Source organism: Mytilus galloprovincialis, chromosome 4 (genome assembly GCF_965363235.1).
Source record: "Mytilus galloprovincialis chromosome 4, xbMytGall1.hap1.1, whole genome shotgun sequence".
NCBI lineage: Eukaryota > Metazoa > Mollusca > Bivalvia > Mytilida > Mytilidae > Mytilus > Mytilus galloprovincialis.
In genome coordinates, this window is record NC_134841.1 from 30748517 (window position 1) to 30870412 (window position 121896).

General features: G+C 32.5%; 5 protein-coding genes and 1 long non-coding RNA gene across 11 annotated transcripts in view; 2 read left to right on the top strand and 4 right to left on the bottom strand.

Moving 5' to 3' along the window:
- The window catches only part of LOC143071857 (F-box only protein 33-like), a 21485-nt gene extending 18353 nt beyond the window's left edge, over positions 1–3132 (top strand). The window contains exon 4 of the mRNA XM_076246470.1: positions 1–3132. This exon is cut by the window's left edge and continues 5655 nt beyond it. The gene's annotated coding sequence lies outside the window, so the exon portion shown is untranslated.
- A 4603-nt stretch (positions 3133–7735) lies between these two features.
- Positions 7736–23699, bottom strand: LOC143071861 (electron transfer flavoprotein subunit alpha, mitochondrial-like). Its single transcript, XM_076246475.1, has 10 exons — positions 23598–23699; positions 20587–20736; positions 18501–18582; positions 17662–17744; positions 16133–16232; positions 15102–15212; positions 13816–13920; positions 13273–13424; positions 12537–12683; positions 7736–7959 (listed from the first exon to the last, which is right to left on the bottom strand). Exons 1-10 carry the CDS (start codon positions 23637–23639, stop codon positions 7921–7923), a joined length of 1011 nt encoding a protein of 336 aa, XP_076102590.1. The 5' UTR covers positions 23640–23699; the 3' UTR covers positions 7736–7920.
- A 17-nt stretch (positions 23700–23716) lies between these two features.
- LOC143071862 (non-lysosomal glucosylceramidase-like) lies at positions 23717–51693 on the top strand. 2 transcript variants are annotated; one of them, XM_076246476.1, is made up of 18 exons: positions 23717–23949; positions 26457–26545; positions 27790–27905; positions 29166–29384; positions 30077–30316; positions 31118–31220; positions 33430–33540; positions 35787–35940; positions 38545–38670; positions 39407–39579; positions 40060–40164; positions 43148–43255; positions 44299–44450; positions 45783–45889; positions 47142–47284; positions 47638–47750; positions 49795–49986; positions 50872–51693. In XM_076246476.1, the coding sequence occupies exons 1-18, from the start codon at positions 23765–23767 to the stop codon at positions 51067–51069; spliced, it is 2634 nt and encodes an 877-aa protein (XP_076102591.1). In that variant the 5' UTR covers positions 23717–23764; the 3' UTR covers positions 51070–51693. The 2 variants fall into 2 exon arrangements, with proteins under 2 accessions (XP_076102591.1, XP_076102592.1); XM_076246477.1 differs by lacking the exon at positions 33430–33540.
- A 10284-nt stretch (positions 51694–61977) lies between these two features.
- On the bottom strand, positions 61978–77241 carry LOC143071863 (uncharacterized). 4 transcript variants are annotated; one of them, XM_076246478.1, is made up of 5 exons: positions 77085–77241; positions 74384–74473; positions 72321–72484; positions 69571–69657; positions 61978–69131 (listed from the first exon to the last, which is right to left on the bottom strand). In XM_076246478.1, exons 2-5 carry the CDS (start codon positions 74406–74408, stop codon positions 68439–68441), a joined length of 969 nt encoding a protein of 322 aa, XP_076102593.1. In that variant the 5' UTR covers positions 74409–74473; positions 77085–77241; the 3' UTR covers positions 61978–68438. The 4 variants fall into 4 exon arrangements, with proteins under 4 accessions (XP_076102593.1, XP_076102594.1, XP_076102595.1 ...); XM_076246479.1 differs by having other exon boundaries at positions 76991–77199; XM_076246480.1 differs by lacking the exon at positions 74384–74473 and having other exon boundaries at positions 77085–77204.
- A 1655-nt stretch (positions 77242–78896) lies between these two features.
- LOC143071865 (uncharacterized) lies at positions 78897–97330 on the bottom strand. 2 transcript variants are annotated; one of them, XR_012976985.1, is made up of 5 exons: positions 97042–97271; positions 92302–92486; positions 91552–91626; positions 87736–89268; positions 78897–79277 (listed from the first exon to the last, which is right to left on the bottom strand). It is a non-coding gene; the product is annotated as an uncharacterized LOC143071865 (long non-coding RNA). The 2 variants fall into 2 exon arrangements; XR_012976986.1 differs by lacking the exon at positions 78897–79277 and having other exon boundaries at positions 87854–89268; positions 97205–97330.
- Positions 97331–112238: 14908 nt separating this feature from the next.
- Positions 112239–121115, bottom strand: LOC143071860 (uncharacterized). Its single transcript, XM_076246474.1, has 4 exons — positions 121021–121115; positions 118453–118610; positions 113534–113608; positions 112239–113081 (listed from the first exon to the last, which is right to left on the bottom strand). Exon 4 carries the CDS (start codon positions 112819–112821, stop codon positions 112378–112380), a length of 444 nt encoding a protein of 147 aa, XP_076102589.1. The 5' UTR covers positions 112822–113081; positions 113534–113608; positions 118453–118610; positions 121021–121115; the 3' UTR covers positions 112239–112377.
- Positions 121116–121896: the final 781 nt, after the last annotated feature.

Below are 121896 nucleotides of genomic sequence, written 5' to 3' on the forward strand. Positions count from 1 at the left end.
TATTCAAATGATGATCAATGGAAAATGAATCTAAGGAACAGTAACTTATTGACACATTTAAAAAGATTATTATTTTCATGAAAATTAAATTCTTGATGCATTATGATACAATTTGCTGTAATTTTTATTTGTTCAATAGTTTGCCTTGTGCTATAATGAGTGGAAATGATTAACTGCTATCTAATACAAATTCAATGTATAACGAGAATAATGACAAACCTTGAACAGTCAAGTTTCTGATGATTTGATAAATAAGGAAATATTTATGAAGCCTTAAGAAGATGTTGTGTGAGAGGTTGTAAGCTATCAGTTATAGAAAACTAACTTACTAATGTGGTGGAAAATTAGACAAAACTTTATAATGTGAACAACTAAAAATGTGGAATGTATGTTATTTAATGTTGTGTAAATAGTGTGTATACATATTTGTTATTATCTTTAAATCAACCATTCAAATAATGTAGTATCTATGAGCCTAACTCAGCTCATTTGAACAAAAAGTGGATCAAAATGAACATTGCATAGTCACTTGACATTATTTAATTTATAAAAACATTATATTATTGCCCTTTGAAATATAATGTTTAATTGATTTTAAAGGTTTTTTTTAACACAATTTTTTTCAAAAAAAGATACAGTCAAATTTTAGGTCAAACTCATCGTTGTCATCTGTGAAAAACACCATTAGTTTGGATCCTGCATTAGTCTAACATATTTGTCTTAGTATTGATTATACCAAGTCAAGAACATTTTAAATAAAAACTTTTTTGTCTCTATAGCTATGTAGTATTGCTATGCTTGTCTCTCATTTTGATGACCTGATAATGGTTACTGTGATCTTGTCCATCATATGCATGAAATATTCGGCACTGTTGCCACTGCAGTATGTAAGTTAACAAGATTTCCTTAATCAATGTATAACAGAATTTTAAAGATATATCTTTCATTTAAACTGGTTATTGTCTGTTTTACTTACATATATATATACATGATATTTGCCAAACTTGATTTCTTCCACCACAAATGTATGTACATGTATCAGCATAAAAGTGAAAATGAGAATGTCATTTGAAGGTCATGTTTTTGTTCAGAACCTTCAGAGTTCACTTTGAATATTTATTTTTTGGAAGAGAAATAGTGAAACTTATACTTGTTGGAATAAAAAGACTGTGTATGTGCATTTTAAAAACATTTTGTTTACTACGTAAAAGATTATGTGAATTAATGAATGATATTTAATCTTTGTCATCTGATAAGAATTATCCAATATCAGATAAGGGCATTTGAAATCAATCATACAAGAAATGTACAGGGAAACTGTTATATCAGGAATACACCATTTTATCCAATAAATCCCTTCCTAGATGTTATATATGCTTATGTGTCATGATGTTGTGTATATAGTTGTTTTATTTATGCTTTAATTGTTTGATGTATCCAATGCTCTAGAAAGGAGCACAAGGTGCTGAGAACATCAATGGGAGACAACCCATGAATCAACAAAATATAGGCTTGTTCATCAATATAGTATGATTATTCTTAAATTATTTTTATGGGAGATTTGATGCAAACTTCTCCTAAAGAGTTATAGTTTATGAAGAGGAGATACATACTTAAAAAATCATTAAACTTTCCATACAAAGTTGCATTCAACAAACTGGTCTCTTCAAAAGAGAGTGCATATACATGAGATATGTTTTGAAGTGTAAAATATGATGTACTGTTATAAAATAACAAGTGTATTGCAAATTTTTCATATAGAATAATCATACTATATTTAGACAACCAAGTAAGAATGATCATATTGTATAGAATATTATGTCAATTGTGTGATTTTAAGAAAGACCCAAATAACATCAATCATGATGGACTTGTGGTAAAAAACATTCTAATACCAAAATGTGTTCAAACGAAGTCATCACCGACCCATGTGACAGTCAATCTAATTTACATAAATAACCCAATTAAGACGTGATCTAGGAAATTTTTGTTCATTGAAATTTGCCCCTTTGTTGCAATAAAATTTCACATCAATGGATATAGTTCCTTTAAACAAGCATTAGAAGTATTTTTCACAATATAAGTGTTTTGACATCTTTTTGCATTTCAAATGGAAGAGAGGGACAAAAATCAATTAAAAGTTTCTTAAATGCATCTTGATTTGTCTTCCAGAAAGATATGGAAATATAAATCTTTAAGTGAGGTTTGCATTAATTATACCAATTAAAAGGGATTGTTCTGAATTCAAACTGGTAGGTAAAAGTAAGAATAGGGGACATTTTGGATTTGAACATCATTGCCAATATTAAAAGTTACAAAAATGTATATATATATTTATTGTTTATTTAAAAAACTGGAAAATAAGACAATTGAAAAGCTACTTGACATTCCAACATATACAGCTTGAATGATATGAAGAAAAAAACATTCCATGATTGACTGTCTCATGATATATAGGTACATTTAGTGTATATCTGTTACAGCTAATGTTTATGTGCTTATTAAGGAACCTTGGCAATGGATACCAACTGTCTTTCATTAAGTGAGATCCTGTCATATAAACTAGTCATCAGACAAGATACGGCACTGGTGACAGGTGCTATCATTTACAGTGGCTAAATAAACCAATTTATATCTCTCTTACCATCAATCATAAAGGCATTATTGAGAAACCCAGTACTGTACAAATATGTTTGTAAATTAAATGTGATGGTGGAGGACCCAAAAACTGAGTGCAAATTCTAAGCAAATTTTCCATATAATGATATGGTTACATATATTTCATTTCAAAACTTTTTTTTGCACATTAAATCAATAAATCGTTTATGATTTCGTGCTAAATAGAATTTGGGAAATCATAACTCAATAAAAACTTGTGTAGAAAAGGATTTTGAAGAGATTAAATGGTTTATTTAGCTATTGTATCATGTTTTGTTTTAAAAGCATACAAGTTAATATCAGTTTAAAATAAAAGTGCCAAAGTCAAGTCCATTAAAGACTCATGCCTTTGAAACAACTTGTTTGTTTTATCTTGTTATAAGTAGAATTGTTACACAAGAAATGTTTTATGATTTTATGTATATTATGGAAGTTGATATCTGAAGTACAATAAAGATGAGCATCTGTGCTCCATATTTGTGTTTATTGTAACTTACTGCCATGATTGCTACGTATACTGTCAAAAAACAGACAAGAGTCCACGCACAGAAATGTATCTTGCCTATTCTATTGAATTTAACGTTGAAAGCCAGACACCTTACAATCATTCCATTCACTAAATATAGTTGTCCTATCGCTAATAGTCCTTGAGAAATGGATATAAGAATCAACATTAACCAATGAACCATGAAAATGAGGTCAAAGTCATATGAACCATGCCAGACAGACATTTACACAGGGATAGTGATCTTACAGTGGCTTAGCTAGCTTATTAAAGCTTAACATTTTGGAAGGTAAAATGCTTGTATCCTTTATACTTTGTATGTAGATGCTATATATTATGCAGTTCTGTCTGTCATATGTTCACTGTTCTTGACCTCATTTTCATGGTCCGTGACTACTTGAAAAAAACTTTTTGTGTAATGTTATTTTCTCAATATTAGTAATATGATATATCTATTTGGTATGTGCGTACACTGCAAGGTCCTCATGCCCCCAAACAGTTTACACTTGACCTCAAACTCATTTCATGGATCAGTGAACAAGGATAAGTATTCATGGTGAAGCCCATATATATAGGATATTATAAGCAATAGGTCTACTTTATTTTGTTGTATGGTATGATTGTAAGGTGTACATGTCCAACTGGCAGTTGTTATCTGACCTTGATCTCAATATCATGGTTCAGTGGTTATAGTTAAGTTTTTTGTGTTTTGATTGTTTTTTCTTATACTGTATGCAATAGGTCAACTATATTTGTTTTATTGAAGGATTGTAAGCTGTACATGTTTGCCTGGCATGGTTCATTGGTCAATGTTTAGTTTTCTTGGTTAAATCTTTTTCTTAGAAACTATAACCAATAGGTCAACTATATTTAGTGTATTGAATGATTCAGGGAAACAAGTTTTGCAACATATATTAATCCCTTTCCATTTTGTGGGAGTGAGGGCTGCCTTGTAGCGGCATTAGCCTGGTCAATTTAGAAATCTACAAGGGTGTCTTTAACGTGCAAGAGATATGGTTCTCTCTTAACACAGGATCATGTTAAGTTTATGTGTTGTAGTAAAGCTTTATATTTAGGATAATCAACATAATATCAATGGTTAATAGAGAAGGTGAGACATTTCAGAGTGTGAACTCTTGTTGGTATGTAAATTCATTTCATGGTCTACATGTCTGTTAGGCAGGGTTCATCTGACCTTGATCTAATCTAATGTTTTATTAATCATGGTCAAATTTTGTTTGTCAGAGCATGGGAGTATTATATTGTCAATATAATACTTCCATGGTCAGAGGTATCTCTCAGATAGTAAAAGCAACATGTCAACTATATTTGGTGATTGGAATGATTGTAAGGTGTACATATCAATCTGCCAGGCTTAATATGATATCTGGCCTCTTTTTCATGCATGGTTAATTGTGCCACCTATATTTGTTTTTTTTCTCATATTCTGTAAGTAGTTTTACAACTGTAATCAATACTAAGGTGAGTTCAAAACTCGCTTGTTCAGGTGCACTCACCTCCAGTCTAAGTAAACTAGATTGTCACTTTCTTTATTAAAGATCTTTGTTTTTCTCTGTGCCTCCTGCTTCCTCTAGCAATAAAACTGACAACCAGGAAAAGGTACAACAGGGTTAAATGTGGCGTTAAACACCATTTAATCAATCAATCGTATACCATAAGCAATAATATTTGGTGTACAGTATGACTGTAAGATGGCAGGATTCATGTTACCTTGGCCTCATTTTTAAGGATCAGTGTTCATAGTTAAGTTATTGAGGTAAGGTCTGTTTGACAATACCGGTATACACACTTTAAGATGTTTACATATTCTCAACACAACCAAAACCCTCTGTCTGGAAAACTATTTATAAGCTGAATAGACAAGCACAGAACTGTATATGCCAAATACATAAAAAAAAATTACTAAGTTGATCTTTTAAAGTAATTTTGTAAATATTTAAAAGAATTAAAATTTTTAGTATGTACTTAAATGTTTTGAAAATAAAACTGTTTTATCTAAAACAAGAATGTGTCCATAGAACGCAGATGCTCCACTCCCACTATCATTTTCTATGTTCATTGGACCATGATATTGGGGTCAAATCTCTAATTTGGCATTAAAATTAGAAAGATCATATCACAGGAACATGTGTACTAAGGTACAAGTTGATAGGATTTCAACTTCATCAAAAACTACCTTGATCAAAAACTTTAACCTAATAGGGACAGACAGATGGAGGGACGAATGGACAGACACACAGACCAGAAAATTCAAATGACTAAAATAGACATAATGATTGATGGGGAATAAACTAATAAACAATATTTTGTTATAATTAAAAGTTTTTAAATTATAGGCCTTACTTGAATATCTTTTATATATTCATATTTCATTTTTTTTTTTAAAGATCTTGTTAAACCATTAATCATTTATCTTTCAGAATCACTTTATGTAATGTAGATCAAAAGTAATAGGCAATAAATAAATCTATCATCCTTATATATATATATCAAACATCTAACATATATACATTTGTGTATTCAATTATGAAGTCAAATATTTGTATATTAAGATGTTACTTTTGTATATTGCAGGGTCTGTATAATTATGTAAGACTGAGGTTGATAGGTTATGTGGTCAATTTGATTGACAGTTTAGGAGGTGAGGCATTGTAATTAAAGGTCCACCTTGTCTCTGATTGTTTAGTGATAATGACAGTTGTCAATCATACTTGTATCAATACCCAATTACCTAATCAAAATGTTTTCAAAAAAACCTGCACATCAACACACCTTAACGACATACATTCTTGAATGAACTGCTCCAATAATATACCATTTTTTTCAGTTTATGTGGGTATTATGTGCACATACATAAGAGCTATAGGGAACTATATTTCAGGGTGAATTCTTTTAGTAACAGTAGTTAACCTGTCGTGTTGTTATGGAGGCCAGTGCCTTAGTAAAGATTAAGAACAACGTTATAATCTTTCCAAAAATACAATAGACAACTTTCAAGTTTGATGCATTTCCGTCAAAAACTTTGGTTTTAGTGAACGTCACTTGTGCGTTTAGATGCGTCGTGACTTCCGATTTAATGTTGAGCGAGTGGTTGAACTATAAAGCTATATTGCACGGATTATTCGGCAAATTAAATTCTCATAATTGACAATCTGCACCGATGTCATTAGGGAATTGTGATAAGGTACCTACTGAACAAACTTTATTCCTAGTTTATCCTGCACAAAGACGATCACTAAGACGCTTGATGAATGATTATAGTGCAGGGATACAGGCGAGCCCCTCTATCTGGTAAATGATGTCACAAAGGCGTGTATAATTGACGAAAAGTGGTCTATTGATTTTAAATGATCAAAAGCTTTTGCACCAAAATTACCATCTTCTCTAGTATTCACCCAATACATGTTTTAGCTTAAACATATTTGTTTTTATTATACCTCAGTATGTTTTTTTCTATGTAAAAAATAATGAAATAGTTGTGCTATTTCATTCCACAGACTATTTGCCAGTCAATAGTTTCAAAGACTATTACCCCGGTTAATAGTTTCATAATCATCTTTCCCGTACTTTTTCCTGCTTATTTTTAATTGGACAATAATGAGGTCATTTACTTTTTTGCTTGGCAGCGTCAAACTCTAATATTGTAAACAGTACAATCTGTTTGTGTCAATTGTAATTTCACTTACAAAAGAGAGAAAATCTTCGCATGCATTTTTTTAAGATCTAAAATATAGTACCTTATTCATAATATGGGTTCAGTCGTCGTATTCTAAAAGTGAATTTGCATTTGGTGTACTTTAGCTTAAATTTATCATATGCAGGGAAGTATTTCTAGTCTTGATTGCAATTAATGAAATATTTACAAATACAAGAAGAACTATAAAAAAACATATAGTTCATCATGTGCATGTCAAGTTATGTCACATTTTTTTCTTATCTTTCAGATGATATATGTACACTCTTAGAAAATCAATTAATTTGGTATATAAAAATACTTAATGACTGTGTTGTTCAGTTTAATAAAACACCTAATGACTGGTTGTGCGGGTAATAGCAAGTTTGTTGTCCCTTCGCAAACAAACTATTGCTCTCGGCTTTGTCAGGGACAAAAAACTTGCTATTACCCTCACACCCAGTCAATAGGTGCATAATAGTGGATTTGGAAACAAGTTATTGCATCTTATATTAATCCCTTTCCACTTTGCGGGTGCAACTATTGACTTGTAGGTGCATTATGCAGCTCTTTTTTTAAATCTACTAGAGTGTATTTTAATTGCAAGTGATATGGTTCTCTCTTAACAAGGGTTAGCCCCTATTTGTCCCCTTCTGATGGACTATCATTGTTTCTCAAGACTATGCTTGCAAATAGTGTCATGGGAGAGCCGAAAATTTAGTCCCTGAAATTTTTTTTTGGGCAAGGGGAATGAACTAGGAACCTTTGTGTTAATAGTCTGATGTGCTAACCACAACACCATGGCTCTCCTTTTTAGTTTTAGCCAGTAAAGTTATATCACAATCCACAATTAGTAACAATTGAAAAATGATGAAAAATAAACAACACAAATTTTAATATGTAATGTGTTCAATGGTCATTTAAGTAATACAAATATGTTACACACAAGTCACATTTGTCTGCTTATAAAGTTTTATGCTCAATAAAAAATAATTTACTATCTTAGTTTATCACAAATTAACAATAATTTTGACAGGTCCAATTGTTTTAAAAAGCCTCTCTATCATTTCTTTCCAACAATATCTGTCATTTCTGGTACAGCCTGTAATTAAGAACATACAAAAGATTCATTATATGATTATAATCTGCTTTGAGCTAAGGTTCTAATGTACATCAGGGATTTTGTGAAACAATTTTAACTATTGAAAGGAGTAGGTTCAATAAGGCCCTAAAACAGCCCTCTTTTTTAGCTTAAATTTCAAATTAGAATTTCTTAGTTTATACAGTGATTAGATAGGAAATAAGCCTTTTCTTCGTAAATTTATGTTCCTGCGCTCTACTGATGATGTCATAAACAGTACTCATTTTTATTTTCCACGAAAAAAACAATGAAAATTGGTAAATTTCCATTGATTATTGAACAGGAAACATGAAACACAAATGTCAAAAACAAGATCTTTGAAAACAAAGTTTGTAATGATAAATTTACATGTTTATGTTGTACTGTTATACCACTGTCCCAGGTTAGGAGAGGGTCGGGATCCCGCTAACATGTTTAACCCTGCCACATTATTTATGTATGTGCCTGTCCCAAGTCAGGAACCTGTAATCCAGTGGTTGTCGTTTGTTAATGTGTTACATATTTGTTTTTCGTTCATTTTTTTATTTAAATGAGGCCGTTAGTTTTCTCCTTTGAATTGTTTTACATTGTCATATTGGGGCTTTTTATAGCTGACTGTGTGTTATGGGCTTTGCTCATTGTTGAAGGCCATACAGTGACCTATAGTTGTTAATGTCAGTGTCGTTTTGGTCTCTTGTGGACAGTTGTCTCATTGGCAATCATACCACATCTTCTTTTTTTATATCAACTTGCATATTTAGTTTGTTGACGCCTGCATTCTGTTTCCTTGTCATAATTTTGTTAAAATCTGGCTACTTTTGTCAAATAGCATCAAAATCTCTTATTTAATCCTATTATGGATGTAAATATCAACGCTTCAGAATAAAACTTTGACACAAAAAGTTCTATTTAACTTTCTCACATGTCTTTAAGACAACTTTTTTAACATTTTTTTATCTTGTACCATTGAATTTTGTAATCGGGGCTAAATATGGCACTTATTGAACTTACTCCTTTACATACACACATGTATAACACTAATAGTTTAATTTGCATTAAGAGAAAGAATAGGAATGGATTTAAAATATTCAGCAGTTTAGAAGAAGATAAATGTAAAACATTGTCAACCTTACTTGTCAACTTTACAATGTTAATGGTACAAATATCAAGGATTAATAAACAAACAAACCATGTATGTGTGAAATTTGTTCAAAATGGAAAAAGAAATTTTGTAGACTGTTCTTTTGTCTGTTGGGCTTTTTTTTTGCAATGGTGTTGTCAGTTTGTTTTTGACTGAGTTTAACGTTTCTTTGTGTCTTTCATTTCTTTATTCAAGGTTTGAAAATGACTTATGATGTCCTAGATAATGTTTGATACCAAATACTAAGGTGCTTGCTAAAAACACTTAACATGATCCAAGAAAATGAGGTCAAGGTCAAAGTCCTAACACCTTCACCTTGATTTATACCTTAAATAAGTTCTAATACTTTAACCCTGATTACCCTAAATAAATCCTAACACCTTCACCCTGATTACCTTAAACAAGTCCTAATACCTTAACCCTGATTACCTTAAATAAGTCATATTACAATAACTCTGATTACCTTAAATAAGTCATATTATCTTAACCCTGATTACCTTAAATAAGTCCTAATACCTTAACCCTGATTACCTTAAATAGGTCCTAACACCTTAACCCTGATAACCTTAAATAAGTCATATTACCTTAACCCTGATTACCTTAAATAAGTCCTAATACATTAACCCTGATTAAAAATAAGTCCTTATACATTATCCCTGATTACCTTAAATAATTCATAATACCTTAACCCTGATTATCTTAAATAATTCTTAATACCTTATCCCTGATTACCTTAAAAAAAGTCCTAATACATTAACCCTGATTAAAAATAAGTCCTTATACATTATCCCTGATTACCTTAAATAATTCATAATACCTTAACCCTGATTATCTTAAATAATTCTTAATACCTTATCCCTGATTACCTTAAAAAAAGTCCTAATACCTTAACCCTGATTACCTTGAATAAGTCCTAATACCTTAACCCTGATTACCTTAAATAAGTTCTTATACCTAAACCCTGATTACCTTGAATAAGTCCAGTACCTCAACCCTGATTACCTTAAATAAGTCCTCATATCTTATCCCTGATTACCTTAAATAAGTCATTATACCTTAACCCTGATTACCTTGAATAAGTCCTAATACCTAAGCCCTGATTACCTTAAATAAGTCCTAATACCTTAACCCTGATTACCTTAAATAAGTCCTCATACCTTAACCCTGATTAAAAATAAGTCCTTATACATTATCCCTGATTACCTTAAATAATTCATAATACCTTAACCCTGATTACCTTAAATAAGTCCTAATACCTTAACCCTGATTACCTTAAATAAGTCCTCATACCTTAACCCTGATTAAAAATAAGTCCTTATACATTATCCCTGATTACCTTAAATAATTCATAATACCTTAACCCTGATTACCTTAAATAATTCATAATACCTTAACCTTGATTATCTTAAATAATTCATAATACCTTATCCCTGATTACCTTAAAAAAAGTCCTAATACGTTAACCCTGATTACCTTGAATAAGTCCTAATACCTTAACCCTGATTACCTTAAATAAGTTCTTATACCTAAACCCTGATTACCTTGAATAAGTCCTAATACCTCAACCCTGATTACCTTAAATAAGTCTTCATATCTTATCCCTGATTACCTTAAATAAGTCATAATACCTTAACCCTGATTACCTTGAATAAGTCATAATACCTTAACCCTGATTACCTTGAATAAGTCATAATACCTTAACCCTGATTACCTTAAGGTAGCACTACAGTCTAACAATGATTTTTTGATCATATTTTTTTTATCACATAATATTGAAGTAAGTATTATTCTGCACAGTTTGTAAAAATCCCAAAGTCATTATCATATCACAACAGGGAGTAAATTGACAATGAATTTATGTAAATAAAAGCACATGGTAATTAATCTAAATATATAGGCATTTGGGAGAGGCTAATATGTCAATCATCTGTTGATACCAGTGTCCAGCTGTTAATCCCTGACCACAAGTCAAATATTGTAGTCTTAGCTCATTGTTTTGCAACAAATATTCTTTATATAACATGGAAGTGAACAAAGAAAAAGAAAAAAAAAACTTAAAAGGGAAAAAAGTACTATGGAAAAGAGAGGGGAAGTATTTTTGAAAACCTCTGACTGACTGTATAAATTTCTTCTCTTTGATCTTCTTTATTTAAATACAGTTCTATGAATTTTAACTAATTTTCAGTTCATGTGTATTTGTTCAATCCTATTTAAATTAAATGTATTTTCAAGAAAAGGGTGGTCTTGATCTTTTTATGAACATGTTTTTTAATGCACACTTTTAATGTTCTAGCTAATTTCAGACATAGTTTATTTCTTTTTTAAAATTCAAATGAAAATTATTCTTTATATATAGAGAATAATGATGTTAAACATTGATTAAATGCAGCTGGTCAATCATGTTTTTCTTATCTGAGACTGCCTGGAAAGAGGCAGAGCTTTATCTATATTTAAATACTTCATCACAGATGTTGGTCATATCTGTGACGTCAAACTCCTGCCAAATGCCAAGTTAGTGTTGGACGGTTCACATATAATGCAAAATTTACAGCATTAGAGCATCAAAGACACAAAGTGTGTGGTTCTATTGATATAGTAATGGTATCAGAACACTCCTGGGGTGTTCCCAGTGGAAGTTTGTATTTATATTGACTTTATAGGGGTTCTAAGGGGGAAATTCAGTTTTTAGGTCATTTCTTAGAACAATTTTTCATGAAAATTGCAAGGAAAAAATAAAAATAGAAACTTTATGACTATGAAATATATGATTAAGGGGTGTATTTTCTAAAATACTGTGTCCCAGTTTTTGGATAATTTGTTTCTAAATGAATTTATAGGTCTCCAAAGATGAAAGGTGAAATGAGGTTTGGCACCCAGCAGTTAAATCAATATATCTTCTTACTGGAAGCATATATCAAAAATCTGAGACACGGTTTTGGAGATTGTATATAGTTGATTACAGGGATGAAAACAAATTTTTACTACCATTTGACATGAATGTGCCATTTTCATCCAAGTTGGAAGACCACTTTCTTTTTTGGCATTGAATGAGCTATATTTTGAGATTAATCAAACCAAAAATTAACTTATATATAAATTAAGAAAGAGTTATATTTCAGCTTTAAAATGAGTTAAAGATTTTAAAAATCCATGGAGTAGTTTTGGAGAAATTAATCTTTAAAGACTGTTGATTGGAGTCAGAAAATTCTGACTGTAGTGCTACCTTAAATAAGTTCTTATACCTAAACCCTGATTACCTTGAATAAGTCCTAATACCTTAACCCTGATTACCTTAAATAAGTCCTAATACCTTAACTTACAGTATATAAGTCCTAATACCGTTAACCTACAGTAAATAAGTCCTAATACTGTTAACCTACATACAGTATATAAGTCCTGATGCCTTAACCCCCATTACCTTAAATAAGTCCTGAACTAATCCATAATCAGCTACTTGAAATATTGGTGCTTCTGGGTCTTTGTTGATAGCTACAATAACTTTACTGTCCTTCATACCAGCTAAGTGTTGTATGGCACCAGATATACCTACTGCTACATATAGATCCTATAAACATTCAGAGATGGAAGATATATAAGTTTCCCACTGATAAAGTAATATTGATATCACATTGCATGTAGCAAGTAAGGTCAACTGGTAAAAATTTATTAAGGATCATAAAAATTATTTCTGAAAAAAAAAAAATTCTGTGACCTAAATCCCAATCTTCCAATTCAATAAATGACCTTTCAGTTTAGGCAATATATAGGAAATATGATGGTTTCCTGACCTTTGGATTATAAAAAAAGTAATTACGAATCCATTCCATGTCAATATTTTATATCCCCTAAACCATCAATTCGCTCATTTCAACATTAACATTCTCATCTTTGTTCAAAAGGAATATTAACTTTTCGCGATGTAAAATTGAAAAAAGCTAATGAAACATTCCCAGTGTAACATTTTTTCAGCTTTGATGTCCTTTCTGTACATTGCCAATTACTTTTTTTCTTTTTTATTTGTGTTCTTAAAACTTTGAGAGGATTTTTTTTTTTTTTCATAATTTTTTTTCTTGTTATTTTTTCGTGTATGTTTCATCAAAATTTTATTTTTGGAATTTTTTTCAACAAGGGTGGGGTGTTATTTACACACTTACTGGAGCAACAATTTTTCCTGTTTGTCCGACTTGCATATCATTAGGAACAAAGCCTGCATCTACAGCAGCTCTGGAGGCCCCTACAGCAGCTCCCATCTTATCGGCTAAATCATACAACATCTTGAAGTTCTCACCATTCTTCATCCCTCGACCTGTAAAAAGTACATAGTATAATCAATCTCCCAGTTTTTCTACAGTTCCAGTAACAAAAGGCAGTTTTAAAAAAAGAATGAAACAACACATTTGATGTAGCAATTCTAACAGGTTTTTCCTAACAGGTTTTTCTACAGTTCCAGTAACAAAAGGCAGTTTTAAAAAAAGAATGAAACAACACATTTGATGTAGCAATTCTAACAGGTTTTTCCTAACAGGTTTTTCTCCAGTCAATGCAACCTGTATTAGATTTTGTTGACATCATGCAAGGGTGGATCCAGGGGTACTTGGCTCCTTTATGATATAAAATTCATGTTTATTTAGTACATTTTCTATTTTTTTCCTGAAATGACCTGACCCTTCTTGAATCCATGATTTACATAATTTTACCTCCAGATATTACTGTTTTTGCTGCAGTGAGTTCTGGGCGATCACTTTTACTTAGTTCTTGGGATACATACTCTGACACTTCATTTTTTACATCTGCATCTGGTGCTAAAGAAAGAAAAGATTTTTGTTTTGTAATTTTATGATGAAAACATGTTTACCAGTTTTAAAGAAACTGTGTGAAATCATCAAATAGTTTTCTGTTTGAATTACTTGTAATAAGATGAATTTTGAAATATTACTTACTGTTCAATGTTGTTCAACAAATTTATAGTAGTATATCATATAATATGGCATACTAGACAAAGTTTTGTGCCATACATGCATGTATAGCTGCAACTTGAAGTTGCTTAGAATATGCTACAGAAATAAGTTATTTAAAGAGGGATTTAGGTACAGACCCTTAGAGGCAAACCCCTCCTCTTAGAGCTGGCTCAATATCTTTAATTGTTTTTACATAGGCGGTAATGGTAACGTTTTTTCCTGTAGCTCAGCCCATATCGTAAATTTGGATATGTATGATAGCTCGTTTCGAAGTTGTGACATTTTCACATATGTGGTTAAATTTTCGGGGTACGAAGTGAGATTACTTTTTCCGTAAATTAGCAAACCCCGAACATCCTTTTGTGATGCGGCTCCTTGTGGTAAAATATCCCCTTTTTAACACAATAAGTTCTTTGAAAATTTAATACTTTGAACACATTCAATAGCTCCATAGTTTTTACACATTTATTCTATGTTCCTCTACTTTCCTAATCACCACAAATAATTAACTTCAGTCATTTGTTAAAAATAGAAACATGTCCAATATCACTACACAGAGATTTTTTCTTTACACATGACTTTTGAGTTCCTCATTTCGAGGCGCATTAGGGATGTTGTCCCAGCTGAGAAATAATCAAATATTATATGAAAAGTTGAACTCATCAAAAGTTGAACTTTACAAATTGTCTGTAAAATTGTTGTTCTAATCAAAGGAAATGTAGTTGTAAATTTTTTTTAGTTTTTTCAACACATTTTAAACACAATTTGTTGTACATTTGGTAGCAATTAGCATATTTTACCATGACACTAATTGTTTATGTGAATATGATATAACGTAATTCTTGATTATTCATCAAAATCAAAATTCTCACTTGAAAAATAAATCTATTCAATCAATTTATGAAGCCTTCTTAAAGATATTCAAATGCATAAGGTATATATATGTTGATCAGTTGTTGCATAAAAAACTTAATTTCAGAATTTCACACAAATCTTGCAGACCTTTTATGATCCACTATATTTACCATTTTCTGAGGCAGCATTTCCCCCTTCTAAAGCAGCAGCTTCAAATGCAGTCCCTCTGACAGATATTATCTTTAAACTGTCTTTAGATTTCAGTGTTTGGATGGCATTACCTACAGAACATTACAAATTTATAATATTGAATGATATGAGCAAAAATATTACAGATAAATCAGCAATTGCAATACTGATGATGTCACCCTGTCGACATAAACCAAGAGTAAATATTGCTTTTCCGACAGGGCCAATATGGAAAAATTAATATTGGCCTATTGGCTAATACAGGATTTCACTTCTGGTTTTTATTTTCTTATGCCTGAGCTTACTTTACCTCTGACATATCTTTGTGCCTAAAATACAACTTAATATCTTTATATTTGCTATACAAAATGAATAGTAATGGCATAAGATTAAGTACTTAGAAGAGAAATCAGAAATTACTTCTGACACTGTTTATAAAAAAATTCCACCATGACTGTGAAAAGACAAGTTCGGATATGAATTTCTGCATCTTCTTCATAGTAAGTTTTTTATTCCAATCAAAGAATTTAAATTATTTAATAAAAAAGTTTAGTTAATAACACTATATCATTGTCTCATTGTATGCAACTTTTGTATGTACAAATATTGCTGATCATATAAAGCCTTAAAGTTCTTAGCAATGCAATCATTATATTTCTGCAGAAATTTAACATCTGAAATTTAATGAAACAAGACTTTATGGCTTCAGAGAATTTTTACCTAATTCTAAGCCTTGTAAAAATAAAATTCTAAGACAGTATGCCATTCCGAAATAAAACCAGCAACAAGTTTTACAGATACAAGCTTTACATTTGTAATCTGAGGTGAAAATGATACTGCAAGCATCAATGATACAATATTATTCCAATGTTATATGATTCTTATATGTTAAGTCTTATTTCATTTGTGAGAGTCATGGAAACCAAGACATTCTCACATCTATAAACCAATTTCATGACTCATGCTTTCCATGATGATGAGGTTTGAATAAAAAAAATAAGAATAAATTTACCTGCATAAATAGTTCTTATAAACGTGTCTTTGTCTTTTATACCAATGATATCAGAGATAGGAGATACATCAAGTTTGGCAGCTAATCGAGGTAATAGGCTCTATAAAAATAGAATAGTTATATTAATTCATAATTAGATATGTTCAATGTAATACATATCAGCTGCATCAAATAGAAATCAACCTTATGCAAATCAATATCAATGCATCTGTTAACCTACTTCAGTTTTGAAAAAAAAGCCAACGGAAAGTCAGGGACGGTTTGGTAGGTGAATTGTTAATCGAATACTACAAAATGAACCAAACTTCATCTTATATTTCATTGTATTTCATATTAGAATGTTCCAAAATCAATCTAGAGTCTTGTACATTAACATATTCACGTACACTTGCATAAGGTCGAATTCTATCTGATGCTGCTCATATAGTATAAAATCATATTAGTAAATAGTATTGTTTGATCTACAATCAATATTTGCAAATTCAAAAGGGTGGTTCCGTGTTCAGATCCTTATATAAGTCATATAATCCAGATTTTTCTCTGCTGATTTCTAGTCTAATACATTATTTTCCTGAATAATGCAAACATGGCTAATTACAGAAGAAATGTATCATACTACATTCTAAGAGGATGCACTTTTCATTTCATCTAATCAATGTAGTCTAGAGATGATCCTTTTTCCTTTTCAGAACTTTGATATAAGAATTTCTCACAATCATTTTGCTACCAAAATTCATGACAATCTAGACTTCTGTTCTTTATATATTGTTGATTTTCATTTCTTGAAGAAGGTGATGTACTCTTGGGTCATACTTTATAATCAAAGTGCTTGTAAGCACTGAACGGTAAAGATTGCTTCAATTTATCAGTGGGAAGTAAAATCAAATATTGCATTGGTTGTAGTTGAATTTACATCAATTCTTGACAAAGGAAGATTACTCCAATTTTTAAATTGAGATGACATTAATAATGACATCATTTATAATTTTAGACCAGATATTATAGATTCCTGCACCTTGCAAAAGTTATATAATTTTCTTGACAAGTGTAACATCATTTTTTGCCTTGAATATCTGAACATATATTACATCAATAAATTTCTTGAAATGTTCATGGATAGGTTATATAGAATGTTATGATCAATGTACTATAATTTGTGTATCAAATGGAAAATTAGATATCAAGTCAGTTCTACAAGGTTTTGATTGCATTTTATGCAATCTTTACCCAAAAAATGGATCACTTGTCCCTAAAATCAATACAATCAATACCTAATACTATATGCACCTGTTTTCAGTGATATTTCAAACTTCAAAAGCAGCTGAGTAAAATAGGCCTTGACAACAAAATTTGCATGTGGATGCCTTTCTTTATGCCATCATATAAGGAACAGCAAAGAACATTTAATTCAGTGTATCACATTTGCATATAAAAAATTAATCAAGGAAACATATAAATCAATAAAGATAACCTTAAAAGACAGAGGATAGTGTATCAGGTCATATTCTAGGACAAAAATATGTTGTTACCTTTCCCATTGCTGTTGCTCCAGCTAATATATGACTAAAGTTGAACTGTTTCTGTGTGGCGAACAATAAAGGGGTTAATGACTCTATAGAAAAGAAGCATATGATAAATAGTTCATCAGAGATATGGAAGTTCTTATACAAACAAGTCAACTTAAACCCTACATATAGATCTAAATAGATGTGATGAAGACTGCAACCATGAAAATAATAAAGTTCTGTTCACAAAAATAATGGCAGAAACTATAAGAATGCATTAATGTGTGTTTGTATCTAATAATGTATTATATTTGTAATTATAAAATAACAATAGATTTAACTTCAAAGTATTGTATTTTTTTAATAAACTTTTCGTGTTTTCTTCAATTAACTTGATTAAACAAAAGAAAATTAATTATCATTTTACAAAAAAGGTTGTAAAGCTGATACATAAAACAATATTGTGGATTCATTATTATTCGTTGGATACCAATTTACAGAGAGAGGTTTAACTCGCTATAAAACCAGGTTTAATCAACCATTTTCTACATAAGGAAATGTGTGAATCAAGACAGAATATGACATTTGTTTCAATTCATTTGATGTGGTTAAGGGACTTTCTGTTTTGAATTTTCCTTGGAGTTTGTTTTTTTTGTAAAGTTACTTTTTTCTTTTTTTTTATGTAAACTAATGTAAATGAATATTAATGTGTTAGACATTCAATCTTCAACATCAAAGTCTTTTAACTAATCAAAGTCAATTAATTCAAAATTTGTTTAAACCATTTCTATGCTATAATTCCCCTGAAAATTACTACATAATAAAGATGACCTTTTGTCTCAAATCATGAAGTTAATATTTACCTGGAAGAAATCCTTTAAATGCCTCATTGTCTGCCAATAATACCTTACTGACACCTGGAATTTTACTGACTTCTTCTGCAACCTGTTCATATAAAATGTGTAGAATAAATAAATGGAAATCCCTAACATATTCCTACAGCATAAATTATGACCTCTCAGGCTCTCAATACCATGAACCTAAAATGCTATAACCAGAATTCATCAATACAAAAGTATACTTTATTGTGATATATAGTTCTATTATCAATTTTAAATTTCATATAAATTGCCAAAAAGAGGTAAAACACACATCCCATGTGAATCATCACATAACTTCTCAAGGACTGTACTAGGCTTCATCAATGATGCAAATTGTGATTTTTCTATTTCATCAGGCAATATGGTTGCTGGCAAAATTTCAGGCCCCAACATTTTTCCATGTCAAAATTTTCATTTCGAAAAATGACTATAAAGGTAAAATTACTAATTGTCGTTTAAGTTGGTAAAAGTGAAGAAAAAAATTGTACAAAATTCTACCTTTCTACAAGCTTATGACTTTGTTTATGACCCCAAGTTAATCCACAGCTACAATAGGTGTCATAAGCTGGTGTAATAATAGGTAATCTGCTTATCTGATGGGTCATTTATGACCATTAACATTAATTAACTCAAATAGAATTAGTCAGTCAGCATTTGTCATTGAAGAAAATTTTCATACGGCAACATGATTTTCTTTGTACAGCAACATGATTTGCATCATACAGCAACATGATTTGCAAATTTTACTGTAGTTTCATGATGAGGACGAAATTGACAGAAAGACTTAAACCAAAATAAACTGGTTAAAAAAGCTATTTTATTTGTATTCCAGGCCATCAGCCACAGATTAAACAATGAAGATAATGAAATCATTGAACAGATATAAGCCCAAATTTCATCATTATGATTCTTCCTTATCTATATATATTTAAACAAATTTATCAATAAAAACAAATTGGTTATGTTTTTGTTATTATTTACAATATAAATAAACAACATATCATCTATCCATTGCAATGATAAAGGATTGAGAGTGTGGTTAATATTTTTTCATAATAAAAGTTGAACAGAAAGTATAACCAGGTGCTCCACAGGGCGCAGCTTTATATGACCGCAGAGGTTGAACTCTGGACAGCTGGGGCAAGTATGGACAAAACATTAAGCTTGATACAGCTCTGCATTTGGATTGTGATCAATTTTTTTTGACATAATATGAGTTTCTGACACAAAAAAAAAATGTCAAGATCTTACAAATCTATTGCGTAATATTGTGAAATTGAAGATTTCTTCTTCAAACTTTTCAAAAATTTGGAAATAAAATTAAAAACTACTACCACCGGGAAATTAAACACCCCCCTTTTATTTGCAATTAGTCAAAACCTGACATTTCTGTATACATAATTTTCTAGTAGTGTAAGGGGTTAAATCCAAACATACCCAAAATTGTATGTTAAATGTTTTTGAGTTACCTCCCTTACACTGCTTTTAAATTGTCTTAATTGTCCATTAACCAATAACTTAATTTTTTTGCCCCCCCATTCCAAAACATTTTGAGTCATAGCCCCCAAAGTCAATACTAACCATCCCTTTATGGTATGAAAACTTGTGGTATAATTTCAGAGAGTTTCATACACTTACAGTAAACACAAGTTATTGTTTGAAAACTACAAAAATGCTTATTTTGGGCCCCCTTTTTGGCTCCTTATTCCTAAACCTTTGAAACCATAACCCCCAAAATCAATCCAAACCTTTTAGCTGTGGTATTAAACAATGTTGTACAATTTTAGAGCAATTGAAATACTATCATACAAGTTGATATCCTGAAAGTAGAAAAATACTTGTTTTGGCACCTTTTGGGTCCCTAATTCCAAAACAGGTTGGACCATCATCCCCAAAATCAATCCCAACCTTCCTTTTGAGGTTGTAAACCTTTTTATAAAATTTCATAGAGATCCAGTCCCTTAAACTAAACTTATTGTCCGGACACCAAATGTGTCTTTGGACAAAGACCACGACATCATACCATTATACAAACACAAAATTTGTTTGCGGTCGTATTAAAACATACCTTTGAACATTGTGTACCAGCAACCAGACATGTTATATCTCCTCCTATTTTATTGGCAGCTGTTATTGTATTCAGGGTGATAGGTATAAGTTTTTGATTGTCATGCTCAGCAATAACCAATGTACTCTGGTACCGGCTGAACAAATAGACCTTTAAGAACAAAAAATATATATCATTTACATGTTACAGTACAAATATTCATTTAAAATTAGCAAGTCTATGTATATTATATATGTTGTAGTTACTTTCAATTTTCAAGATTTTAATTGAGTGGTAAACATGGTAAATGGTAGACTAGAATAATTTATTATTCATGACTAAAATCTTCTTTTTGTTGATCATATCTTGCTGGTCATTTTACAGTTTCTTTCTAAATGTATCTTTTATATTTTTTGCCTTAAATGCAATAAGGTATAAAAAAAAAATCGTTACTAAGGGCAATAATAACTCCTGAAAGGTGTCAGTAGACAATTTCTGCTACATTTATGTTGACCTACATGTAGTATTTTCTCTATAAAATTTCCATATGTTTATAGCAATAGGCCAGTTTCCTTGATAGGGTTTTCAGACGAATCTGTCATGTGAATTCCATCACCAAGTCACAAAAATGAATGCATAGTCATTGACATTTCCAACACATGTTGAGCAAAGTCTGATTTTAAACTGAACAAAATATTTTGGAAATTAAAATCTAATAAGATGGTCACCCTCCCTGAGTCATACGGAAATTAAGATTACGTACTTACGGTACATAAATTATTTCTATGCCATTCATACTACCCTAGAGAATACACCTTATCGCTATTTCCAGCTGACCCGGTCTCTTGAACTTTTGACACCATACAAAATTCACTTTTCCATTGTGGTGATAAGGTGTACAGTGTTCTCCCCAGGATTTTTTCAAGGCGCAAAATTCAAGAGCGCGTAACTCCTTTTTTATAGTGAACTTTTATGATCTGAATCAATCAGTCATAAATCATAACATGCAATATTGCTTTGTGTTGTGTGTTTAATAATGCAATTTATACAAGAATATAATAGATATATGAAATAAACTGATTTTAAACACAAAAGTTATTTTTTATTCAGTCAATTAAAGAAGTCAAAATATAAATATTCATCTCTGTACTCTCTGCTTCTTCTAGGGATATTGTTTCAAGATAGTGTTATTTTGTTGGACAGTCTGTTCCTCAACGTTGTCTTAATCCTCTTCAGGGTTGAAAACCCCCTCTCAATCATAATAACTTTTGCTTATACCCCCCTTAACATTTCTAAGCCATGAAACTCAGTCAGCCATTTAATTGTCACTGAAACTAGAAACATGGTGCTTGCTGTTATCACTTGCTAAAACTTTAGCTCAGTTGGGATTAGGAGAAGCAATTATAACATCTGCTTATACTGACAGCTGAGTGTAGAGGGAGGTGTATTCCCCTTTTCATTAGAAGTCATTGATCTGAAAAAAAACCTTCTACTTCCATCATGTCTTTTGCTTAGAATTCACCCTTTGTTATTTGCAGAGAACATGTTCATTCAGAATTAATAAAATCTAATATGGTTAAGATAGTTGGTATACAACTTTTTAAAACAAAAATATTTTAATGAACAGCTGACTAGTTTCCGTAGTTTGACATTAATTTACGCTTCCGTGTGCATTATTGTTAAAAACTATCTTTGGCAGGTAGATATAAACCAAATTTCGTTAAAGTTCAGACCATTGGAATTATTTACTAGTGACATTATACAGAAGCCGCGGCAATTCCGTACCCGTGTTGATTGTCACATAATATGTTCCCGACGCACGGACTCACGATCGATGTTTAATGATCATTTTATTTCTAAAAATAAGACAGTTTGAAACGAATTTACCTTGCAAGCAACATTTTTCACTTTCAATAAAAATAAATCGCTTCTCGTTATCTTTAATCAAAGTTTATTTTAATTTTTTCAACTACAAATACTCTCATTCATAATTTTCATCGTAAATATCTTTAGCAATGTGTATTCAAATCTATCACGTGTATTGAACACGTTCATTGGTCGTGTTTAAATAGATTCTTCTTCTCGACCAATGAAAAAATTCGTTATATAAACGGTCAAGTAATCACACACGATGCTAAATACAATCTATTTGCGATCTGTTTCTTCCTACACTGAAGTTTTTATTTTTTTAAATTTTCTTCTGAAAATATCTTTCTTCTTGATGATCATTTACGCTATAACATGATAACATAGTCCGATAAGGCTGAGATAAGCGTGGCTCAGGTAAAACCATATTATCAGATATTGCGTAACACTGACCGACCTCTCAGCGGTGATCAGCAACTTGACAATTTTAACCAACATTTATAATGAAAATGTGAAAATTAACACGCTGCGGGATCAAGTAGTAAGGGACAGCGGCCAATTAAGACGCTGCGGGATTAACGAAAATATTATGAAGGCGCTGCGGTGCCGCAGCGTCATATCGGCCTGGGGAGAACACTGGTGTATAATGATTATGAAAGTGCTACAAACTTTTAATAGAGCAGGGATACAGGCGCACCTTCTATCTGGTAAATGAGGTCATAAAGGCATGACAAATTGACTATCTTGTTGGGTGAAAGACATGTCAGATTCTAGAAATGATGTACACAAATGTATAAATCAACACAAGCGTACACAATCCTTATAATTATCAAGATATTAACACAATCCTTATAATTATCAAGATACTAACTCCAACACTGTAGTCTGTACATGTACATGCTGTATATGAATATATTTTCTATTTCTGAGTTTATGTTATGCAATAATTAAATGAAAACTATTGTTTGTAAACTGTACTTGTGGGACATTGACTGATTAATGGAAGATTTGATTTATATAATCTGATAATTTTGCAGAAACCAAAGGTCAAAGTTTCAAGCAGCAAAGTGACGCATTATCAATCTTGGTAAAAAATATATACACAAATAAAAAACATAACTTTTTAAAATGATATGCAAAAAAAAAAAGTAGTATCGTTATTTTACCGTCTGATTAGCTAATTTTGTTCTGCAGCACCTCGAAAACATTTTTATGCAACACTATATTTTTCTCCGGAAGTAATTGGACTGGTGAAATATTAAAACAAATGCGGACAGAAACGACATCCGTATTGGTCAAGACTGACTTGCTTCCCTGCTTGCTTCAGTGCAAGATGCCAAAAGCTCAACATATAGACCACTCCCCTGAAGCTAGCATAACTACACCAAAAGAGGACATTGCCAATGTCCCCAAATTCGGTTGGAGAGTAAACTTCGAACATGAATGCAAGGACAAATGTGATCCATTTGTAAAACCCAGACTCACCCACATTCCTGAATTAATTGGCCTTAGCTATAGGTAAATGTTGTACATTGTGACCAGACATTGTATTATGCAACATATTAAACAATGTTATAGGAACGAATTTACTAGGATGTTCAAGTTTATTTAAAAGTCGTCCTGCTTGTTCTTGAATACACTATCTGCGCCCCATGACTAGAGAATCTGCGCTGCTTGACTATTGACGTCATACTATAATCACTTTTTGTTTGCGTTGTTTGATATTTTCTATTATATGGGGACGGAGTCCCCAATTACGGTAGAAAAATCAATAAAAAAAAAAAAAAAAAATCGGGAAAATTTCCCGAATTTTTCATTCTACTAATGAACTCAAAATCGTTAACTTTTTTTTTCAGATCTAGTTCCTGTTCCGGTTTTCCCCGCATTTGCGCAGAAATCTGTCTTGTTTGCATGAGACTTTGAAAAGAAAATTATATGTATCAGTCTAGTAAAATATAAGATTTGAACTCAATACAATTTCATTTTTAATAATTGTTTGATTTGAAAAAAACGTTCCTGATGGAAGCGTTTCTTTTGTTTACATTGAATATGACGTCATAACTTAAACAACGTCACAGCTAAATCCCTAACCACAGAACCGAAATCGGGAACGTTACGGTATTTCCGTTTCCTTTATTAATGTTTGAGATAAAAAAAAAATAATACATACAGACTTCGTCCCCATTCACAGGTTATGCCTGCCTCATATTAACGTGAAAATGTTACAGAAACCTTTGTGATGTTCAGTAATGGCAGACTTATCATATGCTAATAGTGATAACTATGTGTACAATTGTATCTCCTTTGTGGGAGTGCAGTTAATGATGGATTTAAGTCTGGCAAGATACTTTATTGATAGGCGCTATTGCACCTGCATCAAAATGACTGCAGCTTCAAGGCAAATCAAGAAAGATTAATGTTTGTTTCTTAAAAAAATGGACATGTTGGATAGCTTAATTGCATTAGTCTATGGTGCATACATGTACAGTCTGCACGGTTAGCCACTATTCCGATGCCCAAAACTAGTAAAATTTCTTTCAGACTAGTAAGTTTTTGCAAAACTTTGATTGGACCAATAAAAAAAATGTCAGAATATTGGTCTTCGGACTAGTAGTTGAAAAAGATTTTGGTGCAGACTGCATGTAGTCAGAGATTACTCTGACGTCCAACGGCTGTTTTGTCAAACTAGCTGCAGTCGTGTCTGGCAAAACAGCTGTTGGACGTCAGAGTAATCTGGGACTAATGGTGCAGAACATTACCTATAATTGGTGGATCACATAATCTTTCCTTGCATATAATACAATTTTGTTTGAACATGTTGAATGAACAAAATTAAGACAGAAATGAAAAACTTTAGAAATTTGTTATTTATATGTTGCATCATCATGTCTATATTCCAATGCATACATCACCACAGTCCAACATTTGAAATTCCTGTTTCTATATCATTATGGCATCTTGTCTGTTTCTAACATATGTGGATCATTAATTTTGCCATCAACTATTCCCTATTATCACAAAAATAAGTTTCTACACAACATTGCCAGCAATAATTTTGTATTTTTTGCATCTTATTTTGGCTAGTCATATGACTCACAGCATGTATAGAGAGATACCATGTTACACACACAAAAATACCAAAAAATCATTAATTGTCTTTCATATGAATCCAATATGGCCTTTGTCAAATGCTCTATTCAATTGAACTTAGAATAAAGTGTATTTTCCATAAGTTTAGGTCTAAAATGCCTGAATGTCAAAGGTTTAAAGAATTCTTGTAACAACCCTTATGGGTCTGTCATTGTCTGTAGGTGGGATGATGCATGACAAAATCATAACATGAAATATTTTCCACTGGACATTAAGCAAACAACAATTTAGGAGGCTCGAGGGTACTAAAATATCGAAAAAATTAAAACATTTTTTTATTTATTACACTATTAATTGTTACTTTATGATATGTTACAAAAATCAACCAAAAAAAATCGATTTGTTTTGGGCCCAGATGACTTTTAAAATGTTTATATCATTGAAAAAGCTCCAAAATGATCTCCCTTTGATGCAAAAGTGCCATTTTTAACATTAAAATTAAAATATCTTTCTTAACTCATTAGTGAACTATGTTTTTTATATTATTATAAGCTGTACTTAAACTAAACAATCGGAATTGTAATTTAGTTCTCTTTTCATTTCAATATTACCTTTATTTCTCCTATTACAACAATGTACAATGTATTAATAGTTTAACAGAAAAAAAGCACTTTAACAAAAATTCATGGTTATTTCAAAGGCAAATTGTGGGCTTAAATGAATGGTGACCCCATTCTTTTTATTTTATTTTTCTATAAGTATATGATAAAGTTCATTTATAGAAAAAAATTAGCAAAAATCCTATATTTAAAAAAAAAAAGAATTATACCCGTGAGCCCCTTAATCTATTTATCAGAAAAATGCTATTGAATGTCAGAAAGCTTAAAACTTTCATACAAAGCACAATGATCTATTTGTACTGTTGATTGTTACAGATATATGAAAGTATGGATAAAGCACAAAAGACAAGGAAGAATAATGTTTATAGATCATCTGAATCAAGTTACACACAAGCCTATTTATGGTAAGAATTAACAGAAGACATAGTTTTTAAATAACTGAAGCACAAAATTGAGTAGACCACTACAAGTCTTGGTATCTGAGTGGTCTAAGGAGTTTACCTACTGTTTCACTAGTTTGTCAACACTGAGGTAGCGAGTTTCAACACCACAAGTGGCAGCTGCATTTAACTCCAATCTTAATTGACTAAGATTATCAGTTTTCCTACTAAAGCTTTCTCTGGTGATTCTCCTCAGAGACCATGGCTTCAAAACTAATAAAACCTGACCACCATTGTATAGCCAATAGTTTTGAAGGGTGATTTATATACCAAAAAAGTCTGACATGAAATTTTTCCTATTTTGAGGCTCGGCAACCAACTTTAATATTTAAAATTTAACTGCCCAGAGTGAAGACACCTTGCACAAAATTCTTCCAGATAATCTGCTCTTATGTCTACAAATATGGTAACTTTTTCTGTGACGTTTCCATTACATGTGAGATATTTGTCAATGAGACATCAAACAAATAAATAAAAATAAAATCAAAAAGGTCACTTTTCAGAGATTTTACTGTTCATGAATGTTTAACAATTAAGCTGAAATAACAGACACAGGTCCTATTTAATAGGTCAAACTGATACATACTAAATGCAGGCCCAGTTAACTTAGAATGAGTTAGATATGATGAAATAATAAAATATGTTGTAGGACTTTTCTGATGAGAATTCTTAAGGTATACTTGTACATATTTTGCAGGTGGTCTTATAAGGGATATAGATTGTGGAATGGATTATTAATCTTGTATATTTTGCGTGTTATCTGTATGGCAATGTAAGTTGTGCGCCAATTGACTATTTCTGACTGGGAAAGTTATGTAGGTTTACTGTTCATTCAGAAATTATTGTGAGATTTTTATTATTGCGAAAAATGTGACAGAGTTGTATACGCAATAATTTAAACTGGCATTTTGAAATATTTTATATGAATTAAACAAATTCCTAAAGATTAAAATCGCATTTAAGTCTAAAATGACAAAATCACAATAGTAAAAGCAGGCAATAATTTCTGAAATTACAGTAACTATATCATGTATGTATATTTATTACAAGTGCTTGGTTGAGGATTTTTTTAATAATTTTGTAGATATTTCAAGATATGTATAGTGGTTGTCTGATTAGTGGTTGGATTGTGGTGACAAGAAATAGAAGTTCCTTTAATCTTGTATTGCAAGAAGAATTCTTAAGATAAACTGTTACATATTTTACAGGCTGTCCAATAGGTGGTATAGGGTGTGGAACCATTGGTCGTGGTTACCGAGGTGAATTTTGTAGATTTCAGATGGTTCCAGGGATATATGAACATACTATTGTACCAGCAAATTCTGTAAGTACAATAATAACTCCAATCTTCATGACCTACCAGTGTCAAACTGAATGGGACTTGTATAATGCTGTTCTGGTGTATGCCATCTGTTTGTCCATCTGTTCAATCCATAAAAGTTCTGTCACATTTTTCTATGGTACTACATATCAAAACTTCCTTAAATTTGATATCAGATTTTGAACTTTTTGTTAACTGAATACCTATAATATATTGTTACAAATTCTGACCATGTATGAAATTTGTGTTGCATTAATTTCAGGAACTATAAATAAGAATTTTCTGAAATGTGGCATCAATATTTTTGGAAAGATATTTTGTTGTGGAGCAAATGGAAAAATTATAATTTCACCATAAAATACATGACAATGTCAACCTATGATAAATTGCTGATGAGACGTCAGTTTTATGCTTATATGATCATGGTTGAATTTTTTATCAAGTAGTATTTTCACCATGCATTTGTACAAGATACAAGAGAACTATCCAAAATATAAAATGCAAAGAATGGGGCAACTTTAATTTCCTGGTTAAGTAATTATAGTGAGTTCTGGTATAAGGAAGATTTCTAGATTTAAAAAGTCATCAAAAGTATTAGAAAACATTATAGCCTAATGGTCAGCAGAGCCGCATGGTAGTACCCACCACATTAGACACAGGTTATTGTTGTTGTGAAAGCAAAAGGTATAAATGGAAAATTTTTTCTATCCTGTAGCCTTATTAAGATTTAAGGGAGTTCGCTTCTCAGTTTCAAAGTAATTAACTTTTCAAAACACTTGTTTATATGGATAGGGGATTAATAAAGAAATCCAAAAAGCCAAAAAAATATATAGGTCACCGTGCTTGTTTTCGAGATATCAGCCATTGAATTTTTAACGGGAAAATAATCTCTCTTGACTTTTCATAGCTTTATCATTGACCAGTTGAAGTTCTTAAAAACTGTTAAAAAGTAATCAAAATTTTATAAGACTTTTACAGATGGCTTATCATTATACATGTAAAAGATTTACAAAAAGAAAAATGGGGGTCACCGGGCAAATTTTTTCAAGGCATTCAAATGGATAAAACCAGAGGATTCCGAAAATCTGACAAGAAATCTAAAACATGACAAGCCAGCTCCCTTAAGGCATAGGTTATTGATTTTGCTCACTGTTGATGGCTGTATATTTGTCTAATGGTGTCCTTTGTAGATAATTGTCTCATTGTCTCATCATGTTATTTTTATATTATAGTCTGTTTCATGTATTTATCTTTGTTTTGTAGTTCATCTTGTGTATACGAAAGAACAATAAAACTGTTTACCAAAAAGTCTTAACAGGAGGAAAAGGGAAGCACTTGAAGTCATGGGAATGGGGATTTCCCAGACAGAATGCTACTTATCATGCACTTTATCCTCGATCATGGACTGTATATGATATACCTGAGTTTAATCTTAAGCTAACCTGTCGTCAAATATCACCGGTCTTCCCTCATGATTACAAAGTAAGTTAAAAAGAGATATAAGAAGATGTGGTATGAGTGCCAATGAGACAACTTTCCATCCAAGTCACAATTTGTAAAAGTAAACCATTGAAAGTTAAAGTATGGTCTTCAACACAGAGCCTTGGATCACTATATAGCTACAAACAGCAAGCTATAAGGGGCCCCAAAAAATGTAAAGTCATTTCTAGAACTGATTTAATAGGCAAAATTATACATGTTCTGTATCATTTGTTATTACGAGCAAGCAACAATTATCAATATAGAGCCAGGTTACATGTATAAGGTGTAATACCACCAAATCATAGAACATCACATCTGGTTGCATACGAAAAAAGGATTGAAAAAATTTCCCTTGAATTTGACAGTTGTAGGAAATTTATGCTACATTTCATTGCAGTAAAAAAAATCTGTGTCATAGACATATATCTTGGGGGGTTCAAAGCACCATTATTTTTTTAATTGGTGTTCCTATAGAATATTTTGGAAACTTGAGGTTACATGGTTATTAAAGCTTGTACACAGGAAGAAAAATCAATTTGAACTTAGACCCACTCCTGATCTACCTTAAAGTGATAAAAAGTATATAAAAAACACAACTGAAAGCACAAATGGAATGTTGAAAAATAACATCAAATTTATAGAAATACAGTTTGAAACATTTACTTTTTAGTTTTATTTATATTGTATTTAAGGATACAAGTTTTCCAATGGCAGTATTTGTATGGTCTGTAGAAAATATGGGAACTGACTCATTAGATGTCAGTATAACATTTACCTTTAAGAATGGGAGAGGTGTAAAGGAAGATCTTAACCCTGGTAACTGGACTGAACCATTTGAAAGTGAGGCTGAGGGGCAGAAGGTTGCAGGAATGATGATCATACAGAACATACGAGACATGAATTGTACCTATGGAATAGCTGGAGCTTTCAAGGTGTAAATTAAGGATATTGAATATTAAGGATATTGAATACTGTTGATTCTGACAATAAGATGACAGTGCATATGCCATTAGTCATTTACATACATTTATTATGCCCCACCTACGATAGTAGAGGGGCATTATGTTTTCTGGTCTGTGCCTCCGTTCATCCGTCCGTCCGTCTGTGCCTCCGTTCGTCCATCCGGTTAAAGTTTTTGGTCGAGGTAGTTTTTGATGAAGCTGAAGTCCAATCAACTTGAAACTTAATACACATGTTCCCCATGATATGATCTTTCTAATTTTAATGCCAAATTATAGTTTTGACCCCAATTTCATGGTCCACTGAACATAGAAAATGATAGTGCAAAGTTCAGGTTAAAGTTTTTGGTCAAGGTAGTTTTTGATGAAGTTAAATTTACATCAACTTGAAACTTAGTACACATGTTCCCTATGATATGATCTTTCTAATTTTAATTCCAAATTAAAGTTTTGACCCCAATTTCACGGTCCACTGAACATAGAAAATGATAGTGGGAGTGGGGCATCCGTGTACTATGGACACATTCTTGTTTTGTTTATATGTATTGAAAAGATTACTGTTTAAAGGTCCAAATTCATAATATGTGACAAGGATAAACTTTTTTTTACCAAGGATTTTCACTTACCATGCTAACTGCCAGAATTGCTTGTGGAATTTTTCCTTTCTTTGGATTTCTCTCAAAATCTTTTGATATTATAATACTTTGATTTTTTTTCTGTAATTATTTGTACAATTCCTAGCAGTTTTTAACCTTTATTTGTTCTTCTTTATAGGATGATGTAGATGTAAGTACAAAGTCACAGTTCAATCCTAAAGGATCAGGACAAGATTTATGGGAAGATCTCTCTGATGATGGAAAATTAAAATCATCGACAGGTATTCAATATTAACCAAATATTTACCCTAAAAAATGATTAGTACTGCTAGTTATATAAGTGAGATACAAGGTCACATTTCTTCAGACATCAATTTACATAGTTTTATTATTGTGGAGCCTTTAACTTAATATAAAAAAGATGTGGTATGATTGCCAATGAGACAACTGTCCACAAGAGACCAAAATGACACATACATTAACAACTATTGGTCACCGTATGGCCTTCAACAATGAGCAAAGCCTATACCGCATAGTCAGCTATAAAAGGCCCCGAATATGACAATGTAAAAGAATTCAAACGAGAAAACTACATTCTGTTGTGGTTGTCGTAGTCTGCGTCGTCCACAAATATTCACTCTGTGGTTAAAGTTTTTAAATTTTAATTACTTTCTTAAATTATACTGGATTTCTACCAAACTTGGACAGAAGCATTTTTATGATCATAAGATAGAATCCAGAAGTAAATTTTGTAAAAAATAAATTCCATTTTTTCCGTATTTTACTTATAAATGGACTTAGTTTTTCTGCCGTGAAACATCATAATTCTGTGGTTAAAGTTTTTGAAATTTTAATAACTTTCTTAAACTATCCTGGATTTGTACCAAACTTGGACACAAGCTTGTTTATGATCACAAGATAGTATTCAGGAGTAAATTTTGTAAAAAAAAATCTATTTTATCCGTATTTTACTTGTAAATGGACATAGTTTTTTCTGCCAGGAAAAATTACATTCACTCTAAGGTAATAGTTTTTAAAATTTTAATAACTTTCTTATACTATCCTTGATTAGTACCAAACTTGGACTGAAGCGTGTTTATGATCAAAAGCTAGTATCTAGAAGGAAATTTTGTTAAAATTTTGTAACTGTTTATCCATAGTTTACTTATAAATGGACTTAGTTTTTCCTACAGTTAACATTACATACAGTCTGCAGTTATAGTTTTAAAGACATTTATTAAATTCATAAACTATCCTTGATTTTACCAAACTTGGACAGAAGCTTCTTACAATCAAAAGGTAGTATCAAGAGGAATATTTTTATAATTTTTTCCCCCTCATTTTTGTTGAGCCTGGGATTACAGCAAAAGTAGGCGAGACACTGGGTTCAGTGGGACCCTTACAAATTTTTTTTTTATTTTTTGTATTTACAGAATGGGAAATTTTCATGAGTTGAGTATCAGTTATTGTCAAAAGTTCTGGGTTTTTTCCTTTAGCTTTTGTAAACAGAAAGTCTGCTAAGAAATATTTTGTTTTACATATAAAGGACTACAAAAATGTCATTTTACACTATGAAAATTTAAAACAACACGTTTAATAATTTATTGCGTCCGAAGCGCTTTTCTGGATTTACCTTCATCAGGAACGCTCAAAGCCAAACATTTGAAATCCGAAGATGTATAAGTACCGAAAATATAAAGTTGGACTTGATCAGAATTTTAATATGACTATAGAAAGAAGAGCAAAAAATCTTGTCAAATGAGCCATAAACTGTGTCAATCTCTAAATGAATTTGATAAACAGATTCAGAAGTTGTTTTTTGTCTCTTAATTTAAATTTTATGTTTCTTAAAAATAAAAGATTCTTGGTAACCACCACCCACATTTACTTCATACTAAAATGCCCTCAATCAATGAAAAGACATTATGTTCAAAAGGGGAGATAACTTCTGCTTAACATAATAAGTTTCTTGGTAGATTATGATTCATTTGCTCAGTAAGCTGCAAAATCTGATACTGTCGATGCATTATTATTCGTTGGAAAAACAATTTTCGAGGATTTCATGGGTACAAGTGAACCACGAAATTAAATGTTAAATGAATGACAATGTTATATATGTAGTCTTATTCTTAGACTTCAACAAAAGCATGAAATTAAATATCCATGAACATGTAAGTTTTCCTTAATCCATAAAAATTGGTACCCACGAAAATAAATGAATCCACAGTAGTAATTGATAATGTCATGGATAATGGATATGGGTCCTGATGCAATTATTTATTTAGCATTGCAGAAAACATTAAAACTAAGACAAACTGTATAATAATACCATACATTGCTAGATAACTTCACTTGGTTGACATACAAGAGTTTGTCATTTAAGCATATCATGGAAACATACTTCAAAAATTGTTAATTGGAAAAAAGAAAGAGTGCAACACATGTATTTCATACTAGACTTACATCGCAAATTTTTAATTTTAATTGTAGATCAAAATAAAGATCAGCCCATAGTCAATTGTAAGACACTTTGCTCTGTCATGTTGAAGGTCTTACTGAATATTATACAGTTTCTACTAAATCTAGTCCTACCGTCTAAAGGTAAGGACGTATCCCAGAACAGTACTTTACACTGTATTGTAAATGTTTTCTGTCATTTGTCCCCCAAATCACTGTTCACATGTAACAATTTATAAAACTAATTTAGTGTCTGTAGTTTTTAATGCCATGCATTGTCTGTCATCACAATTCATATTCATGTCCGCTTTGATTTTATCATTGATAATTTTAATGCAATTATTTGTATCAATGGTTGAATGACAATAAGTTTAATTTTCTAGCTCCCTGTCTGTAACTAAGGAAGCTGACATTTTCAAATGGAATTGTATTGACATGTAAATTTTCGAAACATTAAGCCAAAAAACTCAAATTTTGCACCCAGAAATCTTTTTATCAAATTTATTACATTCTTAAGCTGACAAGAAGACAGAAAGTACTCTGTGATTACTTTTGTTGCCTGAAACTTATGTTATGTAGGGGCAAAGACAATAACATCATTTTCAGGAATTTTCGTTTTTTTTATTTTAATTATGGCTAAAATTAAAAGATTTCTTCATTTTGCAGTAGAATAGAAATAATGATATTGTATTTGAAGCTTTGTGGATATCCATTGGTAGTATCACTGTCACAAATATCTGTTTACCTATCTTCACTAGACATAGCCTGGGAAACTAAATTTGCAGTAAAACTATCAATGGGTGTCCGCAAAAATGGTTTTTCAGTATTTTAAAGTCTTAATAAGGTATTTCTAGGGCAATGACTAAGTAAAGTACTGTTCTTGCATGCCATTGCAAGTGGTTCTCTTTATTTATAGCTTTTGGATATTTGGTATGTTACTGCATGCAACTCTATAGGAGAGGCTTGGCTAAGATTAATTGCATAATTTACAGTTTATATTTTAGGGCTTCATTATTGTGTTTAAGTGAAGTTGCATTGTACAAGTGAGAGGTTTAGCTAGCTATAAAACCAGGTTCAATCCACCATTTTCTACATTAGAAAATGCCTGTACCAAGTCAGGAATATGACAGTTGTTATCCATTCGTTTGATGTGTTTGAACTTTTGATTTTGCCATTTGATTGGGGACTTTCCTTTTTGAATTTTCCTTGGAGTTAAGTATTTTTGTGATTTTACTTTTTTTGTAAACAGTACAAAAACTGAAAATATAAAAATGAAGGAGTTGTGGTATGATTGCCAATGAGATTACTATCCAAAAGAGACCAAATAAAGTGAATGTAAGCAACATTAGGCAACGGTAAAGTCTATAACAATGAGAAAACCCCATACTGTATAGTCTGCCTTAAAAGGCCATAACATGAAAATTATGAAACATTTCAATTTAGAAATTTATATGTATTTGCCATTAAATTTACCCTCAATACATTGAGTGGCACATGCACTACACATTTTATACAGAAAAGCATACATTTGTTTAAAGTTTTTGTTTGTTTATTTTGCCTTTGTGTTGATTTATAACTTAAAGGGTATACTTAATAGATACTTTTATGGGACTAGATCTGCATGGTTATTGTTTTGTTTACCTTTATTTGGAGATTGTACCATATGCATTTAAAGTTTAATTTAAAAAAAAAAGCAGAACTGAGTGTTTAATTTATGTTTTTTTTCATTAAGCATAGCTGATTAAAATATATAAGTTTTATGTGATATATATATGTAGCCCTGAAATTACAGTATATTTAATAAAATAACACCAAATTAATATTCATTTAAAAGATGTATTTTGAGTTTATTTACATGCAGGAAAAATTATTTTTAGGATGATTGCGCTTTATATTTTTTAGTTAAAATGTTTCAGATTTAGAAGTAAGTGTTTTTGAGGGAAAAATTGTTAAAGGAGGGAGGAAAGATGCCAAAAGGACAGTCAAATCTTGCTCATGAAGTTGCATGAAAATTAAGCCTTCAAGTCAATGTTTATTTTTATAGTTTTCTGAATATTCTCATTATTTGACACAGTCATGTCATAATGACGACCAAATCAATGCCATTCAACTGGTTAAATTGGATGTTATTAGGGCTATTTTCCTAATGCATGTAGTTTAAAGGTTTGGTTGGCTTGCTTCCTTTGTTAGTATAAATGTTTTCTCACACATTGTAATGAAGATTGACATCTGCAATCAAAAGATAGGTAGGGTTTCAGCTTGAATAATGTTATTGGATGCATGAGCAAACATTTATAAGTACTTGGCATGCATTAGGAAAGTAGCACTAAAATGAGTATGATTCTAGTATATTATATTTAAATATTTTTTTCTCTGATTTTCTGTTACAGAAAGAAGTGGTTCAACAGGTAAAGGATCTGAAATAGGAACAGCGGTATGTCTATATACCACAGTTAAGCCAGGGGACAAAAAAGATCTAGAATTTACACTCACATGGGACATGCCTGTTATACATTTCAAAGCTAGAAAACATAAGTATCTAAGGTAAGGCATTAGTTTGAATCAGATTTCCATGTTAAATCTTGTTTTCATATGACTTAAATTTTGTTTGCATTTTCTAAAGATCATTGCTTTCTACTTATTTCCATTGAAAATAAGTACTTAAAATTGACCATTCATATTTGTTTCCCTCTTTTATAAGTATTGTCTTGGAATTGTCCTAATGCTTTATGGATAGAATTTTCTACATTTCCGAGTGCTAAATTTTCTGATCAGATGTGGAAACATCCTAGAAGTAGAATATTGATGTGTTGTATGGTGTTGCTGTAACATTTAAATATCTCAAAGATAACTGAGAGGCCAGACTCCATAGGTATACTCCAATAAAGTTGATGTAATGGCATAATTTACTGTTGTTTTGTCAGAAAGTTTAAAAAACACAGACATACAATTATATAATTATGATGAGTTTTTGGTTTTGTTTGTGTTCCGGACTATATGAATATTTGGACCATACACATATGGTCATGACTATATGCATATACTCATATGGTCAGACCATGGTTATTTACAGACCAGACCATATGAGTATTTGGACTATGTAGTTATTTCTTCAAATACATGTATGCATTAGAAACATTTCATTAATATAATAAACTTTATTTTAAAAAAAAAAGACAAAACAGTTACAGGAAATGTATTAATTTTATAATCAAAAGGCTAGTCAAAACAGCACAAGTTTCAAGTTGAAACCCTTTGTCTTTCAATTATTGTCTTAATCTAGGTGTATGTCTGTTACGATACAGTTTAGATCCCGTCTTTACATTTTGATAAAAATTTCCTTAAAGACTATTTCTCACCTGATTAAACCAAATATGTAATAAAAAGTATACCTTCATGTGCTACTTTTTGAGTTAAATGAGGTTGCAATTTTGTATATTTGCTCAAAATTCAGATTTGTGGCCATATGTTCCCTTTTTAAAGAAAGACATAACTTTTTTGTTTGAAAAGATAAACACAATTGTTTTTTGTTAAATAATTTGTAATTTCTGTATTTAATAAGTATTCTTTAAATTTATTCAATTTTTATATTCAGAAATAACTCATATTTATAAAATGTTCATGAATGTAGAAAAAAACATAATTTTTTGCTGTATATTTATCAAATTTCAAATCTGCTCGCTTAATCAAACCAAATGGCATTTTAAAAAAGAGGGGTCCATGAACTCCTTTTCAAGTTAAATAAGTTTGAATGATAAAAATCAGTCGAAAACTGAATCTTTTCCCGACAAGTCATAGTTTGACGTCACGAAAACTACAATTTACGTTGGCAACGTTATTACCTCCCCTGTATCTGTATCGTATGCCCTGAAGTGTCAATTAGACTCTTCATCCTGTTGTTGCCTCGTGTAAAGAGAGTGCCACGCTCTTTGCACGTTAAGAACCCTTGCAACAACTCTTTGAGGGGTCCTTAGGTGGTCTGTTGCAAGGCAAAATTTCTGTCCCTATCCAATATACCCTCATTTTCCAGTGGCAGTCCAAAATTCCACGACCATCATCCTAGATGGCCTCTATTACAACAACCTACCTATTGTATTTATTGTGAACTTGTTCTCGTCCTGAATATGCATGAAATATTTGCCACTGGATGTTAAGCAACCAACAATCAATCAATCTTCATCCTGTCGACTTTTTCGACAGTTAGTTAAACAGTTGTCTTCTTGTTTACGGTTCATTAAGATATGTTTGGAGGTAATCTTCACAAGTAGACATTTTCCTGTTCAGTTATAGTTATCCCATGAAGTGTAAGATCACCCCAATGGCGGAGGCTCGATTGTAATCTTTCTCTGACAAACCAAGTTCGAATGGGGTAACTATTTTACATCCCAGTTGTTCAAGATTAGATAAAAATTTATCTTTCATAAAATCTTGTTTAGAACGCCAATTATCATTTTAATATATTTTATTTATACTGCAACTGGTTGTGTTTATTTCCTAAATATAGTAACACAGCTATATTTTGTATAATGTCAATTTCATCATGGATCACTTTCCCCACAATCAGGGGTGCATTAAGGGATGAAAATAAGTTTGACATTTGTGTTACGATTTAAAAAAGCTATCAATGTAGTAGTTTAAGTTGCAGTATAAAAACAATATTAGGTCAATGTCTAAAAAATATATACTTTTTTGTACTCTGTGCAAAACTGGGGAACAGCTCAGTAGAACTTTGCTCTTCCCCAGGTTCTCAGCCTCATACAAAAAAGTTTATATTTTTCTTCCATTGACCTAATATTGTATATATACTAGTATTACCATATAGTGTTTATCCTTTATGAACCCAGGACTCTATGTTGAAATATGTTATTTAGTCGATATTGTTATTATTATAACATGATAAAATAAAAAATTACCTTTGATATCATCTTTCAATGATGTGACAACTAGAATGATCGTACCTTATGAAGAGTTTAGTATTAAAAGTAAACGTGTTAATTACCCCGACCATACGCATATTGTACAAATTTCATATGCTTTAAAATACCATTTAAACATAATTTCTGAATAAAAAAAAATATTATAAAAGATCATAAAACCTTTTGTATATATCACAGTTCCTTTTATTGTTGCTATTGTATGATGTTGCAGGCGATATGCTCGTTGGTTTGGCAATTCTGGTGATGCATGTCCAAAGCTGTGTAGTTATGCCCTGAAAAACTATCCTATATGGGAAACAAAGATCGAAGAATGGCAAAAACCAATTTTATCAAATAAGTAAGTAACTCTTGATAACTAGAATTATTGTTATTTTACAAAATTTTCCTTTGATCTTACTGACTGATGATTTCCTTTCTCAGCTCAGAAGAGTGATATGAAAAATTATTGCTATAAAGTAAGATTTCATGTGCCTTTGTCAAAGAAATTAACAAGATTGTCAGAGGTAAAATAGCGATAAACAGATTATCATTGATCGTTTCTCACTTTCGTCTTACTGGCTGAAGCAAGAAAATCAATCTCGTTGAGATGACCAACGATGAATTAGAAATATAATAAGTAAATTGTGTGCAAAAGTAGAATACTGTGGATTCATTTATTTTCATGGGTAACATTTTTTGTGGATTGAAAAAACTTATATTTTCAGGACATTTGATTTCATGGTTTTTACCAATCTCTGCATACAAAGCCTATGAAAAAATTGTAATTCGTTGAACATTTGAATTTGTAGTTCACTTGTACCATGAAAGCGATGAAAATTGATATCCAACGAATAATAATAAATCCAAGGTAATACAACTGTGCATTTGGGAAGTTCTTGTTTTGTGCATTTTATAAAGACAACTGGAATTCATACAATGTAATCCATGAAAAATATTTAGATTTATTGGGAAAGATTTCAGACACTGAACTGAATTTTTGTTATACCAACAGAACTTTGTTCTTTTTAAATCGATTAGAAATTTACCAGCTTACTTCATCGTCTTTATTTGTTAGTAATACTTTTATCTTACAGAAATTTACCATCCTGGTACAAGTCAGCTTTATTTAATGAGTTATACTTTGTCAGTGATGGTGGCTCTCTATGGTTAGATATGGCTGAAGAGAAAGATGGACAGATTCAGAGAAAGATCAGTCCAACAGAACCAGAGGTTATAACAGAATATGGAAAATTTGGCTATCTAGAAGGTGCATAAGATGAAAACCTGTTCATGTTAGGATAATTTAATTTTGGATGTAACGCGTCTTCTGATTGGCTGACGTTATTTTGTTATGAGCCCATAGACATAATTTAGTCATGTGACTGTGACGTCATCAACGTTTTTTCATGGTTTTCTACGGTTTAAAATGGAATTTAGAATAAAATTATAAGAAATGACTGTAATATTTTTTTCTGCCTATTCGAAATAACATAAAAAATGTGGTGCACACTGTTAAATAACCTGCTACGCGCGTTATTCAGTGTGCACCAAATTTTTAATGTTATTTCTTCATAGACAGAAAAACTATTAGTCATTCCTTAAATGTAAGCAATATGTACCGGTATACTAAAACTAGCAAGCATTAACAAGCCAACTGATGGCATAAATCTAGAAAATAAGATAATCTGTAAATCAATCTTAATGTTTATTATTGCACAAATACATATAGTAATATATTCATTTACAGGACATGAGTATAGAATGATTAACACCTATGATGTCCACCATTATGCTTCCTTTGCCTTCATCATGCTCTGGCCAAAGATACAACTATCTATACAGTATGATATGGGTAAGTTTTAGTATAATTATGGTTAGTTATACTACTTATAAAGTACATTTAGTGTATGATATTTGAGCCAAAGATTCATCTATCTTTTCTGTACACTCTGCTTAGTCTTAACCCTTACCATGCGGGGGGGCTTAATATTACGGCCGTACCCAAAATACTGTTATTTGGCACAAATGGCACTCCATACATTTGGTGGTGAACACAATACCATTTAATTTTGAAGTGTATGCATGTTTCCTCAATCTGACACTATTATTTGTCTTCTTTCTCACTTTTAATGTTCATTTTGAAATATATGAACTTGGAAAATTGAAATCGAACAAAATTGTTTTGTTTTGGAGGGGTGGGCTTACCTTCGAGGTCTGAAGCTAAAAATTATGAGACCTGAAAGTTAGACAAATAGTGTAAACCTGAAGGCATATCACTACTGATCATGTTTATTATCAAAAGACGCCCCAACCAATGACTACTTCTGGTTGCAGGTCCAGTTAAAGTAAAAAATCTAAAAAAATATTTTAGTGCAAATGACCTTCTTTAGACTGGTGTATCAAGATCAGTTTCACTCTGACCTTACAACTGTTGTGATTAATGTGTTCACTGGGGTCCACTCTACATGCAAACTACAGTTGGATGCATCTATTAGTATCCACTTCCTGGTCGAGAAAAAGAATGTAAAAATGTCAAATTTGACCCTTTTTGTACATGAGAAAAATTTGGGGCAAATTCTGGCCCACTTTATCCTGTCTTCTCACCCCTACCAACCCACCCCATGATCCCCTATCTTAGATTTAATGCAATCAATATGCATCAGCATCAGAGTACAGCTCATTTGCATATAATTTGCATATTTTTGAAATCAATTCAGCATCTAGGGTTAATCTTTACAACTTTTTATGAATTTCAAACTACTATTAAGTAAATATTGTGTGGTCTTAATGGATAAAGATACAGTATTAGTAGCTTACTTGACTGTTAATGGAATGGATAAAGATACCGTATTAGTAGCTTATTTGTCTGTTAATGGAATGGATAAAGATACCGTATTAGTAGCTTACTTGACTGTTAATGGAATGGATAAAGATACCGTATTAGTAGCTTATTTGTCTGTTAATGGAATGGATAAAGTTACCGTATTAGTAGCTTATTTGTCTGTTAATGGAATGGATAAAGATACCATATTAGTAGCTTATTTGTCTGTTAATGGAATGGATAAAGATACCATATTAGTAGCTTATTTGTCTGTTAATGGAATGGATAAAGATACCATATTAGTAGCTTATTTGTCTGTTAATGGAATGGATAAAGATACCGTATTAGTAGCTTATTTGTCTGTTAAATGGAATGGATAAAGATACCGTATTAGTAGCTTATTTGTCTGTTAATGGAATGGATAAAGATACCGTATTAGTAGCTTATTTGTCTGTTAATGGAATGGATAAAGATACCGTATTAGTAGCTTATTTGTCTGTTAATGGAATGGATAAAGATACCGTATTAGTAGCTTATTTGTCTGTTAATGGAATGGATAAAGATACCGTATTAGTAGCTTACTTGACTGTTAATGGAATGGATAAAGATACCGTATTAGTAGCTTACTTGTCTGTTAATGGAATGGATAAAGATACCGTATTAGTAGCTAACTTGTCTGTTAATGGAATGGATAAAGATACCGTATTAGTAGCTTACTTGTCTGTTAATGGAATGGATAAAGATACCGTATTAGTAGCTTACTTGTCTGTTAATGGAATGGATAAAGATACCGTATTAGTAGCTTACTTGTCTGTTAAATGGAATGGATAAAGATACCGTATTAGTAGCTTATTTGTCTGTTAATGGAATGGATAAAGATACCGTATTAGTAGCTTATTTGTCTGTTAATGGAATGGATAAAGATACCGTATTAGTAGCTTATTTGTCTGTTAATGGAATGGATAAAGAAACCGTATTAGTAGCTTATTTGTCTGTTAATGGAATGGATAAAGATACTGTATTAGTAGCTTATTTGTCTGTAAATGGAATGGATAAAGATACCGTATTAGTAGCTTATTAGTAGCTTATTTGTCTGTTAATGGAATGGATAAAGATACCGTATTAGTAGCTTATTTGTCTGTAAATGGAATGGATAAAGATACCGTATTAGTAGCTTATTAGTAGCTTATTTGTCTGTTAATGGAATGGATAAAGATACCGTATTAGTAGCTTATTTGTCTGTAAATGGAATGGATAAAGATACCGTATTAGTAGCTTATTAGTAGCTTATTTGTCTGTTAATGGAATGGATAAAGATACCGTATTAGTAGCTTATTTGTCTGTAAATGGAATGGATAAAGATACCGTATTAGTAGCTTATTTGTCTGTTAATGGAATGGATAAAGATACCGTATTAGTAGCTTATTTGTCTGTTAATGGAATGGATAAAGATACCGTATTAGTAGCTTATTTGTCTGTTAATGGAATGGATAAAGATACCGTATTAGTAGCTTATTTGTCTGTTAATGGAATGGATAAAGATACCGTATTAGTAGCTTATTTGTCTGTTAATGGAATGGATAAAGAAACCGTATTAGTAGCTTACTTGTCTGTTAATGGAATGGATAAAGAAACCGTATTAGTAGCTTACTTGTCTGTTAATGGAATGGATAAAGATACCGTATTAGTAGCTTACTTGTCTGTTAATGGAATGGATAAAGAAACCGTATTAGTAGCTTATTTGTCTGTTAATGGAATGGATAAAGAAACCGTATTAGTAGCTTATTTGTCTGTTAATGGAATGGATAAAGATACCGTATTAGTAGCTTACGTGTCTGTTAAGGAAAGGTTTAGCATTTATAGCCTTTAGAGGTATTCCACAAAGTTCTATCCATATATATATGTTATCCATAACATAAAGACATATCATATAGTTTTTATAAAACCAATATATTTTGTATAAATTTAGATTAAGATTGATACATGTTAACTTGCTATATTATTTATCATTTAGCCACAGCTGTAGCGTCAGAAGACACAACTCCTATAGTATTTTGTATGGAAGGAAATCGAGGGATCTATAAAACAAAAAATGCAGTTCCACATGATCTAGGAGATCCAGGTAAGGTACTCCTTTTATAGGAGTCCAATAGTATAATGTAAGGAAATAAAGACATGTAATAAATGAATTACCCCTGTAGTACAGCAAAATGTCTTGAGTGTAGGTAAAGGTAATATCTTTGATTAGTTTGCTTGCTAGCTGAATCATGAAATCATTATTAGGTAAGTATTCTACCCTCTTTAAGGAGTAATGTAGTCCTACAGACAGATTGATTGATTATCTGTCCGACTAGTCTACTGTTAAAGGAGGGTAATATATCTAATTTAATAATGACTTCACGGTTCAGCTACTAAGCAAGCTAACCAATGATATTACCTTTACCTTCCCACTCAAGGCATTTTGCTGTAAATTGTTGGGAAGAAAATTGAAGAAAATGTAAAAGCTATATTTCTTATTTATTTAATTTTGAAATTTATGTTACTTAATTATTTTTCATTTTCGTAGCAGTGTGAGCATTAATTTTTAGTTTTTAACCCTTGTCCATCTATCCTGAAATTGGTTTCTGTTCTCTAACTTTAGTACACCGGAATCAATTGTTGTGAAACTTCTAAACAATATTAATGCTTATTACCACTAAACACAGATCAAGTTTGAATTTGGTGGATTCACTTTTTTTAACCTTTTGTTTACCTTTCTAGACCTTTCTATAGTTCAGCTCCTTGACAAATTGAAAATATGCTAAATGTTTTGTTTCTGTTCTCTAAGTTTGCCTCAAACAAATGTAATGAATATTATACACAATGCTTATTACCACAGAACACACTTTTATGGTTCTTGAGTTGTATCTCTTTGGAACATTATATGCAAGCAGGTGCATTATCTGTGTCCAATGGAAAACATTCCCCAAGTTTAGGGATAGCTAGTCATCTCATGAAGGAACTAAAACAATCTTTAAATAGCAAATTGTTTCTATAATACTTTGAATTTCTTTTTATGGATAAGCATTGTCCATTACAGAAGATGAAACAATACATTCTTTTAATAGCAAATTGTTTCTATAATACTTTGAATTTCCTTTCATGGCAAACCATTGTCCATTACAGAAGATGAGCCCTGGGATAAAGTGAATGCCTATATTGTACATCCTACACATGACTGGAAGGATTTAAATCTCAAGTTTATCCTACAGACTTATAGGGATTATAGTCAAACACAAGATATAGATTATCTTAAAGATATGTACCCTGTGTGTCAGGTAAGATATGTACCCTGTGTGTCAAGTTAGATATGTACCCTGTGTGTCAAGTAGGTTATACACCCTGTGTGTCAAGTAAGATACATACCCTGTGTGTTAAGTAACAGATGTACCCTGTGTGTCAAGTAAGATATGTACCCTGTGTGTCAAGTAGATTATATACCCTGTGTGTCAAGTAAGATACATACCCTGTGTGTTAAGTAAGATATGTACCCTGTGTGTCAAGTAAGATATGTACCCTGTGTGTTAAGTAAGATATGTACCCTGTGTGTCAAGTAAGATATGTACCCTGTATGTCAAATAAGATATGTACCCTGTGTGTCAAGTAAGATTTGTACCCTGTATGTCAAGTAAGATATGTACCCTGTGTGTCAAGTAAGATTTGTACCCTGTATGTTAAGTAAGATAATTACTCTGTGTGTCAAGTAAGATATGTTTCCTGTGTGTTAAGTATGTTCTCATTTAGTTTAAACAATATTTATTCAGATAAATCAATATTGTTTAAACTAAATGAGAACGTACTTGACACACAGGGAACATATCTTACTTGTACGTTCTCATTTCATTTGGATACTGTAAATTAATTATTATTGATTACTACAATTTTCGTTGGTTTCGTGGGTACAGGTTAACACAAATTAAAATGTTCAACGATTAGCATATTTTAAATAGACTTTGTATACAGAGATTGGCAAAACCATGAAATTAAATATCCACTAATATGCAAGTTTTCAGCCATCCACAAAAATTGGTACCCACGAGAATAAATGAATCCACAATAACTGATAATTTTTTACAAATAAGAAATAATAATTTCAAGAAAAATAAGTATGTTAATTGTTCAGAAAATTGCCTTGAGCAATTTTTAATTATTTAAATTACACATAATGGTCTGATTTTTCTTGAGCAGAAAAGATAAGTAGAGCACTATTGAATTTCTCTTGAAATTATACTATGACATCACATGTCTTATAAGTGGATATATATGTATGATATCACATGTCTTGTCAGTGGATATCTTTTGGTACCTATGTATGATATCACATGTCTTGTCTGTGGATATCTATGTATGATATCACATGTCTTGTCAGTGGATATCTAGGAATGATATCACATGTCTTGTCAGTGGATATCTATGATCTATGTATGCTATTGGTGCTTGGAAGAATTTTTGCAACTGTTTTTGTTTTTGTTTTATCTTTATATTTATTAAACTTCTGTACTATTAACAACAACTAATTTGTTACAGTACTTATCATCTTGAACCATTATCAAAGTTGATCAGTATATACTATGAAACAAAAAATCCAATTGTATTTTTAATATATATAGGCTGTGATGGAGCATGCTAGACAATGGGATACAGATGGTGATGGTCTGATAGAAAATGGAGGTTATGCTGACCAAACATTTGATGCTTGGACAATGACTGGTGTCAGGTACATTCAGTAACAAAAATATCTTTCTTATATAGTTCTCATGATTGGGTGATTTCATTGGTGGGTGTCATGACAAACACAAAGTTTATAAATGTATGATTTTTTTTCATGATGTCATAAGTACTAATTCCTACACTGGTCAAGTTATCCTGTAAATGAAACATTTGATAATGACAAAGTACTCTTTTAATGACATTGGTATATGAAGTAATAAAGTTACATTAAATAGTTTATTTATATGGTAAACATGACTACGTTTGTGAGTGAAATGGTCAAGGTTACACACAATAAACTCCTTCAAATCAACCATTATTACAACATTGAATTTTACTATGGACAATCAATGCATCAAGTTTCTCTAGATTAGGATGATTTTCATTGTTTGAATTTAATAAATCATGATTTTTTTATTTCTTAAATTTTCTGAAATTAATTTTTCATGATTTTTGATTTCTTACATTATCTGAATTTAATTTCTCTTGAATTTTGATTTCTTTCATTGTTTGAATTTAATTTTCTCTGGATCTTTGATTTTACACATTGTCTTAATTTGTTGCCTCATTAAATTTAAATATGGTGACAAAAAGGTGTTATTAAATTTATTTATCTGACAGTTATTAGATAAGGTATTATATGTCTACAAAAATGTATCATTGATAGTTTCATCATATAAATGAAAAATAATGTCAGTTATTTCCTGCATCTTAAAAAAGGAACAATCAATAATAATTTCTTTTGAACACTATGATGACCATTCAGGTCTTACAGAAGCTGGCAAAACTCTGAGAGTTAAATAAAGTGTTATCTAATTATTAGCAATAAATGAAATGCCAACGTTTGATTTATTCAAAGTTATTTCTGCAACAAATTATGTATATGCACGAACTATCCAATAATAAAAAAATCACACTAATAATCCTTTCACATAAATTGTCCTAAATATGGACTGGCATCACCTGACCTAATACATCATCAAAGGGTGTAAAGGGGAAGGGAGTATCTGCACAGAAGAAGGGGAAATGACATTGCCATTTCACAATGAACTAACAATTAAAAATTTCTTGCAAGTTGATCTTTTTACTGATTTCACGAAACACGATAAATAACGAACCTTTTTTACGGCTGCACGTGAAATAAAAATGACAAAACATGTTGCACGAAAATAACCCTTTACCACACTCATCATCTCATGGGATACTTCAGCAGCATTAATTTTGTAAAATTTACATTGTAACAATTACTGATATTGTAGTGCTTACTGTGGAGGTCTTTGGCTAGCGGCCCTGAAGATGTATATTGAAATCAGTAGGATTGTGGGTAATACAGAGGAAGTGAAGAAATATACAGAAATATTAGATAAAGGCAAAGAAGCATTTGATAAAAAATTGTGGAATGGTAAGTTTAATTACCAATTTGGATTTTCTTTTATTTTGCATATTTGACATCTGAGCACTTGAAGACCCATTGGTGCTTTTTGGGTTGTTCTCTCTTTGACACATTCTCCATTTCCATTCTTAATTTTTACTTATTTTACAGACAGTATAAGTTATTTTTCCATTCTTCTGTTTAGAGAAATTTTAATCATTTGATTAAGTTGTTTATAACCTGAAGATAATCTTTACAAGATACATGTCTATAAACTATTTCTGGTCTTATTAGTAAATCTGATAACCTTAGGTTAAACGTGGGCGTACTTATGTAAATTTTCCAATGTTTGTTATCCATTTCTTTATGTTATTATTTTGTAGGGAGTTATTATAATTATGATTCCAGTACAACCAGTGGACATGATGATAGTGTGATGGCTGACCAGCTAGCTGGACATTGGTTTCTTAGGGCCTCAGGCTTGGAGGATGCAACTGTAAGAATATTAATATATAAGATATATATAACATGTGTATCATATATCATATATGAATAAAGGAATAATAAATGCAGAAAAAAAATATGGTTCGTGTGCTTTTTTTTCGAGATATAAGTAGCATGTTAATCTATTGTAATAAAAATTCATAATATCTAATAAAATTTGTAGATTTAGCTAACAAAGTCCTGATTTTTGTATAAAGTAACATTCGTTTATAGTGGAAAATTGTTTTAATGTTAAATAAGCTACAGTTGAAATTTGCTTGGTAGTCCCCCTCTGTGATTTATACTAGTTAACTTTGGTTAATTTCCCAATCAATCTATTATGAAGAGGAGATAAATAATTCAGCTTTCATTTATAGTTTTTTTCAAAAATGATGAATGAATCTTTATATTTGTATGTAATCATTTTAAACGTTTCAAATTTATGAACTTATATTCACCAATGTCTTTGATACACCAAAAACAAAAACTGAAATATATTGAATTGATACATTTTGTAATTATTCAAAATTAAATCAGAAAGCTGTAATTAATTATAAAATAATGAACCTGTTAAAGGGAGACAATACTCGCATAACCTTTTTTTGAATCAGCACATAATACAAAGGAATGTCACTCTTGCATACAAATGGCACATCAATATAATTAATTAACTGTGCATTCCTGCTCCACCTTCAATGAAGATTCTAAATTATAAATATAACCAAAAGTTGTTAATCTATAGAATAGTGAAGACTAATGAAAGCTAACCCACTGTAAAAAATATTTCTTTGAAATTTTTATGCCCCACCTACGATAGTAGAGGGGCATTATGTTTTCTGGTCTGTGCTCCGTTTGTGCGTCCGTTCGAAATTTTTATGCCCCACCTACGATAGTAGAGGGGCATTATGTTTTCTGGTCTGTGCTCCGTTCGTGCGTCCATTCGTGCGTTCGTCTGTGCGTCCGTTCAGGTTAAAGTTTTTGGTCAAGGTAGTTTTTGATGAAACTGAAGTCCAATCAACTTGAAACTTAGTACACTTGTTGCTTATGATATGGTCTTTCTTATTTTAAAGCCAAATTAGACTTTTGACCCCAATTTCATGGTCCATTGAACATAGAAAATGAAAGTGGGAGTTTCAGGTTAAAGTTTTTGGTCAAGGTAATTTTTGATGAAATTGAAGTCCAATCAACTTGAAACATATGTTCTCTATAGTATAATCTTTCTAATTTTAATGCCAAATTAGATTATTACCCAATTTCACAGTCCATGGAACATGGAAAAGGATAGTGCGAGTGGGGCATCCGTGTAATTTGGACACATTCTTGTTTAAAACTTACTCAGAATAATGCTGGAGCCACTTGACTTTCATAGCTCATAATTAACGTTTTTACATGATATTTTAAGTGTAAATCGCAATACAAATCATATGCTTGCATCATCTTACCCAAATACAGATTTAATTAAGTCCTGAACATTTCGACATTTGTTTGTTTATTTTTATCAAAACCGGTTTGTAAACAAATCACAAGTACATGTTAAGATCCGACTAAATACCTATATCCCGATATCGTCAGGTAAATATGCTAATATAAGCCATTCAAAATTTGGTGGGAAATGATTCTCTCTAGATTTTTACAACATTTAACAATAGCACCTTTTTTTTTTTTTTTTTTAAACCAAGGATTTGATAAAATTTTCATAGATGGCATATGTAAACAAATTATGAAAAGAAAAATTTCTGTTAAATTTACTGATATTAATAAAATTGAGAATGGAAATGGGGAATATGTCAGAGAGACAACAACCTATAAAGCATAAAGCAGACAACAGCTGAAGGCCACCAATGGATTTTTCAACACAGTGCGAAAAACCAGCACCCGTAGGTGGATTAAGTACCAAGAGGTGGTCCTCAACAGTTGATTCATCTTCTAATTGAACTTTAGATTAACTAGATTTTATGTATCAAAACAGATGCAAATTTTTACACTTGATACTAAAAACAATACCATTATTTAGTAAATATTTTTCCCTAATAAGGAAGTCTTCATTTATCTCACAGATTTTCCCACCAACACATGTAAAGACAGCCTTGAAGACTATATTCAAAAATAATGTAATGGGATTTGAGAATGGTAACATGGGAGCTATTAATGGAACAAGACCTGATGGGAAGATGGATATGAGTAGTGTTCAAAGTGAGGAATTCTGGGTAGGAGTCACTTATGCCCTGGCTGCAAATATGATTCAGGAGGTATGTCATAGTCTTAAGTACATTTGCACTCAAACTTATAGTGTAATGTTATTGAATATATTTATGATATAAATGATGTTGAGAGTTGATAATTTTAAAGGAAAGAATTTATGGGAGATGTAGATTTGTGGGAAATTTACACATGGCCTGGTCGGTGATATTAGAATTTTATCCTGAGCGTTATATTAGAAAGTTGAATAATTATTTCATATAGGACATTATCATGGAGTGGGTGGAGCACTGCAATTGCATTGTCTTTTAATCTGCCTGAAATTTTCCTCAAATTCCCAGCTTTTCTGTAAAATTTTGTAGTTAAAAGCTTTTGATGAATTTTGTATTAGCAAATTCCAATTCGGAAGAAACTGGTCTAACAGTCTTTGCTTTATTACTTTTTTTAACCAATCTTTATTTATGAAATTTGGTGTTTCCAATATATATGAGAAGCCACAACCTTGAAATATTTTTTTGACAAATAGAATCCATGTAGTCTGCATGTTATAATGAGCATTCATATGGGGCAAAAGTCAATATAATATAAAGGAAGACTTTGCTTGTATGCAGGATATCAAATTTGCTCAAAATGATACTTCTAGAACTTTTATTTCTATGTCCATCATATGGCGACAGTGGCGGATCCAGAAATTTTCATAAAAGGGGGGTTGGGGGGGGACACTCTTTGCCTAAGAGGGGGCCAGCTCCAGTCATGCTTCAGTGATTCCCTATGAAAATCAACCAATTTTTTTCCAGAAAATCACTCTTAATCCGCCTCTGGGCGGTATAGTTCCCCGTAAACCTTACAATTTGGTGTAGAGGATTTTAGAGTTAAAAGTAATTTACAGAACTTTAAATGTATATTTTCTAATATCTCATTGATATCTGTTTAAGGGTATGTTAGATGAAGCCTTCCAAACAGCTTGGGGAGCTTACCATACATGCTGGGAAACATATGGTCTACAATTCCAGACACCAGAGGCCTACATGCTTGACAGAAATTACAGATCCCTTGGATATATGAGACCACTATGTGTTTGGGCCATGCAATGGGCTTTAGAAAAGTTTCATCCACAGTTAATGAAGTCTTGAATGTGTGCAATATGGACTTAGTGATGCTATAAAGTTTTATGTGTTCATATTGCTCAAATTTTACACGTTTTATTTTCAAAGCCACAAGTTTTTTTTTTTGTTAGATCTTGTTTTATACAGCTGAAACTAATACATTTGTAGATGTCATTGGATTCTCTGGTGGATAATTGTCTCATTGGCAATTATACCACATCTCTTTATTTTATACACTCAATCATTTCACATCTGAAACACATGGCAAAAATGCAGTTTTCAAGTAAATTTATCATGAAATACACACTCGTAGCCAGGGGGGTTTGAGGGGTTCGTATAAACCCTCCTTGAAAACAAATAAGCACTGTTAAAGTTGACATTCTGTTTGAATTGTTACAATTTAAGTTGAGTATGATTGTATCGAACCCCCACTACCTACCTCCCCCTTGGAAATTCCTGGCTACAGACCTGAAATATATAAGATTAATCAGTTACCAGATTTCATCACCAACTTTTTTTACATAATATCTATGGATCAAATTTCTTGAGATTCATTTTAAGATTATTTTTTTTTTAAATCTATAGTCTGCATATTAATCACTATCATATAAAAAATATAAAAATTTCAAAAGACTAATGACATGACAAAAATCTCAATATGTTCACATGAAATTGTAGTCAGGTATTTAATACTGTATGTCAGGTAATTGCTTGTAATTTGTTATTAATAATTATGTTATTTTATTTTACAATTATTAAATAGTTAAAATGATTAAGCTTCCATATATACACAAGTGCAATTATTAGAAATTGTATATGTTAGAGAATATGTTGTTTGTATTGTTATAGTGTTTTTGAAATAATATATATCTTTTTTGTTTAATTTTTGTTTTCTATCGAAATTGCTTTAAAGAATGATTTTACATTATTTTCCCACGGGTCTATGCTTTAAATGTCAGGTGGTATCTTTGATGACAGTGGCAGGACAGGAATTAAACCAAGATATTGTAGTTTCAAAGCATATAATATACAATTTTTACTTGCCAGATTTTTATATTCATTAGAGTAATCAAATTTCTTAAACTTATTTACTGACAAGGATTTGAAAGAAAAAGTGTAATTGAAAAGGTTATTTTTAAATGATATGAATAATTCCCCCTTTCAGAATCAAATGCATTCTGGGTAATATTTTCAAAAACGTACTCCAAAGTGTTGTGATTGGTTAAAAATGTGCTAAACAATTGAAATTCAACCAGTAATATAACATTATTTTCATTTTGGTGTACAAATAATGAGATTACCCATAGTCCTTTAGATTCTGAAAAGGCGAACAGATTTTAGATGTTGATAAATTTGAAAGCTTTGAAGTAGTGAGGAAATGAACTCATGTATGTTTATTTATTTACATGTTTCATTGTAAAAGTATAAATTGTCTGGGTTATCTCTACCTGATCATACTTGGGTTGTTGTCTCTTTGACATATTACCTGTTTCCATTCTCAATTTTATCGACATCATACTATCATAAGAAATTGCCTTTCTCATAAAACAATTTAAGATATTACTTAACCATGTTTACTGTAAAGTACAAATATTCAGTACCCAATTGATAGAAGCAAATAAATATTTTTTATTTCTGTAACCCAAAATACTTATTTCATTTTTACATCAGTCAATTGTTCACAGTTGAATAATACCTTGTCAAATCGAGCCATTAGAGTATAATTACCTAAAATCATTAAACTGTATGATTGAGGTTATGTTTGATCCAATAGTTTTATATAAAATGTTACGGGTTGACATTGATATTGAAATTTGAATACATATATTAGTCTTTGCAAAGTACTGCATCATTTTGATTCCTACATTGTCAACTAGATACAAAATCAAATTACGTAATTTATAGTGATAGCTTAATAATCCATATCCTATAAATGAAACAATGCATGGTCTGTGGTTGTATTTCATCTTTTCATGATGTTGCTAGTCAAGCGTTCCATTTATTTCTCGTTACAACAGAATCCATTGAGTGTGTGGGTAAAGGTAATATCTTTGGTTAGCTTGATGTGAAGTCATTATAAGGTAAGGTATACTACACTCCTTTAAGGGAAGACTAGTCCGACCTATCTGACTGTAGGACTGGACCACTCTTAAAGGAGGGTAGAATACCTAACCTAATACAGACTTCACGGTTCAGCTAACAAGCAAGCTAACCAAAGACATTACCTTTACCAACATACTCAATGCATTTTGCTGTAATATCTCATTAACATTAAATTCTTATTGTTCTTTTTCTTTGTTTATATACAATTTATTATGTATCTTATTATAGTTGATATATGTTTAGATTTTTAATTTTGTTACATTTCCTGGTTGTGTTGTATTATATTTTCAAGTCCTGCACTTTATTCTTGTGTATTGTAGATCTACAAAATGTCTTTCGTTTCTGAAAGTAAGGACCATTTGATTAATCCCGTGATCAGGCAGCAATATTCCACCAATACAAAATATACAAATGGATAATCATAAGTGGAGATTGTTGAGTTGTCACAAATCAAGTGTATCACCTTGTTTCAAGTAGGGAGCATTTTCAGTGTTTTTTTTTCATTTTTGGGCATTAAGTTTTTCGATCTGTGCGACTGTCCTTTGGTTGGCCTGTCTGGCTTCAGGTCAAAGTTTTTGGTCAAGTTCATTTTTATACGACCGCAAAAATTGAAAATTTTTTGGTCGTATATTGGTATGATGTTGGCGTCGTCGTCCGAATACTTTTAGTTTTCGCACTCTAACTTAAGTAAAAGTGAATAGAAATCTATGAAATTTTAACACAAGGTTTATGACCACAAAAGGAAGGTTGGGATTGATTTTGGGAGTTTTGGTCCCAATATTTTAGGAATTAGGGGCCAAAAAGGGCCCAAATAAGCATTTTCTTGGTTTTCGCACTATAACTTTAGTTTAAGTAAATAGAAATCTATGAAACTTTGACACAAGGTTTATGACCACAAAAGGAAGGTTGGGATTGATTTTGGGAGTTGAGGTCCCAACAGTTTAGGAATTAGGGGCCAAGAAGGGGCCCAAATAAGCATTATTCTTGGTTTTCGCACCATAACTTTAGTATAAGTAAATAGAAATCTATGAAATTTAAACACAAGGTTAATGACCATAAAAGGAAGGTTGGGTTTGATTTTGGGAGTTTTGGTCCCAACAGTTTAGGAATAAGGGGCCCAAAGGGTCCAAAATTGAACTTTGTTTGATTTCATCAAAAATTGAATAATTGGGGTTGATATGCCGAATCTAACTGTGTATGTAGATTCTTAAGTTTTGGTCCCGTTTTCAAATTGGTCTACATTAAGGTCCAAAGGGTCCAAAATTAAACTTAGTTTGATTTTAACAAAAATTGAATCCTTGGGGTTCTTCGATATGCTGAATATAAAAATGTACTTAGATTTTTGATTATTGGTCCAGTTTTCAAGTTGGTCCAAATTGGGGTCCAAAATTAAACTTTGTTTGATTTCATCAAAAAATGAATAATTGGGGTTCTTTGATATGCCAAATCTAACTGTGTATATAGATTCTTAATTTTTGGTCCCATTTTCAAATTGGTCTACATTAAAGTCCAAAGGGTCCAAAATTAAACTGAGTTTGATTTTAACAAACTAGAGGCTCTAAAGAGCCTGTGACGCTCACCTTGGTCTATGTGAATATGAAACAAAGGACACAGATGGATTCATGACAAAATTGTGTTTTGGTGATGGTGATGTGTTTGTACATCTTACTTTACTGAACATTCTTGCTGCTTACAATTATTTCTATCTATAATGAACTTGGCCCAGTAGTTTCAGTGGAAAATGTTAGTTAAAATTAACAAATTTTATGAAAATTGTTAAAAATTGACTATAAAGGAAAATAACTCCTTAGGGGGTCAATTGACCATTTTAGTCATGTTGACTTATTTTTAGGTCTTACTTTGCTGTACATTATTGCTGTTTACAGTTTATCTCTATCTATAATAATATTCAAGATAATAACCAAAAACAGTAAAATTTCCTAAAAATTAACGGGTTGTCCGATTCATCTGAAAATTTCAGAGCAGATAGATCTTGGCCTGATAAACAATTTTACGTCAGTCAGTTTTGCTCTAAATGCTTTGGTTTTTGAGTTATAAGCCAAAAACTGCATTTTACCCCTATGCTCTATTTTTAGCCATGGCACCCATCTTGGTTGGATGGCCGGGTCATCAGACACATTTTTTAAACTAGATACCCCAAAGATGATTTGGCCAAGTTTGGATTAATTTGGCCCAGTAGATTCAGAGGAGAAGATTTTTGTAAAAGATAACTAAGATTTACGAAAAATGGTTAAAAATTGACTATAAAGAGCAATAACTCCTAAAGGGGTCAACTGACCATTTTGGTCCCGTAACTTATTTGTAAATCTTACTTTGCTGAACATTATTGCTGTTTACAGTTTATCTCTATCTATAATAATCTTCAAGATAATAACCAAAAATAGCAAAATTTCCCTAAAATTACCAATTCAGGGGCAGCAACCCAACAACGGGTTGTCCAATTCATCTGAAAATTTCAGGGCAGATAGATCTTGACCTTATAAACAATTTTACCATGTCAGATTTGCTCTAAATGCTTTGGTTTTTAAGTTATAAGCCAAAAACTGCATTTTACCCCTATGTTCTATTTTTAGCCATGGCAGTCATCTTGGTTGGCAAGCGGAGTCATCGGACACATTTTTTAAACTAGATACCCCAATGATGATTGTGGCCAAGTTTGGTTAAATTTGGCCCAGTAGTTTCAGAGGAGAAGATTTTTGTAAAAGTTAACGATGGACGACGATGGCGACGATGACGACGAAGGACGCCAAGTGATGAGAAAAGCTCACTTGGCCCTTTGGGCCAGGTGAGCTAAAAAATGAATTCTTGGGCTTTTTTGATATGCTGAATCTAAACATGTACTTAGATTTTTGATTATGGACCCAGTTTTCAAGTTGGTTCAAATCAGGATCCAAAATTATTATATTAAGTATTGTGCAATAGCAAGAAATTTTCAATTGCACAGTATTCAGCAATAGCAAGAAATCTTCAATTGCACAGTATTGTGCAATAGCAAGAAATTTTCAATTGCACAGTATTGCACAATAGCAAGAAATCTTCAATTGCACAGTATTGTGCAATAGCAAATATTTTCAATTGCACAGTATTGCGCAATAGCAAGAAATATCTAATTGCACAATATTGTGCAATAGCAAGAAAGTTTCAATTGGAGTTATCTTTCTTTGTTCAGAATAGTAGTTGAATCAACTTAAATCATTGTTTTATACAATATACAATGTATATTCACTTTTACTACCAACCAATCTTTACCATTCAGTAATAACAAGCACTTTATTTTACATTTTAATATTTTATGATGTATTTAAGAGTAGTTATTGTTGCAAACTCCATTAGAAATTTGAATTGATATCAGTTTTGGAAAAAGGGAAAGGGGGATGTGAAAAAAAATGGGGGGGGGGGTTAAATTTTTCTCATTTCAGATTTCATAAATAAAAAGAAAATTTCTTCAAACATTTATTTGAGAGGATTAATATTCAACAGCATAGTGAATTGCTCAAAGGCAAAAAAAAAAATTTTAAGTTCATTAGACCCACATTCATTCTGTGTCAGAAACCTATACTGTGTCAACTATTTAATTTTAGATTTAAATAAGTTTGAAGAAGAAATCTTTAATTGATTTGTAAAATCTTGACATTTGTTTTGTGTAAAAAAACCCATATAATGTCAAAAATTTGATCACAATCCAAATTCAGAGCTGTATCACGCTTGAATGTTTTGTCCATACTTGCCCCAACTGTTCAGGGTTCAACCTCTGCGGTCGTATAAAGCTGCGCCCTATGCAGCACCTGGTTGAAGTTGAAGTTCAATCATCTTGAATGTTAGTTTATATGTTGCCTATGATATGATCTTTGTATTTTAATGCCAAATTAGAGTTTTGACATCAATTTCACAGTCCACTGAACATAGAAAATGATAGCAAGAGTGGGGCATCCGTTGGGGCATACTATGGACACATTCTTGTTAACCATATTTTGCAGTGGTAGTACAATGGACAGGCTGCTCCATTTGTTTGCAGTAAAAAACAATACATTGTCAGTTAACAGAACTACCAATGTTAGAGTTACCATAAGTTCTCTCAATCTATATTGAAGTACCAAATTTTTGTTTTCAGGTTAATCATTATCCTTGATGCCCAAATAATAATTACTTGATTGCCTTTTGTTACAAAATTTTAAAAGATTAAAATTGGATTTAAAGAATTCCAGGTACCTTTTAAAATAGTTTTGGAGCCCTGATCCTAAGCAGTTGTAAATGGTTTTCTCTTTGAAACTTAGTGTTAGCCAGAAACATGAGATACAGCTGTTGTTCAATTCAAATTATATTTTTATGTGATTTTGAAAAATAACACCTGATCAATTATTGTAATTTTTATGTATAACAATTGAGTATAAATAAAATGTGATTTTTCATATTTTCCAAAATAAATATTACAATAGTTTCTCTTTCATGTTGTGCATACTTTACCTCACATACACAAATGGTTTGTTTTGTTGATGATTTTGAACTTTTCTCATCACATGACATTTGTCATCTGTCATCTTCCAATAACATTTACAAAAATCTTCTCTGAAACTAATCAGTTAAATTTATCAGACCACAATTATCACCGAATATCTATTTAAAAATTGTGTCCTATGACCCTGCCTGTCAACAAAAATACATCATAGGGATAAAATGAAAAAATCATTATCTTGAAAACTGCAATATATAAGGCAAATCTGACAAAATAAAAGTGTTCAAAATGATGCGATCTACCTATTGTCTATAAAACTCTTGTTTACACCAGAACTGTCGGACAACTCCTCATTAGAGTTATATCCCTTTAAATGTTATTTGACCATTTGTTTTCTTCTTCCTTCTTTTTTGCCATCCAAAATGTAATAATAGAGAGAAACTTGAAACACAAAACTGATGAGCAAGTTTAGATCTACATTTAGCCAAAATGGCTGAAATCATCTGAAGAACTTTTTTATATAGAGTTTTGTCCTTTAATGACAATTTTACCAAATACTAATATCAGCAATACTAGAACTAGATCAACAGAACATATTTTTTTCATGAGTTCTAATCTAGTCCACAATATTTGATAGTTCTTATTGTTGAAAATGCACATAGACTAGATGAGCGAAACATGCTCTTTAAAGCCTTTTTCTCAGTTAAGAGATAATTGTTTTGCTTACATCTAGATAAATTTCTTTTGTGTTTATTGATTTTATTTTCTGGTTGCTTTGATCAATCCAAAAGGATATGGTTCATTGATTGTTGTTTTGGCTTTGGTTAATCCAAATAAACATGGTTCATTGATTGTTGTTTTGGCTTGGATCCATCCAAATAGATATGGTTCATTGATTGTTGTTTTGGCTTGGATCCATCCAAATAGATATGGTTCATTGATTGTTGTTTTGGCTTGGATCCATCCAAATAAACATGGTTCATTGATTGTTGTTTTGGCTTGGATCCGTCCAAATAGATATGGTTCATCGATTGTTGTTTTGGCTTGGATCCATCCAAATAGATATGGTTCATTGATTGTTAATTTGGCTTGGATCAATCCAAATAAACATGGTTCATTGATTGTTGTTTTGGCTTGGATCCGTCCAAATAGATATGGTTCAATGATTGTTGTTTTGGCTTGGATCCATCCAAATAAACATGGTTCATTGATTGTTGTTTTGGCTTGGATCCATCCAAATAGATATGGTTCATTGATTGTTGTTTTGGCTTTGGTTAATCCAAATAAACATGGTTCATTGATTGTTGCTTTGGCTTGGATCCATCCAAATAGATATGGTTCATTGATTGTTGTTTTGGCTTGGACCCATCCAAATAGATATGGTTCATTGATTGTTGTTTTGGTTTGGATCCATCCAAATAGATATGGTTCATTGATTGTTAATTTGGCTTGGATCCATCCAAATAAACATGGTTCATTGATTGTTGTTTTGGCTTGGATCCATTCAAATAAACATGGTTCATTGATTGTTGTTTTGGCTTGGATATGTCCAAATAGATATGGTTCATCGATTGTTGTTTTGGCTTGGATCCGTCCAAATAGATATGGTTCATTGATTGTTAATTTGGCTTGGATCCATCCAATTAGATATGGTTCATTGATTGTTGTTTTGGCTTGGATCCACCCAATTAGATATGGTTCATTGATTGTTGTTTTCATTTGGATCAATCCAAATAGTTTTAAGGATTATGTACCCTTGTGTTGGTTCAATGCTAAACATATGGAAAGAGGTAGGGCCAATATGCCGAGGATTTTTTTCACAGAAGGGCCAATTTAAAAAAGTGTCGACAGAATGAAATTTACTATAAAAACAAAAAATAAAAATGCTTTTTGATCAATATCTCGATTTACATATATTATGATACGTGTGATCAATAGTTAATGTAACCCTCAAAAAGGATAAAAGTCCAATATGCGAATTTTCGGGTGTGTTTAGGTAGGAAAAACAGGGAATCCCCCCTGAAGGACATTTCAAACCAAAAAAAAGTTATGCTTTTTATGATTGTTGTTATACATACTATATTTTCCTTTAAAAATGAAATTGGTTTAGTGTGTCCTTATTACATAAAAAACAACTTTTTAAAGAAAAAGTTGTAACATCGATAAATTGTACCGATATAGCCTCTTAATAAAATACAAAGGTATAAGCATCGCCGTAGCTCAATCAGTAGAGCACAGAACTACTAATATATGATGACTTTGAAGTAAGGGTTCAAATCTCGCTCAATATATTTGCATTTTTTGTGTTGTTATATTAAATTTTAATGTTTCTATCATATTTTTTCGGATGTTTGCTTATTTCATAGAGTCTTTCTGGTTCATTTTTGACTGTATAGTTTACTGGTATATCATTCAACATGTACCAAAGAAAAAATAATGTATCGCTTATTGTGTGCATTCCTATGACTGTCCATACTCTTGACGAACTTTCTATTTATGTGTTTACATTTATTACATATATTCAAGGAACAACTGCCGTTAAACTGATGTAGGTGCCTGTACATAACCAATAACACGAGAATTAATTCTATAGCAATGAAACCTACATGTTGCGAGTGTAATATACACATAACTTCAAATAAGGCCATAGTATACAAGTTTCAAAACAACACAAACAATTTTTCGAAACCTTTTTTGAACATGGCATTATATGTAACAAATGCAGTCAACAACAATTTTCTCGCCAATTCACAAACTATATAGATACTAGTATTGAATTTTTTACCACCGTTCCTACACCGGTACCCAAGTCATCGAGAAAACACAACAGATCAAATCAATTACACTACAAATAGTGATTGTAGGTAAAACATCAAGAAGCTGTTGCATCTGTATCACAACAAAGGGCCGATTTGTTAAAATGACAGAAAAGGCAATATAGCATGTGTTAGTAACATGGGGTGATCTATGACCAACTGATGTAAGATGTTCTCCGGTTATAATATATACATGTATTATCTTATCTTATCTTATAGACGATAAAACATTAAAAGACCAGGACAAATACAGATATACATATATTCAGAATGAGACAATCACGATTTAAATTTGTTCAATATTATTTGGCTCTTTGACAAGTTACGTGGTACATTGTATGGCACCTTGCATAAAGGATGTTTATAATAAAATAGAATCAATATTAAAAAATCAATAGTCTTGGCCTTGTTATTGTAGGAATACCTGTTCAAGGTATGGAAATAGATGATGTGACGTATTTTCATGTACTATAATTAGCATCTATCGGGCTATTTAAAACATGAATTACCTATCTTATCGAATGAAACAAATCCTCGGCAAATCGGCTCTACCTCTTTGATAAAAAATCCACAGCGTTTCCCCTTGTACTCACATATTTGGCAATTTGATGCTTGATAGACAAAGGATTATTGCATGCAGTGCTAGCAATGATTTCCTTAAAACAAGTTTATAAATTTAGATAATGGTTAAAACAAATATAAATATGGACCAAATCAAGTACACATTCTAGGGTGTGCTCGACTTTAGTGACTCACCATGAGGTGTTTTTGAATTCAAAGGCTGTTTAGGACTTTTTGTAAACAATAAACGCTAGCACATCATAAAAAACAAGTGAGTAATCTATGTTTCAAATTTTATAACAAAAATCTCCGTATTAAAGTCTGGATTTTCTTCAAAATTCTTGGGTTTTTTTCCACCAAATTCTCTTTTTCTTTTATTTAGTACCTTGATATTCTTTTTGTTTATTTAGAACCTTGATATTCTTGATTTGGTTTTATATCATTGTCTCATTGATGTATACCCAAAATACAATTTTATTCATATGTTTACGTTGATGGCTCATACTCCTCATATTTAACAATTAAAATACGCCAAATGCTTGATTAGAGAATATTTACATGGAATAAACAGAGTGTACTGCTGTAAACTAATGGCAGTTGTACGTTATTATTCTGTGGTTTACATGTTGTAATGTACTATAGTATTATTTATTAGTGTATTTCTCTATTCTAAGTGTTCTCGCGTTTATTTGTACTGTATTCCTGTGACATTCTGTTGTCATTTTAGCGGGTTTTTTTTAAACATTGCTTTATAACCGGGAGGTTTGGCTAGCCATAAAACCAGGTTCAACTGAACTATTTGTTTTTTAAATTTCCTGTACCAAATCAGGAATATGATTTTTTTAAATTGTCGGTTTCTATGAAGGTTGGCGTATGTTTTTGTAGCAGTTCAGTGTTTTCCTCTAATAGATGAAATGTTTGCCTCGGATTTTGTTTGTGACCTGGATTTGTTTTCGCTTAATTAATCTATGACTATTGAAGAACAGTATACTACTGTTGCCTTTATTTATAGACAGACACATACACACGGTTTAAAAGGCATAATATCAAATTCTATAACCTGGATATTGAAAACACGACTCGTTAAAATGACCGACATCACAGAATACTTCCATATATTATAAATACAGGAAATCATTAACAAAAAATTTGAAAAAAAATATATTTTTTTGCACATAAAATTATCGAATGCTATAATGTTTCAATAAGTTTTAAATAACATCTAAAAATTACATGTCATGCTTTACTAAAAATAACTTAAACAACAGTCATTAATTTGCACTCGGGTTAAAACAACTTGGCTATCATGGATTATAAACAGACAAAAGATATTATACAAGGATTGAAATTGGTAAAGATAACTAGAAACAATTTCTTTATAAATATTGAGCCTATCAGAAACAAAAAAAAGAGAAAAAATGATATTCAGGGAGCTGAATAAGACATAACAGTTCTTTTTATATATATATATGGATAGAAATTTATGCAGTTGAGAATATGACGAATTTTCTAATGTCACATACTAGTTTAAAAAAAGAAGAATTAATTTTGAAGCGTGTGTGCATGAAAAACATCATGCGTAACTTCCTTTACCAAAAAAATAAATAAATTCTTAGTGTAGCTATCCAAAAATTGAAAAATGATTTTACGTAGTCATAGCAAAGAAAGAAAGAATTTCTCTAATTAAGAATGTAGCTAACTTAAAAAAAAACATATACAAAAAACATTCTTTGAAAGTAGTCAGCATCATCAGTGTTGCACAAATGTTGCAATGGAAGGAACACTTCATTAGAACTTACTTTGTTTTTTAGTGCAATCAGGGGTGTATGGACTTCAACATCAGTGTTAAAGTCTGTACACCAATGGTTACACCACGATTACTAATTATATTATGTATGAATATAAATTTACATTACATGAATTTCTTCAGACTAATACAAGAAAAGAGTTTACCTGTGTATAACTCCAGATCATTACAGTTAGATTGAAATTTCTCCTAATCGGTTTATGATTTTACAACACCGGTATACTACTGTTGCCCTTATTTAGTGAAATTGTTTTATGGCACTACAATTAAAGGATCATTAACTTACAGATTCATTTCCACTGAGATTTCTCCAACTTTAAATTTGATTTATAACATATAAGATCCCAGCTCCTGTTCTAACAGGGGTGATCTGAGCCGGATCACCCCTACCAGATCACCTCAGTTTAAGTTTCTTTATTATGCATGCTTTCCTTTGTTCTTTAACATTTTGGCGGGAATGTCAAATCCAGTATAAAACTTGTAATTAATTATACAAAGAAGACTATCTATCAAAATTCATGTAGAAAAAAATCCAGAGTATGCTGGGATTCGAACTCAAGACCTTTAGCATATCAAGCCACGACACATTCCACTTCACCAGGACGACTGGATACGAACTACCAGAAATTTAACATACTTAAAGGAAGCAAGATATTTTTATAACTGGGGCGAGTAGGCAGACCTTTACTCAGTGGGGTTTAAACCCTTTTCGTTAAATAAATGAGTTGTTAGACTAATTGTTCAATTTGATTTTACACTTTTTTAAAGTTGGGCGAGTCGGTTACAAGAGTGGGGCGATTTTTTATAAAGTGGCGATATAGTGTGGGCCGATTGGCCAGTGGGGCGAGTTGACATTGTTTGGTATATCTACTCATCGTGTTAGGGGGTCTTAAAGGGTATACATCATATAGTATTATATTAAGTATATAATAATGGTTGTTTGGCGTTCTAAACTAGATTTTATGAATTGTAAATGGTTTTTCGTCTAATCTAAAACAGCTGGGATGAAAAATAGTTATCCCATTCGGACTTGGTGTGTCAGTGTAAGATCACCCTCTGGCCTCCGGCCATCGGGATGATCTTACACTGACACACCGCGTCCTTATGGGATAACTATTAATTACATCCCAGCTCCGTTGGTCTAACAGGGGTGATCTGAGCCGGATCGTCCCTTCCAGATCACCCCAGTTTGAGTTTCATTGTTATGCATGCTTTCCATTGTTCTGTAACATTTTGGCGGGAATGTCAAATTCACTATAAAACCTATAAATAATTATATGGAAAAGACTATCTATCAAAATTCACGTAGAAAAAGTCCAGTGTATATGCTGGGATTCGAACTCAAGACCTTTAGCATATCAAGCCACGACATATACCACTTCACCAGGCTGAGGACTGGATACGAACTCAAAGTAATTTAACATACTTAAAAGAAGCAAGATCTTTTTATAAGTGGGGCGAGTTGGCAGACCTTTATTCAGTTGGGTTTAAACCCTTTTCGTTAATAAGCGAGTTGTCAGAATGATTGTTCAATTTGATTTTTCAAAAGTGGGGCGAGTCAATAAACAAGAGTGGGGCGATTTTTTTATAAAGTGGCGATATAGTGTGGGCCGATAGGCAAGTGGGGGCGAGTTGACATTGTTTGATATCTACTCGTCGTGTTCGGGGGTCATAAAGGGTATACATCATATAGTAATATATAAAGTATATTATAATGGTTGTGTGGCGTTTTACACTAGATTCTATGAATTGTAAATGTTTTTTCGTCCAATCTAAAAGAGCTGGGATGTAAAATAGTTATCCCACTCGGACTTGGTGTGTCAGTGTTAGATCACCCTCTGGCCTCCGGCCATCGGGGTGATCTTACACTGACACACCGCGTCCTTGTGGGATAACTATTAATGAACACATTTCAGAATTACAAACTTTAATTGAAGACAATAAACAATGTATTAATCGTAAAAATAATCAATATTTTGGGACTGTTATGTATGACATACCTTTTGACAATCATCTTGATCACTGGGGAAAGCACTTCATATCATCTAGTTGACAATCAACCTTATCCTTGAGGATAGCAATTAATGACATCTAATTGACAATCAACTTCAACCCTGAGGATAGCACTTAATGACATCTAGTTGACAATCAACTTGACCCCTGAGGATAGCACTTAGTGACATTTAGTGAACTTTGAACTTGACCTCTGAGGATAGCAGTAAATTGTCAATATCATATAATAAGAAATGAATGTTAAAAAAATATCAATAGCATGTGATTGGCGACATACTGAATAACATGATTCCATATTGTTGACATACAAGCTAATTATAAGATACTTAATAACATGATTCATCATTGGTGGCATACTAGATAATAACACCATACAATATAACTTGATTCATCATTGGTGACATACAAGCTAATGATAATTAACTTACCATAAAGCATGATTCATGGTTGGTGACATACAAGCTAATGATAACATACCATAAAGCATGATTAATGGTTGGTGACATACAAGCTGATGATAACTTACCATAAAGCATGATTCATCATTGGTGACATACAAGCTAATGATAACTTACCATAAAGCATGATTCATGGTTGGTGACATACAAGCTGATGATAACATACTATATAGCATGATTCATCATTGGTGACATACTAGATAATAACAACAAACCATATAATTTGATTCATGGTTGGTGACATAAAAGCTAATGATAACATACCACAAAGCATGATTCATGATTGGTGACATACAAGCTAATGATAACATACTATATAGCATGATTCATTATTGGTGACATACAGGCCAATAATAGCATACCTCCAAAAAATATGTTCACTAATGTTGACATTCAAGCTTATAATAACATACTGAATAACATAATTTATTATTGGTGACATAAATTTTTGTAATTACATACTAAGTTATATAATAAATTTGTATCCATTAAATTGTTTTTTTTTATTTCTTCACTGAAGTCAGATTCATGATATTCCTCAATGACATATATTTATATTATATCATTGAAATAAGATTCCTGGTATTTCCCACTAAAACAAGGTTTGTGTTAATTTCCACTGAAAATAGTTTTATGGCATTTCTGACTGGAATAAGGATTATGGCATTTCCCACTAAAATATAGTTCATGGCATTTTTTAAAGGCATAATATTTATGGATTTTCTTATTTAAAGATGGGTTATGTTATTTTTCACTGTTATAAGGTTGATGGTATTTTTCACAGACATATATGGTATATGATATTTTAACAGACGTAAGATTTGTGGTGTTTCTCACTGAAATAGTGTTTATGGTATTAAAATATAGTTAATATCATTTTTTTTTATTGAAATATCATTATATTTTCACTGAAATTAAGTTAATGATATTCCTCTTTGAAAATTTCTCTGAAATAAAATTGATTATAGCTCTAATTGTACAAAGATTAAGGTCAATTTTTACTGAAACAAGGTTGATGGTATTTCTCACCGAATAAACATTTATGATATATTTCATTGAAATAAGTTCTATATTATTTCTTAATAATAAGGTTTGATTGAAAATCCATCGGAAACGTTTTTAACTTTGAAATTACTACAGCGTTCTTAAACCTATAACAAAAGGGATTTCTTGATAGACATTTGCGGAAACTAGGTCTATACCTAGGATTACACTTTAGACTTACGATTACAGGTGACAAAAACAAGGGGTCATCTCAAAATACAAAAGCAATCCAACAAAATAGCAAATGGTGTCTTCTATAAAAAAAAAAAAGAAAAAAAAAAGATGTAAGCAACACGTTGAAATTGCATGTGTTCGATGCGCTTTTCTGGATTTGCCAACTGGACCGCACAAAGCCGAATATTTGAAGACAAGGATTCATAAGGACCGAAGGTGTAGATAGATCATAGATGTATGATCATATAAAAATTGTTCAGCAAGGGCAAATTGCCAATAGACTATCCCCGCGAAACAGGGTACTTTTAATGCAATGGTTAGTATACGAAAACCAGGCAAACATTGTTCCAAGGATACTCTACAAGCTTTCATTCGAAATGGTATGTTGGTGTCAATTTTTGTTATGCACGATTACATCTTTGTATACACAACTGCCTTGCCGACTTAATTAAAGAGATTGTGATTTTTTTAACAATTTCTTCTCGCCTGCTTCATTTTTGCACTTTTTATTCCTAACAAACAATTGAATAGATTTGCGTACAAACTTTGTGTTGAAATGAACAATGTCGCAGTAAGAGATCACGGGCTGTTCCGGGGGTTCGAACAGCCCTTTTCTTGCCGATCAATGCTTTTGAATAAAGACATATGGTCGGACCCCCCTTTTTTATCTTGGGTTGGAATCCCCTTTTGAAAATGCCTGGGTCTACCCCTGCGTCGTCAGTGCACTCTATATTACAATTCCATTAAAATATTACTCGGAACAGGGGTTAAAGCTTATGTTTCGAGCATACCAGTCCCACCCATGTTCATGGGGATAATTATCGACACCACGAAAAGTCCGTTCTTAATGATTCCAAGATCTCTATTATAATAATTGCATATAAGAAAAACAACTTGGAACTCGTTTATCATTTTTTAATTGTTTCTGTTGAAAACATAAATAGCAAAGTTTTAACTATTTGAATATACCTATTCTTACATTTCAAATGAGTCTGGCGAAAAGTCTAAAATATATTTCCGACATACAGAAGTTCGTTGATAACTGGTTTTTTTTTCTTTTTTTTTCTAGAATAGTTGTGATTTTTTAATTCTATTTATACCGCTATTATACCGAACAGCAAGTGAAATTTCATGAAGAATAAATAGCTCAAAAACACCCGTCCGCTGTATTTCCTCCTCCTCTTTAAAACAAAATAAATCAAAGAAAGTATGTCTTAGCATAAACATTCCAACATGCTCCATGGTTGATTGCACCTTTCCTAACACAAAGTATTGTTTAACCTTTTTTTCAGCAATTGTCCCAATCTAGCTACTGCAACGACAATTGCGATACTTTGTGTGTCTCATGTTATTTTTATGCCCCACTTACGATAGTAGAGGGGGCATTATGTTTTCTGGTCCATGGCTCCGATCGTTCGTTCGTTCGTTCGTTCGTCCCGCTTCAGGTTAAAGTTTTTGGTCAAGGTAGTTTTTGATGAAATTGAGTCCAGTCAACTTGAAACTTAGTACACATGTTCCCTATAGTATAATCTTTCTAATTTTAAGGCCAAATTAGATATTTACCCAATTTCAAAGTCCATGAAACATGGAAAATAATAGTGTGAGTGCGGCATCCGTGTTTGGACACATTATTGTTTAATGCTAGTTCATTCCATCATACTTCGTACAAATACAGCATTTTCAACTTGGATAACACCGTATACAATAATCAATGTTAACACATTGCTGCAAAAATCGTTGTTCAACTGCAGAAAAAACATCACTATCGTTATATTGTTTTGGATCGACGGTTTATTTTTACACTTTGAGAAAGCCTGAGATTTAAATGCTACCTGTAAGTGTAATTGTAATCCTAATCGTAGGTGTATGACAGTTTCCGCAAATGTCAATAAGCATTATAAAATACAACAGTTAAATGTTAACAATACAGACGTTCATGTTATATCTCACTGTTTAGTGACACTTTCATAAGATGGTGGAGGAGCAGATGGCTCTTCTGGTGGCTGATTCAAATCAATTTTAACATTTAATGGTCCAGTTGATGGTGGCGAGTAAGGAGCTGATGGTGCTGGATAAGGTCTAGGGAATTGCTGCTCAGGAGGAGAAATCCCTTGTCCCATTGAAAAACCTGTAATTGGACCCTTTGAATCGCCTGATATTGGTCCAATGGGATAACTTGTTGTTGGACCGATGGGATATTCTTCAGTAGGGCCCATAGGATAGCCAGATGGGTTAGGTCCCATTGGATAGGCAGGCCCAGTATAAGGGCTTGTTCCCATTTTAACACCAGAATAGTTTTGATCTACTTGATATCCTGCCTCCTCTTGAGCTGCCATGTTTTCTCCTAATATCTGTCGAAAGGTCCTTCTGCCACTAGAGAAGTTTTCCTTACCAAATCTATATTGATTTTTACATACATAATATACTGTATAAATGTTCAAACCTAAACAAAGAAGCACAAACACTAATATAGGTATAGCAACACTTCTATACTTTCCTATATCCGCATCACATGCTATGTTAGAATTTGAAAACACGCTTCTTCGACAATTTGAAAAAACTCTCGATACAGAGGTAAGTACGATCCCAACAATGCAGGCCATGAAACCAATCATCATTATAGGATAACTGTAAAGTAACTGAAAAAAAAGTATATTACACTTGTACTACAACAATATAACTACTGATTTTAACGTGGATTTTATCAATAAATCTTTTAGTGTATCTTTAAACTGTCCTATTGACATTTGCCACGTGCATTTATTATAATTGATGATAAATAATAATAATACAAACAAACAAAAATCACAGTCATGAGATTTTTGTTATTAATTGAATTCATTAATTTAATGTCGAAAACTTAATATCAGAAGCATGAGGAGGAGAATGCAGCTGTAGACACTATAATTGCTATACATTTATCTAATTACACCTGACTGTCAATAGCTTTATGTTTTTTCTGCCTTTTCTAAACATGTGCTATAAAGCAAATTAAAATCTTGCAGCTGTATATAGACAGTTAAGGGAATAGTGTTGAGTTCTTGTCCACACCACATCTCCCATTAGTATATTACATACCAGTTGTGAAAGGACCACATTGTCATCTGTTTTACTTGATATTCCTTTCATGTAAAAGTTGATGAAATATATTCCTTTAAGGAGAAACTGAAAATAAAACAAAAAAATTAGGTTAAACCTATGTAAAATTACTTTTTTAAGGGAACATTAATTATTATGTGAAGTTTGCTATAGAGTTCTTTATCAGGTTTCATGACAAATAAGCAGAACTGAGGGTATTATCAGTAACAAAACTGCAGAAATGAGTGTACTTTTTCATGACTAAAAGTAAAATCACAAAAGGAGACAATTTTAGAAATGTCCTCTTCTTATCGGACATTAAACAAGAACATATGTTTTTTTTACTTTTCTGGAAGTGCGAAATGTAATACAGCCAAAAGCGAAATAAAAACCACAAAACTACAGAGATTCAATGAGAATAAAGCAGTAATACGTAGTAATGTTGGTAATTTCCCAAATCTTCTAGACTCGGCGTTCATAAAGTGTTTCGATTCTTCTATTGCAATGTAATAGGAACTGACAATCATTAAAAAGCATTTTTTTTAACTAACAGAACAGAACAACAGTTAAGGATGTTTGCTCCTCCATTTTTTTACTTTTGCCAGATTTTCGGAACCCTCTGGTATTATCCATGTATTTTCATTAAAAAAATTTGCCCACTAACTCCTACTTTTTTTTTATAATTTTATTATATAAACTTTAAAAAGCCATATTTCAAAATTTTATAAAATTTTTGTTATTTTTCCATAGTGTTAGAAACAAATAAGGTGCCAATGTTAAATATATGAAAATTTTAGAGAGAATAATTTCCCGCCAAATTTTCAATGGCCTTATATCTCTAAAACGAGCACACGGATCCTCCATTTTTTTCTACTTTTTTAGTTTCATTATTTATATACTATCAATTCATAACAGTCTTTTAAAAAGCTTGTTATTTTTTAACAGAGTAGCGAACATCCTTAAAAATACAAGTCAATAGCAGTAGCTTTTATAACAAAGAGTTTCAGCGAAAATGAAAATTTAAGTGCATATGTCTATTTTTACAAAACAACCCGAAAAAAATGCGTTACTATAGACAAATGTCTAGACAATGTAAAACGGTTATAAAAGTAAAATAGCAACAACAAAAAAACGAACACCAAAAATTCAAAACGGAAAGTCCTTTATCAAATGACAAAATCAATACCTCAAACACATCAAACGAATGGAAACAACCGTCATATTATAAGAGTTAAGACTTAAATAACAAAGGAAAATACATACGTATACGACATGCAACAAAAAATGGTCGAAATCTACTCTTATTGACACGAGAACGAGAATTATCATTGATATGGTCATAATTATAAATTAAGCGTTTACAAAACTTTGAATTTTTTAAATGCAAAGGTTTCTTCCTCAGGAATAGATTATCTTAGCTGTATTTGGCAAAACTTTTAGGAATTTTTGGTCCTCAATGCTCTTCAACCTCGTACTTTATTTGGCCTTAATGTTTTTGGATTCGAACGTCAATAATAAATCTTTTGAACATGAAACGCGCGTCTGGCACAAATCTAAAGTTGCAATCCTTGTATCTATGATGAATTAATTTAGTTCAAAATCAATAAAAACATTCTACTGAATAAATGGTTCCAACAGGAAGTCAATTTAACTTCAATTTCACTGTTTTTTCTTCTTTCTTACAAATCTCTCTACCACCATGCATAATTTATAGATTTAAATCTATCCTTTTTCGCAGTTGTCTTAACAGTCTTGATAATGAGTGAGATACCTATCATGACACAAAAAAAATGTACATTTCCTTCAAGCAGTATCTAAAACATGAGGTCAGAGACAACAAACACATGACAGACACAAATTTCGTAATATAAGATTATTCAGTGAGTATGGAGTAAAACATGTTTTACACATCTAGCATGACTTAGTGAATACACTTTTTATAGTCATTTTGACTTCGTGAATACACTTTTTATAGTCATTTTGACTTCGTGAATACACTTTTTATAGTCATTTTGACTTCGTGAATACACTTTTTATAGTCATTTTGACTTCGTGAATACACTTTTTATAGATGTTTTGTCCACTTTTTTTATAAGCTGTATGATATGATAACTTCTTAATCATATATATTAGAGATTTTGGGTCTTTTGATTAAGATCTATCTTCTTCGATTTTAAATTGACCCCAATATTTTGACCTTTGCTTGTTATAAATATAACATTTTAACTGAAAGAATTAAAAAAGAAAAAAACTAGCTAAATGTTTCGGACATTATTTAAAGCAAAGATTTGATACATTCAGTGTAAACCAATCTGATGACAATTTAAAAAGTTATTGCCCTTTTGAAAAGTTGGCAAATATAAGAAAAGATAACTCCAGATTTGTTTTCGCTGAATCTATTTATGACTATTGAACATCGGTATACTACTGTTGCATTTTCTATTGGCTCTGGTTGCACTCTTTTCCACCCCAGCCAACCCCCCCCCCCCCAATATAAAACACAAACAAACATAGAAGAAAAACGTAAAAAAACGAAAAAATATCGAACTCCGAGGAAAATTCAAAACGGAAAGTACGTATAAATCTAAAGGCATAATCAAAAACCTCAATCACATCAAACGAATGTGTTTTATAATTGAACTACTTTTTTGTAAAAACATGGCCAAAAATAGAACAAGTACCTAAAAATGTTAAGATGAGCATAAAGTATTAAATATAAGAAGTATTTCTTACATAAAGGAACTACTTACAAAGCCACCAGCAATAAATGCTCCTGCATAATAATCACTTTTACCATATACAGCACCTGATATACCACAAATCAGTAAGGAAATGGAAAATATAGCTTCTAAACAACCAATTATAATGAAACTCTTGAATACTTGCTTTCTCTCCTTTCTCTCTGCCTCAATCACTGGAAAACAAGAAAAAAATCAGAATTACACTAATTTCAAATAGTTCGCTGTAATACAATATACAAAAAAAAAAAATTAAAATTATTACACCTATTTCCCATTGTTGTCTGGATTTTTAGCAAATTGTAAATATCAACTGTAAGATAACAATTTTAACTTAATTGACCTTTTTTTAATATACATGTTTTAATTTCCATTGCAGCAAATACTATATCAATATGTTTCTCAAAACTTGTTATTAAATAAAAAGATAAAAGTATTTCACTGTAATTCCCCTCAAAACCATCCTTGTTATCCTTAAAATATTTTTTTTTCATTAGGAATCAACTTAGAGTTTCTAAAGTATATCTTAACTAGCATGTCAAATTTAATTGAAAAAGTTTTCAAAAAATTCATATTTTATTTTTTATGGCAAAACTTAGTGTTTAACCTCAATTTTTGTCGAAACGAACTTCCCTTTTTAAGTATCAACATCATGCCTTAAAATCAAAATTATGGTGTAAAGTAACCTACATTTATTTTTATCATATAATAAGAAGTGTTGAATGGCAAATAGATCAACAGACGAAACAGACAACTTGATTACTATAGGCCACCATGGACTAGTCAGGTACCCTTATAAAGAAGCAGGATACTCACTGTGAAGGTTTCATAAATAATATATCATAAACTTTGTAAATACGTTTCAGTATTGTAGTATATAATTGTAAATTTATAACATGTCCCAATCCAGGAACCTATAGTTGTTGTCGTTGGTTTATGTCTGTCGTATTATGTTCCGTAAATTGTTTCGTTTTAAATTAGACCTTAAGTGTTCTTTTAAGAATTGTTTCATTTTTTATGTCAGGGCATGGTATGGGGTTTTCTCATCGTTGAAGTCCGTACTGTTGACTTTAATGGTTACATACACTTTATTTTAACTTTACTTTGATAGTTGTCTTATTCGAAATCATACCACATCTTCTTACTTCAATATGTTTTAAGTTTGAATTATGAAGGAAAACATTAAAATCCATGATTAATCAGTGTAATGGAACAAAATCTCACACGCTGACATGCCTCGCCTACTTTGACTTATGACTGAAGTCATGCTAATAGTCTGTAAAAGGAAGGTTGCACAACCTAATCCTATGTTTTCTAGTAAACTAACATTATGATCAAATACTCCATGTAAATGAGTTCAAGATCATATGAAACCTGCCAAACAGATATGTACAGTTAATTATATTATATCATACGTAACATATAGCTAATTGAGAAACAGACCTAATGTATTATCCTGAACATGCATTTACCAACGAACCATCAACATGAGGTATAGGTCAGATTTCAACTGATACAGTATGTTATGATTCCGTAGGCCTAATAAAGTTGAGCTGTTGCTTGTTGTATCTGATCCAACGGACATAACCAGGAAAACATAATAGTGATCAATGAATAATAAATATGAGGTACACGACAAATAAATACTTCCAGACAAACGTGTGCATTTAACAATTATTCCTTAAACACGAAAGAGATAACGTTAGCTATTTTTTGATGTAGTGTCATGCTTATCAGATGAACTTAACAAAATCATGAAAAAACTTTACATTGAATAGTGAACCATAAAAATAAGTTGAAGGTCAGATAAAATATGCTAGGCAGTGATCCTATGTTTAAAGTAAGTGAAAATAGACAAAACCACATGAAGTTACTAGTAGACATTGAAAAAATAAGGTCAATGTCAGGTGACAATGTCTGCCTGACAAAATCTCTACATGAACAATTTCCATTCTAGTTGTTGTCATAGCAAATAAAAGTTGGGATATCGAGGTTATATTTTTTACAATTTCTAATACAGCTGTCACAGTCTGAGAAAAAGATGAACATGCCACATTTGAATTAGTTGTACATACCTTCTTGCGTAGGACTATTAATCATTTTATATTTATCAATACATCTATTTTGAAATCTCAGCTCTTGTAATAATCAGATATAAATCTTTTCTACAAAATAATAGAAGAACTTTGTCATATAATTCATAGTAGTAGCTATTGATCTTAAGATTAAAATGATGGTTGGTATCTTCTGAAAATGCAGGTACCAAGTCAGAAATAAAACAGTTGTTATCTTCGGATAATGCCTGTACAAAGTAAGAAATATGCCAGTTGTTTTCCAGTCGTTTTGGTCGGACTTCGCACTTTTGAAGTCACCTTAGAGTCTTGTATTTTTGTTATTATTTTTTTGACTTATTAGTAGAACTGGTTTGGTTGGTGATCTTTTATGCTATTTTAAAGATTCCCTTTTTGTAATTCGCTCGAACATTGTTTAGAGTGTCCTGAAATTTATAAAAGCTCTTGAAATAAAGCAATTTTAACATAAGGAAATGCCTGTAACAATTCAAGATTATGACAGTTGTTATATAATTGATAGATGCGTTTAAGCTTTTGATTTTGCATTGTCTTTATTTTTGTTATTTTATTTTTAACAAAGAACAAACAACAATTAATTTTTTTTTACCGAATTGCGAGGAAAATTCAAATCGGAAAGTTCCTACTCAAAGCCAAATCAAAAGCTCAAACACATCAATCGAATGGATAACAACTGTCATATTCCTGAGCTGGTACATATATTACATTATGTATAAAATATATAATTAAACTTTGTTTTATAGCTAGGTTTACTCTCACCTGTATGACGGTCCCATTAAATTTCATTATATTGACAACGATGTGTGACCAACACAAACAGGCGTAAAAGATAAAAATGCCAAAAATAGGGGTACAGTCGTTAATCATTATAAAAGCAAAAGTTAAAAATCCAAAAGTAATATAGACAAAGCACATTAACATAAACGAAAGGCAAGAATACAAAAAAAAATACCATATCACTATAACACAATGACGGAATGAATAAGTAACGAATCGCGTCAAATTGGGATTACCAAAAATAGACTAAATTGATATTTTATCGTATGTTTTTCTATGTTGCGATGTTATGCTATTGTTTCAGAAAAAGGGAGAAGGTTTGGTATCATTAAAACGTTTAATCCCGCTGCAAATGTTTGCACCTGTCCTAAGTCAGGAATCTGATGTACAGTCGTTTGTTTATGTAATTTATACGTGTTTCTCGTTCCTCCTTTTTCCGACGTAGTCGGTATAGTTTCGGTTTGTGCCCTTTGGGCTTAAGGACGCTTAACTATGGCAACAGAATACACATGCACATAGATCTTACAAAGATTTATATTTTTATTAAAATAACTGTTTCTCCAATAGCTCTTTGCATCCGTGACAGCTGTTTATTCGGGACAACTATATAATTTTTAATGTAAACTTTGTTGTACGAACGTACATGACTTTTAGAACGCACCTACGCATGTGAGATTTCCGCGGGGTTTTAGTGAATGTAAACAGAAAGATACGAGGACCGAGAATACTGAACACAAACAGAGAAAACGTTATTTAGATGGCATCTTTGTGCTTCTGAAGGTTATCGAAATGATCGTTTTAAACATATACTCAAATTTAAATACGTCGGATATCTTTTTTAAAGATAGTTCTTGTTTTTCCATTCTCAATTTTATTATATAGATTAGACCGATGGTTTTCCCGTTTGAATGGTTTTACACTAGTAATTTTGGGGCCCTTTATAGCTTGTTGTTCGGTGTGAGCCAAGACTCCGTGTTGAAGGCCGTACATTGACCTATAATGGTTTACTTTTTTAACATTGTTATTTGGATGGAGGGTTGTCTCATTGGCACTCACACCACATCTTCCTATATCTATAAACAGTAAAAGTAATAATTTGCACAGCCACAGAAAAGTAAAAGAATACTATAACACGTCATTAAGATGATAAACAACAACAGTACACAGAATATAAACTTTAAGACCCTCGTGTATTATTTGTAAAGTTGATACGGAAAATTTATCAACAAGGTCTTGATATCTACCAAAAACTTTGAAAATGGATGAGACGTTCTTTGACATATCGCTGGTTCATCAACTTTCTACTCAGAGACTGGTGACGTTTAACAACGTTTAGTAGCAGCTGGAAGATCTTGAATACCTAATGAGTTGGGAAATGTATATCCCATATGCAGGTGAAGTTGGTATATTGCTACTAAGGTGGGGCAAATTGATAATTTCAATATTAACAGCTGTGCGTATGTGATCTTAATTTGTTCCTGTAATTATTTCACATTTATATATTTTTAAGGTAAAAATTTACTGTGATATAAATGTCACGCTTGAGCATTTTTTTTTACACATTCCTATTATAGTTTACATTGTTGAAGTTTGTACGTTGATCTACAGATGCTTTTATTCACTTCCTATTGTCTTCAGTGGATATTCTAAATGGGAATACTACAATTACTTGATAAAGTTACCAACCAGGTGATGTTGCCTGTATTTTACCGGTCTGGATATTCACATTTCATTTCCATTTTAGGCACTATATATAATAGCATAACATGTAAGATAAGAAATATACCAGAATGAATCGCAATAAACCATACTTACCTTAGATCCGGAGATCAGATCAATAGCAGCAAGTAACACAAATAAACTTCAGTCTGAATCTGAAATCGCACTATGAAAAATACTCTCTACTTACTATCATGACTAAACTATGATTTGTGCTCCTCTGTGGTGCTCCAACTGGAAAGATCGTTTATGTGTCTGAATATATAGGCTTGTGTGTTTAATAAATTCTAAATAACAACTTGGTAGAGCGCAATTCGATAAAATGAAACGAAGGGTCAAGGTTGACGCAGAACAGGTAATACAGTTGTTTATTTGTTAAATAGTTTTAAAAATAAGTTAAAATAAATAAGGTGGGTTTTAAATTTCTAAAAAATAAATAAGCTGAGTTCACTCACCTCTGTAGAAGACTATAAAAAGAATTGACTTGCTTACAGTTACTAAAAACTGATATTTATTGGTCACAGAACGATTAACGTTAACAACCTCTTCATTTAAAAAAAAACAATTTGTTCAGCGTTGAACAAGTTTAAGATTCTTTGTTTGTTAAAAGTATGAGTGTTTGGAAAATAGTACAGTTTGCGAATTTTGATACTGTTATAATCTTATAAATCTGAAAGGACAAAGGCTCATTTATTCAAAACTTTCAAGGAAGAAGGCAAAATTAATACAAACTTAATCATAATATATAAATAAATTATTTTTCAAAATGAATGAAATGTTTATTAAAGTTTGAAATAAAGGCTATTGTTTGATTTTTTTTGGATTTTTTTTAAATGCAATATGAAAATCGCGGCAAATTATTAGTAGATTGCAAGAAACATAAAAGTGAAATATCTTTTTGACAATAGAAAGCTGACATGATATGTTCAGTTTATTGTAAAGTAAAAGTATCAGCATAAATGGGTTGTGATGTGTATTCACACAACACGTGAATTCCTTTGTCTCAATGACCTTTCACTTATTTTTTACCCGTGTTTTAGGGTAAAACATTTTTCTGTGTAACAGATTGAGACCTGTTCGACCAAATCATAAAACGTTGTTACTGTTTGTTTTTAAAAAAATCAGGGCAATATAAAAAAGATAAAAATCACATACCTTTTTTTAAATATTCTTGATAAAAGGGCGCTCTTTTTTTAATGAAAAAGATTGACGTCAATCAGCCTTATGTTATGACATGTAACTCCGTGATACATAAAGGCAACAGTAGTATACCACTGTTCAAAACTCGTAAATCTATGGACAAAAAACAAAATCGAGGTAACAAACTAAAACTGAGGGAAACGCATTAAATATAAGAGGAGAACACAACACAACATTAAAATGTAACACACACAGAAACGGACTAAGCATTAGACAAAATCTGATGAGAATAACAAATATAACATCAAAACCAAATACATGAATTTGGGATAGAAAAGTACCGTGACACGTCTTATAGTAATGTGAATTCACACTCAAATATAAGAGAAAATAAACGACACAACGGAAACACAACGTTAAAATGTAACACACACAGAAACGAACTATAATATAACAATGACCATTTTCCTGATGTGGTACAGGACAATTTTAAAAGAAGAAAATGGTGGGTTGAACCTGGTTTTGTGGCATGCCAAACCTCGCACTTTAATGGCAATGTTAAATATAACATTAAAATGACAACATAATATGTGGAAATAACAGTCAAACATAGTTTTGAGACTCAAAAAAAAAATTAAACCTGTCTTAAAAGACCACCTGTCTTATGAGACCATTTGTTTGCTCTCAATTGAGCTGTCACTGAAAACAGTTTGCACTACACATACAAAATAAGTGACGTGTTAAAACCTAGTACATTTCATGTAATAAACAATTTAAATTTGGCACAAAAATTCTCCATACATCCAATAAACAAAGACGCAATATGTGCATAGTATTAATAATATATTGTTAACACAGAAAATTGAGTTGCATACATTTACTGTTGAAGATTAAGTGCTGAATGAAAACTGTATATAAGCGACAAAAGTCTATCTTGTTGATAGTTTTGGCTTAACCATGTATATCCGCGATCGTGTTAAGAATATAAGAAAAAAAGGACTTTTGATAAGGATCAGAGAATTTTTTTTTCATTTTTGTGAACGTTGTATTAAATTTCTAACAGACTGAATTAGACATTGTCTTGCCAATAAACACAAAAGAAGCCATTTGAGGTGTTTCTAATGGTTTTAGTTCAGTAGTACAACTGTAAATAATAGTTTGTTGACATCTGAATATATGAAATTGTAGATGAGAAAGAATATTAGAAATATTGAATACATATTGAAAGATACTCAGTATATAACTATGAGCGTCAAGTTGGTTACCTATTCCCTATTCCCTATTCGTTACCTATTCCCTATTCCCTATTCGTTGCCTATTCGTTACCTATTCCCTATTCCCTATTCGTTACCTATTCGTTACCTATTCCCTATTCCCTATTCGTTACCTATTCGTTACCTATTCCCTATTCCCTATTCGTTGCCTATTCGTTACCTATTCCCTATTCCCTATTCGTTACCTATTCGTTACTTATTTGATTTTAAATATCCTTCCCCCTTTTTAATTATGGCATGGAATAGTTTAATATGGCTGCCGTTACCATGGAAACGGCACAATTGTGAAAAAAATGAGCTTTTGGTTTTTGGTGAACTGTTTGAATATGCTTCAACTCAGAATCATCATATTTTAAAACAATGTAGGTGCCCACTATATACAGGTGTTGGATGATTTTGGCGATCATTGGAACTACTATGTTGCCATGGAAACTACACCAAAATTTTCAAAATTCTCAAAATGCTCAAAACTTCATGAAACTTCACAGTAATGATGAGCAACATTGGAGTTGGAATTTCCAAAATAGGTCTTGTTACCATGGAAACAATGCAAAAAGGTCAAAAATTTCAAAAATAAGAATTTTCCGCAAACTGGATGAAACTTTACAGGAATGGTAACTGGCATAGGCAGAGTTGGATTTTGAAGTTAGAATTTTCAAAATGGCCGCCGTAACCATGGAAACAGCAAAAATATCAAAAATTCAAAATGTTCAAACTTAATGAAACTTTGCAAAAATGTTACTAGACATCTGTAGATGCTCTCTTTGACTTTGGAATTGTCAAAATGGCTGTCGCTCACCTGGTAATAGGGGGAAGGGGTGCCTTCCGTTATTGCTAGCAATTACAAATCTAGTTGTTAATAGTCTTACATATGGTAATAGTTCTGAATTGGTTGAGGTAAAATGATCTTTTTATGACCTATTTATATTTACTTTATGTTCGATACGCATTTGTTCCTTACTTGTTTTTTATACGTTCTACCTTTTAACTGCTTTATGTCCGTATGTTTGAAGATGGATCTTGGTTCGACGGGATGAAATCACCGTGTTAGCGCTTGCGTAAAAACGAAGATGTGGTATGATTACCAATGAGACAACACTCCACATTAGACCAAAATGACACAGAAATTATCAACTATAGTTCACTGTACGGCCTTCAACAATGAGCATAGCCCAAACCGTGTAGTCACCTATAAAAGGCCCAGACATGACAACCTCATACAATTCAAACAACAAAACTGACGGCCGTATTTCATATACAAAAAAATAAACGGAAATATGTAACACAAAAACAAACGATAACTACTTAATTTCAGGCTCTTGTCTAGGGACAGGCACATACTTACATAATGTGGTAGAGTTAAACATGTAAGCAGGGTGTACATCGTTTCGGAGCATGCTATTACCTTGTTTAATTCGTTCCATCACTCGCTTATAATTCGCTTATAATACGTGTATCTTACGTTGCACCTTTTAAAACATGATTTTCAATTGTTTTGTTGTCTCTGGTGGAAGATTTGGGCTCTTAGAGGTGATATAACTCTATAAGTGCATTTGTATCCGTTCCAGCGGTCGGATAATACCCTGTTAAATATTCGTTACTAATTCGCTTTTAAAAAGTTTGTTGTACGTTGCACCTTTTAGAAAAGGATTTCCAATTGTGTTCATATCTCTGGTGGTAATAATGTGTTCTTATAGATGAAATACCCCTATAAGCGCATATGTACTCGTTCCAGCGATCGGTTAATACCCTGTTACCTATTCGTTACCTATTCGTTACCTATTAACTTATAGTACGTTTGTTGTACGTTGCACCTTTTAGAAAAGGATTTTCAATTAAATTCATATCTCTGATGGTAACAATGTGTTCTTAGAGATGAAATGACCCCATTAGAGCGCATGTACCCGTTCCAGCGCTCGGTAAATAACCTGTTACCTATTCGTTACTTATTCGCTTTCAATGCGCGGGGTATACGGTGCACCTTGAAATAAATCGTTTTTTAATTGTGTTCAGGTCTCTGGTGGTAAGAATGTGTTCTTAGAGATGAAATTACCCTATTAGCGCGCATGTACCCGTTCCAGCGCTCGGTTAATACCCTGTTACCTATTCGTTACCTATTCGTTACCTATTCGCTTATAATACATTTTTTTATACGTTTCACCTGTTAGAAAAGGATTTTCAATTATGTCCAGGTCTCAGACGGTAACAATGTGTTCTTAGAGATGAAATTACCCTATTAGCGCTCATGTACCCGTTCCAGTGCTCGGTAAATAACCTGTTACCTATTCGTTACCTATTCGCTTTTAATGCGCGGGGTATACGCTGCAACTTGAAATAAATCGTGTTTTAATTGTGTTCATGTCTGGTGGTAAGAATGTGTTCTTAGAGATGAAATGACCCTATTAGCGCGCATGTACCCGTTCCAGCGCTCGGTAAATAACCTGTTACCTATTCGTTACCTATTCGCTTTTAATGCGCGGGGTATACGCTGCAACTTGAAATAAATCGTGTTTTAATTGTGTTCATGTCTGGTGGTAAGAATGTGTTCTTAGAGATGAAATGACCCTATTAGCGCGCATGTACCCGTTCCAGCGCTCGGTTAATACCCTGTTACCTATTCGTTACCTATTCGTTACCTATTCGCTTATAATATATTTTTTTATACGTTTCACCTGTTAGAAAAGGATTTTCAATTATGTCCATGTCTCAGGTGGTAACAATGTGTTCTTAGAGATGAAATTACCCTATTAGCGCTCATGTACCTGTTCCAGCGCTCGGTTAATACCCTGTTACCTATTCGCTTATAATACATTTTTTTATACGTTGCATCTGTTAGAAAAGGATTTTTAATTCAGTTCATATCTCTGGTGGTAATAATGTGTTCTTTTAAATGAAATACCCCTATTAGCGCGTATGCACTCGTTCCAGCGCTCGGATAATACCCTGTTACTGATTCGTGCCCTATTCGCTTTTAATGCGCGGGTTATACGCTGCACCTTGAAATAAATCGTTTTTCAATTGTGCCCATGTCTCTGGTGGTAACAATGTGTTCTTAGAGATGAAATGACTCTATTAGCACGCATGTACCCGTTCCAGCGCTCGCTTTATACCCTGTTACCTCTTCGTTACCTATTCACTTATAATACGTTTGTTGTACGTTGCACCTTTCAGAAAAAGGATTTTCAATGGTGTCCGTGTCTCTGGTGGTAACAATGTGTTCTTAGAGATGAAATGATCCTATTAGCGCGTATGTACCCGTTCCATCGCTCGATAAATACCCTGTTACCTATTCGTTACCTATTCACTTATAATACGTTTGTTGTACGTTGCACCTTTTAGAAAAGAATTTTTAATTCAGTTCATATCTCTGGTGGTAATAATGTGTTCTTTTAGATGAAATACCACTATTAGCGCGTATGTACTCGTTCCAGCGCTCAGTTAATACCCTGCTACTTATTCGTTCCTTATTTGCTTTTAATGCACGAGGTATACGTTGCACCTTGAAATAAATCGTTTTTTTAATTGTGTTCATGTCTCTGGTGGTAACAATGTGTTCTTAGAGATGAAATGACCCTATTAGAGCGCATGAACCCGTTCCAGCGCTCGCTTAATACCCTGTTACCTATTCGTTACCTATTCACTTATAATACGTTTGTTGTATGTTGCACCTTTTAGAAAAGGATTTGTAATTGTCTCCATGTCTTTTGTGGTAACAATGTGTTCTTAGAGATGAAATTATCCTATTAGCGCGCATGTACCCGTTCCAGCGCTCGGTTAATACCCTGTTACCTATTCGTTACCTATTCACTTATAATACGTTTGTTGTACGTTGCACCTTTCAAAAAAGGATTTTCAATGGTGTCCGTGTCTCTGGTGGTAACAATGTGTTCTTAGAGATGAAATGACCCTATAAGCGCATGTACCCGTTCCAGCGCTCGATAAATACCCTGTTACCTATTCGTTACCTATTCACTTATAATACGTTTGTTGTACGTTGCACCTTTTAGAAAAGGATTTTTAATTCAGTTCATATCTCTGGTGGTAATAATGTGTTCTTTTAGATGAAATACCCCTATTAGCGCGTATGTACTCGTTCCAGCGCTCAGTTAATACCCTGCTACTTATTCGTTCCTTATTTGCTTTTAATGCACGGGGTATACGTTGCACCTTGAAATAAATCGTTTTTTTTAATTGTGTTCAGGTCTCTGGTGGTAACAATGTGTTCTTAGAGATGAAATGACCCTATTAGAGCGCATGAACCCGTTCCAGCGCTCGTTTAATACCCTGTTACCTATTCGTTACCTATTCACTTATAATACGTTTGTTGTATGTTGCACCTTTTAGAAAAGGATTTGTAATTGTCTCCATGTCTTTTGTGGTAACAATGTGTTCTTAGAGATGAAATTACCCTATTAGCGCGCATGTAACCGTTCCAGCGCTCGGTAAATACCCTGTTACCTATTCGTTACCTATTCACTTATAATACGTTTGTTGTACGTTGCACCTTTCAGAAAAGGATTTTCAATGGTGTCCGTGTCTCTGGTGGTAACAATGTGTTCTTAGAGATGAAATGACCCTATTAGCGCGCATGTACCCGTTCCAGCGCTCGATAAATACCATGTTACCTATTCGTTACCTATTCACTTATAATACGTTTGTTGTACGTTGCACCTTTTAGAAAAGGATTTTTAATTCAGTTCATATCTCTGGTGGTAATAATGTGTTCTTTTAGATGAAATACCCCTATTAGCGCGTATGTACTCGTTCCAGCGCTCAGTTAATACCCTGCTTCTTATTCGTTCCTTATTTGCTTTTAATGCACGAGGTATACGTTGCACCTTGAAATAAATCGTTTTTTAATTGTGTTCATGTCTCTGGTGGTAACAATGTGTTCTTAGAGATGAAATGACCCTATTAGAGCGCATGAACTCGTTCCAGCGCTCGTTTAATACCCTATTACCTATTCGTTACCTATTCGTTACCTATTCACTTATAATACGTTTGTTGTATGTTGCACCTTTTAGAAAAGGATTTTAATTGTCTCCATGTCTCTTGTGGTAACAATGTGTTCTTAGAGATGAAATTACCCTATTAGCGCGCATGTACCCGTTCCAGCGCTCGGTGAATACCCTGTTACCTATTCGTTACCTATTCACTTATAATACTTTTGTTGTATGTTGCACCTTTTAGAAAAGGATTTTTAATTGTCTCCATGTCTCTGGTGGTAACAATGTGTTCTTAGAGATGAAATGACCCTATTAGCGTGCATGTACCCGTTCCAGCGCTCGATAAATACCCTGTTACCTATTCGTTACCTTTTCACTTATATTACGTTTGTTGTACGTTGCATCTTTTAGAAAAGGATTTTTAATTCAGTTCATATCTCTGGTGGTAATAATGTGTTCTTTTAGATGAAATACCCCTATTAGCGCATATGTACTCGTTCCAGCGCTCAGTTAATACCCTGCTTCTTATTCGTTCCTTATTTGCTTTGAATGCACGAGGTATACGTTGCACCTTGAAATAAATCGTTTTTTAATTGTGTTCATGTCTCTGGTGGAACGGGTACATGAGCGCTAATAGGGTAATTTCATCTCTAAGAACACATTGTTACCACCTGAGACATGGACATAATTGAAAATCCTTTTCTAACAGTTGAAACGTATAAAAAAATGTATTATATGCGAATAGGTAACGAATAGGTAACGAATAGGTAACAGGGTATTAACCGAGCGCTGGAACGGGTACTTGCGCGCTAATAGGGTAATTTCATCTCTAAGAACACATTCTTACCACCAGAGACCTGAACACAATTAAAAAACGATTTATTTCAAGGTGCACCGTATACCCCGCGCATTAAAAGCGAATAGGTAACGAATAGGTAACAGGTTATTTACCGAGCGCTGGAACGGGTACATGCGCTCTAATGGGGTCATTTCATCTCTAAGAACACATTGTTACCGTCTGAGACCTGGACATAATTGAAAATCCTTTTCTAACAGGTGAAACGTATAAAAAAATGTATTATAAGCGAATAGGTAACGAATAGGTAACGAATAGGTAACAGGGTATTAACCGAGCGCTGGAACGGGTACATGCGCGCTAATAGGGTAATTTCATCTCTAAGAACACATTGTTACCACCTGAGATATGAACACAATTAAAACACGATTTATTTCAAGTTGCAGCGTATACCCCGCGCATTAAATGCGAATAGGTAACGAATAGGTAACAAGATTATTTACCGAGCACTGGAACGGGTACATGAGCGCTAATAGGGTAATTTCATCTCTAAGAACACATTCTTACCACCAGAGACCTGAACACAATTAAAAAACGATTTATTTCAAGGTGCACCGTATACCCCGCGCATTAAAGCGAATAAGTAACGAATAGGTAACAGGTTATTTACCGAGCGCTGGAACGGGTACATGCGCTCTAATGGGGTCATTTCATCTCTAAGAACACATTGTTACCATCAGAGATATGAATTTAATTGAAAATCCTTTTCTAAAAGGTGCAACGTACAACAAACGTACTATAAGTTAATAGGTAACGAATAGGTAACGAATAGGTAACAGGGTATTAACCGATCGCTGGAACGAGTACATATGCGCTTATAGGGGTATTTCATCTATAAGAACACATTATTACCACCAGAGATATGAACACAATTGGAAATCCTTTTCTAAAAGGTGCAACGTACAACAAACTTTTTAAAAGCGAATTAGTAACGAATATTTAACAGGGTATTATCCGACCGCTGGAACGGATACAAATGCACTTATAGAGTTATATCACCTCTAAGAGCCCAAATCTTCCACCAGAGACAACAAAACAATTGAAAATCATGTTTTAAAAGGTGCAACGTAAGATACACGTATTATAAGCGAATTATAAGCGAGTGATGGAACGAATTAAACAAGGTAATAGCATGCTCCGAAACGATGTACACCCTGCTTACATGTTTAACTCTACCACATTATGTAAGTATGTGCCTGTCCCTAGACAAGAGCCTGAAATTAAGTAGTTATCGTTTGTTTTTGTGTTACATATTTCCGTTTATTTTTTTGTATATGAAATACGGCCGTCAGTTTTGTTGTTTGAATTGTATGAGGTTGTCATGTCTGGGCCTTTTATAGGTGACTACACGGTTTGGGCTATGCTCATTGTTGAAGGCCGTACAGTGAACTATAGTTGATAATTTCTGTGTCATTTTGGTCTAATGTGGAGTGTTGTCTCATTGGTAATCATACCACATCTTCGTTTTTACGCAAGCGCTAACACGGTGATTTCATCCCGTCGAACCAAGATCCATCTTCAAACATACGGACATAAAGCAGTTAAAAGGTAGAACGTATAAAAAACAAGTAAGGAACAAATGCGTATCGAACATGAAGTAAAAGGATCGGTTGAGCACAAACACATATAAATAGGTCATAAAAAGATCATTTTACCTCAACCAATTCAGAACTATTACCATATGTAAGACTATTAACAACTAGATTTGTAATTGCTAGCAATAACGGAAGGCACCCCTTCCCCCTATTACCAGGTGAGCGACAGCCATTTTGACAATTCCAAAGTCAAAGAGAGCATCTACAGATGTCTAGTAACATTTTTGCAAAGTTTCATTAAGTTTGAACATTTTGAATTTTTGATATTTTTGCTGTTTCCATGGTTACGGCGGCCATTTTAAAAATTCTAACTTCAAAATCCAACTCTGCCTATGCCAGTTACCATTCCTGTAAAGTTTCATCCAGTTTGCGGAAAATTCTTATTTTTGAAATTTTTGACCTTTTTGCATTGTTTCCATGGTAACAAGACCTATTTTGGAAATTCCAACTCCAATGTTGCTCATCATTACTGTGAAGTTTCATGAAGTTTTGAGCATTTTGAGAATTTTGAAAATTTTGGTGTAGTTTCCATGGCAACATAGTAGTTCCAATGATCGCCAAAATCATCCAACACCTGTATATAGTGGGCACCTACATTGTTTTAAAATATGATGATTCTGAGTTGAAGCATATTCAAACAGTTCACCAAAAACCAAAAGCTCATTTTTTTCACAATTGTGCCGTTTCCATGGTAACGGCAGCCATATTAAACTATTCCATGCCATAATTAAAAAGGGGGAAGGATATTAAAAATCAAATAAGTAACGAATAGGTAACGAATAGGGAATAGGGAATAGGTAACGAATAGGTAACGAATAGGGAATAGGGAATAGGTAACGAATAGGCAACGAATAGGGAATAGGGAATAGGTAACGAATAGGTAACGAATAGGGAATAGAGAATAGGTAACGAATAGGTAACGAATAGGGAATAGGGAATAGGTAACGAATAGGCAACGAATAGGGAATAGGGAATAGGTAACGAATAGGGAATAGGGAATAGGTAACCAACTTGACGCCCATTATATAACTTAACACTGCAAAAATTGAAATAGATCAGTATGCTTTTCAACATTAATAGAAGCATACGCTATACGCTATAAATTTATACCATACGTCATATTTTGTTAACAATAAAGTAAGCAAGACTTTGTTGATAAATATTCCATATTAACTTAACAAATAACACACGATGGTCTTGAATTATAGATATAAGGTAATGACGCTGTTTATCGTCTTAATAACATGTTATTTAATTTCTTAGTGAACATGTGTACTAAGTTTCAATTGATTGGACTTCAAATTCATTAAAAACTACCTTCACCTAAAACTTTTACATGAAGAGGGAGAGACGAACAGGAAGACTGACGGACGGACAGAAAAACGGACGTACGAACTGACGGATGAATGGACAGACGGATGAACGAACGAACGAATGATTGGATCCATAGAACGAAAAAAACATAATCCCCCTAGGTGGGACATATAAAATAGAAGATGAAGTATGATTGCCAGTGCGACAACTATTCACACGATTTTGAATAAAGTCGAACAAAGCATTTATAGGCTATCGTTAAGCCTTCAACAATGAGAACAACCCATACCGTATAGGCGGCCATTCTCTCAAAAAATGAAGTTAATGGTGTTTGCTACTTAATTAAGATTAATGGTGTTCCTCATTTAAATAAGGTTTATTGTGTTCATCACCAAAATAAAGTTAATGGTGTTCCTAAGTGAGGTTTGTGATTACCATAGCTGCTAATTCTGAAAACTTTAAATGTCGATGGAAACCTTTTATATCCTTGAAAACTTTCCGGAGTTTTATAAAATATCATTTTCTAAGAGCAGTATCACAAAAACGTGATGTATTTCAAGCATGCAAACGTTCCTATATTATCTCACTGTTTAGTGACACTTTCATAAGATGGTGGAGGAGCAGATGGCTCTTCTGGTGGCTGATTCGAATCAATTTTAACATCTGATGATAGTCCAGTTGGTCCTAATGGGTATGAAGCTTCTGGTTGTCGATTAGGTTCAGGAACCTGATGCTCAGGAGGAGGTATACCTGGTCCCATTGAATAACTTGTAGTTGAACCCATTAGATAGCCTACAGCAAGACCCCTGGAATATGCCGAAAGTCTACATCCAGTTGGATCAGCAGGCCGAGAATTAGAGCTTGATTCCAAATGAACACCAGAATAGTTTTGACCAGCTAGATAACCAGTTTGTTGATCTGTTATTAGTTGCATTAAATTCTGGTTATGTATTATTGACATTTGGTTATTCGTGGATTTCTGTTGCGTGGTAATATTAACCATACGACATTTTTCAAGTTTTTGACGTTTTTTGCATAAAAACAACCCCGTATAAATGTTCAAAATTGCACAAAGAATGACAAGAATCAATATAGGAATAGCGACACTCCTATACTTTCCTATATTGGAACTACACGCTAAGTCACTGTGATGATAACATCTTGAATACACTCCGGAGATAGATGGAAGGACAATCCCAGCAAAACACATAATGAAACCAAACATGAGTATAACTGGACTGCAAGATACCTGGAAGAAAATTAACGAGTGTCCATCAACAATAGAAAATACTGTTATAAATCTCGATCTGTATCCTTAAAAATATATCAAATACTCAGTATATATGTTAGTATTTAGTTTTATGTTAATCGTTGACTGTTTTTAAAGCATTGGCATTTACTACATGTATCTATATACGGCAAGCAAACGAAACAACTCAAAAAGAAAAACAAAGGTGTTAAGAACGTGGTTTCACCATATTTTCATTTTATAAACATCTAATATTTCTGTTAAAAAGATAATTTCAGCGTTTAATCTTGTTATCACGTCTGACTGTATATAGCTTTATGTCTTATCCGCTTTCTCTAAACATGTAAAGTCGAACATCTTTAAAAAAAAAATCCATCATGTGTAGCTACCAGTCCTTGCCTTAATAACCAGATTATTTTTTAAGATAAATTGAAATTAAAGAACTTTGTATAAGTATATAACATTTCATATTACCCCTAGTATATAACATACACTTTCTCTCTAGTATATCATGTACCACATCTCCCAATAATATATCACATACAAGACCATCCATTAGTATATCACACACAGACCTTCCATTGGTACATCACACACAGACCATGGATTAGTAACACACACACATACACACACACACACACTCACACCAACACACACACACACCATCTTTTAGTATATCACATACAGACCATTTATTAGTATATCACACACATACTTCCCATTGGTATATCACACACAGACCATCAATTAGTATATTACACACATACCTTCTATTAGTACTAGTATATCACTTACAGACCTTTCATTAGTATATCACACACAGACCTTCCATTGGTATATCACTAAAAGACCTTTCATTAGTATACCAAACACATACCTTTCATTAGGGTATCACACTCCGACCATCAACTAGTATAACACACAGAACTTCTATTGGTATATCACACACAGACCATCCATTGGTTTATCACACACAGAGCATCCATTAGTATATATCACACACACCATCTATTACTATATCACACACATACCTACCATTAGTATATCACATATTGACCAGCTATTAGTATATCACACACAGACCTTCCATTAGTATATCAAACACAGACCTACCATTAGTATATCACCCATTGACCATCCATTAGTCTATCACACACAGACCTACCATTAGTATATCACACACAGACCTACCATTAGTATATCACACACAGACCTACCATTAGTATATCACCCATTGACCATCCGTTAGTATTTCACACACATACCATCTATTAGTATATCACACACATACCATCCATTAGTATATCACCTTGTAAATAATTGCGCTAATATAAACGTAACTTTTTGCGGTACGGCCGCTATATTTGTGATGTTCATATCTGTCATTAAATTATTACATATATACCATATCTGTCATTAGTTTGTTACATATATACCATATCTGCCATTACTTTGTCACATATATACCATATCTGCCATTAGTTTTTTACATACCAAATATCCTGCTACATACCAGATCTTCATTAGTATATTCCACACCAGGTCTCTCATTAGTGTATGACATATGAAGTCAAATAACATAAATATCTAACTCGGAGGGAATTTAGAACGAAATGTCCGTAAGCAAATGGCAAAATCAAAAGCTCTTACAGAAGAATTGATAACAACTGTCATATTCCCGACTTATTACAGGCATATTTCCTTTGTAGATCTATTATTATATTACATACCAGATCTCTAATTCGTATATCAAACAATGGATCTCCCACTATTATATGACATACAAGATCTCAATTCCGTGTGTTACATATGGATTCCACAACTGCAACAAGTGTATTACGATATTTCTCCAATCGAGACAGTTAAATTGTAAAATTGTAATATTTACAGCGCGAGTTTTGCCGACCTTTTTAAATAATTAAAATTTAACTGTTGAGAGTAGTAATACACGAATTACAGTGGTTGAATCCGTTTCTCTTATGATTTTTATCCTTCCTTTTTAAAGATTTGAGGAAACTTGTGTACTTTTGATGTGAAGTCATTAGGAATGGTCGCCTTTTATCATGACGTCACAATAAGAAAATTCAGAAGAAAACAAGAAAATTTAAAGTCACAATTAAATTTCAACCAATCATTTGCCGATAACAAATTTTTCACTAGTAAGGAGAAATATTTTTCTGACACCGGTCAGGAAATGTGAAAATAGCAAAAAATTAGAGAAACAATGAATCTCCAATAAGTATATTGATTAAACGATGAAACTCTCATTAGTATATTACATACCAGTTTATCTACAGAGGGTCCACCAGATGTTTGTTTCTTGTATAACTTAATGTACAACATTCCTTTCAGAAGAAACTGTAAAAGTAAAAAGAATAAAAAATATTTGTGTACTTTAACAAATTGAAATTTAAAAGAAACATAGAGTACATACATTCAGTAGAGTTTCAATTGATTTGCTGAAGACAGAGGCATCTTATATATGAGATTGGTAAAGTCATATGTAAAATTTTGTTACACACAACGAAGCATTTATGATTTCATTGGTTATGCTTAAGTACGAATAAAAAAACTTATTTTATCAGAAATCAATAATGACAGCAGCAGTTTACCACTGTTCAATAGTCATATATCAAATAACGGAAAACAAATCGAGATTATAATAGAAAAACATTGGAACAACAGAAACACTGAACTGCAACAAAAGCAAACGTCAACATACATATAAATGGGTTATATGATAACAACTGCCATATCCCTGACTTTGTTTTGGAAATTTGAAGAAGAACAAAATGGTTGGTTGAACTTGGTTTTATGGTTAGCTAAACCACCCACTTACCCAAATAAGTATATGACAGTTGTTATTCATTCGTTCGATGTGTTTGAGGTTTTGATTTTGCAATTTGATAAGGGACTTTCCATTTTGAATTTTCCTCGGAGTTCAGTTTTACTTTTCTCGATACAGTTATAAACGGCTTCCGGAAATTAGGACAAGTTACTTAAAAAAATATAAATGATAGACAAAGAACTTACAAAAACACCAGTTATAAAGGATCCATAAAAATATGGAAGACCTCTATAATCATCATCATCATTGCCATATATAGCTGCTACTATCCCACAAATCAGCAAGGAACAGGCAAATATAACATCAAAAACGCCAATAATCATTAACCTCTGAAATACTTGCTTTGCCACCATGTTCTCCGCCTCAACCACTTGAAAAAAAATATCAAATATGCATTAACCTGACATTGAAATTATTTAATAAGTTGGAAATGTGTTTTGTAAATTCACAATTGAGTTTGGCATCTATGACAGGTATAATGAATGTTCAACAACTGATGATAATTAAAAATGAAATGAATGTGTTTCCTGATTATGTTGTTGAAGGTCTCAAAGATTTAGCTGCTGATCATTATAAGGTAAATTCAGTAAACAAATATACGTCATCAGAGACCGCCCATTTGCGGGAGAGCTTTCTGTAAAAAGTCATGTGCTCTTCTGATTGGTAGATAATGTTTGTAATAAATATTTTTTGATAGATCAATACTAGAGTTGAAAAAAATAAAAAATAAATGCTGAATGTAATATTTTTTTTTTGATACAGGGTATTTTTGGAGTGTCAAAAACTCGTTGGAAATACTTGATAAACTGCATGCATATATTGGTGATTTTGAATCTGTTCAAAGTTTTGATTTTTCAACCTTATATACCACTTTGCCTCATATTCTTATTAAGAAAAAATTAACATCCCTGATTAACTGGGCATTTAAAAAGTCAGAATGCGACTACATATGTTCAAACTCATTTAGGTCATTTTTTGGTAGCAATAAACAAAAGAACTATGTCAATTGGACATTTTTACTTGATAACATCTCTGTTCGCTTTGGAGATTCCGTATATCGTCAAGTTATTGGAATTCCAATGGGGACTAGCTTTGCACCACTTATTGCGGACCTGTTTTTGTATTGTTATGAGTTACAATTTATGACTAAAATTAGCAAAGACCCATCGAAACAATATTTGATACAAAAATTTAACAATACTTTTAGATGTTTGGATGAGATATTGGCTCTCAATAATGACGACTTCAGTATGTATACTAAAGAAATTTATCCTGTTGAACTTGAACGGGAAGCTTAATACAAAAAATTATGATAAAAGAGATAATTTTTCATTTCCTATCGTTAATTATCCATTTTTAGATGGTGACGTTCCCTTGTCACCATCTTATGGTGTTTATATATCTCAACTTGTACGATTCGCTCGTGTATGTAACAACGTATTAGATTTTAGCGAGAGAAATTTATGTATTACTGTAAAATTATTACACCAGGGTTTTCGATATCACAAACTAGTCAAAACATTTACTAAATTTTATCATCGGTATAAGGAAATAATTCGTAAATATAACTCAACATGCATACATCTTATACGTTCAGGTATTTCACATCCAATCTTTTATGGTAGTATTCTTTACAAAGCACAAAGATGTCAATATTTACCACAAAACCTTACAAAACCTTTAAACAGACTTATTAAGAAGAGATATGGTTACGATACCGTTGTCAGGTCATTAAAGATTGCATATTTTGGCTTTAATATTGATTCACTTATAGGGTCTTTGCATCGGAACTAAACATATTTATTTAAAAAAAAACAGTTGTTGGCATGACACAGATTATGTTCTTCTCATGTATTTTATGATAGTATGATAATAAACCCCTAACGGGAGGGATTGTGCCTGATATTCATATGATGCAAACATTTTAATTGAGGTCTGGAGGTGGCATGTCAGTTAACTGCTAGTAGTCTGTTGTTATTTATGTATTATTGTCATTTTATTCATTTTCTTTTGTTGCATCTTCTGACATCGGACTTGGACTTCTCTTGAACTGAATTTTAATGTGCGTATTGTTATGAGTTTACTTTTCCACATTGGCTAGAGGTATAGGGGGAGGGTTGAGATCTCATAAATATGTTTAACCCCGCCACAATTTTGCGGCTGTCTCAAGTCAGGAGCCTCTGGCCTTTGTTAGTCTTGTATGATTTTTAATTTTAGTTTCTTGTGTATAATTCGGAGTTTAGTATGACGTCCATTATTACTGAACTAGTATACATATTTTTAAGGGGCCAGCTGAAGGACGCCTACGGGTGCGGGATTTTCTCGCTACATTGAAGACCCATTGGTGGACTTCGGCTGTTGTCTGCTCTATGGTCGGGTTGTTGTCGCTTTGACACATTCCCCATTTCCTCTCTCAATTTTATTGAAAAGCAATAAAGGTCAGTGAAGGAATTTAGTTCGAATCTACAGTGTTTGTCAACAAGGCCATTTGATTGCCCAAAATGCCGCATGACACTATGTTTTTATTGTTGCAAAAGATAGGGCAACATTTGCACTTTCATGAATGAAAAATGAAATTTTTGTTTTCTTAAGGTAAATCAGTTATAAATTTAATTCAAGACATAGATTAGCATAAAAGTCAATGGGAGATTTTTTTACTGAATATACCCCCTCTAGTTTCTGAGATATGAAGAGGAAATAGTTAAAGTTCATTAGGTTCAACAAACCGTAGGTTGATAGCTGAACAATCAAAACAGCTCATACGTTACAACACATCACTATTTGGCAGCAGAAAATACATGTAGTCATTCAGTTTCGGATTCTGTTTTGCATTTGATAAAACAGGGTCAATTAAATGTTTGTAGGACGAACGGACTAGGTGAATACAATATAACTAACTTTTTTTAGAGTGGGATTATATAAACATGAGTTTTACTTAATGCGTGAAATTCAAAATGTTACATTTTGTTTTCTATTGAGCAACACGATCCCTACCAAACTTTGTGTGATCTCAGGTGCTTCGAAATGATAAGGATATCATACTTCATATGTGTCAACCGTTGTGTTATCCATGTTAGCACTTACCGTGGATACATTATTATTCGTTGTATACCGATTTTCGTAGGTTTCGTGGGTGCAGGTGAACCAGGAAATCAAATGTTCAACGAAAAACATATTTTTAATAGGCTTCGTAAACAGAGATTGTCAAAACCACTAAGTCAAATATCCACGAATATGCAAGTTTTCAGCAATTCACGAAAATTGATACCCACGAAAATAAATGAATCCACAGTATTCGGTCTATTTGGTAGGCTACATTCAAGGAAAACAAGACGGGATTTTTGTTACGACAATTGAAACATATGTGTCGTCATTTGTAAATAAGATATTCCATAATAAAAATCAAATTCATTGACTATGGTATGGATTATGACTCTTTTTGAATGATCTTGATGATTTTAAATTACACTCATATGTATAATGATCTGACGAATGCTGCTTAAATATTTCTTGATATTGATCAATTATCTGCTTATTTAAAGATATACGTTTCAATACGTCGGTAGCCCCAGCGTTATTGTATGATTTTACCCTCTATACCTTTTTTTCATAAAAATTGCACCCTTGTGATGTTATGTCAGCTTATTTGTTTTTCAATATCAGGTTGTTTAGATATCTTATAAACTGAAAATGAATTTCTATAATTTAAGTCAAAGATCAAATAATTTGTGTATTTATTGCGACCCCAATCATCCTTTTCCACAGATTCACCTGATAGTTACCTGTCCATTTAAACTTTTGACAGTTTTATTGTTGAACAAACACAACATGTATTGATCTCTGTAGATTATTCACTGGGACCTTTAAATTTCTTTTAAGAGAAATCAATCACTCATTGATTAATCTACCCGAGTAAAAAATGTATCTTCTAAATTGATAGAAATAACATGTCTAACCTTAAAAACTGCATACAGAGAACAATACCTGTTGTATTTGTTCAATGGGACAAATGAACTGCCAAAAGTTTAGATTGACAGGTAAAAAAGTAAATATTATTAATTGCCTTTAAATCAATAATAAAGTTGACATTTTGTGCGAAAATGGCAGACATTTTAAATTTATGTTATTTCAATATTTTTCCAATTGCATAAAAAGTCAAGACAATTTGGAAAGTTCTGTGCTTAAGTTGTGTCACAACACAACAAACAAAATTGTAACGAAGGCATTTGTGTGTTGTTAGAACCGATAGCGCTAAGAACTGTTTTTTTTCCCTTAAACATTTGTATTGATCATTCTTCCATGTTTTAGTCTCCTTGTTTCCACTGAAGACGAACACTGCAACAGAGCATGCAAACCTCATCTTTCAAACATTTGATTTCCAATAATTAATTTCGTGATAATAGCTCTTTTTGGTGAAACCATGATTGCAAAAATATCCATTTATTTTCTACGAATATTTCAATAAGGGGAGGGTTAAATGATACTTGCGATTATCTGAAGGAGAAAGAGAATTTTCTTAAACATTTAACAAATAACAAAAACAGCAGGAAAATAGCTTAGTCCACAAGTCTCGATAATGTGACAAAATTCTTCAACCAAATTCCATATAAGCATGTGGTCAACCCCATTATTTGCCACCTTTCTGTGAAGTTTTAGGGATCTTTACTGATAAAAGTAAAGGTTTAACACTGTTACTCTTACAAATTGTGATGAAATTGTTTTAATGTCTGAAAAAAATGAGAAAAATAATTCAACATACTCTAATGTAAATGCAATTTTCTTGTGACATTTCACGGATATCGGTTAAAGTTAATTACATGAATTAGGTTCCAAAAGCCCCCCCCCCCCTTTTCTGGAAGCAGAGGAGCACCGAAAAGCAGACTTGATTCATATTGAAAATTCGAAACATTTTGAAAATAGCCTACCTTTAACAATTGTTAGTCACCAGAACTTTACTCTAAGACACAGAATCCTAAAACAGCAAATGAAATATAACACAATAAACTCCCTTTTTCATCAGATCATTGGCAAATACACTTCAGCCTAGACTGACATCACACTGTGATAGTAGTGTCAGTTTATACTTACTGCTTCTGTAACTTGCTTGTGAGTTTAAATTATTAATATAGTGGGGAACGAAACGAAGTTATTATTTTGTTTCATTGTTATACCAGTAAATACACATTTCATGACCGCATGATATCTGCATTAGGGATGTGGTAGGGTTGTCAATGACAATCCTTCCCATCCTACATAATGACGTGAGTGTAAACAACTACAAATGACATCTAATTAGCAGGAAATAACAAATACATTGCAGTTTTACCTATTATTAACAAATTTTTCGTGTTTGTTAAGTAATTCAATATATCTCATTCTAGTAAATATTTTGTTTGTTAATTTCATGTTTACCTGAAATAAGTGTATTATTTTGCATTATTTTGTAATATTGTGTCATTGATAATTACAACATGTACAAGACAACAAGTTATTCATCTCTATTCATGATGTAAGATAAATATATAAATATTTATCGTGTGTTTTTCTATGTTGTGATGTTATGCTATTGTTTCAGAAAAAGGGAGAAGGTTTGGTACCATTAAAACGTTTAATCCCGCTGCATGTGTTTGCACCTGTCCTAAGTCAGGAATCTGATGTACAGTAGTTGTTGTTTGTTTATGTAATTTATACGTGTTTCTTGTTTTTCGTTTTTTATATAGATTAGACCGTTGGTTTTCCCGTTTGAATGGTTTTACACTAGTAATGTTGGGGCCCTTTATAGCTTGTTGTTCGGTGTGAGCCAAAGCTATATGTTAATGGCCGTACATTTACATATAATGGTTTACTTTTATGAATTGTTATTTTGATGGAGAGTTGTCTCATTGGCACTCACACCACATGAATGTTTTTGCCGATTTCATGTGCTTTCTAAAAAAATATCTATTTGAAAAATATCAATTGATAACATTTCAGGTAAAACGGGAATTTATTGAGTAGCATATGCAAACTATAATAGAAAAAACAACGCAACTATGTTGTTTAATCATTCAAACGCAGACGTGAGGCTTGGAAGATAGTGTACAGCTATCAAGCCAGTGACATAATGGTTTTGATTGCACATCATGCAACTTTACCCCAAAAATGTATTAAAAAATAAATAAAAACTAAGTAAAAGAATATATCAGCATTAGCAGTTGAGTCAATACCTTCTGATACCCGAATAGTCGTCTAATCCGTAATTGTAACGATTATATCGTATTCCCGATTACGTCATTTTATCAAATTTGATCACAAACATATTGTGTTATTATGATAAACAAAAGCACAGCCTATACAAACTCTCTCCACATTAAAATGTGCAACGTATACATCATATATATCAACATCATTTATTATCCATAAAAAATGTGAAAATAAAAACGTTTTTGCTTAGTGTGGATTTGTATAGCGTGTTGGTCATGCAAATTAGGGACGGTGCAATATTTATCAAGCAGGGGGGACCGGTGCAAATCGCAAAACCTGTTTGGAAAAAAGTATTGTCCCATGCTGATGTGATAGGAAAAAAAGTTATGTCCCATGACCTCTATTCATTAAAAATATATGTGTCCCATGAATATCATGGATATATTGAGTGAATAAAAACACAATCTGTACAATCTGTACAATCTGTACCTTAAATAATGTAAAGCAACAATATGTATTGTGATATAAATGTTTTTGACAATAATTTTAACATTTTCATTCATTCATGCAGTCACAGACATATTATTAAAGGCATAAAATGCACTATTTACGATCACACAGATTTATGTAACAATAAGAAAAAATCATTGTTACACATTAAATGTAAGAAAAACTTTTTGTTACACAAACTAGAGGCTCCCAGGTGAATAAATGATCACTTAGGCAAAATTGGCAAATGAGAAACATTTTAAATGACAAAATTTTCATAATAGCTACATCAATTTTTACAAAATTTCATATGCAGCAAGTAAAGATCTTCAGTATTACTGGTTTTGATTTTTACAATAATTAAATTGTTTTGAAAACATACTATCTCAAAATTGAAAATGAAAAAAACAAGTGAAACTGCGAGCTACTGCTCACTGATGATACCCCCGCCGCAAGTGGATAATATTAATAGTGTAAAAATATGCAAGTGTTCGGTAAACAGGAAGTTGTCAAGTGATGAATCTGAAAACGCATCACACGGTATAGCTGACATATATAAATCCTGAAACCAAATTTCAGAAATCCTTGTATTGTAGTTCCTGAGAAAAATGTGACGAAAATTTTCAACTTGGCTATCATGTGTAAAATCATACAAGTGTTCGGTAAACAGGAAGTTGTCGAGTGATGAATCTGAAAACGCATCACACGGTATAGCTGACTTATATAAATCCTGAAACCAAATTTCAGAAATCCTTGTATTGTAGTTGCTGAGAAAAATGTGACGAAAACTTTCAACTTGGCTATCATGTGTAAAATCATACAAGTGTTCGGTAAACAGGAAGTTGTCAAGTGATGAATCTGAAAACACACACAGGAAGTTGTCAAGTGATGAATCTGAAAACGCATCACACGGTATGGCTAACATATATAAATGTTGATACCAAATTACAGAAAGGGTGGATGTGTAGTTCCTGAGAAAAATGTGACGAAAATTTTCAACTTGGCTATTATGTGTAAAATCATACAAGTGTTCGGTAAACAGGAAGTTGTCAAGTGATGAATCTGAAAACGCATCACACGGTATGGCTAACATATATAAATGTTGATACCAAATTACAGAAAGGGTGGATGTGTAGTTCCTGAGAAAAATGTGACGAAAGTTTCATGGGACGGACTGACTGACGGACGGACTGACGGACGGACTGACGGACGGACTGACGGACTGACGGACGGACTGACGGACTGACGGACGGACTGACGGACGGACAGACAGAGGTAAAACAGTATACCCCCCCTTTTTTAAAGCGGGGGTATAAAAATGTGACGAAAATTTTCAACTTGGCTATTATGTGTAAAATCATACAAGTGTTCGGTAAACAGGAAGTTGTCAAGTGATGAATCTGAAAACGCATCACACGGTATGGCTAACATATATAAATGTTGATACCAAATTACAGAAAGGGTGGATGTGTAGTTCCTGAGAAAAATGTGACGAAAGTTTCATGGGACGGACTGACTGACGGACGGACTGACGGACGGACTGACGGACGGACTGACGGACGGACTGACGGACTGACGGACGGACAGACAGAGGTAAAACAGTATACCCCCCCTTTTTTTAAAGCGGGGGTATAAAAATGACATTTCAGCATGTTCAAACGACCAAAACATCAAACTATCAAAGATAAAAAATCATGGTAATTAGCAAAATAAACATGATTGATAATCTTTACTCATACATATGAAACCTTGTAAAAATTAAAGTACCTATTACATGAAAATATTCAGAGTCTTTGCCGTCACCGTTAAATATGACAGAATATTCCACTACTATAATTGAAAAAGTATTAAGTCTATGTGTGGTCTAACACTGTTTTTTTAAAACGTTTTAATGAGTGACTTCTAGTATTATTAGATGGTGCTAAAGTAAATAGGCTCATCCAGTCGATGTCATCTATACCATGCAACGCTTTGTAGACTTGTATCATATAATTCCTATCCCTACGATATTCAAAATACAAACATTATTTTTTTATCACTATAAATTTATCCACAATTTTGGGTATACCTGTAAAAATAAATGGGGATAATACCCATTTATGAGGATTTCCCCCAACCTGCTGTTTTTTATGTCAATAGTTCAAGGTTTACAAAATGTCATTGTAAATATTGCAGATTCCCAAATCTATGCAAATAGCTGTATGGGCACAAATTTTATTAAGAACACTTCAAGAAGAAAATAAGGTTATACCTCACTTGGTCTATCTCAATATAGCTCAAATAGTTAATCATACATAATTGAGTATAATGCACCATTATAATATAGATGGTTATTTTCTGTCTGACTTTTTTTTACCAGTGGCAGTGGTGGGGAAACGAAAAATAGAAAATTCTTGCCCCCAGCCATATGATTTGAGCAAAATATGCTAAATTTTCAGGGACAAGGTTAGAAAATAAAGCTAACAAAATGACATAGTTAAACAAACATGCCCTCATACCCTTTCTAAATCTATACAATCCATTTTACACAGGCACTTGTTTCTATCCATTGGAAGACCCACTATCAAAGTATATTTACGAGAAGGTACCCAACTACTTTTTTCACCTCTCCGCTTAAAACCCTTATTTCTCTGTCAATTCAGTCTCAAATTTTTTGTTCCATACACCATTCGATTCATGAAAAGTTTATCTTTCAGATAATATGCATTGTATTTACCCTTAGAGTACCCCTTACTCCCAGTACACAAGATTTGTCAATAAATTTTCATGTGATCGTTTTTAGTCCTCCTACAAAATACAACTACTTCCGTTTTAGATATTTTGCATAAAACAGTGAAGGATAAGTCTAAAGAGTGACAAATGATTAATGTAAAGTCTAGAGAGTAAATGACCCTATGAACTATGAACCGACCAATCACAAGCTTTGAATTTTTCTGCTTTAAACCGGTTGTTGTTGTATTTTGTAGGAGGACTAAAACGATAACATGAAAATTTATTGACAAATCTTGTGTACTGGGAGTAAGGGGTACTCTAAGGGTAAATACAATGCATATCATCTGAAAGATAAACTTTTCATGAATCGAATGGTGTATGGAACAAAAAATTTGAGACTGAATTGACAGAGAAATAAGGGTTTTAAGCGGAGAGGTGAAAAAAGTAGTTGGGTACCTTCTCGTAAATATACGTTGATAGTGGGTCTTCCAATGGATAGAAACAAGTGCCTGTGCCATTTTAGTTTGTTTTGATTTTGTTGATCACCCGCCGAATTGTCTAAATGCAGAGTCAAGCTGGTAAAATTCCGTCCATGAAATATATCTTAAACCCATTTATAAAATATAAAATAATGAAAGCCAACGGCCCGAAATGTTTGAGTTGTCTTTTTACATAAACTAAAACAGAGCTAGTCTTCTGGTTTACATTTTATACTATTTTGAATTTAAAACTTAATTATGTTTTTTTAAATAGAAAATGTTATCTTTTAACAATCTGTGTAATGAATTTCTTAACCAATCTGTGGTGTTCTATAAATGGGAAGACAAAAGAGTAACTTTAATAGTATAATAATATTAGAATAGAAAATAAATGGAAATTTGGGAATAAGTTTGTTTTTAAGAAAAGTTTTGAAAAGTTAATAGAGACTCAGCTATGTGCAATGGAATTTGTTTGTATCACACTTTCAATTACTTTTTAAATTGTTATTAAACCATGTTTATTGTTGTTTACATTTTACTGAGTTACCTTTCCATGTTCATTTACATGTAAATTACATTTTATGATGTTTCATTATTTTAAATATGTTTTTAGTATATGTTTTTGTTGGTATTTTCTGAGTCGCCTGAAATTAAAATATTTATATCATTTCATAAGTCAAATTTGGTGAACATGTCATGCATTTTGTGACATTTGATTTGTATAATTAAAATTAAGTACATGCTCAATTCAAGCTGCTCAAGTGTTACTCATGTTACCAGTATTATTTTTTTTTAGATCTAGTCATGTCTTATTTTGTAATTATTGTTATCTTTTACATATTTTATACTAAAAATTGTTTTAATATATATATTCTACTTAGAGTTTTTGTTTATTCATAAATATATTATGTTATTACCACAGGCACTTGTCTCAGAAAAAAAAATCCTATATACCTTATTATATAGGAATTTTTTTTTCTGAGACAAGTGCCTGTGGTTATTACACCTCTAATTGATTTTGTTATTTAAGATTCACATTGTTTATCATATTCTGTTTCTGTTTTAATGTTTCTTGTGTGTATTTTTGGGCTAATTAAAATAAAATGTCCCCGAGGGTATCACCAGCCCAGTAGTCAACACTTCGGCGTTGACATGAATATCAATAATGTGGTCATTTTTATAAATTTCCTGTTTACCAAACTTTGAAATTTTTGAAAAACTAAGGATTTTCTTATTCCAGGCATAGATTACCTTAGCCGTATTTGGCACAACTTTTTGGAATTTTGGATCCTCAATGCTCTTCAACTTTGTACTTGTTTGGCTTTATAAATATTTTGATATGAGCGTCACTGATGAGTCTTATGTAGACGAAACGCGCGTCTGGCGTACTTAATTATAATCTTGGTACCTTTGATAACTATTTACATCACTGGGTCGATGACACTGCAGGTGGACGTTTCGTCCCCGAGAGAATCACCAGCCCAGTAGTCAACACTTCGGTGTTGACATGAATATCAATAATGTGGTCATTTTTATAAATTTCTTATTCCAGGCATAGATTACCTTAGCCGTATTTGGCACAACTTTTTGGAATTTTGGATCCTCAATGCTCTTCAACTTTGTACTTGTTTGGCTTTATAAATATTTTGATATGAGCGTCACTGATGAGTCTTATGTAGACGAAACGCGCGTCTGGCGTACTTAATTATAATCCTGGTACCTTTGATAACTATTTACACCACTGGGTCGATGCCACTGCTGGTGGACGTTTCGTCCCCGAGGGTATCACCAGCCCAGTAGTCAACACTTCGGTGTTGACATGAATATCAATAATGTGGTCATTTTTATAAATTTCCTGTTTACCAAACTTTGAAATTTTTGAAAAACTAAGGATTTTCTTATTCCAGGCATAGATTACCTTAGCCGTATTTAGCACAACCTTTTGGAATTGTGGATCCTCAATGCTCTTTAACTTTGTACTTGTTTGGCTTTATAAATATTTTGATATGAGCGTCACTGATGAGTCTTATGTAGACGAAACGCGCGTCTGGCGTACTTAATTATAATCCTGGTACCTTTGATAACTATTAACACCACTGGGTTGATGCCACTGCTGGTGGACGTTTCGTCCCCGAGGGTATCACCAGCCCAGTAGTCAACACTTCGGTGTTGACATGAATATCAATAATGTGGTCATTTTTATAAATTTCCTGTTTACCAAACTTTGAAATTTTTGAAAAACTAAGGATTTTCTTATTCCAGGCATAGATTACCTTAGCCGTATTTTGCACAACTTTTTGGAATTTTGGATCCTCAATGCTCTTAAACTTTGTACTTGTTTGGCTTTATAAATATTTTGATATGAGCGTCACTGATGAGTCTTATGTAGACGAAACGCGCGTCTGGCGTACTTAATTATAATCCTGGTACCTTTGATAACTATTTACACCACTGGGTCGATGCCACTGCTGGTGGACGTTTCGTCCCCGAGGGAATCACCAGCCCAGTAGTCAACACTTCGGTGTTGACATGAATATCAATAATGTGGTCATTTTTATAAATTTCTTATTCCAGGCATAGATTACCTTAGCCGTATTTGGCACAACTTTTTGGAATTTTGGATCCTCAATGCTCTTCAACTTTGTACTTGTTTGGCTTTATAAATATTTTGATATGAGCGTCACTGATGAGTCTTATGTAGACGAAACACGCGTCTGGCGTACTTAATTATAATCCTGGTACCTTTGATAACTATTTACACCACTGGGTCGATGCCACTGCTGGTGGACGTTTCGTCCTCGAGGTATCACCAGCCCAGTAGTCAACACTTCGGTGTTGACATGAATATCAATAATGTGGTCATTTTTATAAATTTCTTATTCCAGGCATAGATTACCTTAGCCGTATTTGGTACAACTTTTTGGAATTTTGGATCCTCAATGCTCTTCAACTTTGTACTTGTTTGGCTTTATAAATATTTTGATATGAGCGTCACTGATGAGTCTTATGTAGACGAAACACGCGTCTGGCGTACTTAATTATATTCCTGGTACCTTTGATAACTATTTACACCACTGGGTCGATGCCACTGCTGGTGGACGTTTCATCCCCGAGGGTATCACAAGCCCAGTAGTCAACACTTCGGTGTTGACATGAATATCAATAATGTGGTCATTTTTATAAATTTCCTGTTTACCAAACTTTGAAATTTCGAAAAACTAAGGATTTTCTTATTCCAGGCAAAGATTACCTTAGCCGTATTTGGCACAACTTTTTGGAATTTTGGATCCTCAATGCTCTTCAACTTTGTACTTGTTTGGCTTTATAAATATTTTGATATGAGCGTCACTGATGAGTCTTATGTAGACGAAACGCGCGTCTGGCGTACTTAATTATAATCCTGGTACCTTTGATAACTATTAACACCACTGGGTCGATGCCACTGCTGGTGGACGTTTCGTCCCCGAGGGTATCACCAGCTCAGTAGTCAACACTTCGTTGTTGACATGAATATCAATTATATGGTCATTTTTACAAATTTCCTGTTTACTAAACTTTATATATACTGGCAATAGTATAAAACAGTTGAACTATACCCAGTACACAAGTATTTCCTATTCTAAACCTTCAAACTTGTTAAAAGAATAAGTTAAGGACTTGTTGTCTTCATATTTTCTTGGCCATATTGTCTCTTTAATTTTGATTTGACAATTGTTATTCATTTTGTGCAGTTCACAAGACTGTGTTTTCATAGCTTTATAGCTCACCTGGCCCGAAGGGCCAAGTGAGCTTTTCTCATCATTGGCGTCCGTCATCCGTCGTCGTTAACTTTTACAAAAATCTTCTCCTCTAAAACAATTGGGCCAAATTTAACCAAACTTGGCCACAATCATCATTGGGATATTTACCTATAACAAATGTGTCCAATGACCCGGCAAACTAACCAAGATGGCCACCATGGCTAAAAATAGAACATAGGGGTAAAATGTAGATTTTGGCTTATATCTCTGATACCAAAGCATTTAGAGCAAATCTGACAGGATTAAAATTGTTTATCAAGACAAGTTCTATCTGCCCTGAAATTTTCAGATGAATCGGACAACTCGTTATGAGGTTGCTGCCCTTGAATTGTAATTTTAAGAAAAAATTTGCCGTTTTTTGGTAATTGACTTGACTATCATTATAGATAAGAGATAAACTGTAAACAGTATTTATGTTCAGCAAATATTTACAAATAAGTCATAATGACCAAAATAGTCAGTTGACCCCTTAAGGATTATTGCCCTTTATAGCAAATTTTTAACAATTTTTCGTAAATTTTTGTAATCTTCTCTGAAATTACTCTGACAAATTTAACCAAAATTGTCCAAAATCATCATTTGGGTATTTAGTTTTTTAAATTGTGTCCGATGACCCCACCCACGAATCAAGATGGCCGACATTGCTAAAAATAGTACATAGGGTAAAATGCCGTTTTTGGCTCATATCTCGAAAAACAAAAAATTTAGAGCAAAATTGACGATGAAAAATTGTTCAGTAGGTTTCAAAATGGTCAGTTCTCCCCTTAAGGAGTTATTGCCCTTTATATTCAACTTTTTAACCATTTTTATAAATTTTGTAAATTTTTAAAAATTATTTTCCACTGTAACTACTCACTGGGACAAGTTCATCATAGATAAAGATAATTGTAAGCAGCAAGAATGTTTATTAAAGTAAGATCTACATACACATCACCATCACCAAAACACAATTTTGTCATGAATCCATCCAGGTCCTTTGTTTAATATGCACAGAGACCAAGGTGAGCGATACAGGCTCTTTAGAGCCTCTAGTTATGTAGTTTTCAGACTTTACCACTTTATTTTTTTTATAGGGGCACCCTGACCCTCTGGCAACAGACATTGGATGTCACTTAAAAAATTCATACTTCCGAACAACAAAATCAATTATTATATCTAATTTTACCTGTAAACTGTTTTATTAAACGCCATTTTATATTATTATAGATCAAACTAACTCGTTCAGTGTTCGTTGAACTTTTTTTGTTGATACGTCATTTTGATCGCATAGAGCTACTTCAAATGATATTATATAGTGTCTTTATATTATGTAATTTTACACTACTATTTCATGATAAGGCGAAGGTTGGCACCTCTTAAAACGATTAACGAGCTGATTTGCATGCACCTGTCCTAAGTCAGAGCTTGTTGTTTAATAGTTGTCGTTTGTTTTTTGTGGTTCATAAGTGTTTGTCGTATTGTATATAGATTAGATCGTTAGTTTTCATGTTTAAATTGTCTTACACTAGTCATTTAGGGGTCCTTTGAACCTTGCTGTTCGGTGTGAGTGAAAGGATTTGTGTTGAAAGTCGTACTGTTACCTATAATTGTTAACTTTTGTGACTTGGATGGAGAGTTGTCTTCATGGCACTCATACTACATGTTTGTTTTTGTTTTGGTAAAAACTTTTTGCGACTGTCATACAATTGAGAATTTTGGCTAAAGGTTTAATCTCAACATAAGTTGTTATTCATTTGTTTGATGTGTTTGAGCTTTTGATTTTGCCATTTCAAGGGACTTTCCTATTTGAATTTTCCTTGGAGTTTTGTATTTTTGTGATTTTACTTTTGACATCTTACGTAGTTGACATTACAACACCATAATTTTGATTTGAATATTCTTGTTGGATTTATTAAGGTAATTTAGTTCAAAATACCAAATTTGCCTTTGTCATCACTTAGAGTTCACACCGAACATATAAATCTGGAAAGAACTAACACATTAGACCGTTAACGATGCAGTTGTGACTTGTCCATATGATTAATGGTTCGGGGGGGGGGGGGGGGCAATAATTGTGGTTTATTATTTTATCTTCAATAATTTTTCATTAAGGTTCTTTTAATAAAGGTTATATAGATATAGGAAGATGTGGTATGAGTGCCAATGAGATAACCCTGTATCAAAGTCACAATTTATAAATAAAGGCAACAGTAGTATACCGCTGTTCAAACTCATAAATCCATGGACAAAAAACAAAATCGGGTTTTCAAACTAAAACTGAGGGAAACGCATTAAATATAAGAGGAGAACAACGACACAACACTACAATGTAACACACACAGAAACGGACCAAGCATCAGACAAAATCCCACGAGAATAACAAATATAACAAATATAACATCAAAACCAAATATATGAATTTGGGATAGACAAGTACCGTGACACGTCTTATCGCAATGTGAATTTACACTCAAAAATAAGAGAAAACAAACGACGCAACGTTAAAATGTAACACACACAGAAACGACCTATAATATAACAATGGCCATATTCCTGACTTTATAAAAAAGTAAAATTAAACCTGTATAGGTCAAGATACGGTCTCCATAACGGAGCCTAGGCTCATGCAGGTGTTAAGAGTTTGTCTTTAACTTTCTGTTCTCTGTTTTACCCCCAACTCAGAGAGTAAACAATTATTCATAGGTATCTGTTAATGATTTTTTACTTTTAATTGTATTGTAATCGCTGTGGCTTACTTATGTGGTGTTTTTGTAACATTTGAGTTCAGACTGTGAAAACATTTTATATACTGTGAAAACTTTTTTCATACTGTGAAAACATTTTTCATAAAGTTGTAGTTTCATTTGAGTTTTTAACCATATTTGTGTTATAATTCTTTTTCTTATATATATATATGGTTTGTTATAGTTTATCTTCTAGAATAGTTCTTTTTATCATAGTACATGTATATACAAATCTACCGCATCAAGAATTTCTTTCGTCTGTTCATTGTTATAATTTTTCATTTATAAATACCGTTTAAACGAAACTAAAGATTGTTTACATCACTCAGTCTAACATGGTTGTGCTACTTTGTGGTGGTCAGTTTCGTTGAGCAGGAGTGCCCGGAGAGATAGTCTTACAGATAGCTATCAAAGATGGGTTGTAGCATGAATTTTTAAATCAAATTGATACAATTTGTCATATTTAACTTAAAACAGTATAAATACAGCAACTGTTATAGTGATTAGGTTTCCTATTAATGGAAGCTGATTTGTATAGATAACTTTCAAAAGTAAATTCTAAATTTTGAAAGTCTAGTCTAAGTAAATATAAAACAAAACTTTTACAACAAATGAGATTCATTTAAAAAAAAGCCAAGTGGATTATTTTCCACTATCAATATAACATAATAAAAATACTGATCCTAATGGACAGTCTAATGCAGTATAGTCACAACATATCTGCTAATGTGCTTAAAAATAAATCATCATAAAACATCAAATTGGTATACACTTGAAACACAATAGCCATTTCAAGTTAAAAAATACTTAAAAACCTGAAATTTAGTATATGTTGTATAAGTATAATATCATATTATATGTGCAGTATATACAGCTGATACTCGTATTGGATGAGTGACGAAATCATGTATTAATGTGTCTATTTGTAAATTAAAAGTAAAAAGTGAAAAATTCAACTGCATTCTTCAAAATTATTTTTTTGTGTAAATGCAATTAAAAACTCATTATTGCACTGTAAATATATAGACTATAGGCTCTCAAGAGCCTGTATCGCTCACTTGATTCTACTTGGGGTTTTGAAATCATATAAAAAAAATATATTTGGCTAAAAGTAACAACAATTGGCCAGCACCTCATAAGAAAAGGAACATTCATGCTATATTTGATTTCATTCAATTCAGTGGTTCTTTAGAAGAAGACTTTTGTATGCATTTTCCATAGGGTCCTATGTTAAACTAAATCCCCCCACTGGCGGCCATCTTGGACGTTGGAATGGCGACAAAGTAACAACACTTGGTCTGAACCTCATAAGGAACATTCATGCCATGTTTGGTTTCATTCCATTAAGTGGTTCACTAAAAGAAGACATTTGTATGTATTTCCTATAGGGTCCTATGTTAAACTAAGTCTCCCGCTGGCGACCATCTTGGATGATGGATCGACTACAAAGTAACAACACTTGGTCAGCACCTCATGAGGAACATTCATGCCATGTTTGGTTTCATTCCATTCAGGGGTTCTCTAAAAGAAGACATTTGTATATATTTCCCATAGGGTCCTATGTGAAACTAAGTCCACCGCTGGCAGCCATCTTGGATGATGGATCGGCTACAAATTAACAACACTTGGTCAGCATCTCATAAGGAACATTTATGCTATGTTTGGTTTCATTCCATTCAGTGGTTCTCTATAAGAGGAAACTTGTATGTATTTCCCATAGGATCCTATGTTAAACTAAGTCCCCCACTGGCGGTCATTTTCGACGTTGGAATGGCGACAAAGTAACAACACTTGGCCAGAACCTCATAAGGAACATTCATGCCATGTTTGGTTTCATTCCATTCAGTGGTTCACTAAAAGAAGACATTTGTATGTTTTTCCTATAGGGTCCTTTGTTAAACTAAGTCCACCGCTGGCGGCCATCTTGGATGATGAATCGACTACAAAGTAACAACACTTGGTCAGGACCTCATGAGGAACATTCATGCCATGTTTGGTTTCATTCCATACAGTGGTTCTCTAAAAGAAGAAATTTGTATATATTTCCCATAGGGTCCTATGTGAAACTAAGTCCACCGCTGGCAGCCATCTTGGATGATGGATCGGCTACAAATTAACAACACTTGGTCAGCACCTCATAAGTAACATTCATGGCATGTTTGGTTTCTTTCCATTTTGTGGTTCTCTAAAAGAAGTCATTTGTAAGCATTTCCCCATAGGGTCTTATGTTAAACTAAGTCCCCCGCTGGCGGCCATCTTGGATAATGGATCGGCTACAAAGTAACAACACTCGGTCAGCACATCATAAGGAACATGCCATGTTTGGTTTCATTCCATTCAGTGGTTCTCTAAAAGAAGTCATTTGTATGCATTTCCCATAGGGTCCTATGTTAAACTAAGTCCCCCGCTGGCGGCCATCTTGGATGATGGATCGGTCACAAAGTAACAACACTTGGTCAGCTCCTCATAAGGAACATTCATGCCATGTTTGGTTTCATTCCATTCAGTGGTTCTCTTAAAGAAGTCATTTGTATGCATTTCCCATAGGGTCCTATGTTTAACTAAGTCCCCCGCTGGCAGCCATCTTGGATGATGGATCGGCTACAAAGTAACAACACTTGGTCAGCACCTCATAAGGAACATTCATGCCATATTTGGTTTCATTCCATTCAGTGGTTCTCTAGAAGAATTTCAAAATGTAAAAACTTAACGACGACGACGACGACGGACGACGACGGACGCCAAGTGATGAGAAAAGCTCACTTGGCCCTTCGGGCCAGGTGAGCTAAAAATGATATATAACACTAAATATAATAACTAATTGCCATTAAAATAATTAATCATTAGCATGCATTTTATATATCAAAGTTTATATAAAATTTAACGTGTAATTGAGAAACTAAAACAAATCCTGAAAAAGGTCAGACACAAATATTTTAGATTCTAGATTTAGTTGACTATGAAGATAAGGTCTAACTTAATGTCAAGAACCAAACTTACATAGGTTCCTTTCACTTCATGTAAACCTGGTTCTATCATGCATATATCCTTTCAGAAGGTTTTTTTTTCATGTACGTAGTGGTTTGATTTTTCTTCTTCTATTGCATAGTATCTTTAAGCCTGTACCAAGTCATGAATATGGTAGTTGTTATCCATTTGTTTGAATTGTTTGAGCTTTTGATTTTGATATTTGTTTGGTGACTTTCCATTTTGAGTTTTCCTCAGAGTTCGTTTTTTAGGTTAATTTACTTTTTTTTTCGTGTAAACTTTACTTGTGTAAGGTATTAATCAGTCTCTTACATAAGACAGAGATTCAAGCATATATTGTGATATACATTTAAATGATTAAATACCAAGTAATATTTTAATATTTAAATAGTAATAGGACTTTCAATAGAAGAATGGCATCTCTAGGTGTTTTAATTCTAATTCTACAGCTTAGAGTTATCAAAAATAAGTGAATTATCAATAATAAAACTATGTTAATTTCAACTTTCACATTTCGATAACTGAAATGTCTTCATTGGAATAAGATTATGATTTATGTCTTTAGAAAAGATATATGGTATTTCTCGATGAACTGAACTAATTTTTGAGGTATTCCCAATTGAAATAATGTTTATGGTATCTCTCACTGAAATAATATTAGTTCAATTCATATTTCAAGTATTTTAAGGTGTTTCTCTAGAATAAGGTTGATGGTGTTTCTTACTGAGGTTTATAATTACCCTGACTGCTAATTCTAATTGCATTTAGTGCTTATTTTCACTTTAAATTCTTTGAAACGCTACAGTGTTTTATAACAAAGTGATTTCTTATTTACATTATCAAATACAACAGCTACATTTTAACAATGCAGATGTTCATGTTGTATCTCACTGTTTAGTGACACTCTCATAAGAAGGTGGAGGGTCTGAACAAAGCCCTGTTGGTCCTGATGGGTATGAAGTTTCTGGTTGTGGATAAGGTCCAGGAAACTGCTGCTCAGATTGAGGGATACCTGGTCCAGTAGGATAACCTGTTGCTGGACCAATTGGATCACCTGAAGTTGGAACCATTTGATAGCCTGTTGTTGGACCCATTGTAAAACCTGTGGCTGAACCCATTGGATAGCCTGCAGCAGGACCCATGGGGAAACCAGGATTAGTTACCATTGGATATGTAGATCCAGCATAAGGGCTTGTTCCAATATGAGCACCAGGATAGTTTTGACCAGCTATATGTCCACCTTGTCCTTGAGCTGCCATTTGTTGCATTAACATCTGCGTCATTATGACTCGGTTGTTCCGTGCCATTTGTTGAGTGGTCATTTTACCCATACAAAAGTTTACACCAAATTTACTTTGATTTGAGGATAGATAAAAAAAGTATAAATGTTCAAAACTGCACAAAGAATCAAAAGAATCAATATAGGTACAGCAACACTTCTATACTTTCCTATATTAGAATCACATGCTATGTCTGAATCTGAGAACCAGCTTATATCACAACTTGAATATACTCCCGAGACAGATGAAAGGACAATACCAATTAGACAGGCCACGAAACCAATTATGATTATAGCTGCACTACAAGATAACTGAAAAAAACCAGATAAAACGCTTGTACATCAACCATTGAAAAAACTGTTTTAACAGAAAATGTTCTTCAGTTTTATGTTCATCATTACCTCTTAATAAACCATTGACATTTACTACATGTATCTTTCACTCATATGACAAACAAATAAGAATCACTAAATAAGAAATATGAAGTCATATGATTAAACGAAGTAATTAAAAATTTGCTGTTAAAAAGCTAAAATCTTATAAATAATAAACAGCTAAATGCTTTCTCTTAAAATGTGCTATGAAGCAGAAACTTAAATTCTATCAGGTGTTGTCCTTGTCTTAGTTTTAATAACAATTATATGGGTAGTCAAATGCTCATTTATAGGCTAAACCACTGTTTTCAATGTTTTATGGACTCAAAAAAGTTGAGCGCAAAACACTGCGTTCTGTCTCACTTTTAAACCATAAGTATATTACATACCAATTGAGATAGAGCTGTTGAACCTGATGTTCCTTTCTTGTATAAGTTAATGAAAAAGATTCCTTTCAGAAGAAACTGAAAATAAAACAAAAATCGTTTTGCCCTTTAGAAACTGAAATCAAAGCAACAGAACTGTATTGCCAGTACATAATGTATTTTTAGAGTTTCAATTGACTTGCTTTACACAGAGACAATTTTTTATATATATGATTGGCAACTATGCAAAATCTCGTTACATTTTGATTTAGACCCTCAATGGCAATGCGTACAAATATAAAAAAAAAAATCACAAAAAAACTAATAAAAAACCATTTAACAACTAAATGGTTGATGAAAAAACATGTATACTTTCACCACACACATTGTCAATGCCTGTACCAAGTCAGGAATATGACAGTTCTTGCCCATTCGTTGTTTTTGTGTTTTGTCATTTGATTTTGCCATGTGATTATGGACTTTCCGATTGTATTTTCCTCTGAGTTCGGTATTTTTGTGATTTTACTTTTTCCTGATATGTTTAAAAATTGGACCATGTGTGTTTAGAGGAATAGAACCTTAAGAAAGAGGAAGATAACGGTATGTTTTATTCCATTTAGCCTTATAATTTTAGAGCAGATTCTTTTTTTTAGACAAGTGATTATTAAACATTGGCCTCTTTTAAAGTGTATCTTCTTTTCATCGTTTTTCAAATATTTGAGAAAACGCTTCTACTACGACAATATCACGTTAATGCTGCGCTGTTCAAGACCAACGTACGATTTAACCACGATCATGCCATCCTTATCACGCTCGTCTTACGACCTGACGATGTTCAAAATACGACAATTTAGAGTTCTAGTCATGCTCATTGTGACATAAAATATATAAAAGCTCTAAAGGTTTTGTTTGTATTTATGTTATTTTGACTTCATGTCTCTAAATTCCGACAACTCAACAATGCTTGACACATCTGTATCATTCTCACTATTGCTCATTTGATCTTGATGGATCAGCAATACGTTGTAATTCAGGTGGGATTGGTTGATCCGACAACTCTACTGGATCAGAATACGTATCAAGGACCCACTGACTATACATCTACCCTACCACAAAACCCACGAGTTCTGGTAGATTTTGGTGGCATGTCTGTGTTGTTTTCGAGAATTTTATGTATAAATGACAATGAGAATGAATGGAAAAGTACTTACATGGAACATGATGTTGAGGTTATTGCTGAGAGCGTATAGTTAGATCACTATATTAACATGGTAAGATCGTAGACTGATCTTGGTAAGAGCGTGCTATAATTGAGGAAGAAGCGTGGTAAGATCGTGTTGCTATCGGATAAATAGTGATATGGTGGTAGTGAGAACCTGATGATCGTAGTTAGATCGTGATAATCGTAGTGAGGTCGTAGAATAATCGTGGAGAAAACGTGGTATAATCGAAACGGGACCGTTGTAGAAGTATAATACGGACGTAAAGCATCGTGAAAACATCGAAAATCTTCATACAGCGACCTCACCACGATCTGAATTTATTTCGGAGCGCTGTGAGCATGTTACGATCGTGGTCGTGTGACTGGGGCCTAAGAGCTCAATTTAAAAAAACCCAATAACTAATAAGAAATGGCAGGCCAAAATTCCTCTATCACCAAATTAAGGATATTTTACTAATCAAAGAGCTGAAAGCTCTGAAGAAAAATGACGCCACTGTCTCTAATATTGGGATATTTTTTATGCAAGTCTTGATTTTTACATATCGTAATTAGTTTAACAATGCAACATGTCTCGTAAGCATTTAATTGATATTTGTATACATGTATGTGTGTGTGTGAAGTGAAGATGACAAATGAATAGGTCAAGACTACCTGACTTGTACAAATAAATACCATAGAAAGATTTGTATATGTTGTATATTTCTCACTGGTACATAGTCCGAATACCATTCTCGCACAAAATTTTAGGGAAATAATCTTTTTGTTACTGTTATCAAAGTTCTAATGAAACTCAGGTAATTTCAAAGAATTCTAGTCAAACCGGCACCTGGTCAAATCGGCATCCGGTATAGTAAAATCGACACCTGGTTAATTCGACACCTGATAAAGTCAATTCGTCGCCCATGTTAAATATTTATTTTTAACAGTATTCTAAGCAAAAAGAGTAAAAATAAACTAGACACTCTAAACAGCCTGTGTCGCTCACCTTGGTCTATGTGAATATTAAACAAAGGAAGCAGATGGATTCATGACAAAATTGGGTTTTGGTGATGGTGATGTGTTTGTACGTCTTACTTTACTGAACATTCTTGCTGCTTACAGTTATTTCTATCTATAATTAACTTGGCCCAGTAGTTTCAGTGGAAAATGTTAGTAAAAATTTACAAATTTTATAAAAATTGTTAAAAATTGACTATAAAGGACAATAACTCCTTTGGAGGTCAATTGACCATTTCAGTCATGTTGACTTATTTGTAAATCTTACTTTGCTGTACATTATTGCTGTTTAAAGTTTATCTCTATCTATAATAATATTCAAGATAATAACCAAAAACAGTAAAATTTCCTTAAAATTACCAATTTAGGGGCAGCAACCCAACAACAGATTGTCCGATTTATCTGAAAATTTCAGGGCAGATAGATTTTGACCTGATAAACAATTTACCCATTGTCAGATTTGCTCTAAATGCTTTGGTTTTTGAGTTATAAGCCAAAAACAGCATTTTACCCATATGTTCTATTTTAGCCATGGCGGCCATCTTGGTTAGATGGCCGGGTCATAGGACATATTTTCTAAACTAGATACCCCAAAGGTGATTGTGGCCAAGTTTGGATTAATTTGGCCTAGTAGATTCAGAGGAGAAGATTTTTGTAAAAGATTACAAAGATTTACGAAAAATGGTTAAAAATTGACTATAAAGGGCAATAACTCCTAAAGGGGTCAACTGACCATTTCGGTCGTGTTTACTTATTTGTAAATCTTACTTTTCTGAACATTATTGCTGTTTACAGTTTATCTCTATCTATAATAATATTCAAGATAATAACCAAAAACAGTAAAATTTCCTTAAAATTACCAATTTAGGGGCAGCAACCCAACAACGGGTTGTCCGATTCATCTAAAAATTACAGGGCAGATAGATCTTGACCTGATAAACAATTTTTCCCCCATGTCATATTTGCTCTAAATGCTTTGGTTTTTGAGTTATAAGCCAAAAACTGCATTTTACCCCTATGTTCTATTTTTAGCCATGGCGGCCATCTTGGTTGGTTGGGCGGGTCACCGGACACATTTTTTAAACTAGATACCCCAATGATGATTTTGGACAAGTTTGGTTTAATTTGGCCCAGCAGTTTCAGAGGAGAAGATTTTTGTAAAAGTTAACGACGACGGACGACGACGACGGACGCCGGACGCAAAGTGATGGGAAAAGCTCACTTGGCCCTTTGGGCTAGGTGAGCTAAAAAGGGGTTGCCAGAATTTTTTTTCAGCATTTAAGCAAAAAGAGTTAAATACCTAAGGAAGGGGGTTCATGTACATTTTGTATATATTTATTTTTCTCAACTTAATGTGTATTTATAAGGTATATTTAGGAATTAAAGGTATTGGATATTTTTTTATGCATTTTTTAACCAGTTGAGCATTTTACAGGATTGTTGGTTTAATGCTGTTTAAACTTTCCTAAAAAAAAAACCCACCTTAAATTTGCTAATTATTTTGCATGAGAAAGTTTTATTTATGGAAAGGGGCTCATAGTTTTCCATTTTATTTTTCTAATTGTCTCATTGTTAAAACAACAGCTTGGGTAAGGGCTTCGTTGTTTACCCTTATACACAAACAACATATTAACTATGTACTTGGTAAAAGTTATTAATTAATATAAAATATTATTACAAATATTATTGGATGCCGAATTTACTTCAAATAGGTGCCGATTTGACTACAGTAGATGCCGATTTAACCAGGTGCCGAGTTGACTTGTACATTTCAAATCCTCTGCGATCGTTTGCGGTATTTTCTTGAGAAACCCTGTTTTCGATCATCAAAAAGAAGTAGAAACTGCTTGAAAATGATTCTAGAACGCTTCATGATTGTTAAAATAAGTTTAATTCACTTACAAAACAATTTTGAAACTTGCGATGTTTCAACAGGAAGTTTAAAAAGCACGCGTAAAGAAGAAACTAACCGGTGAGAGTCGAAATCCGTACATGACAGATTTCACTTTGAAAATGAAACAGTTCCTTCCTTTTGTAGAACAGTCTTTAATATACCTATCACATTAATGTTTGAAGGGTCTTAAGCTTATACAAACCATTTAAGTCGGCATGAAACACCAAAACGGAATGAACAATAACCGATTACGTTTTGTAGTTTACAAATTCTAAATGCATTGAAAAGAAACGAGAAATTTTGTAACGAAAGGTTTAGTTTTATATTTATCACTTTTAATTTGATATTAAATAGAAATAACTTATTAATATGGATGAGTTAAAATTATTAGTTTGAAAAATGATGAAAGTGCCCTCTACAATATCAATAACAAAGATGGCGGAACGTAAACAAACCACCTCGCCGCGAATATTGAACTTGTTCTCTTATTTCTTGCTTATTGTACTCTATAGTCCGCACTCCTACTGGAAGGTCCAATTTTGGAGAATAAAACCGCGGACTATACAAGCCTTTCTATGGACAGGTCAACATTTTTGTTGTAAATAAAATAAAGTATGTAAACTGGTTCCCGTCCGACTACAACACTTTGTTCGAGTGTATCGATATACAAGCAGATACCAGTTAGTTGGTAAAATAGTAAATATGAAACCGAGTGCGGTAGGCGGAGGCAATAATCGACTTCCTGTTGTTCTGGTCAATGGTATTGGAACAATGTCGCTGACCCGTTATTTTCCAAAAAATCAAATAGGATATTTTTTAAAAAGTACTTACATAGACACCTGTAATAAATGATCCAGAATAATATGGAACCCCAAAATATCCTCCATATACAACACCTACTATTCCACAAATCAGTAAGGAACTGCCAAATATCATTTCTAAAATACCAATTATCTTAAACCTCTGAAATACTTCCTTGCTATCTGAACCTGAAAGACAAAAATAAAAGCTACATTGACCTGACATTGTTTGCTGAAATTATCTAATTACTTGAAATACCTATTTTAATAACAAATCACTTTTGAGTTTTTGAGAAATTATCATGTACATGTATACAATTATCATGAATTTTCAACTGATTCATTACGAATAAATGAGATTTCTATTCATGCCGTGTCAATGACAAAGTTAACAAGTTCGGTGTGAGCCAAGGCTCCGTTATAGTTATTCCATGAGAACGCGGTGTGTCAGTGTAAGATCACCCCGATGGCCGGCGGACAGAGGGTGATCTAACTCTGACACACCAAGTCCGAATATGATAACTATTTTACATTCCAGCTGTTTTGGATTAGACGAAAAACCATTTACAATTTATAAAATCTAGTTTAGAATGCCACACAGCCATTATAGTATACATTATATATTACTATATAATATATACCCTTTATGACCCCAAACACGATCTTTAAATATCAAACTATGTCAACTCGCCCCACTGGCCAATCGACACCAAATCGCCACATTCTAAAAACCGGCCCACTCGTGTTTACCAACTCGTCCCACTTATGAAAAAGGGTAAATTCCCATTGAACCATCAGTCTGACAACTCGCCTTATTTATGAAAAGCGTTAAAATCCCACTGGATAAAGTCTGCCAACTCGCCCCACTTAGGAAAATATCTTGCTTCCTTTCAATATGTTAAATTACTGACAGTTGGTACCCAGTCGTCCTGGTTAAGGGGAATGTGTCGTGGGTTGATATGCTAAAGGACTTGAGTTCGAATCCCAGCATAAACAATGGAATTTTTCTACATAAATTTTGAAAGTGTGTCTTTTCTCAATAAATAATTCAAAGTTTTTAGGCATTCCCGCCAAAATGTTTCAAAACAACGGAAAGCATGCAAAAACAAAGAACCCAAGCTGGGGTGATCTGTTAGGGATGATCCGGCTCAGATCGCCCCTGGTAAAACAAAGGAGCTGGGATGTAAGTGTTGAAGGCCGTTCCTTGACCTATAATGGTTTACTTTTATCAATTATTACTTGGATGGAGAGTTGTCTCATTGGCACTCATACCACATCTTCCTATATCTAAGAATGTTTATGATGATCAGCAAAGCATATCCCCACTCGTAAATTGACTTTTCGAAACATAAAGGACTATTGGTAATCTCTTTGTTTGAACATCAAAACAAAATTAATGTATTGGCATTGTTTGAATTTCCATTGTTTATAACTTTTTAAACCAATCCCAACGTTTGGTGTACCGTTATGAAATTTTACGCAGAATCATTAGATTCTGAAACGGCGAATTCAATGTATAAGTTACATTGAGTAGCCATCTGACAACTTCTTGTTATTGAGCTGCTGACCAAATACAAAGTCATTTTTGTTTAGAACCTTCTGAGATATAATTTTTTTAACATATTGAAAACTGAAAGTATCAGCAAATAGGAAGTTGGCAGATCCCAAAAGAGCTACATGTAACAACTCATGACTGTCAAACAACAGACCCAATATAGAGTCATTTTTTTGTATATAAGTATAACGTGCATTTACAATTGCATTTTGTAAAAATCATATACATGTAATACACGAATTGTATTTGACCCTTGGTGTTTTTTTAATTTGTTTTGTGTATGTTATTTGTTTGTATTCACATATCACAGGCTGCTAATTTATGTACCTTCAATTCCTAAAATTTGCTGTTTTTGATGTGGATCCCAAACGGTTGATAACACTATAATTTTGGTAAAATACAAGCTCTAAATGGGTGAAATAGTTATGATAATATTAGATATTAGGTTTCATGATCAATCCACGAGACAGATCTTCTTTGTATATTGTTGATATGAGGTGCCTCGGTGGACTTCTGCTACTACAATCTCTAGCCAGTCAACACTGAGGTTGTGAGTTTGAACCCGGCTCGTGTGGGTGCACTCAACTCTAATCTTAATTGACTAGGATTGTCAGTTTATATATCGAAGTTCAGTGGGTTTTTTTTTGGCACTCCGGCTCCCTTCACCAATGAAAATTGCCGCCACGAAGTAGTCCAAATGGCACTTAAAAGTGGCGTTTAAGCACTAACAATCAATTAATCAATATTGTTGATATGTTTATCTCATTCTAAATTGAACAGAAGAGTAACCAAGGCTTTAATATTGAGGAAAGGAACTCATCCTGAAAAGTTTACCAACAATGTATCCATCTAAGAAATGGGTTCAAGATCGGGTGACTATATCTGACTGTCAAGGTCTATTATAAACATTCTCCATACAGGTTATATTTTATCCCCTAGAAAATCAGATGAAATTTAGAAATGACATTCAGGTTGCTTTTATAAAAAAATAGCACAGCTGTGGCTGTCTGTGAAAAAAATATTTGGATACTTAATAGTACTTACCCTCTTGGGTGGAACTGTCTGCCATTTTAACCAAATCAGCTTATATATGTTTTTCAATATCAACTTGTGTAATATTCAGTTATCTTTTATACTGAAAAATGAAATTCTGTTATGTAATTCCCAGCACTGGTGTCTCATCTTAGATCATCTTATATAGAAAAAAATCATATATATTCAGAAAAATAGTTCTATGCAGCATTTTAAAATGTTATAAATTACTTTAAGTTCATCATTACAAATAGACAAAAATGGCTATATGTGTTACATCTGAAAACTACTGTGAGTAAAGACTTACCTATCCAGTTTGAAACGTTTTAATGTCTGGCATCAACTAGATATTACATAAACGTTAAATGCAATTTATATTTTAAAATGACAAAATCTTTCTTGAATTTTAATTGGCATTTATTTTCGATCCTGCTGAAGGTGTAAAAATGAATTAATTTTGGTACAACTTTGAGATGTTCCCTCTCAGGTAACAACTGTTTTGTATTGTATTGATTGTACTTGATTGGCATGGACAATAGACAGACAATAGATATCTACACAGCTATAAGTGAGCTAAAGGGTATAACTGAGTGGACAGTATCAAATGCAATTCAGGTGTTTGTTTAATTTTACACCTTCTGCAGGAACAGAAAAAATGAATGCCCATTCAAATCCACAAAACACTTTATCTTTCTGAAATGCAAAATGTGTTTAACTTCTATAAATATATCTAGTGGATGCCAGGGTCTTAAAACTTTCCAAACTGCACAGGTAAGTCTGTACACGAGTAGTCTTTGAGGCATAAATATAGCTATATTTGTCCATTTGTTAAATGAACCTTATTTCCTGTCAAAGAACATGTAAATAAAGTAAACAGTATTATACTGC

Bases quoted from the DNA above. Each gene is read 5' to 3' on its own strand.
- LOC143071861 (XM_076246475.1), bottom strand. From the start codon at position 23,639: ATGTTTTCGAGGTGCTGCAGAACAAAATTAGCTAATCAGACG. The intron at 12,684-13,272 runs GTAAGTGTGTAA...GAATGTTTATAG, and splicing joins CAGGAAAAATTGTTGCTCCA to GATCTATATGTAGCAGTAGG. The intron at 7,960-12,536 runs GTAATGGGGGTT...TCTTAATTACAG, and splicing joins TAGTTCAGGACTTATTTAAG to GCTGTACCAGAAATGACAGA.
- LOC143071862 (XM_076246476.1), top strand. From the start codon at position 23,765: ATGCCAAAAGCTCAACATATAGACCACTCCCCTGAAGCTAGCATAACT. The intron at 35,941-38,544 runs GTAAGGCATTAG...ATGATGTTGCAG, and splicing joins AGAAAACATAAGTATCTAAG to GCGATATGCTCGTTGGTTTG. The intron at 47,751-49,794 runs GTAAGAATATTA...TTTATCTCACAG, and splicing joins CAGGCTTGGAGGATGCAACT to ATTTTCCCACCAACACATGT.
- LOC143071863 (XM_076246478.1), bottom strand. From the start codon at position 74,408: ATGATTAATAGTCCTACGCAAGAAG. The intron at 72,485-74,383 runs GTATGTACAACT...CTTGTTTTCCAG, and splicing joins TAATAGTCCTACGCAAGAAG to TGATTGAGGCAGAGAGAAAG. The intron at 69,132-69,570 runs GTATGTAATATA...CTTTTTTTTCAG, and splicing joins ATGTGGTCCTTTCACAACTG to TTACTTTACAGTTATCCTAT.
- LOC143071860 (XM_076246474.1), bottom strand. From the start codon at position 112,821: ATGGGTAAAATGACCACTCAACAAATGGCACGGAACAACCGAGTCATA.